Below are 128,767 nucleotides of genomic sequence, written 5' to 3' on the forward strand. Positions count from 1 at the left end.
TAAGGTGGCACATGTAAATATTATTAAATATAAATGTCAATGATGATATGCTTCATTTCCTTTGAAAAAGAAGATTTCTTACACAGACATATCTAATCAAATGAACGATATATAAACGCATGTAATACATGATATACTACAATCTGTTCAAGTAGACTCAGAAGGCGCACACCCTAACATAATTCTAAACACATATTTTTAATTACAGTATTTCTAGAAGAGTTTTAAACGTCTAGTCTGGTGTGCTGTCTACACGTATGCAGGCCCGTAGGAACGGGGGGTGGGGGTGAGGGGAGGCGAGTGGCATAGCCCCCCCCCCCCCCCCCCCATTTGAAGACGAAAATGTTTTGTCCAACTCTAAATAAATTAATACATACACAATTCTGGATTGTGGCACCACCCACCCACCCGATATTGTCTCCTTAGACTCCTTATCCACACACTTAAATACCGTTCCTACGGACCTGTTATGTACATATTTTCAGATGTTTAATCCACTGATTAAAGTCAAAGTGACTTGCTGATCTTTATCTCAGAAATACTCGTTTAAATTGTTCGAGTGTAAGTTAGCACTAGTTTTCTTTCCTAGCAGAGCTTTGACATAATATATCAATAGCCATGGTCACCCTTATACAAGCTAAACTGGTTTAACTATACTGCATTAGTAAAAACACTCTTGGTTGGAAGTGGCGAGCGTTCACACATACAGTAACTATTCTGGTATAAGGCCGAAGTGTAGCTGTCCGCACTTGCGTAAGACATCAAAACAACAATGGACTACGAGTCTGTTAGGCCGTTGCTAGGGCACTTGCAGCTTATTTTGACTGTGACGTCAGTGTCACTTCCGCCTTATCCTAATTTAACTGAAAGAATTTGCGTTCACACTTACATATTAAACTGTTTTAGTTACACCCATTTAAAGTGTCATACCTGATATATCTTAGATTTTAAACATTACGACACATATTTTTACTATTAAAACCCATTTTTGATCATTTAAGTTAGAAGTACATACATTTTATTATTCAGAACATTAATGTTCGTACGCCTGAAATGATTCAGGTCATCCAGGTATTTGCAACACCCCAAAATGCATTTTTGTTTAATACTTCTAAAAACGCACGTTCGTCTGAGAAGCAATGGTTATAGAGAAAAGCTCTAGTTATTTTTAGACTGTATTTCCCTGTTCAAACATCACAGAGTTTAGCTTCTCTCTGTTATACCTTTATCCAAATGTGTGTTGCAGATTTATAGATTGACTAAACTTCGTGTCCATTTCACGGGCTGAAACAAGGGTCTGCGCCTTTAACTGAACTACATACGGAAGTGTTTTAGCTATATCGGTTAAGCGAAACGATCGCGGTCACACGTACATTTCAAACTGGATTTGTTGTACCAGTTGAGTTAAACTAGTTCCAAGTGTAATTATGAACGCAGCTCTTGCATAATTTTTGTTTGGCAGCAATATCTGCAGTTGTTTGTATTCTGATGACCCGGTCAACACTATAGTCGTCATCTGGTCTAAAATGTTCCGGCCATAGTGAGTTGCTCTTTCCTTGCCAGAGTTGAGCATAGGCGTTGGAAGATGCACACACAAACACGCCCACGAGCACACACAGACGTGCATGCAATAAAATCTGCAATCATTGTAGTCGGTGTCTACAATATAAACATCGTAGTCAGTATTGCGGAGAAAGCAGTCTATAGTAGTCCCATGTCGGTATTGCGGAGAAAGCAATATATAGTAGTCCCATGTCTGTATTGTAGATAAAGCAGTATATAGCAGTCCCATGTCTGTATTGTGGAGAAAGCAGTATATAGCAGTCCCACGTTTGTATTGTAGATAAAGCAGTATATAGCAGTCCCATGTCTGTATTGTAGATAAAGCAGTATATAGCAGTCCCATGTCAGTACTGTGGAGAAAGCAGTATATAGCAGTCCCATGTTTGTATCGTGGAGAAAGCAGTATATAGCAGTCCCATGTCAGTACTGTGGAGAAAGCAGTATATAGCAGTCCCATGTCTGGATTCTAGAGAAAGCAGTATATAGTAGTTCCATGGTTACAGCTCTTACTTGTCCCCTACCTGTCGAACCGGAGAGTGATAGATATTTTGTCTCCGTCTATCCGTCCGTGTGTATGCCCATCTGCCCTGTATATAACCTTTCAGACGTTAAAGATATTCAGCTGGCATTTTGTATATAGCTTTATCATGTAGTTACAGATCAAGTTCGACTTTTATGGGAAGTTGCCCACTTTTAACAGAGTTATGGCCCTTGAAGTTAAGTTATATACAATCTATGAATTACAATTTTACTTTAAAAGCTCTGCTAGCAAAGAATGAATATTATATATTTATGTGGGTTTTTAAAGCTTTGTTGTTGAATTTGTTTCAATTTAGAAGCTTGGATATTCCTTAAGGTGGTACACACTGTTCAAATTAAGTAAGGGCCGTTTGTGTTCAAATGAAGAGATATAGAAATGAAATATGTATGCAGCCGTGAAAAAAAAAACCCAACCAGAATATTATGACCAGCCTAGAGCCCAGACCTTTCCCCCATCGATCATTCATGAGACATCACAACGTGAGAAACTACAACGAAACTGACGAGTTGGCCAACTCCATCATGACAGTTAATAGTCTGAGACTAGCATAATGCTTTAACTTTTAATAACAAAAGTTGTACCTTTCTCTGGTTTGGTCATATCTCCGAAAACATGGCGTCTGTTTTTCCACCCAGATTTCTATTTCTGTTGACTTGTGTTACGTTTAAACAGGCCTTGCAGATTTTTAAATTGGTGTAACCCATTCTAAACGCAAGGTCGGAACGTAGCCCAGTGGTAAGGCGCTTGCTTGGTGAGTCATCGGTCTGATATCGAGCCTCGTCGATGGCCCATTGGGCTATTTCTCGTTCCAACCAGTGCACCACGACTGGTATATCGAATACCGTGGTATGCGTTATTCTATCTGTGGGATGATGCATATAAAAGATCCCTTGCTATTAATGAAAAAATGTAGCGGGTTTCCTCTCTAAGACTATGTCAAAATTACCAACTAACTGACATCCAATAGCCGATGATTAATAAATCAATGTGTTCTAGTGGTGTCGTTAAACAAAAACACTTTTTTTCCTAAAAGCAAAACAAATTCAGGTATCCCATTTCTTTGTTTTTCTTCTTTTTTTAATAACCCATTATGACAGTAAATGGTGTCCAAACTGTATTGCGCGAACGAACTGTGGGTTACGCAAAATCTGACTAGCGCGAACCGCTTAAATAGCCCATACTTATTTGGAACAGTGTGCTTTTTAATAGCCTACCTATTTGCAATTAAACATTGTTAAATAATTAGCAATTTGTTTTCGTGTGTGTGCGTGTGTGTGTGTGTGTGTGTGTGTGTGTGTGTGGTTACTTTGCATGTACAGTAGTATGATATCGCATTGACCATGGTTGTTTAACGGTTGCAAACGCAGATAGACGTGCTGGGTAAGAACTTATGTATGAAAGCATATGATTAATGACACTTGTCTCACCTGTGGGATTGGGAAGGTTGGGATGGACGTAGCACGGTGTTAATACACTGACCTGGTATTCGATCGATATAGGATCAATCCTCTTCTGTGGTTCCATCGGGCTATTTCTCGCCCGAGCCAGTGCTCGGCGTACTGGTGCAGCAACGGCCATGGTATAATGCTATCCTGTCTGTGAAATGGTGCATTATATAAAATAATAACTTGCTGCTAATATAAAAGAGTAACCAGCTTCGTGCTGGCAGATAGAATCAATCAACCATTTGAGTTGTGTTTACATCCACTGAAGGTTCAAGCACGACTGTCGTGTGCACATTCCCAAAGATTCCCCGGTGGATGTGTCCACGATAGGGGCTGGCAGCTAGTTAGGCCTACCTGTCATCTGTGTGGTTCTTAAAGACACTCTCCTCAGTTTGCAGCCATTGCAAGATGCTTCTTACTAACAGAGCCGGGTTTTTTTCCTGACTAAACCTGCATATTAAAGATATATTTTTGTTTTTAGGCTCTCGGCGTCGTTATAAGTCAGGTGTCTGTTGTTGCCGTCCTAATATTTGTAATAACTCAAACCAGATTTTACCTCGCAATAATTCTGGTGCGTAGGAACAAGTATATATTACCAACTATGTATTACCAAGTATATAGTACCTAGTATATAGTACCTAGTATATATTACCTAGTATATATTACCAAGTACCTAGTATATATTACCTAGTATATATTACCAAGTATATAGTACCTAGTATATATCACCAAGCCAAATGAAAAATGAGTGCTACAAATATTAGCATACGACTGCAGACACATTGAATATACAGACACTGGTATTCTAGAGACGACCATGTAGTTAATGTGTAATTTTAGTTACCAAAATGTCTTGTGTCAGTCGGAAACACCTTACAATGGCTGAAAACTCAGGATTGTCCCTTCAAACTTAATGTGTCCGATATAGGGTTTGGGCGGTATTACCGGTTTACAGCAAGTCCCGATACGATATATCGCAGTACATTTTTCTACACAATACTCTCGGGAGTTTCAGTCACTGATCGGAAATGTTCATAAATCGCATTTTCGTGCACAATTTCATTATATATATATATATATATATATATATAATTATATATTTTAAACATATAAATTAGCCATTTGCTTTTAAATGTGTAATTATACTAATATCTGAATGATCAGAATAGAACAGTAACCGCAAAACGTTCGGGGTAATGTTTGTTTGTTGTTGTTTTTTTGTGTGTTTTTTCTAAAGTCTACCAGTTTACCTTTACTTAGGTTTACTAGTGTTCTGAACCTTACCAACATAACAACACAGACATGGACAATAAGAATCGTTTCTTAAATGAACATTTTTAATTGTTAATTTATATATATATATATATATATATATATATATATATATATATATATTTTATTTTTATTTATTATATATATACCAAATATTGACATTTCCCGCAATACGTACAGCAATGCACATGCATATATTGCATTAAGTCACAATACAACAATTTCCGGCAATGCCCAACCCTAGCCAGACATAAAATGACCTTAAATATAAAAATATGTCCAGTTTGTCGCTAAATAAAACAATTAACGGGAATGAAACTTCGCTGACAACGTTTGCACTACAGATCGCTTCCCAGATTCAGGAGTCATACAGGATCAGTTATGGGTTGTTAGTTTAAAAAAGAAAGAAAAAAAAGAAGAAGAAAAGCCACAGAAAATGTATGACAGTTTTATTTTTAACATTAAATTCTTGTCTTTAGTAGATTGAAGTTGTGTTTGTTCTTTCAATTGGTTTACTACTTAACGTGTTTTGTTATTTAAATAAAAACATTTGATGCTTCTGACGTCTTGTTGTTGTTTTTTTTGGGGGGGGGGGGGTTTGGGGTTGTTTTTTTAAGCTGGTTGGTGACAGACTATCATGGTTATAGCCCATCTGTCACCTATGATTTTAAAGTTTCTAAGGGATGAGATGGAATGACACCACCAACCCACCCCAACCCACTTCCACCCCCTGAATCCGCCTATGGTACAATGATTGTCCAACGTTGCTTATTGCAAACCGATTATTTGTTGTCGTGCATGTGCAGAGCCAGCGTAGTGTGGCGTGGAGCGTAAAAATCGCTCGTAAAGCGATCAGAACGTGCATCCTAGCCACGTCACGCCTCGCTTATGTCATAGTCTGTCACTACCAATGTATATACATAGAAACCGATTACTGGCGACATACGCGCCGCTACTGGTACGCGTCGCTGACGTGATGGTCTGTCGCCGGCATAATATCGAGTTTTGCCTCAATTAGACTGTCTCGTTGGCTGTTGTTGATGGTGTGTGCGGGTGCAGTTTTCAGATTAAACCGACACTGCAATTGAGTCTACATTAATCGGCAGCTGTGCGGCAAGCATAAGTTTGTAACAGCTTTATTGATAACTTCATATGTACGTGACTTAGTACAGTCTGAATATCCTCGTGCCGTTTTTTGTTTTGTTTTGTTTAATGACACCACTAGAGCACATCGAGAGCCACACCCCGCCCATCTCCTATTATGGGGAGGGCACAAGCTCCTACAGGCGCGAAATTTGTATCTATGGACAGTCTGAAATGCGGTGTGCTAACATCAAGAGAAGAAAGGTTATTTCGTGTAATACAAATCTCTCTCTCTCTCTCTCTCTCTCTCTCTCTCTCTCTCTCTCTCTCTCTCTCTCTCTCTCTCTCTCTCTCTCTCTCTCTCTCTCTCTCTCTCTCTCTCTCTCTCTCTCTCTCTCTCTGTGTGTGCGTGTGCTAGACTGAGAGCCCATGGTTTTGAGCACTAATATATGAGTACAGGGATGCTTAGAGAGTAACACGAGACATACAGAAATGGATTTCTGTCGGGGCCCACCTGCTGCGTTTTAACCCTAGGAACCCTTAATATATCTCAAACATTAGAGCTACCAGTCAGAAGCACTTCCAAACTGTGCACACTGCCAGCCTTACAATACAGTCATATACGACAGACACGCCAACCATTGGAGGTACCAGGTAAAACCAAATTTACATAAAGAAGTACATCCCACCGAATGTAAAATCACCCATGCCAGACAAATTGTCTGCTACGTTGGCGCTACCAGACACCCAAAATATTCACCCCCCTGGACCCTGTGTAAGAACTGATCTGAGTAGGTCGTAGAGGAAAATAATGAATAAAAAACGACGAATTTGGTAGATGTTTCATTTCTCATTATTAGATGTATTAATATTGTGTATAGTAGGGAGGTAGACTAGTACATGGATTTAAATTAGTAATCTAAGAAACAAAAAGTGTAGCCTACCCGGAAGACGCCCATTTGATGTCATATGGGCGGAATTTAATAATAATAATAATAATAATAATAATAATGAAGATGATAATGATACTACTACTACTACTACTACTACTACTACTACTACTACTACTACTACTACTACTACTACTACTACTACTACTACTACTACTACTACTACTACTACTACTACTACTACTACTAATAATAATAAATAATAATAATAAAGATGATAATAATAATTTAATAATAATAAAGATAATAATAATAATACATAATAATAATAATAATAATAAATAATAATAATAATATAATAATAATAAGTTAATAATAATAAATAATAATAATACTAAAGATGATAATAATAATAATAATAATAAATAATAAGTTAATAATAATAATAATAATAATAAGTTAATAATAATAATAATAAAGATGATAATAATAATAATAATTTAATAATAATAATAATAAATAATAATAAAGATGATGATGATAATAATAATAATAATAATTTAATAATAATAATAATAATAATAATAATAATAATAATCATAATCATAATCATAATCATAATAATCATAAAGATAATAATAATAATAAATAAATAAATAAATAAATAGATTCTTTATTTTAAGAGAATTGTATTATTGTGTTAATCTATCCTGAGGGCTTCTGACCATAATATAACAACAGCAGCAGGTGCTAATCTATAATTATTCTTGGAGCGTAGTTAATATTAAAGAACAAAAAAAAAAAAAAATGTTGCAATGCTTTATTGCTTCGAATATTTTAAAATTTTCATTTAAATGTTTATTTAACCTTGTTTTGTTTTTATCTGGTTCCTCTACTCTTTAAGCTAGACCAGTTCTTGCTAAGGATTAAAAAAAAGAGTTTGTTTTGTTTAACGATGCCACTAAAGCAAATTGATTTATTAATCATCGGCTATTGAATATCAAACATATGGTCAGTTTGACACAGCCATAGTGAGGAAACCCGATAGAAACAAAATCATTATTGGCAAAAGATATTTTATAAGCACCATCCTACAGACAGGATAGCACATACCATGGCCTTTGATGCACTGGCTGGAACGAAAAATAACGCAATGGGCCCACCGACAGGGATCGATCCCGGACCGACCGCACATCAAGCGAGCGCTTTACCACTGGGCTACGTCCCGCCCCTGCTGAGAGCTCAGAGCAGGGCTCGAAATGGGAAGTAAAATATGGCTTGCTGTTATTATTTTTTAAATATCAGGCCAAAAGAAATATGGTCTTCTACTGTGGCCTCATCTGAAGTTATTTACTGAGGCATGTGAAAGCAAGAAGAAGCCAAAACCCACCAGCAACTCTTATAAAACTCTGCGTGATGCAATGAAGGATAAGCTGACTGTGGCAAAACTGTCTTTTTTCAGGTCATTAGCCAGTGCAGTTGAGCCATTTTTAGCTTTGTACCAAACGGATAAGCCAATGGGTCCCTTTCTTGTTCATGATATTGAGAGCCTAGTCCGAAATCTGTTAGAGAGGCGTGTTAGGTCAGATGCATTACAGAAGGCTTCTACTGCATATGACTTGTTAAAGCTGGATCTTGAAAAGGTAAGGGTAGAAAACAAAACAATAGAAGTTGGTTTCAAGGCTGAAAGTGAACTGAGTCCCTCCTGAAAACCAAGGCCATCAGTGAACGCCAGGTGTTTGAGTTCAGAGAAGACTGTAGACAATTTGTGGTTAAATGTGTCAACAAAATCTTTGAAACGTCTCCTCTAAAGTATGACTTAACAGTAAATATGGCTTGTCTGGATCCCAGGTTGATGGTGAGTAATCAAGATCACTCAAAGTCAAAATTCAAACGTCTGTTGGAAAACTTGGTGAATCTGAACAGGGTTGATTGTGAAGATGTAGATACGTTGGTTGCAAGTTACAAAGAGCTACTGCATGATGTAGCAGGGTGTGAACTGAAGTCTAGATTCAAGGACTTTAAGTTTGAAGATGACAGGGTAGATGTGTTACTCTGTGAATGTATGGGTAAGAACAAAAAGTTTGAGAAGTTGTGGAGAGTAGTTCATAAGTTGTTGCTAGTTTCCCATGGTCAGGCATCTGTTGAGTGGGTTTTTTCTCTCAACAGACAGATAGAGAAGGATAACTTGGGTGAAGGCATGCTTGTGGCACTGAGGCAGATTATTGATTATTTATATTGGTAGGTGGAATCCTCAAAGTTGAAATCACAAAGGAACAGCTACTCTCAGCCTCCACTGCCCGACATAAATACCATCAATATCTTGAAGAAGAGAAAAGAAAGAAAGGGCAAGAAGCCATCCAAAGAAAAACGAAAAAAAAAATGGTTGAAGATGAAGTGGATAATTTGAAAAAGAGAAAAGAGAGGTGTTAGAATCTGACATAGAAAATCTGACCCACACTGTCAGAAAAATATGAATCAGATGAGGCTGAGGCAACAAGTGGAAAAGTAACTAGCCACAGTATTCTTGTGAAATCAAATGCTCTCAGGCACTCTGCCAAGGAAAAAAAAAAGGAGAACTCAAGCTTCTAGAAAGAGAAATTGGGGAGAAGGCTAAATCCTTGCCTGCTATGTCCTAAATGGATATTAGCCTAACTGAAGTGAATTGACTAAGACATGGAAGAGACTAGTGCAAACCCTGACTGTTGAACATTGTGTTAAATTTCACATAAAGTGTAACCTATTGTCTTGTGCTGTTTACGCATAGTTGTGTGTCATTGACTAAAAACACCTGGTAAGTTCTGTGTTACATTATTAAAATTCATTTGTTACATGCAAACTAGCTTGTATTTGTGATTTCCTATCTTGTTTAAAGGGACACTAACCCCATGGCCAGAACAGCAACCAAACACAATTTCTACACCTCCCAACAGGTATCCTTCTAAACTGATTTTGAGTGGAGGGTCTACTATGAATTCTGTTTGGCTGTGGTTTGGTCATGAAGTTAGTGTCCCTTTAATCTACTTGGCTACACCTTAAAAATGAAAATATTTAAACAAACAAAAACTTGTGTATGATCAAACTTTCAATAAAAGTATGACAAGATGGGGAAGTACGGTGATGGTAATATAGGTGTCTTGCCTAATTTGTTAAAACTTGCTGCCTTTTGAATAAGTCCAGTTTGTTCGAAAATGTTCATTTTGGGGTATGTATCACTTGTCCACAGAAGACCACAGGCTGAGTAATATACTTAAAAAAGGTTATATTAGACCTTAAAAGTCCTTAAAAAGTCCTTAAAAAAGACATCTCAAAAAGAGTGGGAACCCTGAGCTCGGTGTGGGTGGAGGGTTTGGGACAGTGTGTGGAATACTAGCACGTCTGAGATGTATTTTAAAACATTATACAATTAAAATTTACCGAACTCCCGTGCAGAACCTCAGCTAAATAGAAGATGAGATGATCTTACATACATGATACGTCCGTCTCTTGGAACATGATGTGATTGTTTTGAAAATTTTATATATTTTTTAACAGATGTTTCATTAATAGAAGACTGGTTAAACTCTGGATTTAAAAAAGAACAAAAATAATTTTCCCACTTATTTGGAACATCATCTGTATTAGAGGACAACGTATCTCCAATGACAACGTCCATAGGAATTTGACATTAACGACCACCACAGACACAACAGACACCTACTTTGCCGATTTCCTTCCAAAATGTCGAAGGATTACCGTCAGCCACGCTGTTTAATTTACTTGAATTATCCTTCACATGATTGCGTTTAGCACGTTGAGAACACACAATCAAAGAGTTTGTATTTCCTAGCGAACACTGTTCTGGATACGGACTTAGATCTGCCTCTATCCTTACACCAAACAGACTTAGTGTTTTCCCTAGAAATTTGGCAAGGCACTTTGGGGACACTTTTAACCATTTTCGGGGCACTTTTTTAAAGACAAAAACAATAATTGAAATAAACATAAATGTAATTAATGTTCTTGCTTTAATAAATGAATGGCAAAATATATAACAGATATATTTTTATTCATGAATAATACAGTTTTTTAGTATTTTATCCAGGCAATTTTAGAATTAATTATTGAAAAAGGCTTTTTTAATCTTAGTGCAGCATGGCACTGATTAAGGCAAGATGGTGCTAGACTAGTGAGGCATGGTGCCGCACCATGCTAAAACAAGCTAGAGAAAACACTAAGACTCTGCAGTACTCACCTCGTTCCACAAAGTTGTCAATTGGGTTGTCCACCAGGGATTACCCACCCGTCTACGCTTATTCGTCACTCCATACTGGATAGTAACAGTTTTACGGCTTAATTTAGTGTGCATTTCATCATATATTGGATTTGAAAATGTTTGAAAACCCATGTTGCTGTTTACTATTCTCTTCCAAAGTTGCTATGCTCTGTTCTAATGCTTGTCTGATCGAATCATTAGACACAAATTCTGCTGGTGTCTCTCTTTCTCTCTCTCTCTCTCTCTCTCTCTCTCTCTCTCTCTCTCTCTCTCTCTCTCTCTCTCTCTCTCCCCCCTCCACTCTCACTGTCTCTCTCTCTCTCTATCTATCTCTTTCTGTCTCTCTCTGTTTGTCTGTCTGTCTGTCTGTCTGTCTGTCTGTCTGTCTCTGTCTGTCTCTCTCTCTCTCTCTCTCTCTCTCTCTCTCTCTCTCTCTCTCTCTCTCTCTCTTCTCTCTCTCTCTCTCTCTCTCTCTCTCTTCCTTCCACTCTGTATATCCCTATCCCCTCCACTCTCACTGTCTCTCTCTATGTCTGTCTCTCTGTCTTTCTCTCTCTCTTCCCTCCACTCTCTGTATATCTCTGTCCCCTCCACCCTCACTGTTTCTCTCTGTCTCTGTCTGTCTGTCTGTCTATCTATCTGTCTGTCTGTCTCTCTGTCTCTGTCTCTGTCTGTCTCTCTCTCTCTCTCTCTCTCTCTCTCTCTCTCTCTCTCTCTCTCTCTCTCTCTCTCTCTCTCTCTCTCTCTCTCTCTCATGTCATGATGTATCATTCGGCCTCAAAAGAAAACTACTACTAAAAAAATAATTGCTTTTCAAAATTCATTTATTACAAACACCGAATACATTCAAAATAGTGTAACTATATTCTGTCACAATTCAAAATGTTTATACACTGGGAATATTTATTTTAATTTTATTTAAATAAAAATATGAAAATTATGAAAATTACATACTGTGCCAAATCCAACATTTGTATACATTGGGCATAGAAGTGTTCGTTCGTTCGTTCGTTCGTTCGTTCGTTCGTTCGTTCGTTCATTCATTCATTTGTTCATTCATGCATTCATTCAATCATACATGCATCCATGCATTCATGCATTCATTCATTCATTCATTTATGCATTCAAACATCCATTCACTCACTCACATATTCACTCTCACTCACACACTAATCCATTCACTCACACACTAATCCATTCACTCACACACTAATCCATTCACTCACACACTAATCCATTCACTCACACACTAATTCACTCTCACTCACACACTAATCCATTCACTCACACACTAATCCATTCACTCACACACTAATCCATTCACTCACACACTAATCCATTCACTCACACACTAATTCACTCTCACTCACACACTAATCCATTCACTCACACACTAATTCACTCTCACTCACACACTAATCCATTCACTCACACACTAATTCACTCTCACTCACACACTAATCCATTCACTCACACACTAATTCACTCTCACTCACACACTAATCCATTCACTCACACACTAATCCATTCACTCACACACTAATCCATTCACTCACAGGAAGAGAGAACATAGCCTTCTTTCTTCGTCCATCTGTGACACGTGTGGTCTGTTTGTCAACGTCTGTTAGACGAGTCCAAACAGGGTTTCCCCCAGAGACAAGACTGAACAGACGGTTTTGAAATGCACGTTAGTTTGCTGAGATACACTGATAAATATATAAAACGTCCATAGAAGTCTACCAATCGGAAAGCATTATTATATTACATTAAACCGAATATTATTGATTTTATGCACAGATGATAAGTCGTATACGAAAGGAATACCTGATTTGTACTCCAAGGGCAAGTATTTCAAGATGATGTCAAATCCAAATGGAAGTATTTATTTCTTAAATTCTATAAATATTGATGCACTAAAAGTATAACATTTTGTGGGTATTTGATTACATTCTTACATGTATGAGTGTTTGTTTTGTAATTCAATATGCTATATCAAAATATATATTATGTATGTTGTCTCTTAGACATTTGGTCTCTCACTCTCTCTCTCTCTCTCTCTCTCTCTCTCTCTCTCTCTCTCTCTCTCTCTCTCTCTCTCTCTCTCTCTCTCTCTCTCTCTCTCTGTCTGTCTGTCTGTCTGTCTGTCTCTCTGTCTCTCTCTCTCTCTCTCTCTCTCTCTCTCTCTCTCTCTCTCTCTCTCTCTCTCTCTCTCTCTCCCCCTCCCTCCCTCCCTCCCTCCACTCTCTCTGTCTCTATCTGTCTGTCTGTCTCACCTTGAATGCTGTTAATGTTTCACAAAATGTAGAAATTGAATGTGAGCATTGAATTCCGTGTCCCTAGAAAACCCTGTATTTGAAGTTAAAAATACTGTTTAGGGTGAAATAGAATGTAAGATATAGCGACTTCTTACTCCTAACGACAATTTTCTTGGTCATTCTGGATTTAAATGATGATGCAATATGTCAGTTAGCATGAGTGTGTTGCAAATGAATTCCTTAGTGGATAAAACTAAATCCCTAACATCACAATCTTCCTGAAGCTGATTAAAAAAACTATAAATTAAATTTGTCTATTTCTGCCATAGTTGTGGCCATGTTGACAATAAACGAATTTGCAATGTCTTGGTTCACTGGGACTAGTTCAATGGGAATCCTGGACCCCTAATTCATCGTCACGAACACCAACAGGTCTGTCATAATTGATAAAGTATCGGACATGTTTCCAGTTCGGGGGCGGGATCTAATTCAGTAGGTTGAGTGCTCGCTTGGGATACTTGCGTTGCAGGATCGAACCACCTCGGTGGATCCATTCAGCTGATTGTTTTTTTCTCGTTCCAACCAGTGCACCATAACTGTAAAAAAAAACCGTGGTATGTGTTTTCCTGTCTGTGGGAAAATGCATATAATAAAAATCCCTTGCTGCATTAGAAAACATGTAGTGGCTTTCCTCTGATGACTACGAGTCAGAATTACCAAATGTCTGACATCCAATTGTCGACGATTAATTAATTAATGTATTCCAGTGGTGTTGTAAAACAAAACAAACTCTTTGTTTCCAGATCTGTTTTAATGGCCACCATGGATTTCAAAATACTCAAAGGTCCCAAATTTACAGCTCTCGAATCTTCAATCAGCACTTACCAAATATTTAAGCACCACAAACATCGATCTACATGTGTTATAAATGCATTGGCAAACAGGAAAACACAGAGTTTTTGGAATGTGTCACCAATTGAATGATACATATTAAAAACGTGTGATAACTAGCTAAAGCTACTCTATTGGAAAGTCCATCATGTATTTTGTTTTGTCCTAGAGTGTACTAAAACAATTATAACAGTTTTGTTTGATACCTTCAGATTCTACCATTTTTGGTCCGTCTCATGGACAATTTATGTATCTATGTATGTATGTATGTATGTATGTATGTATGTATGTATGTATGTATGTATTTATGTATGAATATCTATATATTGTATTATGTCGAGGTTGACTGTTACATACATAGATGTTAACTCACTGGCACAGGGGATAATTACAGACAAAGCACGATGCGCTCTGAGTTACTGAGGCATCCATAAAAAAGGATGCGCTTTAACTCAACCACATGCATGGGGCCGACAATCTACGCGGTCGATCCCGCTTACGTGCATGAAACAGTGGGAAGACCTGGCACATGCTAGTATGTATTGATGTATGGATATCTATATACTGTATGTATGTCGATGTTGACTGTTACATACATAGATATTAACGCACTGACACAGGGTAAATTAAATAATTTCTGACCTCACAAATTGGTCCATGCCGTTGCTGGGACTCGAACTTGTGGCATCGAATCGCCCGCAATTTGCAAGACTAACCACGATGCGCTCTGAGCTAATGAGGCATCCATAAAAAAGATACTATTGAACTCACGTATGTATGTATGTATGTGTGTGTGTATGTATGTATGTATGTATGTATGTATGTATGTATGTATGTATGTATGTATATGTGTTTAATGTAATATAATATAATGTAATGTAATGTGCGTACATGTTGGTGCATGTATGTGTGTATGTATTTATGTAAGCGTACGTACGTACGTATGCATCGTGTATGCTGCTACAAACATTATTTCAGTTTGGCTTGCCCTAACATGAAAATGAAAAGTGCATTCGATTTAAACAACAAAACGTTTTATTTTATTTACAACTGGTAAAAGAATTGGTCGATATACAGTCTTCACAATAGGTAAGTATTTCTATTTTATTCTTATCTTGGACAATACAACCTCCGACAAAATAAACGCGAATTACAACCAAAAAAAAAAAAAAAAAAAAAAAAAAGTAAAAGAGAAATAATAATAATAATAATAATAATAATAATAATAATAATAATAATAATAATAATAAAATAAAATAAAATAAATAATAATAGTAAAAAAATAAATAAAAATAAAGAGAGAGAAAAAAAAAAAGAAAAGAAAAAGAACAAACCAAAATAAATTTGTATTTTATTTTCATCTTGGCCAATGCAACATCCGAGAAAACCCCACATCTCATCAACAACAAAAAACAACAAACAAACAAACAAAAAACAAAAGAATAAAGCAGAAAAAAAGCAGAAAAATCCCCAAAAACCAAGAAACAACAAGAAAAAAACTAAACAAGAAAAAAAAAACACATAAAAGAAAAAAAAAAGCCAACAAAAAGATACAAAAAGATAATATCCTATATTGGAACCAACTTAATTTTATTTATTGATTGTTTCAACCTTTTAATATTTGTTTTCCTAAAATCTAATCGAATTAATGACGCCATGGTATTCTAGAAAAGAACCTCATTTAAAGTGGAAAAATCTCCTCGCTCAGTAACGAGATTGCAACTCTGAGAAATGCCTTTCTCGAATCATTTAAAACAAAACAAAAAGGTTTCCCTATCCATTTGTATTTTGGAATTATTAAAAAAATTGGTTTAAAAAATTGGTTCATGTAAGAAGTCTGAATATAATCTTTCAAGACAGGTTATTAACATTTAAAAAAAAGAAACATTTTGAGGGAAACTTGTTACCAAATACAGAAATATTACGAAATTAAAGAAACAAACAAATAAAATAGGTTTCCATTTTTAATCTTTCGTTTCCAATTTTCAAAACCACGTAATATTTAAAGCCTTGATATAATTAAATGTATCTGTCTACACTAGTAAAGACTCTCCCTTTAACAGGTTTACTTAAGAATTGACCGCAGTTATTTTTTGGTTCATGCAAGTATTAACCGAAAAAACCCGATGTGCACACTGTATGATCCCGCGGTCAAATCTTATAATTAAATTTATATGCATACTTTAACAATACACAACTGAATTTATTTTGTTTAGCTTTAAATACGCCTGTAGTATTGTTTGTGTAACCTTCATTCACTATTATTTGAATCATGTGATTTGTTTGTAAATGATGTCATTTCCTCTAGCTGCTGTGCATTTTTTACGGATCATTTAGTTATATTGGAAGGAATTGTCCTATTCGTGTTTAGTTTATATTTGATGAAAGTGAATGTAGGGAACGTGTCTAATATTTATGCTGTCGGTGGAACCGTTTAATTTTCACCAACAGCTGTTGAACATTGCTTACAAGTAAGTTACAGGCGTGAAGTTTCCTACATGATTTCTTTGACCAATGACCGAGTCTCATGTCATGATTAGCGAAGAGGTTCTTCTGTTGTGTTTTTTTTTTAATCAATGCGTATAGATCCATATGTCTACTCTGCTATAGCATTTTCCATTAATTTATCGTATACATTTTTAGTAGCTTTCACGTGTGTTTTCTTCAAAATATCTAAATATGATAGCCAGAATAATCCATCTTGTTGCACAAAAGTAGTGCGAGTCAGATGGGTTGGGGTGGTGGTGGTGGTGGTGGTGGTGGGGGGGGGGGGGGAGGTTGGGTTGGGGGGTCGAGTGGATGGGGGGGTGGTGTGTAGCAGGCGTGGCTTAATTGTTTTAGGTTCATCGAGATATGAACGAAAAAAAAGCAAGCATCTCTAGACCAATCAGATTGCCGTAAAGTTTATAGACGAAAAGAAAATTTAATTATATACATTTAGTCTTTTTATCCTATCTGGTGTTTGGTTCCATACAAACGTGAATAATATTTTGTTTAATTCACACTGAAACGATTTGGTGGGGTTTGGTAAAGTTAAAAAGGAATTAACCGAGTTTAGATATTAATAAGACTTTTATCATAGCTATTCTGACAAGTGGTGTTACTAAAGATAATCCCAAGTGCTTTACAAGTTGGAGGATTTCATTTTAGATTTACATTTTGTAAATAGCTTACTGAACTATTTTGGGAGGAATAACTTCAGATTTATCCGGAAATCCATTTAAGGTTACTATAGTTTCTTTAAAATATGTTATGCTACCATTAAGTATAATAACTGTATCACCAGCGTACTGTGAAATAAGATATTACTGGCTGTTTTTAAATTCCTTTAGTTTTCTTATTTTTACGAATAAGATCTGCACGAATTTCTACACAGAGAAGGAATATATACAAAGATAATGGGTATCCTTGCCTGATGACGATACATTTCCGTTGACTATAATACTGGATTTAATAAAAACAAAATTATAGAACACGGAAATCCGTCGTTTAATACCTTCTCCAAATCCAAAAAAAGAAGAAGAAAAAAACCACACACAACGTTTTCTGTGAAAATTAAGGTGAACAATTATACGTTATGTATGTCAATATCAGCTATCGTATCTTCTTTTCAAGAACAGAGGTTTTCATAATTGTTTGTTTGTTTGTTTGTTGTTGTTGTTGTTTTTGTGTGTTTTTTTGTGTGATTCATTACTAAATTCATTTTTATTATAAACTATAAAGCCATATTTTTTTTTTCAATTGGAGTTATATACTTGCTAATAAAGTTCCTATTTTCTAGGTTACAGAAATAATTATAAATTCGTTCCATTTCGTTGTTTTTGTAAGCGAAATGAAGTTTTCTACTGGGATGTATGCGGCCATTGGAACTGATTGAACGCTGGAACGTTTCTCGTTTCGACAGTCTGCACCACCAGGTTGGATTCTTTTTCAGCGAGATTCCTCGCCTCCACATTTTTCTCCGTCTGACTATGTTGACTTGTTTTTTCGTGACTCGTATGACGGCCATTCTGCAGAACGCCACGGTTGTTCGCGTTTAGTCTCTACATGTCCGAGCCTGTCCTAGCAGCACTAGAAGATTGACCGCCCGACTCTAAGAAGAAATAGGAAGCGGGGTCGGCACCTACTACTCTTTTTCTAGACTTTACATTGTTTTATAGTGATACCATCTCGTATCCTCCGGTGTCGGGCCCGTCCGCACCACTATACAAACCCATGACGACTGGACTATACCCTAGTCTGATACTCTGCTCGTTCAGACGGATCCGGCTTCTCAAGATCTGTATTTCAGCACAGCACTACACCTTCAACGTCTATCGACTGTCAATCTAGGGGTTTTCTTGACGGAATGCAACCCACCTCGTCCCTTTAAGCTGTGCACCCAAACGGCCTTAATGAGGCCACTCGCGTGGACATATCGATCGGACTTTAAACGTTTAGATCTGTGTTCAAAATTTTATGTCGAAATTACTTCTTTTTTTGTAATATTATTAAATAGTCCGATCCTCTCTTCTTTCTCTTATTTAATTTTGGACTGTCCTTCTAAAATGCTCCAAATTATATAAATATTCGGCCGAGCAGTCAATTCTTTTTTATTTTTGGCTTCTAACCTTTTTCTTTTTTTTCTTTAATTTATTAACTTTTTTACTAATTGCTGTTTTCAAAATTCTGCCCATTTTCACCGCCCCCCCCACCCCCCCTCCATCCGAAGTCAGGCCACCGATCTTATCGGAGGTCGGACTCGGGATGGGCGTGTTCGAAACCCTAGTGGTATATGGGCACGTTAAACTAGTTATCATCATCATCATCATCATAAATGCGTTCACCTTCCTCTATCCATTTGGCTACAGATCTAATGTGGTATACCCTCCATTTTCTTTTCAAGCGGTCTTTCAAAGTCTGCTCTTTTTGTCTGTATAATTCAAAATCTAATTGTTCACTATTTTCTAATATCTCTATATTAAGTGATACTTCTACGAATAATTGTTCATTAATTTATGAACTTGATTTATGATTGGGGTATATCACCAATAGCATCCAAGTTATAGACAGGTGAGGCATATTGTCTCTTGATATCAGAAATAACCTATTATTATTATTATTATTATTATTATTATTATTATTATTGATATATAAGATTTATTTTTAAAGAGCGAATTATTAAATTTCCAATAGATAATGTGCCTTTCGTTTTCATTAAATTCGAATTTTAGATTTACAGTAGAATTATCAGTCCTATATCCACAATGTATATTAGAGTTCAGAACATAAGAATACAACATTTCTGATATTAGGAAAAACTATAATCGGGCTTGTTTTAGTGGGTTATTCTTCCTCCATTACGTACTTCATATCCCCACTCCGCGTCTATAAGAAGTTCCTTCTCTTTAGGAATAAACGAAATAACGTTTTGACCTCAACAAAATTAAACACATCTATCCTTGTCTTTACATTACCCAAACCCCAGCAGTTCACCGAATAACATATAAATTCACTACCCTTTTTCAAATATGAATATAAAGTATAATAATATATACACATTAATCAAATATACTATTCCTTATGCAATACACAGGTCACTGACAACATCCAGGAGTATATAAACAATTACTCCACAATACAATTGCATACACATACAGTCACACGCCATACAGATATAGATTACAAATACATAAACACACACACACACACACACACACACACACATATATATATATATATATATATATATATATATATATATATATATATATATATATATATTAGAAACAACTCTTAAGGGTCAGATAGAAACGTTACAATGTCTATTATGTCCTTAGCCCAATTTTATTATAATGTATACCAATAAATTAAGGAAACAAAAGTTAGAAATAATAGTAGCAGTTACCAGTAGTACATTTAGTGGCATTGATAACAGTAGACATTAGTACTTGTAATATAACCCAAACATTTTAACAGTAGATCTAAACCACACACATATATGTAACGTTTTCTAACGATATTTTATTGAGTCTCAATGGATTAAGAATACTTGAAAGCGCTTGGGCTATTTTACTATGTATTTTGTTGTCTTTGTTGTATGTGTTATTATTATTATTATTAATATTATTATTATTATTATTATTATTATTATTATTATTATTATTATTATTATATAATCCTTGAAACAGTTTAAATCATCATACAGAGGAATGTTGTTGGTTTTTACATTCTTTGAAATTGCCTTTGAAAAAAAGGTTGCATCTGCCCTTCACCCACAGTAGTTCGTGCCAATTACTTCAAATGCCGTTCTTACGAATCACAAAGCCAAGCATTGTTCAGTGAATAAATGTAACGTGATGTAATGTAACACCGCCCTTGACTATGAAATCCGTAACCGTACGAAAGTGGTTTTTGTAGGACGTTGACTTTTCGCTGTCCACATATACCTCATACCCTTCTCTTCTCACAGCGATCGTCAGATTGAATGTCTTGTACAATCGGAATTCATAAGTTTCCGCCTCTGCGTGTCCCGACAAACGACCGGATGGCGTAAAACTGCTCACATATAATCGGCCTTTAAACCCATCCGACAGGTGATTGAAACGAATCTTCACACGAAGCAAAACCTCAAGCTCTGAAGCCCTTGTGTTGCGGAAGGACACCTCAAAACGGCTAGTTTTATTTATCGGAACTCCGCTGACTACAATAGCGGAACCCACGGTTAAAGGACATGGTAGATTGGTTGGAACGTCAACATGTTCAATGAATCTATCTTGAGAACAGCCATTGTCCGACACAGTCCATGACCCGTTAAGTGTGCAGGTCACTTCCTTCAGGTTTGGTCCACAAAACGAAAAGCCATCCTTACACAAGTGTTTGGCCCTTGATCCCGGAAACAATGTGTCATACTCGACCGTGGAGTTGGGCAAAGGTGCTGGAATATCGCAGGATGTCATAGTGGACGGACATATCATGTGTTTTGGATCCAGCAGTTTAAACGTGGAATATCTTCGATTGCTGATTTTAAAAGATTCCCCAGAATACAATCTTCTGTAGATTTTCGAACTGCTTCTGGCCAGAAGATCGCAATCGACTGATTCCTTCATGAACCACTGGTGAGAGTCCTCATCTCGTACAACCCAGCCACATCTGGTGGATCTCAAACAAGAGGAACCACATGATAGAAGAGTGTCCGTGCCGATGATTTCATTTCCATGCAACAAACACAGCAAGAGAGAACACAGAACAATGATGCCCAGCTTTGTTTCTCCTTCCATCTGTGAAGCGTAGTATTGTCTGTTTAATTCTGCTAGACGAGTCAAGAAACAAATTGCAATAAAAATGTTTTAGATATATTTTAGTTGTTGAACTGATTGATGAACATATACGTATGCAGAAATCTGCCAATCGGAAGCGATTTCTAAATCACTATACCTGAAATCCAGGATGGTCAATTTACGTAGAACGTTCATTGTGAAATGAATACTTGAAAGATAACGCTACCGCATGTAATTCAAGGTGATATCCCGATTGAAATGTCCATTTCTCATTTTCTATAAATATTGATGAAACCAAAATGTCTTTAATAACAATCTATCTGATTGGATTTAAAAGCTATCTTGGCTGTGACCCATTCTAATGTTTAGTTTAAAGTAAAAACTATACGTGAATGCAGTTCTGTATAGTTATTGAAAAGACCTTCCTGGGTTTGCTGCAATTTTGAAGACGTTATCGACCAACAGAGACTTTTTAACAAATATATTTTTCTGCATAAAATATTAGTGACTCTATATTAAACATGTTTTTGGTCGTTCTAATATTTGTACTAGGTTAAATTTTATTTTATTTCCTAAAATAATTTTTCGTACGTAAGAAATTATTTGAAGACAAAATCCAGTGTGGTCTTCTTACAAGTATTAAGACGACTAGAAACACATTGAATATACAGACACTGATATTCTGTCATAGCTGTGACGTACGTATCGCTGATGAGATGTTGACATGACTGGCACTATGGATACTATTCTTACACATAATTAGCAGCAGATAATGATGCACTGTTTATGACTTCAAAGCGTATCTAGAGGAAGAAATGCGCCTTTTCTTCCCCTAGGGAAATATAATTTGTCTTTCCCCACTTCTCTCTGCCAATGTGGGCAATAAATAATAATATTGACATATGTACCAGACAGAACTGGATCATCTATTCTAAATGCATAAATAATAAAATATATTGCAGGAACTGCAGATTTAAGAATATCAAAGTGTCTGCAATACTACAATTTAAACAATATTGTCGGAATGAGTTTCTTCACATTCGTGAAAAGCAGATTAGCCAATAATAACGATATGATCTATTGATTATAGTTTGTTGAGTATTTTTCTGGTACACATCTAAATCATACATACCAATCTGCCAATCGGAAAGGATTATTAAGTTGCATCAAATCTGATACCGTCGATTTACGAGAAAGATTAGAAGGTCATACGAAATGGATATAGCCTAGAACTGAAATGTATTCCAACTGTTTGTAATTCAAGATGATATCATGTCTAAATGGAAGTATTTATTTCTAGTAGTGTATAAATATTGATGCAATAAATCTTAAGCTTTGTGTGTATCTGGTTTCATTCTTGATGGACTCCTTTTGTCTGATTTTCTGCTCTCTCTCTCTCTCTCTCTCTCTCTCTCTCTCTCTCTCTCTCTCTCTCTCTCTCTCTCTCTCTCTCTCTCTCTCTCTCTCTCTCTCTCTCTCACATGTCATGTTTAATACAAAACATTGGGCATAGAATTGTTCATTTGTTAATTAATTAATTCATTCATTCATTCATTCATTCATTCATTCATTCATTCATTCATTCATTCACTGATTCATTGAAACATCCATTCACTCACTCACATATTCACTCTCACTCACATATTCATTCACTCACACACACATTCATTACTTCATTCACTCACACATTGATTCTTTCATTCATTCACACACTCATTCATTCATTCATTCATTCATTCACTCATTTATTTTAATTTATTACTAAACAAGCATCGCACTGTCTAGCAGTGTCGATGTGTAGTTCAGCAGCAGATCGTCTGATTCGTAATGGATCGAAGTACTGATAACAATCAAAGATAGATAGCAATACGTACAAACTAACCCGCACAAAATCCACAAACAAACACAATTAATACAACAAAAAGTGAACACAAAAAAAAGAGAAGAGAAACAAATAAAAGAGAAGAAAATCCCAAAACAAGGAAACAAATTAAAAAGACAACCATATTTCTGCCATAGTTGTGGCCATGTTGACAATAAATGAATTTCCAATGCCTTGATTCACTGGGACTAGTTCAATATGAAACCTCTGACCCCTAAATTATCGTCACGAACACCCAACAGGTTTGTCATAATTGATAACGTATCGGACATGTTTCCAATTCGGGGACGGGATTTAGCTCAGTCGGTTGAGTGCATCGCAGGATCGAACCACCTCGGTGGATCCATTCAGCTGATTATTTTTTCTCGTTCCAACCAGTGCACCATAAGTGGACAACGGCCGTGGTATGAGTTTTCCTGTCTGTGGGAAAGTGCATATAATAAAAATCCCTTGCTGCATTAGAAAAAAATGTAGCGGCTTTCCTCTGATGACTACGAGTCAGAATTACCAAATGTTTGACATCCAATTGTCGACGATTAATTAATTAATGTGTTCCATTGGTGTCGTAAAACAAAACAAACTCTTTGTTTCCAGTTCTGTTTTAATGGCCATCATGAATGACACCTCGAATATTTCTAAATACAAAGTGCTCTCGAATCTTCCATCGGCACTTACCAAATATTTAAGCACCACAAACATCGATCTACATGGGTTATACATGCTTTGGCAAACACGGGTTCTTGGAATTTTTCACCAATGGAATGATATATGTTAAAAGTGTCATAACTAGCTAAAGCTACTCTACTGGAAAGTCCATCATGTATTTTGTTTTGTCCTGGGGTGTACTAAAACAATTATACAAGTTTTGTTTGGTAGCTTCATATTGTACCGTTTTTTATCTGGCTTATGGACAATTTATGTATGTATGTAAATATGTATGTATGTATGTATGTATGTATGTATGTATGTGCGTATATATACATATATATATATATATATATATATATAGACAGGCAGACACACAGACATACATATATATAGTATTATGTCGAGGTTGACTGTTACATACATAGATGTTAACGCACTGGCACAGGGGAGTTACTGAGGCATCCATAACAAAGATGCGCTTTAACTCAACCACATGCATGGGGTCTACAATCTACGCGGTCGATCCCGCTTACTTGCATGGAACAGTGGGCAGACCTGGCACTGGCTAGTATGTATGTATGTATGTATGTATGCATGTATGTATGTATAAATATATATATACTGTATGTATGTCGAGATTGACTGTTACATACATATATATTAACACACTGGGACGGGATAATTAAATACTTTCTGGCCTCAGAAATTTTCCCATGCCGTTGCTGGGAGTCGACCCTGTTGAACCGAATCGCTCTCATGTATGTATGTATGTATGTATGTATGTATGTATGTATGTATGTATGTATATGTGTTTAATGTAATATAATATAATGTAATGTAATGTATGTACATATTGGTGCATGTATGTGTGTATGTATTTATGTAAGCGTACGTACGTACGTATACATCATGTATGCTGCTACAAACATTATTTCAGTTTGGCTTGTCCTAAAATGAAAATGAAAAGTGAATAAAAATAAAGACAGAGAGAAAAAAAGAAAACAAGAAAAAAGAACACACCAAAAGAAATTTGTATTTTATTTTCATCGTGGCCAATGCAACATCCGAGAAAAACCCACACCTCATCAACAACAAAAAAACAAAACAAAAACAAAAGAATAAAGCAGAAAAAAAGCAGAAAAATCCCAACAAAACAAGAAATAACAAGACAAAAACTAAACAATAAAAAACCCACAAAAAAGAAAAAAAAAAGCCACAAAAAAAGATTTAAAAAAGATTTAAAAAATCAACAACAAAAAACAACAAAGAAAAAGAAAAAACCCCCACCACGAACACAAACGAAAACACGTAGAACGGAGACTGGTGTTGTGTATAAAAGGACAGAGATTACAATGTATTAGTATTTACTGGGTCAACAAAAAAGTTTCAGAACACAACAGAACTTTATTAGACTCATGTCATTCTTGAAAGGAACATAAGCAACATATATTAGTTACAAGACATGGTCAACATGATCTTAGAATATTACGTTACATAAGCTAATGTACAGTACAAACTTATACTATTACACACGTCTCGCCGTTATACATGGTCAACAAGATCTCAGAATATTATGTTACATAAGCTAATGTACAGTACACACTTATATAATTACAAAAATCTCACCGTTATATGGTTTATTCTTTTCTAGACTACGTCTCTAAAAACCTTGAATGTTATCCTTCGATATTTTTGTGTAATTACATTGATGTATGACAGTCACAAATGTAGTATAAAATTGTTGCACAACGCTACCCGATTTTATATAATCTGTAACTCATACATGGAACAAATGGCAAAAAAAATTTATATAGAGAATACAAAATTGAAGATATACTTAAGAAATGACTATATACAGGGATGAGACATCCATACAAAACATAAACACTGGACTGATATTTAAAAGACTGAGAATTCGTTACCATACATAAATAAAGGTCCTTTTTCAGAAGTTCGGATTGACACCCAATAGCTGATGAATTCTTCGTGCTGGGGTGTCGTTAAACATTCATTCATTCATTCATTCATTCAACTTTGGATTGAATCCAATCTTCTTTTTTTATGAAAATGGCGCGTTATGGGTCATCTGAAACTGCTTCCCCCCTCCCAATCCTCCAACCCAAAACAACTTCATCCCCCCAAAAAAACCCCAACAACAACAACAAGAACAAAACTGGTGCACATAAAAAAACAAAAAAAACAATAGTAGCCAGAAAATCTGTTGGAAATAATCATATACAATTGTCGCAAAATGTGGAACTTGTCAGTGTTCTACTTGCAAAATTTTCCAGTAAGATTAATCATTTACCTTTAAAGGCAGAAAACCATTCACAGTCAAACAAAATATGACTTGTAAATCCACAGAATGTAATTCACTCTTTAATATATAAAACCTCTGGTGATTTTTATTTAGGGAAAACCATCGGGGATTACACATAATGATTGTTATATGTAGACAACAAACTATATCAAATGAATTACGTTTCTTGAATATTAATAAACATTTTCATTATTGTTTTACCAAAGGATTTTTATTGTTTCCTGTGTAATAGTATTTTCTGAAAATAATTTTGTTGTGGAGGAGAAAGATAACTAATTAATTATTTTACTATATAAATCTTCCTATAAATATAAACAAACAATGTATGTCATCGGGTTAGATGTTTTGATAACTGCTTATGTTTTGTGTTGACCATTCCCTTGTTGACAAATGAGTTTTTACAGTAATTATATACACAATTTACACACACATAATGTAGTTACTACTTTATAGGCAGAATGAATTAAAATGATATATTCACAAGGACCTGAATGTCTAGAGTAAATGAAAGTACATAATGCTATATGAGAAAGATAGTGAGAACGAGATAACAAGAGAAAGAAGAAGAGGGCAGAATAAATATGCACACACATACAGACATTCACGCACGTGTTTTGATTATGTACATATGTATTATTATTTATAACATGTAAATGGTCTGTAAAACAATAATAATAAATAAAATATGTTATCTGTTCTAGTATTATCTTTACATCCAAACATAACAAGTTCAAGAAATAAAGTTAGGTTAAATATATATGATTATAATATTTGAATAACCAATTCAAATAAGTATTCCAAAAACAAAAGCTGAACAACTTTACATTCCCAAAATATATGTTCTATAGATGACCGCATTTCATGACAAAACATACACATTTCTCTGTCAATAAGCTTTAGTTTATAAGAAAAGGTGTTGGTAGTCAGTATTCTGTGTAATATCCTATATTGGAACCATCTTAATTTTATTTATTGATTGTTTCAACCTTTTAATATTTGTTTTCCTAAAACCTAACTGAATTAATGACGCCATGGTATTCTAGAAAAGAAACATCTAAGTCGTATATATCATTAAATTCATTTAAAGTGGAAAAATCTCCTCGCTCAGTAACGAGATTGCAACTCTGAGAAATGCCTTTCTCGAATCTTTTTTTTTTATTTTTTTAAAAAAGTTTTCCCTATCCATTTGTATTTGGGAATTATTAAAAAAAATTGGTTTAAAAAATTGGTTCATGTAAAAAGTCTGAATATAATCCTTCAAGACAGGTTATTAACATTTAAAAAAAAAAAAAACATTTTGAGGGGAAGTTGTTACCAAATACAGAAATATTACGAAATTAAAGAAACAAACAAATAAAATAGGTGTCCATTTTTAATCTTTCGTTTCCAATTTTCAAAGCCACGTATTATTTAAAGCCTTGATATAATTAAATGTATCTGTCTATACTAGTTAAGGCTCTCTATTTAACAGGTTTACTTAAGAATGGACCGCAATTATTTTTTGGTTCATGCAAGTATGTGCACACTGTATGATCCTGTGTAGCGGGTGATACAAAAGTGTGCACATAATTGCGGTCAAATCTTATAATTAAATTTATATGCATACTTTAACAATACATAACTGAATTCATTTTGTTTAGCTTTAAATTCGCCTGTAGTATTGTTTGTATAAACTTCATTGATACTTATGTCGCGTAAGAATGCGAACGTTCATTCACTATTATTTGAATCAGGTGACTTTTTGTAAATGACGTCATTTACTCTAGCTGCTGTGCATTTTTACGGATCATTTAGTTATATTGGAAGGAATTGTCCTATTCGTGTTTAGTTTATATTTGATGAAAGTGAATGAAGGGAACGTGTCTAATATTTATGCTGTCGGTGGAACCGTTTAATGTTCGCCAACAGCTGTTGAATATCGTTTACAAGAAGTTACAGGCGTGAAGTTTCCTACATGACCGAGTCTCATGTCATGATTAGCGAAGATGTTCTTCTGTTGTGTGGTTTTTTTAATCAACGCGTATAGATCCATATGTCTACTCTGCTATAGCATTTTCCATTAATTTATCGTATACATTTTTTGTAGCTTTCACGTGTGTTTTCTTCAAAATATCTAAATATGATTGCCAAAATAATTCATCTTGTTGCACAAAAGTAGTGTGAGTCAGTTGGGGTGGGGTGGGGTGGGTGGGTTGGGGGATGGGGGTAGTAGGCGTGGCTTAATTGTTTTGGGTTCATCGAGATATGAACGAAAAAAAGCAAGCAGCTCTGGACCAATCAGATTGCCGTAAAGTTTATAGACGAAAAGAAAATTTAATTATATACATTTAGTCTTTTTATCCTATCTGGTGTTTGGTTCCATACAAACGTGAATAATATTTTGTTTAATTCACACTGAAACGATTTGGTGGGGTTTGGTAACGTTAAAAGAAAATAGCCGAGTTTAGATATTAATAAGACTTTTATCATAGCTATTCTGACAAGTGGTGTTACTAAAGATAATCCCAAGTGCTTTACAATTTGGAGGATTTCATTTTAGATTTACACTTTGTAAATAGCTTTCTGAACTATTTTTTTGGGGAATAACTTCAGATTTATCCGGAAATCTATTTAAGATTACTGTAGTTTCTTTAAAATATGTTATGCTACCATTAAGTATAAAAACTGTATCATCAGCGTATTGTGAAATAAGATATTATTGGCTGTTTTTAAAAATTCCGTTAGTTTTCTTATTTTTACGAATAAGCTCTGCAAAAATGTCTACACAGAGAAGGAATATATAAAAAGATAATGGGTATCCTTGCCTGCATCCACTGTAAATGTCGAAAGACGATACATTTCCGCTGACTATAATACTGGATTTAATTTTTTTTTTATAGAACACGGAAATCCGTCGTTTAATACCTTCTCCAAATCCAAAAAAACAGGAGAAGAAAAAAACAAACAACGTTTTATGTGAAAATTACGATGAAATCGTATCAAATGCCTTTTAAAAGTCTAGTCTTAGAAACATTCTTGGAATATTTTGTGATTCAGTATAATACAAAATATGATACAGGGTCCTTAGATTGTCACCAATATATGTACTTGACATTAACCCAGTTTGATATTCTTTTACGAAAATATGGAGTACTACTTCAGATATACAGGCGATGCAAATTTATAAACAATATTTAAGAGTGAAATGGGATGCCAGTTAGTTAGAAAATGTTTTGGGTTTATCGCTTTCAGCGTATGCAAGTAATTATTTCAAATTTCTGTTTTATAGATAATTCACCATTAATAAAAGCATAATTCACAGATCTACGAACAAAATAACCTATATGTTTCCTTTCTTTAATTCAGCAGGGAAGCCGTCGGACCCCGGACTTACATTGTTCTTTGTACGTTTTAAAACATTTTAAAGCATTTCACAATTCTTCATATGTCAATAAACCCTCTAAAGAGCATGTTTGTTCTTTGTTAAGTTTATTTATATCTTAACCTAAAATACGATATGTAGGTCAATATCAGCTATCGTATCTTCTTTTCAAGAACAGAGGTTTTCATAAAAAAAACGTTTTTTTTTTTTTTTTTTTTTTTTTTTTTTTGTGTGTCTCATTACTAAATTCATTTTTATTATAAACTATAAAACCATCTTTTTTTTTCAATTGGAGTTATATATTTGCTAATAAAGGTCCTATTTTCTAGCTTACAGAAATAGTTATAAATTCGTTCACCTTCCTCTATCCATTTGGCTACAGATCTAATGTGGTATACCCTCCATTTTCTTTTCACACGGTCTTTCGAAGCCTGCTCTTTTTGTCAGTATAATTTCAAAATCTAATTGTTCACTATTTTCTAATATCTCTATTTTTTTCAATTAACTGTGTTTCTCGTTTGGTATTTTGACTTTTCAAATAGGATGAGTATGAACTGGTCTTTCGTCTAATTTCCATAAGTGATACTTCTAGGAATAATTGATCATTAATTGTGAACTTGATTTATGATTGGGGTATATCACCAATAGCATCCAAGTTATAGACAGACGCGGCATATTGTCTCTTGATATCAGAAATAACCTATTATTATTATTATTACTGATATATATGATTTATTTTTAAAGAGCGAATTATTAAATTTCCAGTAGGTGATGTGCTTTTCGTTTTCATTAAATTCGAATTTTAGATTTACAGTAGAATTATCAGTCCTATATCCACAATGTATATTGGAGTTCAGAACATAAGAATACAACATTTCTGATATTAGGAAAAACTATAATTGGGCTTGTTTTAGTGGGTTTATTCTTCCTCCATTACATACTTCATATCCCCACTCCGCTTCTATAAGAAGTTCCTTCTCTTCGGAAAAGTGAGTGTCTTGCAGGAAATAAACGAAATAACGTTTTGAACTTAAACAAATTAAACACATCTATCCTTGTCTTTACATCACCCAAACCCCAGCAGTTCACCGAACAACATATAAATTCACTATCCCTTTTCAAATATGAATATAAAGTATAATAATATATACACATTAATCAAATATACTATTCCGTATGCAATACACAGGTCACTGACAACATCCAGGAGTATATAAACAATTACTCAACAATACAGTTGCCTACACATACAGTCACACGCCATACAGATATAGATTACAAATACATAAACATTATATTATATTATAATGTATACCAATAAAATAAGGAAACAAAAGTTAGAAATAATAGTAGCAGTTACCAGTAGTACATTTAGTGGCATTGATAACAGTAGACATTAGTACTTATAGTGGTTATACATAAGATGTAGTAGAAACTGAAATAATATTATAGTTATACAAACTGTTGTAATATAAACCAAAACTATTCCTGCATGTTGCTTGGACTCGACAGGCTAAACACAGCCAGTATAAAGTATCGTAATATACTCTGAGAATAATATAAACATAAATAATACACATGGCGATATATACTGAACAGCATTGTAAACGCACCACCATTTGCTGATAACAAATGTGAATGGGGCGTATATCAGGATTAAAAATATCAATGAATAAGTGCCGTACTACCTTATAGACCATGCATGACGACGAATAACTTTTTTTTTTTTTTTTTTTTTTAAATAATAATAATAATAATAATAATAATATATATATATATATATATATATATATATATATATATATATATATATATATATATATTTTTTTTTTAAATATATTATTGACCCCAGACACAAGTATGGCAGTGTCAGTGTTGGGGGCCCTGATTTCACTACCTTACATCCATGTTATAAGTACATATGAACATTATTTATATATATAATATAGTGTAATTAGAATCAGTATAATAATATTAATAAGCATGAATACATGAAAACATGGAGTTAACTAATATGTGGGGTTAACAGTGAAGATAGAGGTAGAGGAAAGATTTGAAGGAAATGGTAAAGGGAGAAAAGAGAAGGTAAGGAAGGAAAGAAAGAAATGTTTTATTTAATGACGCACTCAACCCATTTTATTTACGGTTATATGGCGTCAGACATATGATTAAGGACCACACAGTTTTTGAGAGGAAACCCGCTGTCGCCACTACATGGGCTACTCTTCCGATTAGCAGCAAGGGATCTTTTATTTGCGCTTCCCACAGGCAGGATAGCACAAACCATGGCCTTTGTTGAACCAGTTATGGATCACTGGTCGGTGCAAGTGGTTTACATCTACCCATTGAGCCTTGCAGAGCACTCACTCAGGGTTTGGAGTCGGTATCTGGATTAAAAATCCCATGCCTCGACTGGGATCCGAACCCAGTATCTACCAGCCTGTAGACCGATGGCCTACCACGACGCCACGGAGGCCGGTAGGTAAGGAAGGAAGAAGGAAAGAAAGAGTGAATTAAATACTTTAATTTCGAAAGAGAAAACATATATGTTTTGAAATACCTCTAGAACATTGTATTGCCATGTCTTGTTTCTAGGTATCTGGACCAAGGTGCCCAATATTCCTCAAATTCTTGAAATTGACAATTTTTGAGAAGTATATATTTTTAAATTTCTATTTTATCTTTTAAAATATTTAAAAAAGCATATATGTTAGGTCCGTGTTTCTGCATTTTAGATCTATATATATAGTATTTAACATTGATAACGAGCCAATTAATAAATACCATCTTGCTTTTGTCCCTCTTTATGATTCCAAACAAGACTCTGTTTATCGAGTTGTGTATGTTCACCTTTGTCCTGAATCCATCGTTCAATTTTCTTCCATAAAAGAAAGACTTTAGAGCAGCCATAGAACAAATGCTCCAATGTTTCTGGTTGTCTATGACAAAAATCGCAAACATTTGATTCTATGTATTTTATTTTATATAAGAACGTGTTTGTCGTGATTATTCGATGTAGAATTCTATATTGAAACCACTCTCAAGTTGTATCTTTTAAACATATCTTTTAAAAATTATACACTTTTCCCCACTCCTGTAATGATAGTATGAAACCTAAATTGTAATATTTTCTTTGGGAAGTTGGCACTATTGTCGATTTGTTTAAAATATTATACATTTCTTTGCACCCTTTAGTAGTTTTAAAATATAACTCCAATTTAAAAGGAAATATAGGATTTAAGGTGTTGGTTGTTGATACTTGACAATGTGCAATGCATAAAGGTTTTAAATGCTTTGATTAAAGATGCATGTTCTAAGAAGTTTGATTGTATGTGAAATTTAAATCTAAATGTTCCATAGGTTACAATCTTGAATAAATATAACTCCATTTTTAATATAGTTTTCATAATATATAGGTTTGTGGTCAATAGTTATTTTACTATTAAACCAAATATTAATTCTAATTATTTCACTTTTACATTCGGGAATTAGTTTTTGTTGAATTAGCCACCAGCTATGTTTTCCATTTTGCGTTAGTTGAAAATAGTCCGCTAATCCAGGTGGATTTTAAAGCTATCATAAAATTCAAAATATTTAGCATTTTAAGGCCACCATTTGAGTAACTTTGAGTTAAAACTTCGCGTTTTATTCTGTCTGGTTTATTTTGCCAGATAAAGTTAAAAAACATTTTATCTATTTGTTTTATCATTTTGTTTGGTGGGTTAGGCAGTGAAATTAGTAAGTGTGTTAATTGGGGAATAATTAAGGATTTTAAAACAACTATTCTACCGAACACAGTCAGTTTTCTTGTTGTCCAAAGTTTTATTACATTTTTTATTTCGTTAATTTTTATTTCAAAATTAATTGTAGAATTTGTTTCAGGTCAACTGAAAATTTTATTTCTAACAATTCAAAATGTTCTGCACCCATTCTAATTTCCATCTAACTTGATGATAAACCTCTTTTGAGAACTTTTTACTGCCTATCCAAATGACTTTCGATTTCAAATAGTTTATCTTCAAACCAGAAACATTAGCATACACATCTAGGATTTTTAAGGTATTCTCAAGGGATTTGGGAGATCCATCTAGAATAAAGGTTGTGTCGTCTGCATTATTGAGATAAGAGGAATTCCTCTCCACTAATTTTTAAACCATTTATATTTTTTAGAATTTCTGATTAACGACGAATAACTTAAAACACGATTGCCTGTACACTCCATGAAACACAACACCAAAACACAACATATTGCATGCATAGCATGAAAAACGTAAATTGTGTGTGCAAATCATGCAGATTGGGGCTATAAAAGATGGTCTCTGAAAAGCCACTTTCATTTAAGAAGTAGTGTTTGAGGGAACATTAAACAAGAGATGCCACGGTTGACAGCTGAGGAACGTGAACGTGCCTTAGGCATGCTTCAAGTCTGCATTTCGAGTAGAGTCATCGCACAGCGGTTTGGATGCCACCATTCAACAATCACTAGATTCCAAAGAAGATACCAGCAGACAGGAACCACCAGGGACTGTCCACGGCCAGGCCAACGACGTGTTACGACACCACGACAAGATCATATTGTTCGCCTCCATATTCGTGATCAAACGCTGCCAGCTGCTAGAACTGCACCAATTGTTCAAGGTCGACGAGGGGTTATCAGCGCAGACACTGTACATCGCCGTCTTCGATCTGTTGGGCTTCGTGCTCAACGACCATATGTCGGACCTATCATGACTGATCGACATCAAAATGAGCACTGACGTTTGGCAGGAAGGTATCGTTATTGAAGATTGCAACGTTGGCATGATGTGCTATTCTCTGACGAACCTCGTTTCCATTTAAGGAATGCTGATGGTGGGCGTGGCATAGACGTGAAGAACGTTACGACAATGACTGCCTTTTCTAGACGGATCAGTCGGGTGGAGGGAGTGTCATGGTGTGGGGCAGCATCAGGTATCATCACCGAACAGCACTTCATGTTTGTCTAGCGAACAATAATGTCCCTTTGCTTGAATGGCCAGCACTGTCCCCTGATGTATCGCCAACAGAGTATCTTTGGGATTACCTTGGTCAACGCATCTCACGTCGTCCACAAAGGAATAACCTTAGAGAACTGGAAACCACACTACATCAGGAGTGAAATGCTATTCCCCAGAACACTATTCGCATACTTATCGGGTCGATGAGAAGACGTTGCATGGCTTGTGTTGCTGTAGATGGTGGTCATACATGCTACTTACTTTTCATTGTGACCCCACGTGTCTTTCAAACGTAGATGAATTAAAACTAATCAATGATTGTGTATCCTTTTTTGTTTGTTGTCATTATGAAGCGTCCGTCTATTGCTGTTCACAATAAAATCATTTATTGCTCAGGTGTTCTTTTTGATATCCAAACATTTCTTGGTGGTGCGTTTTCAATGCTGTTCAGTATATTTTAACAGTAGATCTAAAACACACACGTATATGTAACATTTTCTCAATGGATTAAGAATACTTGAAAGAGCTTGGGCTATTTTACTATGTGTTTTGTTGTCTTTGTTGTATATGTTATTATTATTATTATTATTATTATTACTATTATTATTATTATTATATAATCCTTGAAACAGTTTAAATCATCATACAGAAGAATGTTAGTTTTTTTTTACATTCTTTGAAATTGCGTTTGAAAAAAACCTTGCATCTTTCCTTTACCCACAGTAGTTCGTGCCAATTACTTCAAATGCCGTTCTTACGAATCTCAAAGCCAAGACATTGTTCAGTGAATAAATGTAACGTGATGCAATTTAACACCGCCCGTGACCATAAAATCCGTAACCACACTGGTGGGAAAGTGGTGTTTGCAGGACGTTGACTTTTCGCTGTCCACATATACCTCATACTCGTCTCTTCTCACAGTGATTGTCAGATTGAATGTCTTGTACAATCGGAATTCATAAGTTTCCGCCCTTATGTTTCCCGACAAATCACCTAGTGGCGTAAAACTTCTCACAGATAAACTGCCATTAAACCCATCCGACAGGTAATAGAAACGAATCTTCACACGAAGCAAAACCTTAGACTTCGAAGCCCTTGCGTTGCGGAAGGACACCTCAAAACCGATATTTTCATTTATCGGAACTCCACTGACTACAATAGCAGAACCCACGGTTAGAGGACATGGTAGATTAGTTGGAACATCAACATGTTCAGTGAATCTGTCCTGGGAACAGCCATTGGCCGGCACAGTCCACGACCCGTTAAGTGTGCAGGTCACTTCCTTCAGGGTTGGTCCACAAAACGAAAAGCCGTCCTTACACAAGTGTTTAGCCCTTGATCCCGGAAACAATGTGTCATACTCGACAGTGGAGTTGGGCAAAGGTGCCGGAATAACACAGGATGTCATAGTGGACGGACATATAATGTGTTTTGGATCCAGCAGTTCAAACGTGGAGTATCTTCGATTGCTGATTTTAAGCGATTCCCCAGAGTGCAATCTTCTGTAGATTTTCGAACTGCTTCTGGCCAGAAGATCACAATCTACTGATTCCTTCATGAACCACTGGTGAGAGTCCTCATCTCGTACAACCGTAGTGAATGATGCAGTCAGGTTGAGGAAAAATCTGCAAAGAAGAAAATGTATGTACATGGATTTTACTATTGAAATATTTAACAATAAGGGCTGTTCTAAAATTGAATTGTGGTGAATGATGCATCATAATTATTATTGGATGGTAGGTCTGCTGCTTGCTAAATTGACTCCCCCCCACCCCCCACACACACACTCCCCCATTCTTGGGTGTAATCATTTCTGCACCCACCCATGTAGTCAGCCAAATTATTATCCATAAGGTTAATGTGTTAATATATCTGTGGGATGATGCATATAAAAGATCCCTTGCTGCTAATCGAAAAGAGTAGCCCATGAAGTGGCGACAACGGGTTTCCACTCTCAATATCTGTGTGATCCTTAACATATGTCTGATGCCATATAACCGTAAATAAAAGGTGTTGAGTGTGCGTCGTTAAATAAAACAGTTCCTTCCTTCCATATGGTTAAAAATATCTTGGTACATATCAAAGTGATACGTCCCACTAGAACGACAAGTGGGACGTTAATCGTCGTGACATCATCGATTAGTGCATTACAACCGTACAGGAATGTCAGCCAAACGAGTTGAGTGATATAAATTAAGATTAATTATGGGTAATAAATAGGATATTAAACTTACTACCATTTCGTATCATGTTCATGATACGAAATAGAAGCTTGTTTAATATCCTATTATTGCTGACGGTTTAACAGTTGTCTTTAATTTTACGTGTACCGTAGCAGGTTTCACATTACACCACACCAAGACAGCAAGTACTGTGGTTGCCCACCTTAATTGTTATTATACCCCAGAGGACTCGTTGGAAATTTTCTAGCTCTCATTGGCTGTTCAGACCAGCCAACCGTCTTATTGGAAAATGCCATTTGTTTGAGGTCAGGTTAAGTATACATGAAAAAGTGAGCTCCGTGGTCTAGTGGATAACCTGCTGGACAATCTAACGGACGACAGTGGTTCAAATTCCGTCAAAGCTGGCTCACACATTCATTCATCTTTCTCATCTATCATCCTCTGCCTGTCATTCTCATTATCTTAATATAAAACAAAACAAAAAAACTTTCCAATTTCTCCCACGATTTCAATGTGTTTCAACCCTTTCTGTCAGTTTCCTCTGACTCTGTCTTCTGAGCTGTCCACGCCATCGCCTACCTGTCTCAACTTCCTCCACGGGTGCAGTCTCTGTCTATGTCCCTGCACCAACCTGGCATCCTCGTCCTCTGCCGCTAATAAAGCTGGTCTGACCCACGGCACTAACTAACGACCGCCGGTAGTAGGGGAGCATAGTAGGTGGTTACAAGTGCCTCTTAACAATGCCAGAAGTAACTACTGAACACTCCCCGAAGTGGTCAGACTAAGCCCACAGCTAAAAGCACAGGTTTGTGGCACAGATAGCCACAAGAGACAAGCACCTGTCGCGGTTGGAGAGACGAGGACTGGGATGTGGAGGTGGACAATGAAAGAAGTTGAAAGATAGGAGGAGGTGCCAGATCGGTAAGAAATGATATGGAATTCAAAGCAGAGAAAGGAAACGGGGCACTGGGATAAAAAAATAAAAAATAAAGTATACATGAAAAAAGAAACAATCTAAGTTTTCTACAAATCTTAATTAGGCGTAAAAAAATAGGTGTGTGTGTGCCAGGTTTCATCCTTGAAAAAACTATTGTAGGTAGGTAGGAATGGTGTTTTTTTGTTTTTGTTTTTTAAAATCTAATCAAACCGAGAAACCGTAATCAGGCAAACTTTTTTTTTTTTTTTTTTTTTTTGCTTCAAACAATTTCAGAGTCGCTAAATAACATTAGTGTAGGTTGGGAAACTGGTAACTCACATATATTTTTGTCAGACCTTACTGTGATTATATTGCCACAAGATTTTGAGGATATCTTTTTTCTTTTGTATTAATAATATAGTGATGGGCCTTATTTTATGTTTGCGGCAAGAAGGTTCGTAAAGCTCGCGAGCGTCGTCCGGCCAAGAAGGAAGGCGAGGAAGGTTACGACCCGTACGACTTCTCCGAGGACGAGGTCAGTCAGAGTGAGGAAGGTTACGACCCGTACGACTTCTCCGAGGACGAGGCCAGTCACAGTGAAGAAGGTTACGACCCGTACGACTTCTCCGAGGACGAGGCCAGTCACAGTGAAGAAAGTTACGACCCGTACGACTTCTCCAAGGACGAGGCCAGTCAGAGTGAAGAAGGTACATTTAAACAATCACTTCACGCAGCGGGTTGGTGGGTTTGGGTTTTTTTAGTCAATTTTTAGAGGGTATTTCACCATTTCAAAGTCACAGACTCATGTTTCATTGAATTGTAACTTTATCCAAATGTGTTACAGGTTTGCAGATTAACTAAACTTAGCGTTAGTTTTCACGGGTTGAAACTAGAGTCTGTCCCTTTAAATATACCACTGCACCCGTTTGTTTCTCTACGTTGACTTCCATCTCATTTCTTTGCGATCTGGCAGCTTCTCCTATCTCTCAAATTCTTTTGATGTCCACCTCCACAATCTTGTCTCTACAACCGCGACATGCGCTTGTCGCCTGTGGATATCCGTGCCACACACACCTGTCATTCCGCCACCAGGAAGGTTACGACCCGTACGACGTCTCCGAGGACGAAACCAGTCAGAGTGAAGAAAGTAAATTTAAAAAACAAAAAATAAATATACCACTGCCCTCTTTCCTTTCTTTACATTGACTTCCATCTTTATTTATTTCCGATCTGGCAGCTCCTCCTACCTTTCACTGTTCACCTCCACATCCCAGTCCTTGTATCTCCAATTGCGACATGCGCTTGCCGCCTGTGGATATCCGTGTCACACACCTGTCATTTCCCCATCAGCTTTTAGCTGTGAGCTTAGTCTGTCCACTTCGGAGAATGTTCAGTAAGTACCTATGGCACTTGTAACCACCTACTATGCTCCCCTATACTATTATACTACTACTGGCGATCGTTGGTGCCATGGGTCAGACCAGCTTTATTAGCGACAGAGGACGAGGATGCCTGGTGGGTGCAGGGAAGTACACAAAGACTGCAATGGAATAGGATTATGACATTATGTGTTGCAATCAAGTGGAGGTACTTTTTGTCTTGCCGTTATGAAGTAAAAGGAAAACTGCGTGCAGTGGGAAATCCCTAACCTAGATCTGATGGTAATGTTCTAACCAGCTTTTCCTCCATCGTTCAAGATGTCCAGCTATTTCCCTAATGACCACAATCTACTTTCGTTATAAAATTCTACATGCATTAGCCAGTCATTGACATATTTACGTCACGATACTCGCTGTTTGAAGCACGTCACAGAACCTTTATGGGTAGTTCCTTAGAATTATATAGAGAATAATACATGAATGGCCGTTAGATACCATTTATCTCACAACGAGTTGTTTTAAAACGTATCTAACAAGCGAAAGCGAGTTGGATATGTTTTTGAACAACGAGTTGCGAGACAAATGGTATCTAACGGACACGAATGTATTATTCTATTTCTTCTATATCCCCAAGAACCAGGTTTTAAGCAAATTGTAACATCTTTTTAGACTAAAAGTTATTGGGGGGCACTTGTTTAAGGACAGGTAATGTATCCATAAAAGAGAAAACACTCCCAAGTTTTCTCCAAAGTATATTTTTTGCATTTATGATAGGAGAAAAAGCTATGAAAATCGCTCATCTTAGATTCTCGTTAGAATATGTTTGCCCATTAACCTTTTCATTGATATCTGAAGTACTGACGAACATCGTTCTTGTAAACACTAAAACCACATGAACGACATATTGGTTGTCTGAAAAATTGTCTTGTCAGTAGCAGTATCGTGATGCATCAGTGTATCGTGACATCCCTAGTTATTACTTGTATATTCCGGTTTTTAGTCAGAATCTGCCGAAAAACCAGAAAAGACGAAGCGTATATCTCGCCAGGCTGCTGATAAAACTGCTGCCATGGAAACCGAAGATTCTACACCAATTTCTGAAGACAGGTGAACATACATATTGAAAACTAATTTTGAATGGGATTGTATTTCACAATTTGTAAAGCTTTGTTTACGACGCCAGTAAAGCACATAGATTAAACATCACTATTGGATATTAAATGTTTGGTAATTCTGACGTAGTTTTTAGAGGAACCCCACAATATGTTTTCCATTACTAGCAAAGGGATCTTTTATGTACACTTTTTTGAAAGAAAGAAAGGAAAATTATGAAATTCCTTTCCACAGGACGTCTGTCTTTGATATACCAGTCATATGGTACTGGTTTCAACAGAAAAAATCCAAATTTTATATATTGCCTGACAGTGTTTCTGCCAGAAGGAAATTTTTGGGTATAACGCTATGGACATTGAATGCAACCACAGTCAACAGGGGATATGGGGGCCTCCCCCAGAAAGAAAATGGGTTAAGTTTAGGGTTAGCGTTAAGAAAATCATACAGTAATCGTAAGAGTAATTAATTTTGTCAAAAAGTTAACTTAAAAAACCCCTTAAAAATCTGCACAAATATGGCGCCATACCAGTTTTACCCTCAAGCAGAAACAATGCCTGATACCGGCCATAATTGTGTGAACAATCAATCTATACACCATTTTTGTGTAATTATGAAAGTGGTATACATTGAACTTATCATTGACTTGATAATTTAACAATGAAACGTGAATTAGTGTGTGGTGAATGACTGTTTAATCCCTCACAGTGGGAGTTCTCATTACGCGATTAGTCTCACAGACTTGTCGCATGTGATTGAATCCTACTGTGAGAACACCCAAAGCGAGCCCTGTATAGTACGTAATTTTAGTTATTATAAGGAAGGAAATGTTTTATTTAACGACGCACTCAACACATTTTATTTACGGTTATATTACCCCTGCTTGTGCTATAACCTCACCGTGGTGCAGGGGTGTAACATTCTCTTTGAGAATGGCCAATACAGCACAAAAATGAAGTTTTCAATAAAATTCAGTATCCGTAAAATTCTGTGATATTTGTGTTTTTTGTACAGTTCTTTACACTGTTTTTATTTAAGTCTTGAATTTTTATCACTTTATTTATTTGCATTACCATAGTTTGACACCCAATAGCCGATGTATTTTTCGTGCTGGGGTGTCGTTAAATATTCATTCGTTCGTTACGGTTATATGACGTCGGTCATATGGTTAAGGACCACACAGATTGAGAGAGGAAACCCGATGTCGCCACTTCATTGGCTACTCTTTTCGATTAGCAGCAAGGGATCTTTTATATACACCATCCCTCAGACAGGGTAGTACATACCACAACCTTTGATATACCAGTCGGCTGAAGGTTTTTCGAGCATCACTGTTCAATCTCTTCAAGGCAGAGCACGCTCAGCCTGTACAGCTCAGCAAGATCAAACCATTCGTGAACAAATAACAACCCAAAAAGGACTTTGATGATGATGAAGTCCTTCTCGCAATCGAAAGTATGATGGATGCCAACCAAGTGATGCTGTCTGATGACATCGTGTTCCTCATCTAACTTGGGTTTGCTCTGTGCTTGTAAAACATTTGATACGTCGTAATGGCAGGGGACACTATTGGAAAACTAAAAAAACTAGGCTCGAACTTAAGACGAACGGTAATTTTGATCCTGCCTTTTGCAGTTTTTTAAAAGTTACATTTACAGCAAATAAACATAACTGAAGGGATATTTTGCTGTATGTAGACATATTTCAAATGTGCAAATGTTAAATATTAGCAGATAATGTACACCATACAGTTTGTATGGCTTGTCATGACGTTAGTGTCTCAGGCTGGAGTCTAGACTCTAAGGGCCGATTTCATATATCTGGGTTATCGGTGGGTTTTGGAAACATATGGGTTAACCTGAGTTAAACCATGGGTCTTGTTTACTGTGCATTTCACGTCTGGATTTCAATAACCCTAGTTTAACACTGGGTTACAATTGCATTGCTTATTTAAAGCTGCCATGGAGGTGGCTTTTCGATGGGTTTGCTCAAAGTTACTTTTCTTCAAGGATAATTTCGGCAACAAAATCGTGTTTTACGTCAGTATCGCAGAGCCATGAAATGTGACCGTATTTTCAGAGACAATTTTCAACCCATTACAGTAGCGAATAAAGGGTGGCGGGACGGGGTCTGATAATAACTGCAACCGAGTTTGTTATTCTGTTTATTACCCCAGCTATTTTTTTCTCTAAACGCCTTTATTTTAGTATTTAGTATTGCTATAACAGTATTTTAATCGTGTTCACAGATAATTTTCAAAACCAAAAGTTCTCTTTATTCTGCTAAAAAAATATATATAATGAACTGCATTAAAATTGCATTTTGTTATAAATTCAGCACTAAAACAGTCGTGAACGCCAACTCTTTAAACTACATGACGTCATTATGTGTATTTGCCAAATCGTGATGATATTATATTTAAGGACAAAGTCATTTGTTTGTAAGCGTCAAATCGTCCAATAATATTGTACGTTACACCATTGCAGAATATTTTATCAATGAGGAAATATGGAAAATATTTTCCCTGTATGAGTGACCGCTGGGGTAATAAATATAGTTATTTACTAAATTAGTGAAAATAAGCATTTTCTTCATGGTGTATGAACTGCGCGAAAACGGGAAGTACTAGCATTGGAAGTTGATTGGTTACCACCATAATCAAAGCATATACTGCAGTCTTACAATGACATGATTTCGTGTTTGTCTAGTCTTAATAAAGAGGGGGGGGGGGGGGGAGGCGAGATAGGCCTACAGTTTTGGAAATTTGACCAAAAGTTGCGTACGCGTCCCATTTTTTAATATTATTATTATTATTTTATTTTATTTTATTATTTATTTATTTATTTTGTGTGTGTGTGTGTGTGTGTGTGTGTGTGTGTGTGTGTGTGTGTTTTGCAGGCTTGTTTTTGCTCAAATTAAAGGGAAATACCCAATTGTGTGTAACAAAGTTTATTCATATTTGCATTATTACCAACAGCTATGTAGGGTTCTGTACGCATTTTACATGGATTATAACTAATATCGTGAGTAAAATGATGGTGAAACGTTTTCAGGCCAGCTCATTTTGCCCATTTTTACCCGTATACGAAGGTTTGCCTCAGACTGTGGGGAGGAGGAGGTTGCTGAATCCCAATCTCGTACGCGAATGCTAATACTACACCGGTAACAAGTTCCAACTACAAAGTGATGACCTGTAAGCTATCCCTCGCTTATGTCCCCTTTCCAGATATGTGGTTAACCCACGCAAAAAGCGTGGTTTTGTAAACACGGGTAAAACACACACATGTGAAATATACCACGGGTGTATGTCTTGGTCAGGTTTTTCAGCGTTTTACGTAAACCTGTGTTAAACCTAGGTTTTGATATAACCCGGTGTTTCGAAACCCAGACATATGAAATCGGCCCTAAACGTTTTAGAAGCACGAGGCCTGGTGTATATATTTTGCCATTGTTGAGGAGCTTTACCGACGGCATAAAAATGCTGTTGGTGATGCTCTCTACCTACGGCAATTTATATTTCAACGAAGGCAATTGCCGTCGTTACGTTTGAGCCCTGTAAAACATTTGATCAGTCAGGATAGCAGGGGACAGTATTTGAAACAGACAGATTCGGGCATTTTTGTTTAATGCGAGCAAAAGTCAGCCTGTCCCACTACAAAACTGGGAGCTCGTACGCCTATGTGTAGCAAGCCATAGGCAGATTTATTGGTGTTCTTTTTTCTCATGTGGTGTTGACTGTTTTATTGTATTAATCCGCGTGTATTGCCATCACTCGCTGGATAAGTCGGTCCGTCATTGGTGCGCTGTCTTTGAATGACTTCCGTTCCAGCAGCAACATCCTGTAAAAACAAATCACAAACTAATAAGTAATACTTGAAGGGGAGGGGTGATTGCATTTGAGCACATTCATTAATTCATAATCGGCTATTGGATGTCAAACATTTGGTAAAATTGACATACAGTCTTAGATAGGAAATCCACTACATTTTTCAATTAGTAGCAAGTGATCATTTATATGCACAATCCCAAGGACAGGATAACACATACCATGGCCTTTGATATACCATCGAGGTGCACTGGCTAGAATGAATAATATATGTAGTTTCCAAGTACATGCTACATACACTTTTGCGTGGTAGGGGTGGGGGCACTAGAGCACATTGATTAATTAATCATCTGCTATTGGATGTTGTCCACTTCGTAATCCTGACGTAGTCTTACGAGGATACCTGGTACATTTATAATATTTGGTCTACAGAACAGTTAGTACAGGTACCTGAGCAGGCACAGAATTTTTGTTCTCAATATAACTCAATATATACTCTTCAAAAAACAGTAGGGGAACTCTAATAACAATTTACAACTGCCAAAATTGTAAGGTATATTAGCTGTGGGGAATGGTTATATGATAATAGTGAATTAATTGAGAAAACATTACAACCGGAAGTTCATTATTTACAGTAGGTTTTATTTATGACCACCAACGATCTTGAAAAAAAAAAAAAGAAATTTTTTATTTAACGACGCACTCAACACATTTTATTTACGGTTATATGGCGTAAGACATATGGTTAAGGACCACACAGATTTTGAGAGGATACCCGCTGTCGCCACTACATGGGCTACTCTTCCGATTAGCAGCAAGGGATCTTTTATTTGCGCTTCCCACAGGCCACCGAGGCCGGTACCAACGATCTTGAAAGACGATTGGGGTCAGAAGGAAAGTGGAAAGTTGACGTTCTTTTTATCAGTAAATCACAAATTCAAACAACAAAAATGACTAAAAACAAAACAATAACAACTGTATGATCAACAGAATGAAAACAATTGACAGAACTAATGTTCCACGGTGATTAATGGACCTTCCTGGAAATGGTCAAAATCGAGAATGACACCCCATGCACGTGTACGGGGCAAATGCGTGATGCATGTGCAAACTATGGAATGTGTTTCGGTGTGTTGATAAACAGACCTGAACGTTCTTTATTAGGATCTCTGTGGTCTAATAGTTGATATTAATATTTTAGGTTCCCCTAAGTTTTTTTAAGAGTATATTTTCCGGGGAAGCATATTTCGACCCACCTCCATACATTGTTGATAGCCACAATCTAGACCCCCCCCCCCCCCCCCCCCCCCCAATCTCTGCTAAAAGTAGAATATACTACGACGTTTGATATACCAGTCGTGGGGTACTGGTTGGGAAACAGCCTGGAAATGGGTCTTCTGATGGGATTCGACCATACCACCAGAAACACCAGAATTTTGCTAGCCAAAACAACGCAGGCTACTGCTAAGGTCGAGCCCTGTGAATAGGCGAGTGTTCCACCGACTGAACTAGATCCAACACTTCCTTTTAGTCGGACTGTACCTGGCTAGTTTGTGATGCTTCTTCAATGGAGATTTGATAGCTGCCTGGATCAGAAACAAGTTGAACACGTCTCGCTTAAAAGAAAAAATATTTAATTTATTTATTTATTGTTAGTCATGTAATACTTATACCTACCATGTACACTACTATTATTTATTTATTTATTTAATTATTTATTTATTTAATTAATTACACTATTATCTACACTACTATTATGTATTTATTTTATTTTATTACTATTAGCTCCACGGATATAATACCCCTCAACCCCCCCCCCCCCCAAACAAAGCCCCCCAAACAAAACAAACAAACAAACAAAACAAAAAACCCTACAAAATACCCCACAAAAAACAACAAACCTACCCATTATCTCCTTAAACTGCTGAAAGTGTGTTAGTTATTAGTACGCATACCTGGGCGTGGCTGCCGCCTATACGTATGAAGTTGTACCTAATGGGATGGAGGAGGTCCACAGCCTTGGCGAAATCCCCATCACTGTAGGCGACAAAACTCTCACACAGTTTCTGACCAACCACTCGAGTAACTTCTTGGTTTGTACCCTTCTCTTCTCTACAAGTAACAATAGTAAAACAATTATGAATTTGCAATAGACTGATAAGTCTATATATTAGGCATAAGGTGGGGAATCGCAACTGTTCAATGACCTATAAGATGAGGAACAGCTCACAAACTGTTCAGTGACCTATAAAAAAAGGTGTAGCTAACAATCTGTTCAATGACCTATAAGAAGACGAGTATCTTACAAACTGTACATTGACCTATAAGAAGAGTAGTACCTCACAAACTGTTCATTGACCTATAAGAAGAGGTGTAGCTCACAAACTGTTCATTGACCTATAAGAAGAGGTATAGCTCACAAACTGTTTCCAGACCTATAAGAAGAGGTGTAGCTCACAAACTGTTCATTGACCTATAAGAAGAGTAGTACCTCACAAACTGTTCATTGACCTATAAGAAGAGGTGTAGCTCACAAACTGTTCACAGACCTATAAGAGGAGGAGTATCTCACAAACTGTTCATTGACCTATAAGAAAAGGAGTAGCTCATAATCTGTTCAGGATATATATGCGCTACATGTGCTACTAGGATAAACCAGTTCATTGACCTATAAGAAGGGGAATAACTCACAAACCGTTCACTGACCTATGAGAAGATGAATGCTCACAAACTATTTATTGACCTATAAGATGAGGAGTAGCTCACAAACTGTTCAATGATCTATACGAATAGGTGTAGCTCACAAACTCTTCACTGACCTATAAGAAGATGAATAGCTCACAAACTATTCATTTACCTATAAGAAGAGAAGTCACTCTTAAAATATTCATTGATCTACCTCTAAGATGAGTATCTCACACTGTTCATTGACCTATAATAAGTGGAGTAGCTCATAAACTGTTCCGAAACCTATAAGAAGAGTACTTCACAAACTGTTTGATGGCCTATAAGAAGAGGGGTAGCTCACAAACTGTTTGATGACCTACCTATAAGAGTACATCACAAACTGTCTGGTGACCTATAAGAAGAGTAACTCACAAACTGCCTGGTGACCTATAAGAGTACATCACACACTGTCTGTTAACCTATAAGAGGAGTAGCTCACAAACCGTCTGGTGACCTATATGAAGAGGAGTGCCATTGCATTACATCACACTGGTACCTCACAAATTGTTTGGTGGATTCCATCATCTTCGCCGTTATGTCTTTCTGCTTGGCGCCCAGACAGCCCATCAGAAGGTGAAGTTGGCTGAAGGCAAGGTTGTGGTCATCAATATAAGGTCGACATCTGTCGAACACTTCGTTCCATCTGTCCCCGACATCCACCCCTGAAAACACACAATTACACCGGCTACAGATTCTACGGATCAAGGACAAGAGCACTAGAGCACATTGGTTAATTAATCATCAGCTATTGGATGTCAAACATTTGATAATTCTGACTTGTAGTCCTCAGAGGAAACCTGATACATTTTTCCTAATGCAGCAAGGGATCTTTTATATGCACTTTCCCACAGACAGGAAAGTCCATACCACAACCGTTGACTAGCTGTGGTGATTCAATTCTGCGAACGAAACGCCTCAAGCAATCACTTAACGTAATCCTGCCCCACATTGAAAAGAGTTATTCATTTTTACTATTATTAATTTGTTTTCGTCAAAGTCATGTGCCTGAAAGAAAAACATTACCTTCCATCTCCAGTCTATATAGAAGAGCACACGAGTCTATCAGACCTAACAATGTGCCCGAGTTTGTAGATCGAATCTTCACCTGGAGAGAGCAACAGACAAACAAACATTAGCAAAAAGTGCTTGGAAGTTAGTTTCTTTGTTCAACAACACCACTAGAGCTCATTGATTTATTACTCATCGGCTATTGGATGTCACACATTTGGTCATTCTGACATAGTCTTAGAGAGGAAACCCGCTAAATGTTTCCATTAGTAGCAAGGGATCTTTTATAATATATGGCTACATGTACCCACTTTGTATATATGATTTTATAAAATTTAATAGTTTAAAGACAAAAGGTTGATTGGGGGTTCATGGCCCCACGTGGTCCTGATGAAGTGGTATTAATACCTGGTTATATCGACGTCATACGGTATTTTTCAAGAAGCATATGATGCAACTTAAGCTGTAAAATTAATTTTGTACTTATTTTACATTTTTCTCATATAGAAGTGTTTTAAAATTTGCATTATGGGCGGGGTAAAATCCTCACTTCGTCCTGGCCAGGAATAACACGCGAACTAAAACGCATAGGATAGGGTGCTGACATTGGGGGGAGGGGGGCGGGGGGCGCGTATGGGTCTGCTATTTTAACAAAATGTTATTTAAAAACAACAGTAGACATTTATTGATTACAACAGGATTTCGATCACAGTGGCTAACTCAGTGCAGTATGCTAACCACCGTATCATGTACTAGTGTCATTGGGAAATGGTTTATTATCCTGTCATCAAGTACCTATGGTAGCACCCAGTTATATGAAAACGAAACTATTAGGAGTGACGTCCCAGTTCGCATCTTATATTTAACATATATATATATATACTCTTCAAAAGAAGAAACGCAAAACCACATTGTCGTAACATTTGGAGAATTGATTTAATTATTGAATGGTGAGTCCGATAATTACCAAATGTTGCAGGATTGTTCACAATTCACTCTAGTCCATTGTGAGTAAGTGATAGGACACACCACCAAGGTCAAGGTCATCTGGAGTCAATACCGGGTGTGGCCTCCGCGTGTGTTGACAACTGCCTGGCACCGCCTGCCCATTGAAGCAACCAGAGTACGGATGACGTCCCGGGGGATGGTGGCCCACTCGGCCTGCAAGGCTGCTGCCAGCTCGGGCAGGGTCTGAGGCTGTGGTTGTCGCTGTCGGAGGCGTCGGTCCAACTCGTCCCATAGATGCTCAATTGGGTTCAAATCCGGTGATATCGATGGCCAAGGAAGGACATTAATGTTGTTGTTCTGTAGGAAAGCCGTTGTGAGACGTGCTGTGTGAGGCCTGGCGTTGTCATGTTGGAACACTGCGTTGGCGTTGGCCATAACTGGAACGATGTGTGGCCGGAGGATCTGGTCAATGTAGCCCTGTGCATTCAGGTTGCCCTGCACGTGGACCAGGTCAGTTCTGCCAGTGTGTGAGATGGCTGCCCACACCATGACACTACCCCCGCCGAATCTGTCCACTTCCTGCACGCAGTTTGCCGCATAACGTTCACCACGACGCCTATACACGCGACATCTTCCATCATGACGTTGGAGCAGAAATCAGGACTCGTCACTGAACCACACCTGTCTCCATCGCAGTTGAGGCCATTGTCGATGAATCAGGCACCACTGCAATCGGAGTCGACGGTGTTGTGGTGTTAAGATGACACCTCGAACTGGACGTCTGGCACGAATTCCTACCTCACGTAGGCGGTTCCGTACGGTCTGGTCGGATATCCTACGCAAACCTGGTATTGCTGCGGCTGTGGAGGTGGCAGTAGTCAATCGTTCCCGAAGGTGGCGTACCCGGATGTAGCGGTCCTGCCCGGGGGTAGTGACCCGTGGTCGACCGGATCTAGGGAGGTCACGTGTTGATCCATGTTGCTGGTAACGGTCCCACAGTCTGGAGATGGTGCTTGGGGACACATGGAATGCCCTGGCAACGGCCGTTCTGGATTCGCCTGCGTCTAGTCGGCCGATGGCATTGTTTCTCTGCGGTTCACTGAGACGTGGCATGTCCTGGATTGTCAACTGTCGGCCAGATACAGAGGCCAGGCAAGCGAACACTCTGCATTTTTATACTGTCGGTGTTCATGTTGCACGTGCAGACAACGCACGTGCAGTGGTGACATGGTTTGCACGTGGCTGCGTTTTTGCAAATATTCATATTTTGGAACTTTATTGTACAGTAGCTGCGTTTTATCGAATGTAACCGTGGGAATGTGTTTGGGACATGCAATGACCTTATATTCACAAAGCATGAACCGGTAGGAAACATAAAATCGGAGTTATAACCCATTTGTACCCTTTTGCGTTTCTTTTTTTGAAGAGTATATATATATATATATATATATATATATATATATATATATATATATATATATATATATATATATAATAATAATAATAATAATAATAATAATAATAATGTTAAAACTCGACTATATATTTCAGCGAATTCGGCTGATCTCCATCTCCAAATATATTAATGCTATTTCGTGTAACTAATATAAATTAATTATCATTGTCTTACCTCGTTATCAAATATATTCAATGCGTTCTGGTAATCAGCCTAAAAATAAAAGTTAAACAAATGTTGTTGTTAAACTTCAACCTTTTAGCATTGTTAAAGGCTCAGACACTAGATTCAGCCGTAAAAATGGACATTAAGTTTAGTTAATCTACAAACCTGCAACACACATTTGGATAAAGTTAATAAAGTTAAGTTGGATAACAGAGAGACGCTAAAGTCTGTGACGTCTCGATAACCATATTGTTTATCAGACGAACATGGTTTTTAAAATTATGAAAAATGCATTTGTGGGTATTACCAAAACCCTGATGACCAGAACCACTTCACGTACACTAGTTTTTAATCACTAAGGCATATTTATCACTATTAGAGCCGTTTATGATCACTGAAATCAAACATTACTTATATTTTATGTTTAGACTATCCATTTCCGTACAACCTAAGTGTTTTGGGTCACCCTGGTGTTTCTAATACCACATAATGCATTTTTCATATTTTTAAAAATGGACGTGCGTCTGAGAAGTAATGATTATTGAATCGCGTTTTAGTCTATTTTTAAGGGTATTTCAACGTCACAGACACTACTGTATCCAAATTTGTTACAGGTTTGTAAATTAACCAAACTTAGTGTCCATTGTTATGGGTTGAAACTAGGGTTTAGGTGAAAAAATGCCTTAGTGTTTAAAAACTAGGATCTGTCTCTTTAATGTTCTAAATAATAAAATGTAAGCACTTCTAATTTAATTGATCTAAAACGGCTTTAATAGTGAACAATACGTCGTAGTGTTTAAAAACTAGAGTCTGTCACCTGCGATATTAACAGTAAGAATTGTACAGTAAGAAACAGTTAACGGGTTATCTGACGTCTGCCATCTATACCTTAACGGGGTCCGGCCTCGGTGGCGTCGTGGTTAGGCCATCGGTCTACAGGCTGGTAGGTACTGGGTTCGGATCCCAGTCGAGGCATGAGATTTTTAATCGAGATACCGACTCCAAACCCTGAGTGAGTGCTCCGCAAGGCTCAATGGGTAGGTGTAAACCACTTGCACCGACCAGTGATCCATAACTGGTGCAACAAAGGCCATGATTTGTGCCATCCTGCCTGTGGGAAGCGCGAATAAAAGATCCCTTGCTGCTAATCGGAAGAGTAGCCCATATAGTGGCGACAACGGGTTTCCTCTCAAAATCTGTGTGGTTCTTAACCATATGTCTGACGCCATATAACCGTAAATAAAATGTGTTGAGTGCATCGTTAAATAAAACATTTCTTTCTATACCTTAACGGGGTCTCTACTTAGTTGGCGACTGACCTATCAGACCAATTAGCGTCAAAGCAATACTAATATTTTATGAACTATCAAAGACACAATGTATTATAATTGTTGCCCCGGGTATTGAAGGAAGTCTTAACACGGGTGTACAATGACAACTAAATATCACTTCATGGGGTGTCGTCCCATTTGGTCGATTTCCCAATTGGTCGAAAAACAAAGTATTCGTCTGTTATATAACCACTACCTGATTACCTGTGTATGTAATGAACATGGCCTCTTCATGTTTATACAAGTTTTGATTATAGACGGACAATGGTTTATTTACCAATGTAGATAAACGGGCTGCCGTACATAAACATTTGTGGACATGTGTGCTTGAAAGACTGAAATAATTATTTTTTTAGATGGAGACCTTCTTTTTTAATTATTTACAGACATTCACTACATCCAGTACATGGATTATTTCGATATTTGTCATATTTGCATACTTTATGCGTTAAGCGATATCTATACCATCTATACAATAATAATCGGTTTCCAAATAATCTGTAACAGTTCATTATAATGACTGAGGAAACAGCATGCATGTCAGTAAGACCATTGAACCATATCTATTGTTATTTTAGCAGTTCGACCAATTTGCAATTCGACCAAATGGGAGTAAGCCCATCATGGATATAGAGAATGATACATGAGTGGCCGTTAGATACCATTTATCTCACAACGAGTTGTTTTTAAACAACGTCTCTAACGAGCGAAAGCGAGTTTGATACGTTTTCAAACAACGAGTTGTGAGATAAATGGTATCTAACGGACACGAATGTATTATTCTATTTCTTACATATCCTCAAAAGCCAGGTTTTAAGCAAATTTTAACATCTTTTTGGACTAAAAGATATTTACAGCCGTTGCACTTGTAGCTGACTTACGCGTCACAGACACATGGTTTCCAGGTTAATTATACGTCACAGTCTAATCGATTTCCATCGCGCTGTTTTTCATTGGACGTATTGCACTGGTGACCTGGTCATCACATAGGAGCAGCCAGTCGTATCACTTGAAATTGTTAATACACGTATATGTGTTAACACGTATGTGAGATCATAAATAACACATGGTATTCTCACCAACGGGTGTGTAAGATACGTGTTAAGTATACATGTGTTTTATAACTAAGGGTCCTTTACCCATGGACGTGAGACTTGGAGAGAACAAGTTCTGTTCACACGCCTTCAAGTTCTCCGGCAAAACATAAACAATGACTGTATAGCAGCAAAAACAAGATCCGAACAAAGTGAAACTGAATGTTGTAAACACCAAGAAATTAAACAAACTTCCGGCTGAGGTAGTGCAGTCGAAATGATTCGACGAAGTGTGTGTGGGTGTGTGCGCGCGCACGCGCATGTGTGTGTGTGTATGTGTGTGTGTGTGTGTGTGTGTGTATGTGCGTGTATATGCGTGTTCGTGTATGTGTGTGTTTTCAATTATAAACACTTTTTTTTACCTACCTTTTCAATGTAATACAACGACCAGTGCCAGTAGTTGTGGCATGCGAGCATATCGCCCGTCTGGAATAGATAATGTTTTATTTTAAAACGCATTCAATACAGTGACCTTCATCTGATAGAATAGATGTTTATCGACACCCCAGCACGAAAAACAAGCATCGGCTATTGGGAAGGAAGGAAGGAAATGTTTTATTTAACGACGCACTCAATACATTTTATTTACGGTTATATGACGTCAGACATATGGTTAGGGACCACACATATATTGAGAGAGGAAACCCGCTGTCGCTACTTCATGGGCTACGATTTTCGATTAGCAGCAAGGGATCTTTTATATGCACCATCCCACAGACAGGATAGCACATACCACGGCTTTTGATACACCTGTTGTGGTGCACTGGCTGGAACGAGAAATAGACTGATGGGCCCAACGACGGGGATCGATCCCAGACCGACCGCGCATTAAGCGATCGCTTTACCACTGGATTACGTCATCTGACGCAATATTTAGTTTTTCAATATTAAATATTTCAGAGCTATCGCCTATAGCCAAACACACAGTATCAGATTATACAACATTTGAAACTCTGAGCACCTTCAGGAAGAAAGGAAAGACATTTTTTATTTAACGACACTCTCAACACATTTTGTTTACGGTTATATGGTGTCAGACATATCGTTAAGGACCATACAGATATTGAGAGAGAAAACCCGCTGTCGCCACTTCATGGGCTACTCTTTCCGATTAGCAGCAACGGATCTTTTATAGGTACCATCCCACAGACAGGATAGTACATACCACGGACTTTGTCACACCAGTTGTGGAGCACTGGCTGGAACGAGAAATAGCCGAGCACCTATAATGTTTTGTCATCCCATTGTTTTTATGTTATCCTTTATTTTCACCAACTTGGCGGAATCAGGGGAGAGGTGCAAAGGGTCTGTTCTCACATGTTGTATACTTCTTTTAGAGCATCATTGGACAACATGTTTTTGTGCTGGGATGTCGTTAAACATTCATTCATTCATTCATTCTTTGGACAAAATGTAGATAAACACGCATTGAACCTCCAATGCTTAGCGCACCAGAGGCGCATCTAGAATTTTGTAAAAGGGTTGGGGAGGGGGGGGGGGGGGGGGGGTGTCCGAAAATTCTAAATTAAAAGGAAAGTTAGAAATCCTGCAAGGAGTGGTTTTTTAGGGGGTCGATACGCCCTTGCTCCCCCTCTATTATTGCTGTCATCGTTTAGGTTGGGGGTTTTTAATAGCCTTTTTAAAAAAAAACATTTAATAGGTTATTTTTTATTATATTTTGTTTTTATCATTGCGTCAGGCCCATGCTTCATCATGAACTTACTGTCCAGTCTTTAGCTGTGTCTGTGAGGAAGGAAATCCCCTCATCCTGTCTTCCAGTCATCTCCAGCACGTGACACATCGAGTGCGTCGCCCAAGCGTCACGTGGGTTGATCTCCAGCGCCTACAGTAATGTGTATAAATGTTAGGTTGTTTGTTTCGTTTAACGACACCACTAGAGCACATTGATTTATTAATGGAATATTATTGGACGTCAATTATTTGGTAATTTTGAAATACAGCCTTAGAGAGGAAACCTGCTACATTTTTCAATTAGTAGGAAGAGGTCTTTTATATGCACCATCCCACAAACAAGATAACATATACCTTTGATATACCAATCGTGGTGCACTGGCTGGCATGAGAAATAGTCCAGTGGGTCCACTGACGGGTATCGATGCCAGAACAACAGCGCTAACCATTTACCATTGGGCTACGTCCCGTCGCATAAATGTTAGATTTAGTATGTTATTCATGCGATTCGACATACAGTATCTTAGTTAATATTAAACTTAATAATTAATGTAAGCCTTCAGAAGAAATCAACTACTTTTGGTTTCATTAGGATATTTTTAATAAGAGATTTATCCACATACATGTACAGGACATAACATACCACGTTTCTTGAGTTTAGTTCTAGACACTACAGTAGGGATTATCAATGTTAGTACATTTGTATTAGTGTCTTGGTTTGTATCAAAGCAAATACGTCATATTGATTAGGCGTGTTCGAAACCCCCATGGTAAATGATCACGTAAAATTAGTTACCTTCCTATTAGTCTTCAGAAGAAATCAACTACCTTTTTCTCCGCATTATTTTCAACATACACTTTTGCAGACAAGACACCATGCACCAAGGCTTATGATATACAGATAGTGAGGCAATGGTTAGGATCGTGTCAAAGAGTAAAAAAAACGGTTACACCGTCTGAGATTTGCCCTATCACACTCCAGTCGTCTTAGTACATGTGACATGACTTCAGGCGCATGTGCAGGAAGTTTAGCGGAGGGATGGGAATGCAGACTGTAAAGGATGTTTATAGGGAGGGTTCAGACATGCTCCCCCGGAAAACATTGAACAAAAAAGAAGAACATTTGCTTGAGTACAAGGGGAGGGGTGAAGGAAGGGCGTATTGACCCTCGGAAACCACCCTTTGCACACGCGCCTGAAGCACACACTAAAGCCAAAACGTCAAATGAAAGTAACACTACAGAACAGGCCCATACGAACAATATGTGTGTGTGTGTGTGTGTGTGTGTTGTGTGTGTGTGTGTGTGTGTGTGTGTGTGTGTGTGTGTGTGTGTGTGTGTGTGTGTGTGTTAGGATACAAAAGCAAAGTTCTGTTTTGGTGTTCAAGTAGAGGTGGGGGGGGGGGGGGAGGGTTACACGTCACCCGACCATCCCGATTATTTCGGACCTGCAGAACCCAATTTCATTCTATGACATATATGTCTAAATTAACTGCGCAATATTGATATAATGATTAGTTGGAAAAGTTTAAATATCTTTAAAACCTTAGGACATGTAAGAAATAAAATACTGCACTTATGTCTGCCATATTAAAGTGTTTTTGTTTAACGACACCACTAGAGCACATTGATTATTAATAATCGGCTATTTGGTAAATTTCACATATAGTCTTAGAGAGAAAACCCGCTACATTTTGCCATTAATAGCAAGGGATCTATTATATGCACCATCCCACAGACCCGACTGCACATACCACGGTCTTTGATATACCACTTGTGGTGCATTGTTTGGAACAAGAAATATTCCAATGGGTCCATCGACGGGAATCAAATCCCACACCGACCGCGCATCACTGGGCTACGTCAATATATGCAAGTACTTGTGTCTGAAAGATAACAACATGTTGCACACACCTGCTTAGTTGAAAGATAACTACATGTTGCACACACCTGCTTAGCTGAAAGATAACAACATGTTGCACACACCTGCTTAGCTGAAAGATAACAACATGTTGCACATACCTGCTTAGCTGCCTTTTCCGCCCGATCAAACAGGTTGGTTTCTTCAAGGCCAAACGCATGCAAACCAATCACATACCTAGTAATTAAAATGCATATATAAATTCCAATTGACAAAAATAAACAATAAACATACTGTTGTTACTTAGTGGACGGAGATGAGTGGAAATGCTTCAAAATTGTTTCAATAGAATGTTGTTTGTTAATGTTTAAAAGAGCCTTTTTGGCTATCTATATCATGGTGCTTTCTTAAAGTTTAAAAGAACCTTGTTTGGCTATCTATAGAATGATGCTTTTTTAAAGCTTAAAACAGACGTTTTGACTATCTATAGAATGCTGTTTTCTTAAAGTTTAAAAGAGACTTTTGGCTATCTATAGAATGTTGTTTTGTTATAGTTTAAAAGAGGGTTTTTTTGCTATCTATAGAATGTTGTTTCTTAAAGTTTAAAAGAGCCTTTTTGGCTATCTATAAAATGATGCTTTCTTAAAGTTTGAAAGAGCCTTTTTGTCAATCTATAGACATTGCTTTTTTAAGGTGAAAAGAGCCTTTTTAGCTATCTAAAGAATGTTGCTTTCTTAAAGTTTGAAAGAGCCTTTTCGGCTATCTATAGAGTGTTGCTTTCTTAAAGTTTAAAAGAACCTTTTTGGTTATCTATAGAATGTTGCTTTCTTAAAGTTTAAAAGAGCCGTTTTGGTAATCTATAGAATGTTGCTTTCTTAAAGTTTAAAAGTGCCGTTTTGGTTATTTATGGTAGTACTATACCAAATAACTTCCGGCTGGGTCAAAGTTCGAGGTGCACCCAACTTTTGATAGAGAAGTGAACACCACAAGTCCTGTGATTGGTTATAAATGTGAGTGTGTTGGCTGTAAAAAATAATAGTTTCATCTGGGTAAAATAAATGTGCAATTTTATTTCATCTAGTACCAATGTGTCAAGTAGCCTTGTGCTTGAAACATGTATGGGGTACCTGTAAAAAAAAGTACTCGAATTTTGTGCGAAACTAGGGTAGTCATAGACGCTACCCGTTATCTCAGAAACGAGCAGCTTGACCCCCATTTTTTTCTGATTCACTTTAAGTGTAAGGGGTGGTAGTATTTATATCCGTGGCGTTTATGTCGGTTGATACGTTGCAGGTAGGAGTTTTAGCCGCATATGTTACTATTGTCGTCTATGGGATTTGATTTGGTAGTATACACCCTTATAGAATGTTTTTTTCTTAAAGTTTAAAAGAGCCGTTTTGGCAATCTATAGAATCATTTAATTTTTTACACATTAAAGTGGATTACAAAAAATATTAAAATAAATAAATCTGGAAATTTTAATTTTGGTGGCCAGGTACTGAGATGTTATGTACGAAGGATATGGGAAACGTTTGACAAAGCCAGAAATACTATAAGGACGATTAAAACTCAGAAATTCCTGGAAAACTATCATCTCTGGTTAAGCTAGTCCGATACATCTGTCGTCAGCTAATGCTAATCTCCGACTCCGGTTAAGCTAGTCCGATACATCTGTCGTCAGCTAATGCTAATCTCCGACTACCAACTGTCACGACGGTGTTGGCCAACTGGCTGATCTCTCGACTTCTACGAATGTCCAGTTGCTACTCTGCGCACTCGTACAACTTGAGCCTCGTCTTATGTATGTAACTACTATGACCGATTACTTGTTAATCTGAGCCTCGTCTTATGCATGTAACTCCTACGACCGATTACTTGTTAATCTGAGCCTCGTCTTATGCATGTAACTCCTACGACCGATTACATGTTAATCTGAGCCTCGTCTTATGCATGTAACTCCTACGACCGATTACTTGTTAATCTGAGCCTCGTCTTATGCATGTAACTCCTACGACCGATTACATGTTAATCTGAGCCTCGTCTTATGCATGTAACTCCTACGACCGATTACTTGTTAATCTGAGCCTCGTCTTATGCATATAACTCCTACGACCGATTACTTGTTAATCTGAGCCTCGTCTTATGCATGTAACTCCTACGACCGATTACATGTTAATCTGAGCCTCGTCTTATGCATGTAACTCCTACGACCGATTACTTGTTAATCTGAGCCTCGTCTTATGCATGTAACTCCTACGACCGATTACTTGTTAATCTGAGCCTCGTCTTATGCATGTAACTCCTACGACCGATTACTTGTTAATCTGAGCGCACCTATCTAAGTCGGGAATTGGGAAAATTATAACGCCACCATCGAGTTGGCCAAGTTCGCCGTGACAGTTGACAGTCTGATCCTAGCATTAGTGTGACAGCTGATGTATCGGACTATTATTAAGCTAGGTACTTCTTAGGTAGAATCCAGATTCTAACCAGGGAGCAATTTCACAAAAGATCATAAGTTTAGGTCTGCGACTGGCAGTTATACTGCGTATACGTTTACACGTGTTTAGCATCTATTTCATGAAGAACATTACACCGTTAAGGGAAATGGAGCATTTTAAGGACAAAAGAAAATCAAATATGTGTATTTCTAACAATATTTGCTGTACCATAATAGAAGTACAAATTGTGGTATAGTCGTAAATTTACGTTTACGTGCAAAACTAGGCTTATGATGTTTCGTGAAATTGGGTCCAGACAGTCAAGTTTGTTGAAAAGGCTTAACCTGTCGATAAATTACACGTAGAGCGGCATCGTGGGTTTCTAGAAAGGTAAGACCCGACCGGCCCGTCTCACAACCGATTGAAATAGCGTAGCTGTAACTGTCATACGCGAACTTAGGCCCCCAGGTACGAAATAAACAGTCGTTTGTTAAAAAAGGCCTAACCAATCAATAAATTACCCGTAGAGTGGCATCGTGGGCTTCCAGAAAGGCAACACCCGACCCGGCCCGTCTCGCAGCCGATCGGTGTAGCCGAGGTCCATGTAACTGTTGTACGCGAACTTGAGCGCCAGAATGTCGAGCGGGTAGTCGACCAAGATATCCTCCCAGACCTGGCACGCCGCATCCGTGAAACTGAAACCAGAACCACGTGACTTAAAGTCGCGGACCTTAGTTGTGAACCCCTAAACATGGACACTATGTTTAGTTAATCTACAAACCTGTAACTCATTTGGATAACGTTACAACGGAGTGAAAGAAGAGTCTGTGACATTAAAAACGGGAAATATCCTTAAAACTAGACTAGAACTCGAATCAATAACCGCTATTTCTCAGACGCACGTGCGTTATTAAAAATATGAAAAATGCATTTTGTGGTATTGGAAACATCAGGATGACCAGGATCGCTTTGGTTGTACGGAAATGGATAATCTAGACAATAAAATATAAGTCATGTTTAAGTTTAGTGATCGTAAACGGCTCTAATAGTAAAAACATAATAATGCTGTAGTATATAAAAACTAGGGCATGTCCCTTTAATATAATATATTGCACCCCAAACTTGGCAATCTACCCCAAAAATGGACATGTGACTCATGCCAAGCTAAGTATTATGACCATCATCCTATCAAAACCACCAAAGTAAGTAAGACAACGCTAAGAACCACGATCAATAGATATATAGGCCTTCTAAATGTCATGCATACCACCCCAGCTTGCTGATGCATAAGACAATTCACAGAAAAAAAACAGCCCAAGAATACCCGTAATTGTTTTAAAATAAATTTAAATGCCTTTTCCAACTAAAACGTATTTACATTCCTAGCACTTATAGCTAAATTATGCGTCACATACAAGTAATTTTCAGGTTAACCTTTACGTCACAGAATGATTGATTTCGATCGTGCTCTTTTCATTCGATGGTATGGTATTGCCGATTTGGGCTCGGGCTTATAAAACTTTTAAAGTCCAGACTCAATATCAAATGACGTCACACGCATGCAATTTGTATGGCGTTGTCATGACATTACTGTCTCAGACTCTGTTAGTCTCGAGTCTAGATTCTAAACGTTTTGTAAGCACCAGGCCTGGTCATCACCTAGGAGCAGACAGTATGTCTTTAAATTGTTATCGCACATATATGTGTTATTAGTATGTGTTATCAAAAATAACCAATGATGTTCTCATCCAACGGGTGTACATAAGAAATACAAATAAAATGTCTTTAGTCGCTTACCCATCAGCCCACAGCTTGACCGCGGTCACGTGGTTCTTCTCTCGTTCTGACACAGACGGGGATTTACACAAATAAACCATTCTGTCCAGATCCTTGGCGAAACCCTGGTCCAAAACGTTGGTCCCTCCATCCCATAGCACACGCAGTCCGTTCTTTAGAACATGCCCCATCACTAGAAATGGAATTAAGTTTTTACACATTCATAAACACGTCCGGTCCGTTCTTTAGAACATGTTCCATTACTAGAAATGGAAATTTGTTTTTACACACTCAAAAAGAAAGCCGATGACCCTCGTTATTAGGCAGTGCAAAATATTGTCGGCTATTTTTACCGTTAAAATGCATTTTACATTTCGCTTAAACTATTAATTTTTGCAAATTTAGTATTTCTGCTCATATGGTTGTAATATCTCAGTCCCATGCTAAATATTGCGTAAAAAGATGAATCCCATAAATCCAACGGCTCTGGAAACCGCCATCTTTCGCACTTAACATAGAAGTGGCTATATGCACGGCGGCCGTGTGTATAACCTCAACTAATGAGAACTGGCTGATCATATCTTACATTATTACTGCTATTTTTTTTGTATTATCATCATCATTATGCAGTTTAAAGTTTATTTTGTTTAACAACACAACTAAAGCACATTGCTTTACTAATCATCGGCTATTGGATGACAATCATTTGGTAATTCTGACAAATAGTTTTAGAGAGGAAACCCGCTATATGGTTCCATTAGTAGCAAGATATCTTTTATATGCACCATCTCACAGACAGAATAGTTAATACCACGGTATTAAGCGCTGTACCACCGGACTACGTCCCGCCTCTCATTATTATAACACTAACCATAATGTCACGCATTCTCAGAGCACCGCTAAAGCAATACACGCCCCATACCGAGCCCAACAAATGTTCGTATCTCCTAACGTCAAGGGCAATAACTCTGTCAAAAGTTGGTAAATGGTCATGAAAGTCAAACTTGATCTGTAGCTGTAAGCTATACACAGAATCCCAGTTTAATATCTCAAGGCATTGTGGAAAACAAAACATCCGAAAAACTATATGTGAGTCAGACGGACGGCCAGACAGAGAGATAGACAGAAGGATGGAGATGAAACCTGTAGTCCCACGTAGCCCAGTGGTAAAACGCTCGCTCGACGCGCGGTCGGTCTGGGATCGATCCCCGTAGGTGGACCCATTGGGCTATTTGCTCGTTCCAGCCAGTACACCAAGACTGCCATATCAAATGCCGAGGTATGTACTACCCTGTCTGTGGGATGCTGCATATAAAATCTCCCTTGCTGCTAATCGAAAATACCGAGTTGCCCATGAAGTGGCGACAGCGGATTTTAATATCTCTCAATATCTGTGTTGTCCTTAAAAATATGTCTGACGCCATATAACCGTAAATAAAATGTGTTGAGTGCGTCGTTAAATAAGACATTTCCTTCCCATAATTCCCATAAGGGTCCTAATAACCATTGCTAAGTTTACAAAAATTCGGATCCGCCTGTATCATGTTCGTCATTGACTTCTTTATCCCCCCGGTGTTCGCATCATTGTAACAGCCGACAAACTAAAAGGAAACAAAGAACAGAAAACTGTTTTGTTTACTGGCACCACTGGAGCACATTGATTTATTAGCCATAAGCTATTGGGTATAAACTATTTGATAATTGTAAGATATTATAGTTTTCAGAACTGGCCTCGTGGTTAAGCCATCAGACATAAGGCTGGTAGGTACAGGGTTCGCAGCCCGGTACCGGCTCCAACCCAGAGCGAGTTCTTAAGGGCTCACTGGGTAGATTTAAGGCTACTACACCCTCTTTTCTCTCGCCGACAACTAGCACACCATCCTGGACAGACAGCCCAGATAGCTGAGGACACAGGCACAGACAGGAAGAACGTCTATCAGTGAATGGGTCCACAGAGGAGGTTCGATCACTAATCATGACAGAGAAAACCCCAGTGGATCCTCCGATGAGGGTCAATCTTATGACCCATGTACATCTCGTGGGGAACCAATAAGGACGGAGAAAACCCCAGTGGATCCTCCGATGAGGGTCGATCTTATGACCCATGTACATCTCGTGGGGAACCAATAAGGACGGAGAAAACTCCAGTGGATCCTCCGATGAGGGTCGGTCTTATGACCCATGTACATCTCGTGGGGAACCAATAAGAACGGAGAAAACCCCAGTGGATCCTCCGATGAGGGTCAATCTTATGGCCCATGCATCTCGTGGGGCACCAATAAGGATGGAGAAAACCCGAGTGGATCCACCGATGAGGGTCGATCTTATGACCCATGCATCTCGTGGGGCACCAATAAGGATGGAAAAAACCCCAGTGTATCCTCCGAGGAGGTTCGATTGTACAAGCACCCCAGGCACCCCAGGCAGGTTAGCACCCTTACGACTAAGGTAGATTCCGATCGTCATGATAGAAGTTACGTTCTACTAACAAACAGTGTGGACTACCTGAGTGACGCTGGCGTCAAACGCTTTACTAGCTTCATTACTGGTCGTCGACAGTGGAACACCAAAGTTCTTCCAGTCCTGAATAATAATAATAATAATAATAATAATAATAATAATAATAATAATAATACTAATACTAATACTAGGAAGAGGAAGAATGAGAATGAATGAATGAATGAAAGGAAATGTTTTATTTAACAACGCACTCAGCACATTTTATTTACAGTCATATGGCGTCAGACATATGGCTAAGGACCACACAGATATTGAGAGAGGAAACCCGCTGTCGCCACTTCATGGGCTACTCTTTCCGATTACCAGCAAGAGATCTTTTATTTGCGCTTCCCACAGGCAGGATAGCACAAACCATGGCCTTTGTTGAACCAGTTATGGATCACTGGTCGGTGCAAGTGGTTTACACCTACCCATTGAGCCTTGCGGAGCACTCGCTCAGGGTTTGGAGTCGGTATCTGGATTAAAAATCCCATGCCTCGACTGGGATCCGAACTCAGTACCTATCAGCCTGTAGACCAATGGCCTCTTTTCGATTAGCAGCAAGGGATGTTTTATATGCACCATCCTACAGACATGGTAGTACATACCACGGCCTTTGATATACCAGTCGTGGTGCACTGGCTAGAACGAGAACGTGGCTTAGTAGTACAGCGCTGTCCTGATGCGCGATTGATCTAGGATCGACTCCCGTCGGTGGGCCCACTGGGATATTTCTTGTCCCATCCAGTGCTCCACAACTGGTGTAACAAAGGCCGTTGTATGTACTAACCCGTCTGTGGGATGGTGCATATAAAAGATCCCTTGCTGCTAACCGAAAAGAGTAGCCCATGAAGTGGCAACCGCGAAGTTCCTCTCTCAATATCTGTGTGGTCCTTAACTGTACGTCCGACACCATATAACCGTGCATGCCAGTAACGTGGTATTTTGACCCCCATAGAATACTGACCCCTGGCCACTACGGACGTTTCTGCAGAATAAAAATACCTTTACTTTAGAATTGGAAAGTGCATATAAAAGATCCCTTGCTGGTTTTTCAGTAGGAGTAGCCCATGGAATAGCAACAGCTGGGTTTCGTCTTTCATTATCTTAGAGGTCTTTAACCATGTCTGACGCCATATAACCGTAAATAAAATGTGTTGAGTGCATCGTTAAACAAATCACTTCTTCTTTTTTGACGGCATTGACGACGGCGACGGCATCAGTGGCAACGACAACATCAACGTTTATGTTTATGTTGCGAATTAATTTCTAATTGAATTGTTAAAATCTAGTATAAATTGGTATTATTTTATAAATAAAACCAGATAAGTTATGAATTCGTCTCAATCGTCTATTTTTTAATTTTTTTAGTTACTTTGTTGTTGTTTTTCAAACGAAACAAATTTATAGTAGGAGAGGTATTTAAGTCCGCTCGTTTTTAAAGTTGTATAAATACCAAATGTTCTTTATAGTTGATTTAGTGTATTTAATGATAAGTGTTCATAATTAGGAAAATAAGTTATGTCTGGATGGGGTGCTGCTATTAATGAAATTATAATAACGGGATACATCAAAAGGTTTTTATTATTTGAAAATCATGATCAAAGTATTCCAGATTTCAACGCAATGAGATCAAAGCTGCTTTAAGACACCTCTATCGCATGCAGGAATTGTTCATTGTATTTTAGTGGAGGGTAGATACAAAACATGGGTCGTTCCACATTCCAATAACCATATCACACCTAAACCACACTATCGGTCCACCGATTTTAAAAATTTCAAAGACATGTACTCATTTTCAGCTATTTTATGTTATTTGTACCTACCTCCACATCCCAAAATAATTTAAACCAACACTTTAAAAATCACTCCGAAATAAAGCATTTACAATATTTGATAAAAAAAAAAAAAAAAAAAAAAAAAAAAAAAATTAGGTCCTTTGGAATTATTTTATATGTTCCGGTTAAATACTTAGAAGCGGAATGTTTTGTGTGGGGGGGGGGGGGGGGGGGTATTAAATTAATATTTTATAAAACTAAAATTAGCTACGTATGGAAAATGTTGAGCGGGTTTGATTTGTAGACCACTGATTAAACAAAGTGCTTGGTTTGTGGTTCCTTTTAATACTCGCATCCTCTTCTTTTAATATGCTAGAGCACACGTACCCACACACAAAAGAGATATAGAGAAGAGAGAGAGAGAGAGAGTGAGAGAGAGAGAGAGAGAGAGAGAGAGAGAGAGAGAGAGAGAGAGAGAGAGAGAGAGAGAGAGAGAGAGAGAGAGAGAGAGAGAGAGAGAGAGACGGCTCTGATCAAATAACAAAACATTACTTAAAGTTCAAATGAAACTGAAACTTTTCAAAATGTTAGATGGTCTTTTGACATGACGACATCAATTAAAAAACCCGATTCAACAATAATATTAAAGGGCAGTTATATACAGGGCCGAACCCTGGGGTTAGTAAACCATTCAAATAAAATGTATTCATAAATCTCCATTTAGGCTCTTGCTAAAATACTAAATATCTGCACGATTCCCTCCCCTATACTATAAAACATACACGTTCCCCTGATGTACCCCATATGTAGCTTATGAATACAACGAATTTGATGCTGCATTTGACATTTGAATTCATGACATCACACTGCGCCCACCCTTGTATTTGGTCAGGGTACGGCCCTGAGATATAAAAGCTGGGTGAGTGCTCCATTAGCTCAGTGTTCAAAATGGATTTCGAAGAGTACATCGAAGTGAAGAATTTTATCATGGAAAGAAATATCCAAAGACAATAAAAGCAAATAAGTTGAGAAACGAAATTTTATGATAGTGTTCATGCAGGTCACCTATAGGAATTAACAAAACGTGAGTGTTTATTTATTTATTTATTTATTTATTTATTTATAACTGTCGACAAAGTCGCGTAAAACATCTTATTTTGATTATATATTCGATGATCCTGATTAGCGTTAATTTATATTAAACAGCTGTGAAGAGTACGATTCTTGTAAGATTATCATAGTCACCACAAATAAATACTAAAATGCACATGGTTGTAACACACCGTGTTATCGGTATTAGGTAACGGAATACTCGCCACAACCGTAATCGGCCACACAAAACCGTAGTACCTTACAAACTGTGCAGTTGAATAGGCAGTTAGGCGATGGTGTTGTCACTATTTATCTGAATTTAATATTATTATTATCTCTTCACATCTATGTGTAAAAGAACTGCATGAGTTTCTAAATGTAGTAATCTAAAATATATATGTATTTCATTTATAGATGGAAAAGGATAAGACAGAGGTATTACTGGAAAGGATCCTATGATGAAGTCAAGAAGTCCATTAATGAATGTGAACAGTGCCAAAGAAAAGGGACGATAAAGAATGTCAGAAAACCACCCAATCCAATACCAGTTATGTCAACAGCATTTAAGCAGATTGGGATGGATTTGGTTGGACCTCTTGCAAAAACTAAAAATGGTATGTTTTAAGTATACCACGCTATTTTGTATTCTTTATAGTAGTTGTAATTCAAGAGAATTAGCATGGAAGTTGATATCTATACACATTTTAAAAGATACATGTATTATTCATAGAACATTCTATGTAGGCCTAAAGGTTAGAGAGCCTTGATTTCATGGACTTAGTATGAAGTTAAACACGCACAGTCTCTATTTCTCTATCCATCTTTCTCTGTCTCCGTCTCTCTCTCTCTCTGTCTGTCTCTCTCCCCGTCTCTCTCTCTATCTCTCTCTCTCTCTCTCTCACAATAAATATTCCTTTTATTTCATTTTTTCGTTTCAGCCAGTAGTCCGCATCTCTAAAAGTACTTTAGAAATAATAATTGAAATAAATGCGCACCTATGTATACAATGACTATACAATTATTGTCATTTTATCAGATGAATATCCTGAATTGTCTTCCCGAAAGGGATTGTTTGTTTAGATTTGAGTGAGACTATTACGAAAAGGCGAAATACAGGTACATGTATTACTTCTTAGGCGGTGGTAGTGACTGTCATCATTTCTGTTTAACACCAACGTTAAGTTTCTGCCTTCAGCCCAATTTTTACTAACTGTGTGGGGCCGCTCAACAATAACGTGATGTTTTACGTGGGGTTTCCTTACGAAACGTTATGGGGGTGTTTATAAACAGTTCAGTAACGTTTTGTAACAAACAGTGTCTCATTTGTCTCGAAGTTACTTAAAGTAAAATGCAGCCAGTTATTTTGCTATTTTGTTCTTAAACAAATGCTTTCCTGTCTACTATTAATCAAATCAAAAACACACACACAACACACACACACAACACAGGAGAGAGAGAGAGAGAGAGAGAGAGAGAGAGAGAGAGAGAGGAGAGAGAGAGAGAGAGAGAGAGAGAGAGAGAGAGAGAGAGAGAATTCAATAATTAGTTAAATTTCGTCATAAGGACGGGGAAGCTAAGCGATTATTGACGAGCGTTACACACTTTTAGAGGGGAGAGTGGTCTTAGTATTACACAAAACGTGACATTGGAGGGGGGTGGGGTGATGTGGTTAAACATTCCAAAGTTTGCGTTACATAATTATTGTTGAACGGGCCTCTAAGTAATAGGCCAGTGGAACTAGGTTTATGGTTGAACCTACATGTATGAATGCTCATCTCAATGGATGTGGGTTTTTTTGTTTGTTTGTTTGTTTGTTGTTGTTTTTGTTTTTTTTAAAGTTTTAATTTTGTTTAATTTAATTTTTCAATTAAAATAGTTTAATATTAGGTTTTCGTCTTTTAGTCAATTTATCACGAAAAGTAGGTCACAAATGCATGTGAAAAACATTTTTAAAAACTTATTACATTAAAACAACAAATTTCCTTTAGGTTTTTAAAAGTGAAATTTATAAATAACTAAATTAACCTTGAATTTTATGTTACAGTTTTTTAAAATAGTTTAATAAATTGTATTTTGTTAACATGACTGAGATGAATATCAATGAACAATGAATGTAACTATAAGCGACACCAAATGCCCTATGTTTATGGTAAGCGAAAATTATTGTATTATAGCGAAAATACATACTAGAAACAATGCAGTAAAACTAACTCCATGCGGTCTTAATTTTGAAGGAATATATATTGACTTCACCCACTAGCCAAAGAGCCATTTCACATTTAGCCTTTTTATGTATTTTATACACTTTACTGTTAGCAATGGGAAAATAATGTGTCCAAATTACCATAGGTTCTCTGTTTTTTTCATTAGTATATCCTGATTGCTGAATAGTAAACATGGCATGCGATAGAATGCTTAACGGGTTTTTCTTTTGTTTTGGCAGGAAACCGATACATTTTGGTTTTCACGGAATACTTGACAAAATGTGTTGAAGCCGAGGCAATTGTAGACAAGACGGCACACAATGTCCTCCGTGTGTTAGTAAAGTTTGTATCGAGCCACGGTTGTCCTAAAGTTATCACAGATCACGAAAGAGAGTTTTGTAATGATCTGAACGACAGGTTATGTCAAAAGATGGGAATTGACCACCGCATTGCCTCGCCTTATCACCCACAGACAGGAGGACAAATTGCAAGATATAACAGAACACTGTGTAGCATGTTAGGATGTTACGTCAATGAACATCAAAATGACTGGGATGAAAAAATTGCCATGTATGCTGTTTGCATACAGAACGCCGGAGCACAAGTCAACAAGGCCCCATTTTTTCTTGTTTTTTTCTTGTTTATGGGAGATCAGCTCGGCTACCTATTGAACTAGATATGCCTAGTGGACCAGACACTAAATCGGCCGATTTAGCATTGGGAAACAGATGCAAGACATTCGTTCAGCTTTCGTTGAAGAGAGAAGAAGCCAAAGACAACATACAGATTGCGCAGAGAAAGCGAAAACGGTATTATGACGCAAAGGTGAAACGTGTAAATTTCAAAGTTGATGACAAAGGCGGTAAACTTGGCGCATGCTGGACTGGTACATACATAATTAAGTCTGTGAACAACAAAGGAACTTATTATTTGCAGGGTGTCAAAACGGCAATTAATGGTGATAGGCTAAAACTGTTCATACGGCATACCGAAGAAAACGAAGCTGTAAATAACACTTGACAAAAGTCATGCTATAAAAGAAAATGGTACAGAACTTCCATTTAAGAAGAGGAACTTAAAAGTATATGAGGATGAGTTCAGTCAACATGGGATTGAGGTTCGAGGCCAAACTGAAGAACCAGCAAGCACCAGTATTCGGTTCCATCCAGTTGACAAGGAATGGCAAGCCACAAAATCACACGTATTTGGTTTGGACACGCGGAGATGGGAATTTGCCGTGAAATCAGGTCAGATACATCACCCGTCAAAATGGTTTCCATGAGAGGTGATGGGCATTGTCTATTTCGTTCATTTAACTACATATTAAGTGGAGTACAATCCAACTATAAGGTAGTTAGAGGGGAAGTTGTCAACTTCATTAACGCAAATAAACACAGTTTTCAACAAATCTAGTCAGAGCACTTCCATCAACACGTAACGAAAATATAACAAAACGGAACGTGGGGCACAGAGTTAGACATGTTCGCTTTCGCAAGCATTACAAACACAACAGTGTATGTTTACTGTGTTCACGGGAAGGTAGACAGGGAACCATCCTATACATGGTTACCATATAAACCCTTATTAAATACAAGTGAACTGCTATCCCAATGCGCTGCTTACATCCAAAACTTGAACGATCACTTCGATCCAGTTCTTGATGTCGAAGAAACGCTGGTTTCTTGACCACCATACAGACCTGTCAAATATTTTGTACCATCAAAATACCGGAGGTACATATCTGAGCAGACCTTAACTTGTGCACTGGTGAACAGCCAAACTGACTCTGATATTTTGAAAGAAGGAGAAGGAATGGAGATGGTATTTTTTTCCATAAGTTAAGCGATGCCCCCTACACCATATCGGGTTTAGAGGATGCTGCCAAGGAAATGGATGCAAATATATTCAATTTGCTATGTGACTGGGAGGACCTGGAAGAGACGTTGAAGTAAACTACACAGACTGGTTTCACGAAAATAATATATATACACAGAAGCGTGCGCACACCACATACAGACGTACAAAACACACTATATATACTAACGTCCTAATTGTATTTGTTTAAAGCGTGTCCAGTTTGGTGGGATTGTATCTTGACAATAAAAAAATAAATGTCTTATAAAATATATAGGCTATGTTTTCTTTTCAGAACTCTGAATTGGTTTTTCAGACTGAAGATAGTTCGATTTGCTGTTCTTGAGTATGTGAGTCAGACGGACGGCCAGACAGAGAGATAGACAGAAGGATGGAGATGAAACCTGTAGTCCCACGTAGCCCAGTGGTAAAACGCTCGCTCGACGCGCGGTCGGTCTGGGATCGATCCCCGTAGGTGGACCCATTGGGCTATTTGCTCGTTCCAGCCAGTACACCAAGACTGCCATATCAAATGCCGAGGTATGTACTACCCTGTCTGTGGGATGCTGCATATAAAATCTCCCTTGCTGCTAATCGAAAATACCGAGTTGCCCATGAAGTGGCGACAGCGGATTTTAATATCTCTCAATATCTGTGTTGTCCTTAAAAATATGTCTGACGCCATATAACCGTAAATAAAATGTGTTGAGTGCGTCGTTAAATAAGACATTTCCTTCCCATAATTCCCATAAGGGTCCTAATAACCATTGCTAAGTTTACCAAAATTCGGATCCGCCTGTATCATGTTCGTCATTGACTTCTTTATCCCCCCGGTGTTCGCATCATTGTAACAGCCGACAAACTAAAAGGAAACAAAGAACAGAAAAACTGTTTTGTTTACTGGCACCACTGGAGCACATTGATTTATTAGCCATAAGCTATTGGGTATAAACTATTTGATAATTGTAAGATATTATAGTTTTCAGAACTGGCCTCGTGGTTAAGCCATCAGACATAAGGCTGGTAGGTACAGGGTTCGCAGCCCGGTACCGGCTCCAACCCAGAGCGAGTTCTTAAGGGCTCACTGGGTAGATTTAAGGCTACTACACCCTCTTTTCTCTCGCCGACAACTAGCACACCATCCTGGACAGACAGCCCAGATAGCTGAGGACACAGGCACAGACAGGAAGAACGTCTATCAGTGAATGGGTCCACAGAGGAGGTTCGATCACTAATCATGACAGAGAAAACCCCAGTGGATCCTCCGATGAGGGTCAATCTTATGACCCATGTACATCTCGTGGGGAACCAATAAGGACGGAGAAAACCCCAGTGGATCCTCCGATGAGGGTCGATCTTATGACCCATGTACATCTCGTGGGGAACCAATAAGGACGGAGAAAACTCCAGTGGATCCTCCGATGAGGGTCGGTCTTATGACCCATGTACATCTCGTGGGGAACCAATAAGAATGGAGAAAACCCCAGTGGATCCTCGGATGAGGGTCAATCTTATGACCCATGCATCTCGTGGGGCACCAATAAGGATGGAGAAAACCCGAGTGGATCCACCGATGAGGGTCGATCTTATGACCCATGCATCTCGTGGGGCACCAATAAGGATGGAAAAAAACCCAGTGTATCCTCCGAGGAGGTTCGATTGTACAAGCACCCCAGGCACCCCAGGCAGGTTAGCACCCTTACGACTGAGGTAGATTCCGATCGTCATGATAGAAGTTACGTTCTACTAACAAACAGTGTGGACTACCTGAGTGACGCTGGCGTCAAACGCTTTACTAGCTTCATTACTGGTCGTCGACAGTGGAACACCAAAGTTCTTCCAGTCCTGAATAATAATAATAATAATAATAATAATAATAATAATAATAATACTAATACTAATAATAATAATAATAATAAATAATAATAATAATACTAGGAAGAAGAAGAATGAGAATGAATGAATGAATGAAAGGAAATGTTTTATTTAACAACGCACTCAGCACATTTTATTTACAGTCATATGGCGTCAGACATATGGCTAAGGACCACACAGATATTGAGAGAGGAAACCCGCTGTCGCCACTTCATGGGCTACTCTTTCCGATTACCAGCAAGATATCTTTTATTTGCGCTTCCCACAGGCAGGATAGCACAAACCATGGCCTTTGTTGAACCAGTTATGGATCACTGGTCGGTGCAAGTGGTTTACACCTACCCATTGAGCCTTGCGGAGCACTCGCTCAGGGTTTGGAGTCGGTATCTGGATTAAAAATCCCATGCCTCGACTGGAATCCGAACTCAGTACCTATCAGCCTGTAGACCAATGGCCTCTTTTCGATTAGCAGCAAGGGATGTTTTATATGCACCATCCTACAGCCATGGTAGTACATACCACGGCCTTTGATATACCAGTCGTGGTGCACTGGCTAGAACGAGAACGTGGCTTAGTAGTACAGCGCTGTCCTGATGCGCGATTGATCTAGGATCGACTCCCGTCGGTGGGCCCACTGGGATATTTCTTGTCCCATCCAGTGCTCCACAACTGGTGTAACAAAGGCCGTTGTATGTACTAACCCGTCTGTGGGATGGTGCATATAAAAGATCCCTTGCTGCTAACCGAAAAGAGTAGCCCATGAAGTGGCAACCGCGGAGTTCCTCTCTCAATATCTGTGTGGTCCTTAACTGTACGTCCGACACCATATAACCGTGCATGCCAGTAACGTGGTATTTTGACCCCCGTAGAATACTGACCCCTGGCCACTACGGACGTTTCTGCAGAATAAAAATACCTTTACTTTAGAATTGGAAAGTGCATATAAAAGATCCCTTGCTGGTTTTTCAGTAGGAGTAGCCCATGGAATAGCAACAGCTGGGTTTCGTCTTTCATTATCTTAGAGGTCTTTAACCATGTCTGACGCCATATAACCGTAAATAAAATGTGTTGAGTGCATCGTTAAACAAATCACTTCTTCTTTTTTGACGGCATTGACGACGGCGACGGCATCAGTGGCAACGACAACATCAACGTTTATGTTTTATGTTGCGAATTAATTTCTAATTGAATTGTTAAAATCTAGTATAAATTGGTATTATTTTATAAATAAAACCAGATAAGTTATGAATTCGTCTCAATCGTCTATTTTTTAATTTTTTTAGTTACTTTGTTGTTGTTTTTTCAAACGAAACAAATTTATAGTAGGAGAGGTATTTAAGTCCGCTCGTTTTTAAAGTTGTATAAATACCAAATGTTCTTTATAGTTGATTTAGTGTATTTAATGATAAGTGTTCATAATTAGGAAAAATAAGTTATGTCTGGATGGGGTGCTGCTATTAATGAAATTATAATAACGGGATACATCAAAAGGTTTTTATTATTTGAAAATCATGATCAAAGTATTCCAGATTTCAACGCAATGAGATCAAAGCTGCTTTAAGACACCTCTATCGCATGCAGGAATTGTTCATTGTATTTTAGTGGAGGGTAGATACAAAACATGGGTCGTTCCACATTCCAATAACCATATCACACCTAAACCACACTATCGGTCCACCGATTTTAAAAATTTCAAAGACATGTACTCATTTTCAGCTATTTTATGTTATTTGTACCTACCTCCACATCCCAAAATAATTTAAACCAACACTTTAAAAAATCACTCCGAAAATAAAGCATTTACAATATTTGATAAAAAAAAAAAAAAAAAAAAAAAAAAAAAAAAAAAAAAAAAAAAAAAAAAAAAATTAGGTCCTTTGGAATTATTTTATATGTTCCGGTTAAATACTTAGAAGCGGAATGTTTTGTGTTGGGGGGGGGGGGGGGGGGGGGGGGGGGGGGGGGGGGGGGGGGGGGGGGGGGGGGGGGGGGGGTGGGGGGGGGGGGGGGGGGGGGGGGGGGGGGGGGGGTGGGGGGGGGGGGGGGGTGGGGGGGGGGGGGGGGGGGGGGGGGGGGGGGGGGGGGGGGGGGAGGGGGGTTGGGGGGGGGGGGGGAGGTGGGGGGGGGGGGGGGGGGGGGGGGGGGGGGGGGGGGGGGGGGGGGGGGGGGGGTATAAATTAATATTTTATAAAACTAAAATTAGCTACGTATGGAAAATGTTGAGCGGGTTTGATTTGTAGACCACTGATTAAACAAAGTGCTTGGTTTGTGGTTCCTTTTAATACTCGCATCCTCTTCTTTTAATATGCTAGAGCACACGTACCCACACACAAAAGAGATATAGAGAGAAGAGAGAGAGAGAGAGGAGAGAGAGAGAGGAGAGAGAGAGAGAGAGAGAGAGAGAGAGAGAGAGAGAGAGAGAGAGAGAGAGAGAGAGAGAGAGAGAGAGAGAGAGAGGACGGCTCTGATCAAATAACAAAACATTACTTAAAGTTCAAATGAAACTGAAACTTTTCAAAATGTTAGATGGTCTTTTGACATGACGACATCAATTAAAAAACCCGATTCAACAATAATATTAAAGGGCAGTTATATACAGGGCCGAACCCTGGGGTTAGTAAACCATTCAAATAAAATGTATTCATAAATCTCCATTTAGGCTCTTGCTAAAATACTAAATATCTGCACGATTCCCTCCCCTATACTATAAAACATACACGTTCCCCTGATGTACCCCATATGTAGCTTATGAATACAACGAATTTGATGCTGCATTTGACATTTGAATTCATGACATCACACTGCGCCCACCCTTGTATTTGGTCAGGTACGGCCCTGAGATATAAAAGCTGGGTGAGTACTCCATTAGCTCAGTGTTCAAAATGGATTTCGAAGAGTACATCGAAGTGAAGAATTTTATCATGGAAAGAAATATCCAAAGACAATAAAAGCAAATAAGTTGAGAAACGAAATTTTATGATAGTTTTCATGCAGGTCACCTATAGGAATTAACAAAACGTGAGTGTTTATTTATTTATTTATTTATTTATAACTGTCGACAAAGTCGCGTAAAACATCTTATTTTGATTATATATTCGATGATCCTGATTAGCGTTAATTTATATTAAACAGCTGTGAAGAGTACGATTCTTGTAATATTATCATAGTCACCACAAATAAATACTAAAATGCACATGGTTGTAACACACCGTGTTATCGGTATTAGGTAACGGAATACTCGCCACAACCGTAATCGGCCACACAAAACCGTAGTAGCTTACAAACTGTGCAGTTGAATAGGCAGTTAGGCGATGGTGTTGTCACTATTTATCTGAATTTAATATTATTATTATCTCTTCACATCTATGTGTAAAAGAACTGCATGAGTTTCTAAATGTAGTAATCTAAAATATATATGTATTTCATTTATAGATGGAAAATGATAAGACAGAGGTATTACTGGAAAGGATCCTATGATGAAGTCAAGAAGTCCATTAATGAATGTGAACAGTGCCAAAGAAAAGGGACGATAAAGAATGTCAGAAAACCACCCAATCCAATACCAGTTATGTCAACAGCATTTAAGCAGATTGGGATGGATTTGGTTGGACCTCTTGCAAAAACTAAAAATGGTATGTTTTAAGTATACCACGCTATTTTGTATTCTTTATAGTAGTTGTAATTCAAGAGAATTAGCATGGAAGTTGATATCTATACACATTTTAAAAGATACATGTATTATTCATAGAACATTCTATGTAGGCCTAAAGGTTAGAGAGCCTTGATTTCATGGACTTAGTATGAAGTTAAACACGCACAGTCTCTATTTCTCTATCCATCTTTCTCTGTCTCCGTCTCTCTCTCTCTCTGTCTGTCCCTCTCTCTCCCCGTCTCTCTCTCTATCTCTCTCTCTCTCTCTCTCTCTCACAATAAATATTCCTTTTATTTCATTTTTTCGTTTCAGCCAGTAGTCCGCATCTCTAAAAGTACTTTAGAAATAATAATTGAAATAAATGCGCACCTATGTATACAATGACTATACAATTATTGTCATTTTATCAGATGAATATCCTGAATTGTCTTCCCGAAAGGGATTGTTTGTTTAGATTTGTGTGAGACTATTACGAAAAGGCGAAATACAGGTACATGTATTACTTCTTAGGCGGTGGTAGTGACTGTCATCATTTCTGTTTAACACCAACGTTAAGTTTCTGCCTTCAGCCCAATTTTTACTAACTGTGTGGGGCCGCTCAACAATAACGTGATGTTTTACGTGGGGTTTCCTTACGAAACGTTATGGGGGTGTTTATAAACAGTTCAGTAACGTTTTGTAACAAACAGTGTCTCATTTGTCTCGAAGTTACTTAAAGTAAAATGCAGCCAGTTATTTTGCTATTTTGTTCTTAAACAAATGCTTTCCTGTCTACTATTAATCAAATCAAACACACACACAAACACACACACACACACAGAGAGAGAGAGAGAGAGAGAGAGAGAGAGAGAGAGAGAGAGAGAGAGAGAGAGAGAGAGAGAGAGAGAGAGAGAGAGAGAGAGAGAGAGAGAGAGAGAGAGAGAGAGAATTCAATAATTAGTTAAATTTCGTCATAAGGACGGGGAAGGTAAGCGATTATTGACGAGCGTTACACACTTTTAGAGGGGAGAGTGGTCTTAGTATTACAAAACGTGACATTGGAGGGGGGTGGGGTGATGTGGTTAAACATTCCAAAGTTTGCGTTACATAATTATTGTTGAACGGGCCTCTAAGTAATAGGCCAGTGGAACTAGGTTTATGGTTGAACCTACATGTATGAATGCTCATCTCAATGGATGTGGGTTTTTTTGTTTGTTTGTTTGTTTGTTGTTGGTTTTTGTTTTTTTTAAGTTTTAATTTTGTTTAATTTAATTTTCAATTAAAATAGTTTAATATTAGGTTTTCGTCTTTTAGTCAATTTATCACGAAAAGTAGGTCACAAATGCATGTGAAAACATTTTTAAAAACTTATTACATTAAAACAAATTTCCTTTAGGTTTTTAAAAGTGAAATTTATAAATAACTAAATTAACCTTGAATTTTATGTTACAGTTTTTAAAATAGTTTAATAAATTGTATTTTGTTAACATGACTGAGATGAATATCAATGAACAATGAATGTAACTATAAGCGACACCAAATGCCCTATGTTTATGGTAAGCGAAATTATTGTATTATAGCGAAAATACATACTAGAAACAATGCAGTAAAACTAACTCCATGCGGTCTTAATTTTGAAGGAATATATATTGACTTCACCCACTAGCCAAAGAGCCATTTCACATTTAGCCTTTTTATGTATTTTATACACTTTACTGTTAGCAATGGGAAAATAATGTGTCCAAATTACCATAGGTTCTCTGTTTTTTCATTAGTATATCCTGATTGCTGAATAGTAACATGGCATGCGATAGAATGCTTAACGGGTTTTTTCTTTTGTTTTGGCAGGAAACCGATACATTTTGGTTTTCACGGAATACTTGACAAAATGTGTTGAAGCCGAGGCAATTGTAGACAAGACGGCACACAATGTCCTCCGTGTGTTAGTAAAGTTTGTATCGAGCCACGGTTGTCCTAAAGTTATCACAGATCACGAAAGAGAGTTTTGTAATGATCTGAACGACAGGTTATGTCAAAAGATGGGAATTGACCACCGCATTGCCTCGCCTTATCACCCACAGACAGGAGGACAAATTGCAAGATATAACAGAACACTGTGTAGCATGTTAGGATGTTACGTCAATGAACATCAAAATGACTGGGATGAAAAATTGCCATGTATGCTGTTTGCATACAGAACGCCGGAGCACAAGTCAACAAGGCCCCATTTTTTCTTGTTTTTTTTCTTGTTTATGGGAGATCAGCTCGGCTACCTATTGAACTAGATATGCCTAGTGGACCAGACACTAAATCGGCCGATTTAGCATTGGGAAACAGATGCAAGACATTCGTTCAGCTTTCGTTGTAGAGAGAAGAAGCCAAAGACAACATACAGATTGCGCAGAGAAAGCGAAAACGGTATTATGACGCAAAGGTGAAACGTGTAAATTTCAAAGTTGATGACAAAGGCGGTAAACTTGGCGCATGCTGGACTGGTACATACATAATTAAGTCTGTGAACAACAAAGGAACTTATTATTTGCAGGGTGTCAAAACGGCAATTAATGGTGATAGGCTAAAACTGTTCATACGGCATACCGAAGAAAACGAAGCTGTAAATAACACTTGACAAAAGTCATGCTATAAAAGAAAATGGTAAAGAACTTCCATTTAAGAAGAGGAACTTAAAAGTATATGAGGATGAGTTCAGTCAACATGGGATTGAGGTTCGAGGCCAAACTGAAGAACCAGCAAGCACCAGTATTCGGTTCCATCCAGTTGACAAGGAATGGCAAGCCACAAAATCACACGTATTTGGTTTGGACACGCGGAGATGGGAATTTGCCGTGAAATCAGGTCAGATGCATCACCCGTCAAAATGGTTTCCATGAGAGGTGATGGGAATTGTCTATTTCGTTCATTTAACTACATATTAAGTGGAGTACAATCCAACTATAAGGTAGTTAGAGGGGAAGTTGTCAACTTCATTAACGCAAATAAACACAGTTTTCAACAAATCCAGTCAGAGCACTTCCATCAACACGTAACGAAAATATAACAAAAGGGAACGTGGGGCACAGAGTTAGACATGTTCGCTTTCGCAAGCATTACAAACACAACAGTGTATGTTTACTGTGTTCACGGGAAGGTAGACAGGGAACCATCCTATACATGGTTACCATATAAACCCTTATTAAATACAAGTGAACTGCTATCCCAATGCGCTGCTTACATCCAAAACTTGAACGATCACTTCGATCCAGTTCTTGATGTCGAAAAAACGCTGGTTTCTTGACCACCATACAGACCTGTCAAATATTTTGTACCATCAAAATACCGGAGGTACATATCTGAGCAGACCTTAACTTGTGCACTGGTGAACAGCCAAACTGACTCTGATATTTTGAAAGCAGGAGAAGGAATGGAGATGGTATTTTTTTCCATAAGTTAAGCGATGCCCCCTACACCATATCGGGTTTGGAGGATGCTGCCAAGGAAATGGATGCAAATATATTCAATTTGCTATGTGACTGGGAGGACCTGGAAGAGACGTTGAAGTAAACTACACAGACTGGTTTCACGAAAATAATATATATACACAGAAGCGTGCGCACACCACATACAGACGTACAAAACACACTATATATACTAACGTCCTAATTGTATTTGTTTAAAGCGTGTCCAGTTTGGTGGGATTGTATCCTGACAATAAAAAAATAAATGTCTTATAAAATATATAGGCTATGTTTTCTTTTCAGAACTCTGAATTGGTTTTTCAGACTGAAGATAGTTCGATTTGCTGTTCTTGAAGTTTCATTGCAGTAAACAAAAATTAATTTTAAAATGGAAAGTGAAAGCTAGAAACTAAATTTTAAAATGGAAAGTGAAACCTAGACACTTAATGGCCGTAACTTTTATGTACAGAATTTGATCAATTAATTAATTATCCCCCCCCCCCCCCCCCCCCAAACTATTAAAATATTTTTAATTGATATTTTATGTCTGCAACATAATGAAATCAGTTGTATTGGAATGAGGCAAAAAGTCATGTAACAGTTATTTCAATATTGTCTATTTACCATTTTTGGTATTTGTTTCTGTATGTTGCGTTTCCCTGCAACAGAAAACAACAACAAAACATAGCGGCACGAATTTTTATGTCTTTTTTGCTGTTGTGATAGGCACCTATTTGCCGAATAACAACCTGACATCATAAAAAAACGGGCATTAGTGAATGCATAATTTCAATGCTGTTATAAAGGAAATCTCTACAGACGTTTATTTATCACAGTATTATGTTGCTTTGGACGCCATATTTGTTGGTAATGAAAGAAGAAACTCGCATCATCAAATCGGACATTTTAATAAATCCAGGCGTGGGTGCAGAACATTTTGCAAGGGGCGTCTAGACTGGAAAACTGAGTTTGCATGCTTCCCATGAAATTTCTTAAAACCTAATAGGAATCTACAAAATCTTTAGTGTATTTGAATGGGCTCCCATACTTTATAATTACACCCAAGTGTCATTAAATGTGGCTGATTGGTTTGCCAGAAATTATTAATCGGGTTTAGGCCAGTTGAGGTTGGTTGAATCTAGTACTGAAATGCGAACCCAGTACCTACCATACTTGAGGCCTATGACCTAGCCACACGTTTTATGATTTTTCATGGAGTAAAGTTGGAAGTTTGTTTTGTTTATCGACACCACTAGAGCACTGATTAATTAATCATCGGCTATTGGATGTCAAACATTTGGGTTTTGTGACACGTAGTCAGAGGAAACCCGCTACCTTTTTCCATTAGCAGGAAGGGATCTTTTATATGCATTTTCCCTTAGATGGAGCAGCACATACCACGGCCTTTGATATACCAGTCGTGGTGCACTGGTTGGAACGGAATAAAGCCCAATGGTAGACATCCATTGAGGAGGTTCGATCCTGTGACCGTGGCACCTCAAGCGAGCGCTCAAACGACTGAGCTTGATCCCGCCCCTTTCATGGAGTAAAGTAAACATAAGTACTGGCCTAGTCCATTTGTAAATGGAGGGGAGAGTCTTAACGACAAGCAAAGGTATCTTTAGGATAAAGTTCCAGCCAGTGCATCACGACTGGTATATCAAAGGCCGTGGTATATACTATCCTGTCTGTGGGATGGTGCATATAAAAGATCCCTTGCTGCTAATCGAAGAGTAGCCCATGAAGTGGCGACATCGGGTTTCCTCTCTCAATATATGTGTGGTCCTTAACCATATGTCTGACGCCATATAACCGTAAATACAATGTGTTGAGTGCGCGTTAAATAATCTTTCTTTCTTTCTTGCTTTAGGATAAAATGGTCAGCCCCGTTCGTTGCGGGCGATTCGGTGCCATAGGTTCGAGTCCCAGCTATGGCATGAACAATTTGTGAAAGAAAGGATTTAATTATTCCCTACGCCCGTGCATTCATTATCTATGTATAGTCAAACCCGACATACATACATACATACATACATACAATATATAGATATATATATATATATATATATATATATATATATATATATATATATATATATATTTTTTTTTTTTTTTTTTTTTTTTTTTTTTCAGTTTCAGGCAACACCGGACATGCCGGGTACCCAATTTATTTTTTCAAATTCCTCCCTATTTACAATCAACCAGGTTCTCATTGAATGTTAAAATAAAGATGTACATAAATATGTTTGTGCTTGTATTATAATAAATACAGTTTATTTAATGCGTGCTTGTGTTTTTGTTTCCTTTACTATAATTAGTGTGTATTGCTTTAATAATTATTTACAAGAAATTAACCTGGTTTGCGGACCTGGGCCCATATTTTCGAAGCTATCTTAGCCTACGAAATCGTGAAATCATCGTAAGCTATGACGTCACTATGGCGTGCGCTGTAGTGACGTCACAACCTACGACGGTTTTACGATTTCGTAGCGCTAAGACGGCTTCGAAAATAGGGCCCCTGGCCCCCAAAGCTACAAGCCGGGGAGTCCAGGTCTATGTTCTCTACGTTTTGTGCATTTGCCATTCTTTATCATAGCTTATATGTAATGTCGAAGGCGTCATTGCACGAGGCGACGACCCCTTCGAAACACCAGTGTTTCAGGAATTTTTCTTTTCTGTTGGGCCGTTCTAAGGCGACAAAGTATTCAGTTTCAATTTGCCGTGAATAAACTAAATGTTTGAAAAATGCCATTTGATTACATGGCTTATCACCCTCTAATAATGTTCTAGTTGTCCAAATTACCCTTATAGCTTTACTCCACAGAAACATTCCTAAGTTCGATGCATAGTTACCAGGTTTGTGTTTGATGCCAAAGATCATTGCATATGGGTTCAATCGAAATTTATTGCCAAAGAGGTTTTTGAAAATCGGTTCAATTTGCTTAATAAATTAGTCTGGGTTTTTTTGCAGTGGAAAAAGGCGTGCAAGACTCCGGGGTGGACTCAATCTTCCAGTCATACAGGTGTTTCCTAACTGCAATTACGTTTCGAATCATTTTATAAATTAAATCAAAGTCATAATTTTCAATTAGGCCAGAATTTAGTGTTTTCCAGACATTTTTCCAGTTTATGGTTTCATTAAAGGCGATCTCCCATCTGGTTTTAAACGATGCATCTGTGTAAGTTCGTGATAACAAAGACTGTGTATATGTCTTTGGTTCTTGTTTCTGTCACGGGTTTTTTCGTATCACCTACGTTGAAAGATGGCGTCTGTCACCATCAAAGGGGTCTTCGTTTTTCAATGTCCACAATAAAGGTCGCGGAAAGTTGTCATGTAGGTCTTTTATTTGACGATAAAATGCCGCGCTGGTCGAACAACCAGCGAAGTCCATGAAGTCGTCCGTAGCAAAGTCCCATATGTCTTTGACTAAATTTAGTCTTTCACTACGTATATTTTTGTATTGTTTGTTACTTATCGTTGTGTTGTCATGTAGCGGTTCGTACAAAATTTGTTGGTAACTTTCTATGTCACGTGTTATGTCAAGGTCTTACAAATTAATAGTATATCTTTGTAAATATTCGGCATTGATTTGAAGTTTGCATTATTGTTTACAATTTTACATTTTAAAACATGTCTATCAATATTTAAATTTTTGGCCTAAACATATCTGGCCTGAAAAATAGTCTGCTAGAGATTTCCAATTACCTTCACCTTCTAAACTCAAAAGTCTACTGACAAATTTAATTCTTTGTGCTTTAATTTTCAACCGAATATTTACAACTCCCAAACCATCTAACTCCTTAGGTAGTTGAATTTGCTCTTTTGGTATAAAATGTTTTCTGTAGCTCCAGATAAAGTCAAAAATCATTTTATCAATTTGTTTAGCATATTTTCCCGGAAGTTCCAAAACGTTTGATAAATACCACAGGCCACTGGTGACGAGTGAATTTACGGCAACTAATTTACCATGCAATGTTAATTTTCTATTGCTCCATATATTTAGGACTGTTTTAATTTTTTGAATTTTTGGTATCCAGTTATCTGCCGAAACGCATATTTCCAAAATAAAAACCTAGTATTTTAATTTTTTCATAATACAATCTTATATCAAGAGGAGTGTCTTTCTCATACCTAAGTTTCCCCATTAGGAAACCGTTGGTTTTTTGAAGATTAACTTTAGCTTTAGTATATATTTAGCACTTTAAACAGTTGTTTAGCTGAGTCTAAGTCTGATAAAGTCGCGTTGCCGTCATCAGAGTAACCCACCCATTTGCTGACGGAGCCATCTGGTAAGGTTATCCCATTAATTTTTTAATCTTCCCGTTCTGCTTCAGCCAAAGTTTCTGCTACTAAAATATATAATACAGTGCTTATTGGACAGCCTTGCCTAATTCTCCGAGATAGATTAAAATAGTTTGAAACATACCCGTTAACTTTGACAGCAGATTGAATATCTGTATAACATGTTTTAATCATTTTAATGAAATTTGGTCCAAAATTGAATTTTTTAAGCACTTTAAACAAAAAGTCCCACTCTACTCTATCATACGCTTTTGTTTGATCTAGGGAAAGTATTAAACCTGGTAAGTCATTACGATTAACATATTCTATTAAGTCTCTTATCAATGAAGCTCCGTCATGTATTGACCTGCCTTTTACTGAGCATTTCTGATTTGGATGAATAATTTTTGGTAGAATTCGCCAAAACTTTTGTAATAATTTTGTAATCACAATTTAATAAAGAAATCGGTCGCCAATTTTTTAGAAGTTTTTTTTCGTTGCCTTTCCAAATTAAAACAATTACACCGCGACGCATGGTGAAGGTTAATTGTTCCTTATTAAAGGCATCATTAATTACTTCTACCAGATCATTACCAATTAAGCCGAAAAAATTCCGGTAGAATTCAGCAGTCAAGCCATCACAGCCCGGTGATTTATCATTGGCAAAATATTGAATAGCTGATGAAACTTCGTCAAGAGTTATTTCCCCTTCGCATGCATCTCTGGCCTCGTCGTTTAACGTCTTTGTCATTTTGTTTAATGGGGCGATCACACTGGCCCGAATGAGCTTCCGTTTGTTTTCCGTATACGAAAGTGGTGTGATTTTTTAAACTGGCCGAATGTCCCTCCGAATGTGTTTTCCCCAATATATCACCGAATGCTTTCCGTTTGTTTTCCGAATGTTTTCAGTATGGTTTCAGAATGCTTTCAGAATAGACGGAATACTTCCCGCATGTTGACTTCGAAAGGTTTCCTTTCCGAACGCTTTCCGTATGCTTTCCGAATGCTTTCAGAACACGGCGAATCGACCTAGAATGGACCGAACTCTTTCCGCATGCTTTCCCACAAGGGTTCGGAAAGGGTTCGTCATGTTCTATGTCCATTCGGGGTGTTCGGAAAGCATACGGAACATACTGTGCATTCTGGAAGTGTACGAGCAGTTCGGAAAATATTCTGAAAGAATACTGGAAGGGTTCTGGCTATTCGTTATACATTCGGCGGCATAAATGAAAAAAAAATCCGGAAAGAATACTGAAAACGTTCGGAAAGCATTCGTCATGTTCTAGGTCCATTCGGGGTGTTCGGAAAGCATACGGAACCCAGCACCTCCAAATTTTCATTCCGAATGCACCAAGAACTAGACGCATGCTTCCCGAACGTTTTCCGTACATGCCGTATGCTCTTAGAATGATTCCCGAATACTTCCCGAATACACATGGACGCCACATTCGGATGGTCGATGAAAATTATTTTGAACATGCACAACAAATTTTTGGAGCTACCGAATGCGGTTCCGTATGCATCCGTACGGAGCCGAACAGCCAGTATGCTCCTAGAACACACCGAATGCTTCCCGAATATGATCCGTTCGCTCCCCGAACACCCAAATTCCTATTCGGAAAACAAACGGAATGGCATTCGGGCCAGTGTGATCGGGCCATACTAAATAGTTTTGTGCCGAAACGTCTGTCTTTTCCGAAGTGTATAGAGTTTTATAGAAATTTGTAGTCTCTTTTAGAATTTCTTGTTGTGTTTCAATCAAATTTCCGTCTTCAGTTATTAAAGAATTCATAAATTTATTAGCTTTTTGTTTTTCAAGATTAACAAAATACGCCGTGCATCTTTCACCTTGTTCAATTTCATCCACCTTGGCCCTAATTCTAGCCCCTTGTAGTTGTAATTGTTCATTTTTTTTTTTTTGTACATTGATTAATTCTGAATAGTCGTCTAAGTGTCCAAGTTCGTCTAATTGTGTTAGGAATATTTCGTCTTGTTTTAGATTGTATATGTAAGTCCTTTCAGTCGTGTGTTTTTGTTTACAGTAGTCCGTGGTCAGTGTTTTGATTTTTGTTTTACCCATATCCCACCAAAACAAAAGATCATTATAATTCCCCTTTTCCGATTTCCAAGTCTGCCAAAAGTCATTAATTAAGTTTACGTAATTTGTGTCTTTCAAAACACTATTGTTAAATGCCCAAAGTCCTGGTCCTTTATTATTTTTGTCAAAGGTAAAGTCTGCCCATACAAGCTTGTGGTCAGTGTAGAAACACTGAGTCACACCAGCTTCTTTCAGGCCAGAAATAAACTGCCCTGAGATTAAAATGCGGTCGATGCGCGAGTATGTTTTGTGTGCTTTACTGTGGTATGTGTAAGAGGTTCTGTCAGGGTATAAATATCTGTATGCATCTTGTAGTGTGTGCACTTTCCAGCCATACTTTCAGTCATGCAGCCGATCCAACAAGACGTTGTTGAGTGCGCTGTGCAATTACCCCCCCCCCCCCCTCCCCACCTGGGGGGATTAATTGCCACTTACGGGAATCTGCTAGAGTATCGAGTCTCGTACACCGGGTCACGGGCAACCGTGACCTTGGTGTACGGTGACAGAGTGTCGAAGAAAGGAAGGTGGAGGAAGAGGAGACGTGCGCCAGAGGCGGCGCAGGGGGAGTCAAAACCGGCGGCTAAACCACCGGCAGCGACTCCGTCTGCTGGACCGCCCAACGCCGACCCCCCAAAGAAGAAGACGAAGAAGGAAGTGGCTCCGGCTCCAACCGACGCAGTCTCTTCGATGGTAAACGAGGATCTCAATGAGTTTGACACAGCGATCTGTGTCACTCCCTACAACAGACCCGATCCACCGGCCTTTTCTTCTGGACCTCCGGATGTGTCGCCAATTAAACCGGCGACGCCCGTAGAGGTCCCGGCCCGGAAGATGGCAGTAGTGAAGAGGAAGGCGACCACTCCCCCGAGTGCCACCCCAGACAGGCCATGTCGCCCTACTCAACCGCCGAAGCCAGATCAACAACCAGGAAAACAATGGACACTGAAGGCCAGCAAGCTCCACCCGCGGTTTCACCAACTGATTAAATCCAATCTGGAGGACATTCGCCAGCTCATCAGCGAGCCCAAACATAATGCGTATCACCCACTGCCAGCCAATCCCGATGAAGGGGACTTCGCCGTCCACCGAGTCCAAATCGATGTGGATGTCAACGCAGTGTGCGTCACCATCCGCCGGAGGGGGAGATACAACCAAGCGCTGCTACTCAAGGAGATGGACAACCCCACCCTACATCGCGTCCTCAAAACCATAGCGGGGGATGATTACCGTTTCAGCAGCCTCCCCCTACCGGCCTGATATTCCACATCTGGACACCACCGACTTCATCGGATCGCCATAACGCCAACCTTTGCTAGGACAGGTATCAACCTCCTTTTTTGGGGCTAGTTAGACTTTAAACGTTTTCGAAGCAGTTCAAAATTCTTAAGTTTATTTTTTTATAAGTAGTCTAACGCATTTTATTTCGGCGCCCGTTCAATTGCTCAAAATCACCGTAAAACCTTTTGGCTGAGCAGTCTTAACTATTTTGGGTCAAATGTTAGAGTCCAGACATGTTTTTGGATGCAGTTACTCTTTGTAGACTTAGGTAATTGTCAGGCTTCACCGAGGAATTGAAATTCAGCCAATCAGAGCACGGCTCCCACTCGGTGTTACTTCAAGTTTGAGAAGTGTCTGCTATTTGGTCCACGCTCGCGTTGACTTTACTAAATGGCTTTTTTCCAAATTCCGCCCACCTCAAACTTACCCCCCCCCCCCCCCCCCCCCCCCCCCCCCCCCCCCCCCCCTGCTCCGGAGTTAGTCACTGGCGAAGTCAGAGGCTAAATCCGTAGTGGACGTGCCTGAACCTTCGTGGATAGGGGCACGTAAATATAGTTGCCCATTGCCCATTGCCACTTTCCAGCTGACTTCGGAACGATAAGGTTGTTCTGTGAGATGGTGGTGATTTTTCTCTCCCCCCCCCCCACCCCCCCACCCTGGGAGCTGTAATGCGTGAACTTGGCTCACTGGCCAAGTACCGCATTGAGCACAATGGGGACAACGCGACAGTAACACTGTGCTACGGTGTTACTCGATCACCCGCAGCTAATGGAAGAAGAAGGAGGCGGCGACCCAAGTCTTCACAGGGGGGACCTAACTTGGCGGCTCAACCGCCAGGGGCAGTCCCTCCTGTTTCGAAGCAGCGGACGAGACCAGCAGGAGCGACACAGGGTGACCCAAACCCGGTGGCTAAACCACCGGGGGCGGATCATTCTGCACAACCGCCCGCAGTGACTCGACCCAAACACTCGCCAGGAGCGGACCAGGGGGGGGGGGGGGCTAAAGCTGTCAGCTTAACTGACAGTGGCGATCCCTCCTGTCGACCCACCGGTGGCTATGGACACAGGACACGTGATTATCACTGAGCCCCCTGCCAGCCCACCAGCACCTCCGACCGTTGTTGTTGCTACAGCGACCAGGCGACCAGAACTTAAGAGGAGAAAGGTTTCGTCGGCGTCCGAACCGGAACCGGAACCATCAGACTCCTCTAAGTGGTCGCTCGTCTGCAACCAGCTACCAGCCAAGTACCGGGGGGCGGTCATCGGAGACTTCTCGGACACTGCACATCTGACGGGACCTTGGTCAGATCAACACTGGCGAACTACCCACTGGACAAGGCAAATACCAACTGCAATATGGCGACGATGAATTCAGCAACGACCTATTTATGATTGCCCACCAGGACGGTCTCTACAGGCAAGGCCACCTGACCCGAGAGATGCCCAATGCCACGATCCATCGCATCCTAAAGATCGTACTCCGGGGTATCTACAAGGCAGCCATCAAAAGAAACCTCCAGCTGTTTGATACCAACCTTCCCCATTTCAAGCCTGAACAGACCATCAACTCGCCATGAGTCCTGCTGCGCCACCCTTAACTAACCTCCTTTTTGGGCTAGTTGGACTTTAAACGTTTTCGATCGAGTTCAAAATTCTTATGTTTATTTTTTTTATTAATAGTCTGACGCATTTTACTTTGGCGCCCGATCAATTGCTCAAAATCACCTTAAAAACTTTTCGGCCGAGCATTCTTAACTATTTTTGGTCAAATTTTAGAGTCCAGACATGTTTTTGGATGCAGTTAACCTTTGTAGACTTAGGTTTTTGACAGACTTTACCGAGGAATCGAAATTTAGCCAATCAGAGCACGGCTCCCACTCGGTGTTCCTTGAGGTCTGCGAAGTGTCTGCTATTTGGTCCGCTCTCGCGTTTCACTTCACTAAATGACTTTTTTCCAAATTCTGCCCACTTCAAACTCAATATATGTATATATATATATACATATATACATGTATATACACACAAATATATATATATATATATATATATATATATATATATATATATATATATATATATATACATACATACATGGGTCATTCTACACTAGAGGGTCTAATTATGTAAACAATGTGCAACAACGAAAAGATAATCAAACGTTTTTAAAACGTTTTCTATTCATACTATATTTGCATCCATTTTGAACTATATAAAATGTCACTTGATGTCAGAGGCCACTTTTAAGGTCCCATGGATTGTTGTTTTATAGATGATTGACTGTAAACTTAAAGGGACATTGCTGAGTTTGCTGCAATTAACGATTATAATTACATATCAAATATATTTTTCTGCATAAAATATTAGTGGCTGTATATTAAACATGTTTCCGATCGTTCTAGTATTTGTACTGGGTTAAATTTCATTTTATTTCCTAATTAGTTTTTTGTTTGGGCTTCTTACAAATATTGAGACGACCGGAAAGACATTGAATATACAGACACTGATATTCTAAACAAGAAAATATATTTAATATGTAAGTTTAATCGTAGAAATATTTTATTAGTCGGAAACATCTTACAATGCAGCAAACTCAGGAATGTCCCTTTAAGATATTATAGCAAAATAACTTACATAGAAACTTTCCCATTAAGAAGATTTTTTATGATTTCAAGAGGGGTCATTATTCATAGGGGGTCAGTTTTCAACGTGTGTGTGTGTGTGTGTGTGTGTGTGTGTGTGTGCGCGCGCGTGTGTGTGTTGGGGGGGGGGGGGGTCGTTGTACTACTGGTTTTTCAGCTGGAAGTCATTTTTCTCCTGTAGAAAACTGATTGCTTTTGTTGTAGAAATGTGACCGGGGAGTCGGTATTTTACGGGAGTCAAAATACCACGTAACACAGGCGCAATCAAACAACCGCTTATATATGCAAACGACCCCAGCACAGCTGAATAATCAGTTTCCTTTCGCACCATGACGAAATCGCACCGTGTGTAAACTGACCCATAAGTTAATATTTACCAATATCAACATACATACAGCTAAATAAACAAATTACGTAATTAACCAACTACTTAGTTTTGTAACTGATGTGTATACCATATCAATTAATATACACAAACTATTTTGTGATACTGTTTACTGACATTAATATAATAAAATCATTAAAATGTCAGATCCTTCCAATATATATATATATATATATATATATATATATATATATATATATATATATATATATATGTATATATATATGTATGTATGTATATATGTATATATATATATGCGTGTGTGTGTGTGTATGTATGTATGTGTGTATACACTCACACATATATACATACATACATACATACATACGTCATACATATATGCATATGAACTAATATTAACTGGGTGAAACCTAAAAGCGAGCGCAAGTGAGATAAATTAGATACGCTGTATAAATACGTGTGCCGGTGTGTGTGCACGTGACGTGAGTGCATGTGTGTCCGCGGGCGTTCGGTTCCTGGTGTATGGATGATTAATTAGTACCACTCGATGGAACGAGTCATGCGTGTACGCTGTATTTTATATACTATTATTGTCAATATATACAATATATACGTATGCACATGGCTCGTTCCATCGAGTTATGATATATTAATTACATCACATTATTTGAAGGTTTCCACCCATCTTGATAAGTATTCCATGAAAAAAGAAAGAAGCAAATTGGCAGTCGGCTAAAAATTACAGATTTTAGGGAAGTCGATATAGGTGACATGGTTAAAATTTAGTATGTGAAAGCTTGTTCAAAGGCTTCCACCCCTCTTGAAAAGTATTCCATAAACAATAGGGGAAAAAAGAAGAAAATTGGCAGTCGGCGAAAAATAACAGGCTTTTTCTGCAAGAGATCTCAGCGAAGTCGATATAGGTGACATGGTTACAATTTAGAATGTGAAATCGGTGTCATAATAGGTTTTTTTTTCTCTCAAGATTTCTGTCTGGACAAAATGTGGGGGGAAATCTAACGGTAATTAAAGGTAGGTGAGTCATTTAACGGAGTTGTTAAGAATGTGCTTCGGAGTTTAGAGCGTTACCTAATTATTGAATGGCGGGAGGGAAGCATGTGACGTAATCTAACACGTCATGACCAGCGCTGATAAAATGCCATCGTGATGACATCACATTAATTACGTCACATACTTCAGAGGCTTCTACCCCTCTTGAAGAGTATTCCATAAAAAAGTAAAATGACAGAAATTTTTCTTGTCCTAGGTAGGATATCTCAGCGAAGTGGATATCAGGGCCGTAGCTAGGATGTTTATGGGTGTTTTAGTTGTTGATGTTTTGTTTTTTGTTTGTTTGTTGTTGTTTTGGGGTGGGCTTTTTTGTGTTTTTGTTTGTTGTTTTGTTTGTTGTTGTTTTTTTGTTTTTGTTGTTGTTGGTCTTTTGGGGGATGTGGGGGGGGGGGGGGGGGGGGGGGAGTTGTGGGTTGATTGGTTTGTTACCCGCCCCATCCCTGGTAGCTACGGTCTTGGATATAGATGACATGGTTACAATCTGGTATGTGGAATTGTTTTTCTGGAATCTGGCATTGTAATTGTTTTTCCACGATTCCTGTCTTAGCAAAATGTAAGGAAAACATAGTGGTAATTAAAAGTAGGAGAGTAATTTATCGTATGTTAACAACATATTGGGCTATTTCTCGTTCCAGCCGTGCACCACGACTGGTGCATAAAAGGCCGTGATATGTGCTATCCTGCCTGTAGGATGGTGCATATACAAAATCTCTTTCTACTAATCGAATTTTTTTATCTTTGAGACTATATGTCAACATTACCAAATGTTTGACATCCAATAGCCGATGATTAATAAATCAATGTACTCTAGTGGGGTTGTTAAACAAAACAAACTTTGTTTTAACATGGTTCGGACTTTAATACCACCATTTTGAAACGAATGGGCGCTTATTAAAGGAAAGACGGTATAACTAACTAATATTAATACATAGTAATACATAGTTCATGGTCAAGCTAACCCATGTGTTAAATTGTGAGTCGTAGTCTATACGGGGCGTGATTTAGCACAGTTGGTCGAGTGCTCAATTGAGGTGCTTGCGTTGCATGGTCGAAACACCACTGCCTGTTTTTTTCTCGTTCTAACCAGTGCAGTACAACTGAACAAAGACCGTGGCATGTGCTGTCCTGTTATAAAAGATCCCTTGCTACTAATGAAAAACAAAATGTAGCGGGTTTCCTCTGATGACTACGTGTCAGAATTACCAAATGTTTGTCATCCAATAGCCGATGATTAATAAATCAATGTGCTCTAGTGGTGTCGTTGAACAAACCAAACTTTAACTTTTAGGGAGGAAACCAGCTACATTTCATTAATTCATTTGTTAGTGGTTAGTTTGTTTTGTTTAACGACACCACTAGAGCACATTGATTTATCAATAATCGGCTATTGGATGTCAAACATGGCAATTTTGACGAATAGTATTAGTCTTAGAGAGGAAACCCGCAACATTTTTCCATTAGTAGATGGGCATGTTATATACACCATCCCACAGACAGGGTAGTACATACCACGGCCTTCGATATACCAGTCGCGGTGCACTGGCTGGGATGAGAAATAGCCCATTGGGGCCCACCGACGGGGATTAATCCAAAACCGACACGCATCAAGCGAGTGCTTTACCACTGGGCGATATAGTAGTTAGTGTAAGGCAAGTCAGTGCAGTGGCCGTACACCTCTCCATTGGGTCGTTGAACTCGCTCTGACAGGGTGCCTGTACCAGAAGGCGAACCCAGTACTTAACAGCCTTAAGTCCGAGTGCTTAACACCTACCTACACCACCGATGCCGGTATTATGCATAATATATCATCGCACCCAGAACATTTCATATCGGGGACATACATGTATTAAGCTAGGTTCATACTTCTCTGCCGACACTGGTCGGCGGGTACTCGTCACACTCCGTCGTGATTGTGTTCATACTCAGTCTGCTTTCCTAAACCTCGCCGTTCAACAAACGAGTGCATTTCGGAATTTTCACGTGCGTTTTTTTACGGCTGACAATTCATACTTTGCATGTTGTCGTGATCCGCGTTATAAATGGATTCATCATCATCATATATATATATATATATATATATATATATATATATATATATATATATATAGACAATAACGTACGAGTTACGAGGAATTACGGATTATCTGTCACAACATTAATATCACGGGACAGATAAGCCTAATTCCGAGTATCGAGTGGGTTATTGTATTTATCACCCATAGTGTAAAGAGTTTAGAAACTTAAACTTTATTCTTATTACATGACACAAACTATATAATATACAAGACGAGAAAGTCTGGGGAAACTGATGACATCATGGATGAAAAGCAATGACTTCAAAAGGTACACAAATCAAATGTAAGCACGAGAGGTCACATTCCTAACCAACTGATGTTTCTAGTGGGAAGTGAATGAAATTAGTTTAGAGCATGTTTAATTGTTAACAAGAACAAATTGCGTAAACCATTTCAACAAAAACTGAACACTGGTGGAGCTAAGTGTTTTGTAAAATCTCATCAACGAGAGACGACAGTCAGGAAACCGATGACGTCACCAAACTAACGTCATGGCATCAGCGGGGAACTATAGCTTCTGTCTTTCCCTAGGGAAAGATATAACATATATTCACCCGCATCTCACAGCCCATATGGGTAATATATATATTATAATATATATATATATATATATATAATAATATAAATTTACTAGACCTGACCTAATGTCAACTAGACCAAACTGCTGAATGACAAAATATACCTAAGCAGGGCTAATTCGTTTTCATATTGTTCTTTGGATTTTGCCTTACTCTTTCTTTTCTTTGACAAGTCAGTTTCAGACGGGTCTTTGTCAGATGAAAACGACCGTAACCACATGTAAATAATTCGAAAACGAAATCAATTGTCGTATATTTGAAAAACCCGAAAAATGTATATTCAAAGAACGTACACTATTGTATGTTTTGCATTTTTATTACCTTATTCGATTTATTGGAGAAAAAAAAATGTACCAAAATATCAAGCAGAAACAATAATACTGTTTTCGCTGATAATATTTACAACATAGATCTATGCGCACTAAATTTAGCAAACGCACCTTCTTTATTCGACAAACCTCGGTCGATTCCGGTGTCAACGGAATCGACCGAGTTGTGACGAATGTCACCCTCTACAAACATTTCCATATCAGATTCGTCAGCGGTTAGCACCAGTCGGAATTGTTCAGTTATTCACTGCCCACTGAATCACGTCTAATTAGAATACCTGGTATTTCCGTGTCGATAGTTTAATGGAAAATATTAATGTTTGTAGGATCACTGGATAGCAAATTAATTCACCGCTCATAAATTATCAACACGACCAGTCGGGCTACTCAGAAACACTTATGACTAGACCGAACCAGCTGTTTACTAGACAATGTCGTTCGGATGTACCTTAGTGTCGAAGCCTGATATATATATATATATATATATATATATATATATATATATATATATATATATATATATATATATATATATATATATAAACACACACAGTGTGTATATACATGTATGCATATTTGCACGGTTTCTATTTTTCTCTTATGACAGCAGATCATGTATATAACTACTTGGTACTGACAGTGGTCTAAATGTCTATGGATGTGTGAAAAACATATTATCTATAGTGTTTAATTGAATTATTATTTTTTAACCTACATGTAATATTTGTAAGACATGTGAATGCTTGCCGACATTTTAATATACTTTTACATACCTAAATAACTTAACATGTATGCTTAATGACATAGATGTGCAAAGTTTGTCATTTCAAAGGGTTTTAAGTAAGCAGTATTACATAATATTATACAAAAAACAATTATTTATGCAGGAAAATAAGGTGTGATTGGGGCGTCAACAGTAGAATTGTCACTAACTACAATGTAGTTTCATACGAAAGGGGCTTAAGTTATAATTCATAATTGAACTGTAGAATAGAATTTAGATTTGATATACCTGGATAGTCTCCCATCTGTTTCTCTATGTTTTACATGGTCGGATAGGAAACTCAGTAGGTCGTATTGATCCCGCAAATACTTTCCCTCCACGATCTTTATTTTCAATAATATTGCCTACAGCAATCTACGATTGTTCTGTCCGTCCATGGTCCCTGTATTCTAGTAAACTGGTATCATACAGGTTTGGATTCTTACACATTTCGTTAATGAGAAGTTCGTCTTCTATTGAAGAAAGGGGAACTTTTTTAACGCCAGCCATCTTTATTTTTACCTCAACAAAGCAGAAACGCAATGCGCAAAAAGATAAATAAAATTCATCTCGGGCGGATTGGAAACGGATCACCCGTGCGAACGCTGAAAACATGCCAGTTTCACTCGCTTCGCTACGTCATTTTGCGTGCGCCTTCCGCGCGAGTTTGTTCGACGGATTTTTGTTGTCGGCAACCTTGCGGCGACCTAAATTTCCGTTTCGTATGGAGGTCGGCGAGTGAAGTATGAATCAACCTTTAGAGCACCCTAGCACACACACACACACACACACACACACACACACCTGCTACGCCGTGCCTGTATTGGTAGGGCCTAATAAATCTTAAGGCAGTGATTAATTTTTCTTCTAGTTTTCAAAATTTTACGGAGGAGCATACCCCCGAATCCCTAGAAACTTTGCTTTGCGCCCTCGACTTTAGCTCCCCTCCCCCTCCCTACCCACCAGTGTCTACTTACTTCCGCCGTGCCTGTAGGATAAACCTTAACTAGGCCAGCCACCGGACAACAATGCGAGATCAATTAGGGACTCCACGTGTCCAAACTACAGGACTCGAGTACTCGAGGGTCAAACTCGACCCGGACCCGAGTACCCGACACTTATACTAGATGATGATCAGACTAAAGAATAAAGTAAAATAGCATTACGCATCTTAATTCCAGCGCTGAACATGGATGCCACATGACGCCATTGCATTGCATTTAGAAACCGACTGATATGTTCAGTGTTGTGAAGGACGGAAGCCAGTTTGAAAAGAGAGACTAGCGCATGATTATATAATTATTGTGCAACTTATATAGCTGATTATCTACTGCTGAAATTATTGTCCTACATTGTTCGATGTATTATAGTTATTTATCATAGTCCACCTTGTACGGGTACTCGAGTGCTGTGAACGGACTCGGGTCTTGCTAGACTCGACCCGGGTCCGAGTAGTCGAGCACTCGAGGAGACCCTAGCATCAGTACTATAATTACCTCGCAACCTCTCCACTGACAGTGCATGGTTTCTTTTCTGTTGTAGCTGGTGATTAATCCCGTTGAGTAGGCCTCGGTAAATACACGATCGTTCAGGCGGCCACTGTGTCACATGCACATAAAATCGCCTGTCACACTGAACGAAACTCGGTGGAGACACGCGACTAAAATAACCTTCTGTCCCGCCTTCATTTGCCGCGAGGTCTGTTTACGCTATGAAACTCCCACTTTACAGGTTTTGGCGCTCATCACTGATCTGGGGCGGGATTCAGCTCAGTCGGTTGAGTGTGGTTTGTAAATTTTATGTATATGTGCAATATTGAAGTTCACAAAAACAAAGCAACTTGAACCCTTCCTCCTCCCAAAAAAACCCAACACAACGACCAACAAGAAACAAACGAACAACCAAAATAACTAAACGTGTCACTATTTAAAGCTGAATAATGGGGAAAAATATACAATGCCCGAACATTAACAGTTTGCATTAAACCAGTGTATTGTATGTGTATTCAGTGTAAAATTTTCATTTTAGCAAACGACTTCACGGCACTTTACACAATTTACTTCTTCTTCTTCATTTTTTTTCGGGGGGTGGGGGGGGGGGGGTATTTCCGATGAGGGTATTAACGGAACTTATTGTCAATGTTCTTAAAAAAAAGATTATTCTTTTAGTGCGAAGTCCCTTTAATAGGTAGTCCATTGCATTTACTTAACAATATCTTATTTCATGTTGTTTTACTTTTGAAATCTCGCATTTCAGGTAAGTCGAATCAATAACCGACAAGATGACGTATGTGTACAAAAAACACTTAGAAGTTTTCTGTATTTATAAGTCTAAATATATTGAAATCTTTGAATTACTACAACGTGTTTCTGATATATAATTTTAAAATAAATTATGTGATATTTGTTTTAAGATTAATAGTTTGGTAATAAGACAAGATAAAACAGAAGGAAATTCCGTCAAGTAATTTGGAAGAAAAAGCATTATGAATGTACCCCCTTTGTGGTATATGTCTTTCCAAAATGGACAAGCCAAACAAACGGTTTGAAACTCATGTAAATTATATCATTTAATTTTGCTATTTATAGCTATTCATATAGATATATGTATTGTAAATGTACAGTTAGCTATTACTAGTAAGACATTACTGCTATTACTACTACTATACTACTACTACTACTACTACTACTACTACTACTACTACTACCAGTAAACCAGCACTCTCATTTGTCCAATCCAGCCAATCACGGATCAAGAACCCCACTACACATAACTGTAAATAAACTGCACGAATTTGTCTTTGCACCCGCACCATTTTTTTTTATTTATTACTAATGCATTCCATCCTAGCTAACTAAGGTAAGTCAACTAGGGTTCCAGAAGCAAAGACATGCAGGAAAACCGATACCCAACTATCCAGATAGCCTGAAGACAAACCAAGTAAGCCTACTAAAATCCTATATTTAAGGGGCGGGAATCAAAATTTTCAAACTAAGTACCTAGATTGGTGCATATATGTATACAATTGCTACTTGCCACCGTTAGTTTCGTTTTATTGCATTGGTAATAAAGTTAAGTATGCCAAGCACTAGGCTTTTTAAACCAATACCTGCACTATAAGGGTTTAACCCTTCAAATTAGATAGCTAGGCTAGTTTAACTCCCCCTCCATCATTGTATTCAATGCTATACAAGGACGGAGGGGGATGGGTGGTCATGAATGACCGTTGAACTCACTAGAATAGGGACTTAAGACAATAGGTACAACCTTAACACAAAACTAGGATTCGCACACAGACTACACGCTCACTGCATCAGTACACAGGGTGCATTGACTAATGATAACAATGCACCCGCCCCCATTTAATGGTCCAGCACGTACTCTAATAAGGAACCGGGCAAAAGAATACCGGTTCCGAGTACACAATTACAATGCACCCGGGGGAAGCGGAACAAAATAATATCGGTCTCCCCCACCCAAACCCCCCAATACTTGCTGCTGGTAATAACTTGGTACTTGGTGATACCTCGACCAGAAGCGGGCAGGCCCTTTATAAGGGCCCTATGGGCAACCTAGGGAGACACCACGGCATCGTAGAGGTCTAAAATTAACGAGCTACTCTCGATTCACTCATATCAAAACCTATATTAGCTCGGCCATTTACCTTTTGACCGACAGTTCAAAATTGCGCCAAATTCACTCGATCAAAATTGCGCACCCTTTTCTCTTTGGCATTTAACTGCTCCATTCAAATTCCATAGCACCACCACCACCCCCACCCGCCTGCTACCGATTTGATCGGGCTGCTGGTGCTCCTTGCACCTGCCTGTGCAGGCGGTCCCTCCTCTCCCCTCCCCCCACCTTTCCTGTCATGGACGGAGGAGCCGGACAAGGCCGGCTCTTGTGTCCACGACAGGCGTGCGCTACAACAGCTTGTTCTGAATGTGCACGTAAAACCCTATGACATGACATGACAAGCCAAACACACGGTTTGAAACTCATGTAAATTATATCATTTAATGATTCTAATTTTGCTATTTATAGCTATTCATATAGATGTATGTATTGTAAATGTACAGTTAGCTATTACTAGTAAGACATTACTGCTGTTACTACTACTATACTATTACTATACTACTACTACTTACTATACTACAATACCACAACAACTACTACTACTACTGCTGATGCTACTATTACTACTACTAGTACTACTGGTACTACTATTACTACTATACTTCTACTACTACAACTACAACAACAACAACAACAACAACAACAAATACTACTACTACTACTACTACTACTACTACTACTACTACTACTACTATACTACTACTATACAACAACTACTACTACTATTACTACTACTACTATACCTACACCTACTACTACTGATACCAATATTACTACTACTACTACTACACCTACACCTACTACTACTGCTGCTGCTGCTACTGCCGATACTATTACTGCTACTAATATTACTGCTACTACTACTACACAACTACTACAAAAACGACTACAACTACTAGTACTTCCACTGTTGATATGATTATTATTACTACTACTATTACTACTACTACTATATTACTACTATTATTACCACTACTACTACTACTACTACTACTACTACTACCACTGCTACTGCTACTATTACTACTACATCTACTACTACTACTACCCATACTACTACTACATCTAGTACTACTACTTTATAAACACGATTTTATTTATTTATACTTTATTTAATTTATTTTGCTTCAGTCTCCTGGACTATAATGTCCTAAATAACCTACCATCCCTTAGGACGTCACTTCCGGCTGGTTTCAAATGAAAATATGTCGACGCTTTCGGTGTCGTCTACAAATCCAAGCCTTCTGTAAACGTTGTGGAGGTGGCTGCGAGTCCCAAAGTATCGGTACAAGCTCACTATGATGTAAGATCTCTAGTTACACGCACTTAACTCAATGTCAAGCCAGTCGTGGCAGAGTGGCAGCCCTCCTACAGGCGGTGTAGGAAGGACGAAACAGGCTTGTGTCGTGCTCGCATCCGCCATACATATTTGACGCATTCATATATTTTAAAGAAGGACCCTCCTCCTCAGTGTACACTGACTGTGCGCCACATTTTGGTGGAGTGTAATCATCTGAAGCCGACAAGAAATGGTATATTTGGCAACATAAATAGCAATAATATTTCCATATTCTTACCTTTTCTGACACCCAATAGCTGATGTGTATTTTTGTGCTGAACAGGAAGCGACTAACTGTTAAACATGCCAAACGTTTACATGTGTTTGGCATCTATTTCACGCAAAATACTTTTGATCATTATGGAAAATGGAGTCTTTTAAAGACAAAACAAAATAAAATGTGTAGACTTCAAACTACATCAGTTGTACTGTTAGTAGTAATAAGAATCGTGATTTAGTCGTAGATTTACGTTTACGTGCAAAACTAGGCTTAGAATGTTTTGTGAAATTGGACCCTACCGTTAAAACTTCATTCATTCATTCATTCATTCATACATACATTCATTCATTCTTAACTCAAAGTTGAATGGTCAAAATATTTGTTCAAATGCTCATATTGTTTGATGTCATTTTAACCTAAGCCCAAACGCCATAAGACTTTTTGAATCCGCAAAAGCATGAACATCGGAATATGCAACTGAAATTCTATTGTGTATACCTATCACCCATTCCAAATCCCTCCAGCAGAAGAAAGAAAGACCCCCTCCCCACCAAAAAAATAAAAATAAATAAAAAACCCAAAACAACAGCAAAAACACACACAACACACACACACACACACACACACACACACACACACAAAACAAACCCAAATAAACTAAAACAAACAACAAAATGTTAATAGCGAGAAACATGCTTAATATATTTAAATATTCGTCCGCAGATTGTAGTACACACGAAAAGAAACTTTCTATTTCTTTTCAAGAGATCCTTAGTTATATTTTAAGAGGTCATCTAATTCTGATAATCATTTTATGTTATCAAATTGTGTTGCTAAAAATTAAAACCAAATGTGTTTCATATAAGTTGCAATGTCTGTACTATTTTGGAAACAAAAATAGAGGCAGGACTTAGCCCAGTAGTAAAGCGCACGCTTGATGCGCGATCGGTGGGCCCATTGCGCTATTTCTCGTTCCATCCAGTGCTATTCTAACTTTCGATGTAATGGAGGGGTATAGAACTTAATGAAATGTATGTCTTTCGAGTCCAACAGTATAGCAACATTTTGTACCCGATTGGCAAATACATGTACTTTGTGTATTACAAATACCTTTAAATTGTCAGCCGCACAATAATGAACCATGGCAAATGCAAAAAGTAAATTATGAACCACATCAATGTAAAAATGCAACTTTTAAATTAAAACACAGTGTAAAGGACTGCATTTTTTTTTTACAAAAATCACACATAGATAAAAGTTAAACGTTAGATTAAAAAGTCAGTATCTCGAAGAAATAACTGGACAGTTCTAATGTCGTTTGGTCGTAGGCTCAAATGCAAATTGCAAAAAGAGAAACTCACAAAGCCAGCCTGATGCATCTCAAGAACGCACTTAATAATTTAGGATTAAATTTCACAAAGTGGATTAATGTTCATATACGTATAATAATCAAAATATGCCTTTGAGCCACTTGGATTTCCACATCAAATTTAAGATGGCCACTCAAAATAAAAACATGGCCGTTAACCTAGATTGATTTGACTTTTAATTATCATATAATGTAACACTAGTGTCTAGTCATTGGTTTTGCGGGTCAATAAAGTCATAGAGCAAATTTTATGAGAGTTTCATTTAGATAGTTGGACAGTCGAATGTTTTTAACAAAAATGCTAAACTAGGTATTTCCTTGCGAAATGCCTCTCCAGCTGTGAACGTATGATGATTACTGCACAGGGAATATCTACAGGAATTTAAGTATGCGATACACGTCAGTAACTTCAGAAGGCATAACTTCGTTACAGGAGCTTGCTAATAAACGTTTAAACGTTGAAAAAAGTTTGTTCTTATCCACCATATTATGATTTCTAGTAAGTGACGGACTGACTGTCTAAATTAAGGGAACATGCATTTCTACATAAAATATGCCTAAATACATTCAGAAATTGAATTAAAAGAAATGAAAAAGAGCAGCAATCGAACAGCATCACAGATGCTATATATAATCACAGATATTATGTATATATCACAGATGCTATATATAATCACAGATATTATGTATAATCACAGATATTATGTATATATCACAGATGCTATATATAATCACAGATATTGCACAAAAGAAAAAGGAAAATCCATAAACAAAATTGTACAACTAACTAGAAAAAATGGCTATATTGTGTTTGCAATAAAGTGCCAATACATTATAATAAACCATATAACAAAGACCACTGTTCCGAAGATAATGCTGTTGATACAATTAAACACCAGATGGAAAGGAAATCGATAAATGTGGATGACAAATACCACGAAACATAAAGGGTGTTGTTGTCTGAAAAAAACAAAAACAAAAAAACCCCGCATAATTAAGTGAAGAAATGGTTTTGATGAATCACTAATTGGATATAATATGCCTCCCAGTTATGGTTTTTGCTTTTTCTGTTTAGTTATTGTTGATACTATGTAACACCTGTGATACTGTTCGATTGCTGCCTTTTTCATTTAGAGCTTGTTTTCTTGTTTAGAGCTCTTTTAGATTTCTGAATGTAATCGTGCATGTTTCATGTACACATTCATATTCCCTTATTTAGAAAGTCCAGCCGTCACTTGCCAGACTCACAATATGGAGGTTCAGAACATAAACTTTATAATAACGAAATATTTACTTACTTTCAAGAATACATCAAACAAAGTCACCGTTTCTATTAATAAATTATAATTAAAATTATCCTGTGCATTATTTGTAAGTGTAACAACAAGAGTTAGACTGCACGTGAAATATTATTTTTGTAATCTCTTGCATCACTATTTCTTTCCATTCTCCTTTTTTCCCCCATATTCTTTTGTATATAAAATATTTCCTTCATCTGGTTCTCTTTGACTGTTTAAATGCAGTTTAAATATACTGTTATACGTATATTGTATGTATATAGAAGAGGGCCTCGTAAGTTGTCATCGGCACAAGACAACAGCATGCACATTTCGAACGAAATCTAACGCACGCAGGCATTAATGAACTGCAGCTAATATCAGAAGTGATTGTAGTTTTAGTTTTAGGGAAAGCGATGTGAACAGAGCACCCACTAGACTGGAACTACTTTACAGGAAACATAACTCCCTTGGTAATGTAACCCTTATCCACTGAAAATATAAGTACCCAAAGATTATGGTAAATGACAGAAAGAAAAGTGGCGGTGCCATCATTTAACATCTCCCAGTTACATTTGGCTGCCATTACCCGAGAAATCATGGTTACATCCAGACATGTCCATGTATGGTAAATGGCAGAAAGAAAAGTGGGGGTGCCATCATTTAACATCTCCCAGTTACATTTGGCTGCCATTACCCGAGAAATCATGGTTACATCCAGACATGTCCATGTATGGTAAAAAGAAAAGTGGGGGTGCCATCATTTAACATCTCCCAGTTACATTTGGCTGCCATTACCCGAGAAATCATGGTTACCTCCAGACATGTCCATGTATGGTAAATGGCAGAAAGAAAAGTGGGGGTGCCATCATTTAACATCTCCCAGTTACATTTGGCTGCCATTACCCGAGAAATCATGGTTACCTCCAGACATGTCCATGTATGGTAAATGGCAGAAAGAAAAGTGGGGGTGCCATCATTTAACATCTCCCAGTTACATTTGGCTGCCATTACCCGAGAAATCATGGTTACCTCCAGACATGTCCATGTATGGTAAATGGCAGAAAGAAAAGTGGGGGTGCCATCATTTAACATCTCCCAGTTACATTTGCCTGCCATTACCCGAGAAATCATGGTTACCTCCAGACATGTCCATGTATGGTAAATGGCAGAAAGAAAAGTGGGGGTGCCATCATTTAACATCTCCCAGTTACATTTGGCTGCCATTACCCGAGAAATCATGGTTACCTCCAGACATGTCCATGTATGGTAAATGACAGAAAGAAAAGTGGGGGTGCCATCATTTAACATCTCCCAGTTACATTTGGCTGCCATTAACCGAGAAATCATGGTTACCTCCAGACATGTCCATGTATGATAAATGGCAGAAAGAAAAGTGGGGGTGCCATCATTTAACATCTCCCAGTTACATTTGGCTGCCATTACCCGAGAAATCATGGTTACCTCCAGACATGTCCATGTATGGTAAATGGCAGAAAGAAAAGTGGGGGTGCCATCATTTAACATCTCCCAGTTACATTTGGCTGCCATTACCCGAGAAATCATGGTTACCTCCAGACATGTCCATGTATGGTAAATGGCAGGAAGAAAAGTGGGGGTGCCATCATTTAACATCTCCCAGTTACATTTGCCTGCCATTACCCGAGAAATCATGGTTACATCCAGACATGTCCATGTATGGTAAATGGCAGAAAGAAAAGTGGGGGTGCCATCATTTAACATCTCCCAGTTACATTTGGCTGCCATTACCCGAGAAATCATGGTTACCTCCAGACATGTCCATGTATGGTAAATGGCAGGAAGAAAAGTGGGGGTGCCATCATTTAACATCTCCCAGTTACATTTGGCTGCCATTACCCGAGAAATCATGGTTACCTCCAGACATGTCCATGTATGGTAAATGGCAGAAAGAAAAGTGGGGGTGCCATCATTTAACATCTCCCAGTTACATTTGGCTGCCATTACCCGAGAAATCATGGTTACCTCCAGACATGTCCATGTATGGTAAATGGCAGAAAGAAAAGTGGGGGTGCCATCATTTAACATCTCCCAGTTACATTTGGCTGCCATTACCCGAGAAATCATGGTTACCTCCAGACATGTCCATGTATGGTAAATGGCAGAAAGAAAAGTGGGGGTGCCATCATTTAACATCTCCCAGTTACATTTGCCTGCCATTACCCGAGAAATCATGGTTACCTCCAGACATGTCCATGTATGGTAAATGGCAGAAAGAAAAGTGGGGGTGCCATCATTTAACATCTCCCAGTTACATTTGGCTGCCATTACCCGAGAAATCATGGTTACCTCCAGACATGTCCATGTATGGTAAATGACAGAAAGAAAAGTGGGGGTGCCATCATTTAACATCTCCCAGTTACATTTGGCTGCCATTAACCGAGAAATCATGGTTACCTCCAGACATGTCCATGTATGATAAATGGCAGAAAGAAAAGTGGGGGTGCCATCATTTAACATCTCCCAGTTACATTTGGCTGCCATTACCCGAGAAATCATGGTTACCTCCAGACATGTCCATGTATGGTAAATGGCAGAAAGAAAAGTGGGGGTGCCATCATTTAACATCTCCCAGTTACATTTGCCTGCCATTACCCGAGAAATCATGGTTACATCCAGACATGTCCATGTATGGTAAATGGCAGAAAGAAAAGTGGGGGTGCCATCATTTAACATCTCCCAGTTACATTTGGCTGCCATTACCCGAGAAATCATGGTTACCTCCAGACATGTCCATGTATGGTAAATGGCAGAAAGAAAAGTGAGAAAAGATACACCAGATCATGTCCATCTTTAAGGCAGACCAGATTATTATTTATGTTGAAATCTCTGGTCTTGCTGATTGGTAACAGGAGATCCCCAAAGCGTGTTTTTACAATTATAATCTCCTAAAATTAATGTACTTAAATTAGGGTTACCAATACTTTTAGAAAAATTATTTACTGTAATATTTCTGTTTAAGGCGCCCGGATGAACATAACCGTTAAACTATTTATATTTCCATTATGTCCATGGATAGATATCCCCAATAATGCAATATTAGTATGGGTAGTGACGTTAAGTATGGGTGAGTGCGAGATGCTATTTTTTAAGAAAGGTAGCGATACCACCCCTAGTAGTGATACCACTATTAAAAAAGAGACCAGTATAACACAATTAAACACCAGATGGAAAGGAAATCGATAAATGTGGATGACAAATACCACGAAACATGAAGGGTGTTATTGTCTGAAAAAAAAAAAAAAAAATCCCCGCATAATTAAGTGAAGAAATGGTTTTGATGAATCACTAATTGGATATAATATGCCTCCCAGTTATGGTTTTTGCTTTTTCTGTTCAGTTATTGTTGATACTATGTAACACCTGTGATACTGTTCGATTGCGGAATGTTATACTCAGTCAAAACTGTAGTTTCTTTTTGTTTAACATTTAAATTTGCAATCCAGGTCTCTTGAACGGCCATCACATCAATGCTATTATTGTTATCAATCAAATACTTTTTTTTTATTAAATACGTATTATAAATTTCAGTAGCCGACAAACTAATTGAGTAGTCATCGCCTTGAAATTTGAGTTGGCATTTATTATACTGTGTAGTATGGGTGACAAAGCACAACTTAAGTGCTTTATATTCATATCCAAGGAGTTACTACTTATTATCACGATAATTAACAATAATTATGTGATGTACGTTAACAAAAGTCTACAGATCATTACTTCTCGTCCATTCGTGTTGCATTACTGTGGTATTATCATTTAATTAAAAGGATATAAATTACAAACGTATTAACAAAACCACTTGTGAACTCATGATTTAAAGAAATAACTAACGGATAATCTGTGCCATGATTAAATATTAAAGTCTGGCAGATACAACAATACCTGAGGATACAAAGATATGTACAATTTGTAACATAAGGGACATGTGCCAGAGTGTTGCTCCGTATAACATGTATTTCCGACTACATAAAAGTATTTTCTACACGTGATTAAACTGTACTTATTAATATATGTTTCTTGTTTAGAATATCCGTGGCTGGGTGTAGTCCAATGTTGTCTGGTCGCCTAAGATGTCTAACAGCCCACACTGGTTTTTGGGGGGCTTCAATACCTTTTAGGACTAAGGATATTTAATCTAGTACAATATTAGAACGATCAAACACGTTTATATATAGCCACAATAGTTTACGCGAAAAGTATATTTGTGTAGTAATTACATCGTTAAAAGTCCTCTGTTTGTTGATAACTTCGTTAAAAATTAACAAACTACAGGAATGTGCCCTTTAAAAGTCTCTGTCGGTCTATAACCTCTTACAATTTGCAAATAACTCCCCCAGGGAAAAAACCATGATCCCATTTACATCGACGATGATGATATGACTTTTCGTTTATAATACACCTATTCGTGTGTGTCCACAAAAATAAATGACAAATATTTAAGAAAGAAATTTATTTTAAAAATACTATTTCAACCACCCATCGGTCTTCAAACTGTACAACTCTTGACACTGTGAAAACAATAAGGAGATAAATTATCTTGCAAATTCTTACGACAGTCGAACGATTAGAGAACATTACTTGTACGAGCAAATTAATGAATTATATTTATATATATAATAATTTTTATATTAGCTGTTTGTCCTGCAAGTCCTCCCACCACTGTTTCCGCAACTATTGTATGTATTGATGTGTTTTCGTTGTTATAAGTGCTGAACGTTGTAAAACTTAACGCAATAACAAGAACTAGACGCTTCACAGTTAATCGTCCGCCAAGTCCATCTATAAAACAATCCTATCACTGATTTGAATAACAGTCCCTGTGCCTGTTGGGGTCCGCTGCATATGTGCGCTTTCTCCGCTAAACCCATCACAATACCTTGTTAAGTCTCAAAAAATATAGGAATGCTTATTCAGTTTGTCCATTGCTGTTAATTGCTATCACTAGAATAAATGCGTCTTGCGAACCGGCGACTTCACCAAGCTCGCTTTGCTGGGATCGCATTGTCGCCCAGTTTTTCCACCAGGATTGTCCACAGGTACCGTAATAATAATAAGAATAATAAGAATAATATAAATAATAACAGCCCATTACTAGCTTGTGCATTCACGTGTGGTGTGCCTTGGTATGACTCCCCCTTTTACTCATAGTAAAGTTTGTTATCATTGTCAATATCATTTTTCGGGGATACATGTCTCGACCCTTCCCCTCCCCTTAAACTTTGCTCAGCCCTAATCCCCTGCCCGTAATAAATGCATGCACACACGTCCGGGCAGAGGTAACTCAACTCATTGACATAACTTTAATATTAACTGTTTATATCCAGAGCAGTTATTTATCACCTCGTTTCATCAATTATCGTAGTAAATGGTAAATTATTTAAACAGGAACATAGTTTACTTGATCACTGTAGATGCACTGGCCGAATAAATCATTCAGATGCTTTTAAATGCAGGAACTTACCTTATGGTTTGGTAAACCAACAACGAGTTTAAAAACACACAACACAATAAAACAGAATATACCCTGCTGAATGAGTATTTTCTTGGCACTAGAGCATACAGATTATTATATTGTTTTTTATTTTAATCTTTTTGCACGTAGTTCTAGACTGACGCTAGGAGGAAAGAAATTATTTGACGACGCACCTTCAACACCTTGACATTATGGTTAAAGCCTCAAATCTAATAACGAGGAAACCTAGTGCCAGCATAGCGAAAAATAAACGCCACCATATGCATGAGTATGTCTTTATATGCGGTTTACAGTGATAGGTCCGATGGGCACTGTTGTAGTAAATAGATAAAAAAATCGGAAGCCATACGGGAGTACACCCAGTTGAGACTAGTGTTATAAAGTCTAGGTAATTTGCGTCAGACATAAGACGTAAGACGTTGTTAACTTGTGCTGTCGATCTCACCAACCCCTCGGGGAGGAGGGGGAGGGGTGGGGGGGGCCCGGTGTGTCACATCGTTGACCATTAGTTGAATTCCGCATCCATCTACAGCCGTGGGCTCTACCGATTACTTTGATGTCGGTTGAAATGAACATGTCATAGACGACCTCGGACTGTAGGAACCGCGCCACCAGAACAGTGAGGCGGGGGGGGGGGTGGGGGGCCTGCGCGCGAGGGGGGGGGAGGTTCGCTGTGTCTCTTCGTCCGTCGTCGACTCCGGCCCCGCGCTATGAAAACATTCGGACAAAGATATCGAAGTCAGCTTCAGTGCTCCACGCCAATGTGGTTGAGGTCTGGCGCCCGCTTGAGTCCTCCTGACTTCTGTCCCGCCGTCCTCTCGTCCGCATTGATGGTGAAGCAGTGTCAGCAGGTGGCTCCACACTCTTCGTGGACCAGGTGGCGATGAAAGATGAGAAGTAGGTCGAACAGAGCTACTCAACCACCCAGGATGCCTGGCAGATCTGAGATCACACAAAGCCGAGTTGATCACTGCCGATCGGAAACTGGGCGCTACTTGCTTTAGTCCAGAGTGAAAGGGAGCTGATTGAACACACTCGCTCATCTACTGACAGTTCGACGCTGAGCGACAGTACTCTCAGCAGTGGTTACACCGGACATGATAACCCAAACCATCCTCGATCTTCTGAAGCTTATTCCACACGATGTACTACCAGCGCATGGCCAACTCTCGATGAGAACTTTGAGAAGAAGCGATGACACTTCAGGCAGTGCTGCCAGCGATAACTCTTGCTTCTGTAGATCAAGCCCGAGAGCCCTCAGCCGGTTTCTTTCACCTTTGCCCCCAAGGTAAGGCTGCGTCTGACCTATGTGTTTAACTGCGTCCTGTTCAAAAACGTATGTTTATTTTTTAGCTATTTTATTTAATTTTTTGAAATTATTCTGTCGCACGACATTATTTTTGTGCAGACCGTCAAAATTGTGCTCAAATCCTTTTATAAGGTTTCGGCTCGAACACTCAAACTTTAATTTCTGGCCTCATTGTTTTTTTTGTTTCCAAAACCATCTGAAGTAGACAATATCGCTCCCCTTCGTCCCTGAATTAGTGACTGGCTAATGAATAAGAAGAATGAATGCTTCAACGACACCCCAGCACGAACCATACATCGGCTATTGGGTGTCAAACTTATGGTAATGCAAACACATATCGGTGATGATCACTCAAAATAAAATTCAAGATTGAAAGGTAAAAACAGTTGTACAGAACTGTTCAAAAATACAAATAGCATAGATAGATATCTGACCGTTTTCCTCAATTTCAATTTGTGCTGTATTTGCCATTCTCCAAAGAGAATGTTTTCACCCACTCACCTCACGTGACGTTACACACGCTGCACGGCTACTTGCAATGGTCGATACAGAGTGTTAAGCCGGGACTAGGGCCTCTCGTAACCTCGTGTACATGGCACGATACAAACGAGTTCTTAACTCTAATAGTTCTATTTTTAGTTCCTGTCTTCTTGTGACAGCTATACCGTAAGTATGCTTGGATTTGATAGTAATAAACACAAATAACTTTAGAAACATTTGAGACACAGGACCACCACATTTCATCATTGGGTGTGTTTGTGTTGTGTGTTTGGGTTCTGATTTTTATATTTTTGCATATATTTTTAGTAACTTTTTTGTGGGGTATGGGGGGGGTGTTCATTTATTATGTTGTTCGGGGTGTGGGGGGTCAGTGTTGTTTATTCTCTGGTTTCTTTTGTGGCCCAGAAGATATGTACCATTCGTGACACAGTCGTTCAACCTTGAACCGAGTGCAGACATGCGCTTTTGTGCTTCCCACGGAACTCTTGTGCGGATGCATTAGGTTAATCGGTTAGTTTTCAATAACTCTATATAATCTACCACTTATGTGCAGAGAATGGGGAAGCTGTCTGCATCGTTCATCTATCCACTGGTTTCTATATTATCTCTGGACATTGGTACACAAGCCAATAGACTGCAACATAGCTTTACATTAATTATTGAATCTTTGATGAAGCCATATACTCCAAATGTCCCCATAGGCACACAGATGTTTTTTGTGAGCAAGTCCCAGTTTTCTTCTAATAAAATGTTATCGACATCTGAATCTTAATTCGTGAATTGCAGTATGCGTATCAAGTTTTTGGTAACCTCCTTTCTATGATTCTGCCTTATGAGACCCTCCAAATTTTCGTGCCGTCAATAGGGATATCACAGTCTTAATCTGTTACGTTTTTCAAACAAAATAAGGGAAGTATTAATGTTGTCATTATATGCCTAGTGTTTCTCTTAGAGCGTATACCAGCTTTTACGAACCCTTGATCTGTGCTAGTACACTAAGCTGAGAAATTTAGTTTTTATAATTCCGAGCTTTACAAAGATAACAAAATTGATTGACGGTGTCTAATCTTAATCCAATTAAGTACGATTTTTTTTCACATTCTTTTCATTTGGCATCCAAAGCGCATACTTTGCATTAGTATACCATACGATCAGGAATCCACGTACAACAAACTGTTAAGGTATATTGTTTTAATAAACTGATCATTAAGTGTCATTAAAACATTCTTAAATCACCACCATATCTACTATTGACTAAACTCAAACACTCGGCAAAACAGGTAGACTAATAGTAGAAATCTACTGTAAAGCCATGTTAAGGTGTCCTATTGTTCTTAAACACATCTCATATTAATGCTTTTTCAAAAGACTTGTGTTGGGGGGGGGGAGAATCGTTCAGTCTAACTATTTAACGAGTTTGGGATTTTATGCCACATTGTTGGCTCCACGTGCACGCTTCGTCGTAGCTTCGGGAATCCACTACATGGCGCTGGCGCGCCTGGGTTTGGACAGATCAAATGCGAGGCTAACACCAATCACCAGGCTAACACTGTTACACAAATATCATGTAGCGGGTTGAATTACGCCACACTTCACATCGAAGGAAAAACACAAGGGTCACAAACATGTAATCAACTTACTGTGCGGGGCCTGTGGATGAAGAAGAAATTGAGGTACATGATTCAAAAATATAGCAAAGTGTCGACCCGGGTGAAGGCAATGATCTTAAGGTGTTCGATACTCGGCCATTCTAAAAGCGGGTAGTGCCAAGGGGAGATTAACAAATCATCAACTTCCAAGTACTGTTCACCATTATTGATTATCCAAGGTTTAGGGTAACAGCCAGGTCCCTCGATGGGCGTGAAGACAACAAGTGGCGTGCGGGGGGGCGATGAGGAAGCATCAATAGGTCATTTACTAGTTTTGGAACGTGACAACAACAACATCAAGCATCTCGTCGACTGTTATGTAATCGAGGTTTTCAAACCGACATACAGCAATTGCGAAGATTGAGACAGTTTGCCGTACTAGAGAGTGTGTCTGTAATCTACAACGTGGGCAACAATACACAGGTTTTTTTCTGCTGTCTCGCCAACATTTTCATGTCGAACAGTGTGAAGTTTGAAAATATCATCCGCTGGTCCGTATCCCTGGTGGAATAACCCAACGTGAGCGGGTCCTGGATATTTGGCGTATAGTCCATCTGACCAACAGAGTACAGTGCTATGTTAAAAGAGCAGTGAATATATTTGTCTGCGAGGCGGTCGACTCTGCTGCGCGCTGCCGCCCATCGGGCACTATCACGGGTATGACATGTGTGTGCCGGCGCGGCAGCAAGGCTTCGAGTGCTCTCAGATTCATCCAGCTGGTGTGTGCTTTCTCATCTAAGTGCCCCTCGGGGGGGGCACCCTGGCCGGCTCTCTCGTCTGCCGGACGTTTAGGAGGAAGACGCGATGAGGGCTCTGATTTACGGTAGCTGCTCCATCTGCGAGACGCAGGGTGCGTGGCGCACTTTAGTCGGGTGCCATCGTCGCGTGTCCCGATGATCGCACGTCTGGCCGGCGTCGAATGGGCGGAGAGCGTGGCACCCCTGGGTAGCCGGGCGGCTGGTGGCGGTCGGTAGGGTAGAAGGCTGGCGCGGGGGGATGATGAGAAGTTCGTGTACGAGGACCACGGTCGGGCATTGACGCGAGCTTGAGACTACATTAGTCGGTGGACAGTGCGCGACCCGAGGCTTGCAATCTAAGAGCTATCTGCGGTGGACGGGGGTGATCGAGCGTGAACTTCATGGTGAACCAAGAGATTCTCTAGTAAGTAACGTGACTGGTAGACTGAAAATCTCGAAGTAGGTCAACTCACAATAGAGTTAACTGTGCATAGGATGGCGCTGTCCCTTGTGCGCTGAATGCCCACGTGAGGGCGCTGTGCGCGACGCGATGGGCGGGGGAGGTAGAGGGTAGAGAGAAGGAGGTAGCGGATGTGCATTGCTGTTTAAAACCTTTGAAGGATATGAGATCGGGAGTCTCCGTGTCATTAGCGCTAGCGTTGCTAATAGCTATATAGTATTAGAGAGATATATTATAGAGAGAGATAGAGATTAGAGAGGATACATGGTATAGATAGGGTGGGTGTGGGTGTAGTGTTGTGGATGGTAGGTTGTGTGGGTGGGTGTATGATGTGGTGTGTGTATTATATATATATATATATAGATATAATCTAATAGAGTCCCGAGATTATATTTAATTTTCGTGTATGCTTTGGCTCGTTTTTTAAACTCTAACTAGAAAAAAAAACTGTCTGTATTACCTTTTCTAACATAATTCAATTCTGTTGCTGTCCAAAACCTTTTGTATTTCTCCTTTTAAAGTCCTGCACACCCATTTCCATCCGCGAAAAATAAATATTTGTGAGTTTTGGCTTAATCTACAAACCTGTCCACCACTTGAGGTCAGTCAGCGGGTTTTGTATCAAAATGGAGTGACAAGCAAGAATAATTGTACTTCGAAAAGACTCAGTGGGAATCTCCCATATCTCCCTTTTTGGTCCCATATGCTTGAAATAATTTTGAAAGTTAAGTAAATTTCACAGACTTGGGGGTGCGTTCGTTTCACCTCTCCGGACAGGTTCTCAAACTTTCTTCCGGGTTGTATCCCTCTCCAATATCGTAGACTTAGCAAAATTATTGTTTTAAGGGTTTGTAACGTTTTGTATTGATACACTTACTTGTCGTAACTTTATTTCTGTACTGAAAATGTATCCCTCTGTCAAGAAAATCTCACAAATAAACATTCAACAATCGATGTTGTTGTACGCGACTACCCTGTGCACTAGATAATCGGTCCACGTGATATACCAACGTCTGTGACATTAAAAATGATTGGATCTCGCTTGCTTAACGGTTTTTTCTCTGACAAACCAAGTTTGTGAAAAAAATGCAAAAAAATGTATGTCGTGGTTTACAAACAGTAAGGATTACCAAAAAGCACTTCAGGTTGAATGGAAATGGTATTCTAATCATTAATAAAATTAAGTAAAGGTGCAATTTGGATTGGTAAAAACTGGTGGTTTAATAGCGGGAAAATACAACGCCCCCCCGGAATGGTTAACAAATAAACGTAACTATGGGTGTGTACTTTAAAACTCTACGTTTGTATAATAACGTTTAGCCATCAATTAAGTGGGTGTTTGGGTGAGGTACGGGGTGGGGGGGGGGGGGGGGGGGGGCTTCAGTATTAAAAAGATGACACCTGAATAAAAGTTTTGTCACACAACAGATGTCCAAACATTCAATTCAACACGCGACGGTTGTTTGAAAGTAAGTTAATTATGTTTTCCAATCTTTGCGTACATAGCTTATCATAGCAAACTACCTTTAACTATATGAAACAGCTTGATCATCGCAATAACGTTTCTATGATGAAAGCGACATAACTGTTGGCAATCTCGCTATACTTTTCATGACGCAGTACCATAATTCGTTCTACAGTATTGGTGTTGGTGCATACTTCGTCCTAGTCTTTATCATTGCATTAAATTGTATATTTTGTTTTTTTTTTTTTTGAATGAACGAACGGTTAAGGAATGCATGTATATCCGACACCCCAGCACAAAAAATACACATCGGCCATTTGGGTGTCCTAAAAGGTACAAGTATAATATGTAACTGCCACAGTGTAAACAACTGGTCGGGGGAGTACAAAACAATACAAAATATCAAGTTAAGTCTATATTTAAAACGTAAAACCTAATCGCCATCAAAAATTAAAATGGTTTCCTTGTGTGCCCGAACATCCTTAAGTGAAGTCCGCACATAGTCGCAGATCCATCAGTGACCGACTCCGGAGTCGAACCCCCATGATTGCGATCCTCACCGCACCCCAACGCACCCGCGACCCAGGGTCAATGCTCCCTCCTTTCTACGACTAACGCTCTTGGCCGATAGCGGGAAGACCTGTGTTCTCGCGCTCCGGTCACCGTCCGCGCGGCCCGCTTAGTGCTGATGCAGCGGGCACCGCCATCGGGTCCCATCCGATGCGCTCCGAGAGCGACGTCCTCCGTCCCGCCTCCTCGTCGCAAGGCCATTGCGAAGGATCATCTAATGAATTAAAGTTTGACACAGCAATAGCTGATGTGTTTTGTGTTTGTTTTTGCTTTAATTCAGTGTCGTTTGAAATACTAAATCACTAGCCAGTATCACACAATGGACAATACCGCTTACCTGAATTAATATAACATTGGTAACTTGGGGGGGGGGGGGGGGGAAGGAAGAGGGGAAGTGTGTTCATTGGTTTATTTTAGTTACAATTAATTCCGAGTCACTGGAGTAAAGAGTATAATAATTTTGGCATATGATATATTAATAGTTTCAAACAACATAATAATACATAACAAAATATTCCGGTTTCTGTCCCATACAGTTACAACACAGATGGTATGATGCAGGATCAATAACACCATGTCCTTTTCGGTTTCATATTGCAAATATTCTTGTAACACATTAATATATTCTCACGGCTTAAAAAACGCAACATTTTTAGAAGGTGCGCTTGTTTTTGTGTAACTATCCATGTGTTGTCTTGATGCTGTGGTGCGTATATTCTGTTTTCTGTCCATAGCAGATAGCAACAATAAGACTGGTGTGGAAGTCAATAAAAACATGGCTTTTTCATATTGCACATATACTTGTAACACCATTACTATTACTAACGGCATTTAAAAAACGCAACATTTTCTGTCCAGAAAGGTGTATTTTTGTTTCATCAATTATTTATCTACTTTAAAAAAACGCACCATTTTTAGAGTTTTTTTTCTTATTTATCTATATCTATCCTCTATATTTTGTTGATGCTGTAGTGCGTATATTCTGTTGTCTGTCCATACAGTTACAACAAGATCACATGGGGTAGGATGAATACAAAATAAAAATTTTCATATTACAATATACTTGCATCATAATAAATATACTGAACGGCTTAAAAAAGCGCAATATAGTTTTACAAGGCTATTTTGTATTGATTGATGCATGTTTTTCTTGATACTATAGTGCGCTGCACAAATCGGTCAGTAATGGTATTTATTGAATTTTACCTCAATACGTTGTGAAGCATAACACCAGGTGGTACGGAATACTGTTGTTCAAAATGTGTGACATGTGAGCCAAGGTATTGCGCACCACACCTCCACCCCACCTCGCAAACAAAACCCAACCAACCGAAAAAAAGAAACTTTTATCAAATGTTTTAATAAAAGTTTAAAATCTTAACGTTTCGCGAACTAAATGTTGACATCGACGGGAGAAAACTTATAACAAAATGCCTCGATTTACTGAAACTGGCCTCGGTGGCGTCGTGGTTAGGCCATCGGTCTACAGGCTGGTAGGTACTGGGTTCGGATCCCAGTCGAGGCATGGGATTTTTAATCCAGATACTGACTCCAAACCCTGAGCGAGTGCTCCGCAAGGCTCAAGGTGGGTAGTGTAAACCACTTGCACCGACCAGTGATCCATAACTGGTTCAACAAAGGCCATGGTTTGTGCTATCCTGCCTGTGGGAATCACAAATAAAATATCCCTTGCTGCCTGTCGTAAAAGAGTAGCCTATGTGGCGACAGCGGGTTTCCTCTAAAAAACAGGTCAGAATGACCATATATTTGACGTCCAATAGCCGATGATAAGATAAAAATCAATGTGCTCTAGTGGCGCCGTTAAATAAAACAAACTTTACGATTTACTAACCATTAACGGACAAAATATCTCGATTTTCTAAAAATTAAACGGAATCAGGTGCTTGGGATGTTACGTGCTAACGTATCCGTAATTAAGGCAGCTAGACACCTCCGGTGCCATCCCATGAACTGTTTTGTGACGTCTGAATGGGGTACAACAGACATGGGTAGCCAGTGACTGCTCAAGACTCGCCCAGCCAAGGATAGCAATTCAAAGCCAGGACAATTTCATGAGCACGTGAGAACTCATTTCCTGAATGCAGCTTATAATGTCCGGAGGGATTAGCAACTTTAATCTTACTTGGCAGACAAAAGTACCGAATTTGGTATGGTGCTTCGTTTTGGACCTATCAGTTGATTTTAGCTAAGGAGCCATCTTGACCGTTCGATTTTTTCCAAGATGGTCTCCATATTGGATTTTGGCCTCCATCTTGGAAACTGAAATATCAAATATCTCTGAACTTATAAGTCACAGATGGACAAAGTAGGTATCAAATGAGGGGTATTTGAGGTTAGTGAAAATTCAAACCCATTCAAAAACCAAAATTTCAATATGGCTGCCAACAAAAGCCATAATATTAGATTTTGTTTCACCTTCGATATGAACAAAAAAATAAATAAAAAATGGGGCTTTGTTGGTCACTGAATCTGATTCTTAGAAGGGTAGGTACTTTGCTAATGTGACTCCTTTTCCATCATCCATACGTCCGCTTGTTTTGTCATACACTATGGTAACTGGTCGCTCGAGTCCAAATCAACCCGCTCAAAGGGATGCGTGGCCAGATGCCCAAAAACATTTGTGATCGCATCATATGTATGCCATGCTTGCAAGAATGATTTCTTTCCCTTGTCTCGAAATGCTGACATGGCATATCCTGAGAAAGCGTGAAACATGGTGTCACGGGGATTCTATAATTCCCGTAACTGAATAAAACACGATTATCAAAATATCTCTCCTAACTGTATATCTATTAGATCTCTCTGTAACAGGCTGTTAACCCTAGTATGGCTCGTCTCTAGGTATGATCAGAGATACGATCTTATATAAAGTATATATTATTATAGCACGTTAGTTCTCTAGAAAACACAACAAAAACACAATACACTTTGGAATCTGTATTAATGTACGCTGACAAAATGTACAGCCGTAGTAGTAAATTAATAACAGCAATAATAACAACCCAGAACTGATCACTTAATTAGTTATCTTAGGTGTCTAGTTACACAATATGCGAATCACTTCACCGTTACACCACACCCACACGTGTGATAATTGAGAAAACGCTTCCAGGAGAAAAAAAAAAAAAAAAAAAAAAAAAAAAAAAAAAAAAAAAAAAAAAAAAAAAAAAAAAAAAAAAAAAAGTTAATTAATAAAAGGAATTACAACACCATTCCTAACTGGTTAATTTATAATTAACCCTTACTACTCGTTCAGTAACGTGTGATAATTTGAACGCTTCTTGGGGAACTTAATTAATAAAGGAATTACAGCTCTATTCCTAACGGGTTAATTTTTAATTAACCCTTAACTACTCTTTCAGTAATCTGTAACACAATATTAATACTGGTACCTATCACAATAAAGACCAATAACCTACAGTTTACCTAGGGTCTTCTAGGATGACTGGCTAAGCTTTATATTACCAAATACTCATATAATGTTAGAACAAGAAGTCTACGATTTACTTCGTCAGATGACCGAAGACACTGTCTAAAGAATATTGGTATAATACAGTACTAAAATATTTAAAGTCACATCAATCACATCAAGGTTATACACAGAGCAGAAATGATATTTACCAAGTCCTAACGGACTATCAATCACATCAAGGTTATACACAGAGCAGAAATGATATTTACCAAGTCCTAACGGACTACGTTCGTGATCCCCTCGAGCCGTCCTAATTCGTTCTCCTAGATATCTCTAAATTCTAGCTATTTTATTATAAATTCAGAATTGGCCTGGGGGTACAAGGCGGTACCCTCCCCCTATCATCCTCTACTAGCGTCGATATATTTCTCTCTGATCGTCAGACTTACTGACGCCATCGTCGCCAAAATCACGGTTGTAAAACCCGCACTCGCAGAGGTATTACGTAACTACTCGCCACATGGCCTCCGCAGCTGGACTAAGTGCATATTGGAATGTCCGATCGAGGACGGTCGAGCAGAAGTCTTACGTAACAAGTTGCCCATCTGGGCTACGGGCAATAAACTGCACACGGCCTTCTAACACAATTAAAATCGCCACATGCGAAACAAATTTAAGAGCATGTACCGTGACACATGGGTAGGGGCCTCGATTTAGATTAACCCGAGACGTGCACAGATGACCTTGATACTGTAATGTGTGTAGGTCTACATCTGAGTTAATCTGTCTGTGTCCACAATGCACACTTGACCATTTCTGAACCATTCTCCAAATCATGCTTTCAATGTATCTAATATTTCCTCATTTGTAAGTCCTAAGCTGGAGATACTAACTATAACGGGGGTGGGATGTAGCCCAGTGGTAAAGCGCTCACCCGTTGGTAGGCCCAGTAAGTTATTTCTCCTTCCAGCCAGTGTACCACGACAGGTATGACAAAGGCCGTGGTATGTGATAGCATGCGGGACAGTGCGTTTAAAAGATCATTCGCGACTAATGGGAAAATGTGGCGGGTTTCGTCTCTAAGACAATACATCAACAAACTAACCAAATATGTGACATTCAATGGCTGATGATTAATATATCAGTGGTCATGCCTCTGTTCATAATTTCCATACTAAAAGAAACAGTGGACATTGTTGTCTGAGTGGTATAATCCGCTGTATGATAGGTCGGTTAAGTCCACATTTACCGTCTACCTAATATATTTTCTAGTTATTTTCTTCCATAGTTTCTTCTTGATAAATATCACATACATGTTTTCCCAGTTGTTAATAAAACAAATTAAATTCATCAGCTAATTAAAATAATATTAGAGATTTATGTGATATGATATGTTTTTTCTTCAAAGTTTGAAGAGCAAACAGACTCGAGAAAAACGCACACGAATATATATATATTACTATATTGCCAACTCCATAGAGTTTGAGTTCTTTGATGTGCGACAACTATCATATGTGTTCAGTTTAATTAATTTATGTTTCGCTGACGTACCTCTGCCACTGCAATATCGTCTATAAAATAAGATACACTATATCATGTTCTTACCATAGTCGCAGTTCACAGAACATGAAGCTTTCTTTGGTACTAGTCCTGTCTGTCTGTCAGGTGGAGACACGGTAGAAGAAATCATGGAGGTTGTTGTCACAGAGGATGGCGACATGGAGGTTGGTGTCACGGAGGATGGCGTCACGGAGGCAGTAATCACTGGAGACGATGTCTGATCAGGTAACAATGCATCTTAAACTAATAAAGGCACTATGTCTATTTTTTTTTAAATGGACAGGTGGGAAGGGGGAAACACTGATTCTCATGCGTCTTGGCACAGTGACTAATATCAGCCAGTTTGTGATTGTAGTGTAAAACACCTGTGAGCTGAGAATCAGCATCATCAACATCATCATCACCAACGCTGACATCATCCTCATTACTACAATCACGCATTTTATATTTCCTGATATCTTATCTTCTTTTTAGGCCTGGGAAAGGGAATCATTTTTTTCAAGCTATTTGTTTTTTTCTTTCTGTCACCTGCTTTTCTTTCTTTCTTATACGTGCTATTTATGTTGGCATTCACATGTCTGTTATATGTATATTTTGTAATTATTTCTCTCTTCTCCCATTGAGACACGCTTAGATTTATCTTATTTCAAAATCATCACCTGTTATTCTAAAGCAAGTAAATATATATTAGGGTTTGGTATTAGGTATAAAAATGTTTTTCGAATATTCTATGCAAATGACGAGCGAATTTTCGAATACTGTAAACTGGATTAATATTGCAACGTGGGTTTTTTTCGCGAATGTGCACCTTAGCGCACTTTTAAATTTCGCCATTGGCATCTGTTAAAAAGGATGTCAATATTGTCTGTGTTGGTCTGGGAAAAACACACCTTATTGTCGGTGTGGTTGTTATAAATTAATACAGTGTCCAGAAATAGAGTGGATCAGAAATTTGAGGTTATGAAAATTTACAAATAATAGTCATTAACTTGGTTTAAACAATATTTATTTGCAAATCAAATTTGGGATTGGCCAACAGACAAGTGCCTATATTAAGGCCTCTTCCTACATTTAACAAATATACATGTTATACATCAAGATGGCTAGAGCAATATTACAATAAAGATAACACGGATAGCTGGGGGAATAGAAGAGAGGAGTGTGTAGAAGAAACAAAGAATAAATAGCACACAGTTAGAATGGTTAAATGGTTAATTAATCTCGAAACGCTTGCTATTAATAAGAACATTCTGAACAGATTTAAATATAGAGATATTATCTTGGACACTTAAATTTGAATCTCCAAATAGTAAAGTATGACGCTTGAGATTATAATAGTTCAGTAAATGGGTATTGCGAGCTGCAGCGTATGTTGCGCAAAAACACAAGAAGGGGTATCTGTCACATGTCGTACTAATTTGTGACCGTTCAAATCACTGGCACCCAAATGGAGTTGGCTATGTAGAATATGTTCCATCTATCACCTTCATAGAAATAAGATGGAACAGCAGGGTCGTGTTTGTTCATTTACACTTTAGACAATCTTAATAAAGAAGAATTTCTAATATCAGCCAACAAATTGTTCCATAATTTTACTGCAGAAGGAAAGAAGGAGTTCTAAAACAATTTTGTTCGACAAAAATATCTTGGTAGGTTCTCCGCATTACGCATATGATATTCATTATGTTCTGCAGCAGTGCGAGGTAGTTGTAAGGTTAAAAAAGTTGGTAACATGCTATTTGAAAGTTTATACATCATACAGAGTTTGTAACGTTTCCTCCTTTCTAGTAAAGGTATGAAACCGGTTTCTCTATATAACAATTGGTGAGATGTTCTTCTAATAGCACCACAAATTGTACAGAGAGCATCTAATTGGAAATTTTGAAGAGTGTTTGCCTGATAGATAGTACAGTTGTCCCAGATTATGTCTGCATAGTAAAATATGGGAAGAATAAATGATCTGTATATTTTTTTCTAATGCCTTTCTAGACAATCTAAATTTAAATGAACGAAGACAATTTATCATTTTACCGGCCTTATTGTCGGTGTGGTTGTTACACATTAATACAGTGTCCGGAAATACAGTGAATCAGAAATTTGGAGATACAAATAATAGCACAAAATTCATCTCCAGTTTTGTAAACGAATATTGAAGGTAAAAATATAAGGAGAATTCGGAAGGTTCCCTTTAGAAACATAAGTAAAGTTTATAATGGTATAATTTTGGAGTAAACTGGTTAAAGACGGAAATAAACTTAGTGTATTTTATATAAAGTAATGTTTACTTTAAACAATGGTAAAAGAAATCAATTCAAATTGTTGAAATTCATAAAAAGTGTTTTCGATAACACGTTAATGGGGTACATCTATAACAATAAAAATAAACAATAACTAAGACAAAACGTCTGCGACAGTGGTTTTCAGACATTACAAACTCTTCTTCGGGTAATTTTTATTCATTATTTAAAACAGAAGTTTATTTTAAAACCTATTTGTTGCTATTATCGTACTGGCAGATGCATATCTTCAATGTTGACGCCAGTTCTTGTCATGTATTTACATTATATATTTGAATTGTCCTCGTGTTACACATTGTAATGTGTCTGCATATTGTTTAATAAATCTTGAAACAAACCTTGAAAAGTGCTGTTTGCTGTTACTCGGCCAGTTACCAGTTGTCTTTGGAACCGAGTGAAGAGAATTACCCACCTGGCGTGTATCAGGAACACCTCTTTAGTTATTAATTAATATACCTTTCGTAGCCGACAAAAATAATGTTTAGTCGCCAGTGATTGGAGTGGCATTTATTATTAAATAGTATGGGGACAACACAACTTAAGTAAGCTTGTTCATATCCATATTACTTATTATCACATAATTAAACAATAATATGTGATGTCGGTAAGCAAAAGTGCTACAGTACAATAACGGCATCGCCAACGGGATTACTGTATTATCATTTATTAAAATGATATAAATTACAAACGTATCTAACAAAACCAATTGACTCATGTAATTTAAAAGAAATAACTAAAATGAGAATCTGTGCACATAGATTAAATATTAAAGCTGGCAGATACAAACATACCGAGAGGATACAAAGGATATGTACATTATGTAACATTAAAGGGACATTCCAGAGTTTGCTCCATTATAACATGTTTCCGACTAATAAAATATTTCTACGATTAAACTTACTTATTAAATATATGTTCTTGTTTAGAATATCAGTGGCTGTATAGTCAATGTGTTTCTGGTCGCCTTAATATGTCTAACAAGCCCACACTGGGTTTTGTCTTCAAATACTTTTAGGAAATAAAAGGATATTTAATCTAGTACAAATATTAGAACGATCAGAAACACGTTTAATATATAGCCACTAATAGTTTAAGCAGAAAATTATATTTGTTATTTAATTACAATCGTTAAAAAGTCTCTGTTTGTTGATAACTTCTTTAAAAATTTAAACAAACTCAGGAATGTCCCTTTAAAAAGTCTCTGTCAGTCGATAACATCTTACAATTTGCAATAAACTCAGGAATGTCACTTTAATGAGATTGATGATGAGTTTCGTTTTATCCTTTCGTGTCCAAAATATGAAATATTAAGAAAGAAATTTATTTTAAAAATACTATTTCAACCACCCATGGTCTTCAAACTGATACAACTCTTGACAACTGAAAACAATAAGGAGATAAATAATCTTGGCAAATTCTTACGACAGGCGAACCGATTTAGAGAACAATTACTTGTACGAGCAAATTAATGAATTATATGTATATATATAATAATTTTTATATTAGCTGTTTGTCTGCAAGTCACTCTCCACCACTGTTCCGCACTATTGTATGTATTGATGTTTTTCGTTGTTATAGTGCTGACAAGTTGTAAAAACTTAACGCAATAAAAGAACTAGACGCTTCAGGTAATCGTCCGCCAGTCCATCTATAAAAAAATCCTATCAACTGATTTTGAATAACAGTCCCTGTGCCTGTTGGGTCCGCTGCATATGCATCTTCCGCAAGAATCAACATACCTTTAGCAAAAATAGGTACACTTTCATTTTGTCCATGCTTTAATTTGTGCAATAGAATAAATGCGTCTTGCGAATCGGCGACTTCACCAAAGCTCGCTTTTGGCTGGGATCGCATTGTCGCCCAGTTTCCACCAGGATTGTCCACAAGGTACCGTAATAATAATAATAATAATAATAATAATAATAATAATAACAGCACATTACTAGCTTGTGCAGAGGTGGGGGCCTGGGGATTGAACTCCCCCTTACTCAAGTAATTTTGTTTTATTTTCAATACATTTTCGGGGATAGCATGTCTCGACCCTTCCCCTCCCCATAAACTTTGCTCACCAATCTAATCCCCTGCCCTGTAATAAAATGCATGCACACACGTCTGGGCAGATGTAACTCAACTCATTGAAATACTTTAATATTACTGTGTATTATCAAGAGAAGTTATTGATCACCTCGTGTCATCAATTATATGTGTAAATGGTAATTTTTAACAGGAATAGTTTACTTGATCACTGTATTGCACTGGCCGAATAAATCATTCAGAGGCTTTAAATGCAGGAACTTACCTTATTGGTTTGGTAAAACAAACAACGTTTAAAACAACAACACAATAAAACAGAATATACCCTGCTGAATGTAGTATTTCTTGGCACTAGGAGCATCAGATTTATAATGTTTTTTATTTAATATTTTGCACGGTAGTTCTGACGACGCTTAGGAGGAAAAGAAATTATTTGACGACGCACCATTCAACACAATGGACATTATGGTTAGAAGCCTCAAATATAATAACAGAGGAAACCTATTGCCAGCATAGGAAAAACAAAACGCCAACAATATGCATGAGTATTTTATATGCAGTTTCATATAGCAGTCCTTGGGCACTGGTTGTGATGAAAAAAATATCGGAAGCCAGACAGGGATAACACAGTTAGAGACTGTGTTATAATAGTCTAGTATTGTCAGCCATAAGACAAGACGTTGTTACTTGTGCTGTCGATCTCCCCAACCCCTCGTGGGAGGAGGGGGAGGGGGGGGGGGCGGTGTTCACATCGTTGAACATTAGTTGAATTCCGCATCATCTACACCGGGCTACCGAGACTTTGATGTACGGTGAAATGAAACAGTCATAGACGACTCGGAAGAGGAGACTCGCGCCAGCGCAGCACAGCGAAGGGCGGGGGGGGGGGGGGGGGGGGGGGGGGGGGGGGGGGGGGGGGGGGAGGGGTGGCTGTGTCTACTTCTGCTTCGTCGAGCCCTGCCCAGCCTATGACATCGGCAAAGATGACGAAGACAGCTGCAGTGTCCCACGCCAATGTGGTTGAGGATCTGGCGACCGCTGAGTCGCTCCTGACTTCTGTCCCGCCGCCTCTCGTCCGCATTGATGGTGAAGCCAGTGTCAAGCAGGTGGCTCCACTACCTTCGTGGACCAGGTGGCGGAGAAAGAATTGAAGAGTAGGCGAACAGAGCCTACTCAACCAACCCAGGAGGTCTGGCAGACTGAGATCACCAACAAAGCCGAGTTGATCACGCCGATCGGAAACTGTCGCTACTTGCCTTTAGTCCAAGATGAAAGGGAGCATGACTTAACACCATCGTCATCTTCCTGACAGTTCGACGCTGAGCGACATACTCTCAGGCAGTGTTAACACCGGACATGGATAACAAAACCATCCATCGACTTCTGAAGCTGATGTCCACGATGGACTACCAGCGCATGGCCCAACTCTCGAGAGAACTTGAGAAGAAGCTATTGAACTTCAGGATGCTGCCAGCGATAACATCTCTGTAGATCAACCCAGAGCCATCACCTTTTTTCACCTTTGCCTCAAGGTAAAGGCTTCGTCTGACACTATGTGTTACTGCTCCTGTTCAAAAACTTATGTTTATTTTATCTATTTTATTTAATTTTTTGAAAATATTCTGACACACTTTATTTGTGGCAGACCGTCAAAATTGCTCAAATCATTTGATAAGTTTTCGGCCGAACACTCAGAATTTTAAGTTTGGACTTTGTTTTTGTTCCAAACATGAGTAGAATTATCGCTCCCCCTTCTGTCCCTGAATTAGTGACTGGCGAATGAATGAATGAATGAATGAATGCTTAACGACACCCCAGCACGAAACATACATCGGCTATTGGGTGTCAAACTATGGTAATGCAAACAAATAAGGTGATGATCAACATCAAAATAAAAATTCAAGATTGAAATAAAAACAGTGTACAGAACTGTTCAAAAATACAAATATCACAGATAGATACTGACGTTTACTCAAAATTTCAATTTGTGCTGTATTGGCCATTCTCAAAGAGAATGTTACACCACTGCACCACGGTGAGGTTACAGCACGCGCAGGGGTAGTGAATGGCGATATCAGAGGTTAAGCCTGGGAAGGGCCTGCCTGTAACCTTCGTGGTACATGGGCACGTACAAAGAGTTCATTAACTCTAATAGGTTCGATTTTGTTCCTGTCTTCTTGGACATTATAGGCTAAGTATGCTTGGATTTGATAGTATATGAAAAACAAATAACTTAGAAAACATTGGAGACCACAGTACAACCACCAGTTCACATGTTGGGTTTTTGTTGTTTTGGGTTCTTGATTTTATATTTTATATATTTTTAGTATTTTTGTGGGGGATGGGGGGGGTGTTAATATTATTATGTTTGTCGGGGTTGGGGGTCAGTGTTGTTTATTTGTTTGTTTTTGGCCAGAAAATGTACCATTCTAACAGTGTTCAACTTTAAACAAGTGAAGATGCGCTTTGAACTTCCAACGGAACATATTCGGATGAAATTAGTTAAACGTTAGTTTTCAATAATGTATATAATTACCACTTAGAAGAGATGGTAATGTCTGCATCTTCTCTTTATCCACTGGTTTCTTATTTTGGAATTGGTACACAACATTATTCTAATCATTTGCCTCTTTATTGTTCATTTAATCTGCAATCTATACCTGTTGTTAATGCTAATAGTTGTTGCAACCAAGAGAAAACTATTTATATTAATAACGATGAGTAAAAAGAGAAAGGTAGCAAATGGATAAAGTTTGTCAAGAGTGATGAGATAAAAACGTTTTCTTAGCTCGCTTAGAGTCTTTACTTATAGATTCACAAGATTATATCTTGGAGTTAGTGACCTATAATGCTAATGAAGCTGCAACATACATTATTAAACTGTTTCTAGAGGCAGCAAGCCATACTAAGATATTATATATTTTCTTTTATATTAAAAATATAAATCAGCAACGACCTTGGTGGGATGATGAGTTTCAAAATTTAAAACAGAGAAAATATGATGCAGTAAGAGCTCATAGAGATCATGGTTTAGATTTCTCTGGTTGTGTGTTTTAAATTTTGAAAACATAAATTAAAAATATTTTTAATAGGACAAGAAATGCTTATTTTAGTAAACAGAGAGAAATGTTTATAAATGCAAGAAATAACCCCAAACTCTTTTGGAAATTGATTGAACAAGGGAAACAGTATTCTAATACATCACAAGACATTTGTTCTATACAATGGATTGAACACTTCTCTTCCCTTCTTTTTAGAAATTAATTGTCTATGAATAATAATAATTATAATGGCTATATTGTAAATAGTGATAATTTGTCAATTGATTTCCCAATTACAGAAGAAGAAATTGTCATATACATAAGAAATCCCCTGGACCAGGTGGTATTGCTTCAGAATGTTTAAAGGCTTCACAAAACCATATTCTTCCTGTATTGCTCAGTCTATTTAATAATATACTTGACAGTGGGATAAAAGTATTATATGCCCTTTATTCAAATCGGGTAATAAAGAGGATGTCAACAATTATAGAAGTATATCATTAATTGATACCACATGTAAGGCGTTTACTTCTATTTTTTTCTCCTTTTTGTTTCTTCGTTTTTTTTGTTTTATTGTCCCCAGACCATTAGACAGTGTCAGGGTTGGAGAGCCCTGATACACCGTCTTACAATTTATCTTAAAATTAATATACATACATGTAAACATACATATAAACATACATACATACAGACATACATACATACGCATGCATGTACGTACTCACATTACATTCTATTCATGTACGCCTTATGGTCCAGGACCTTTTTTTTAAAAAAGAGGTAAGAACGAGAGAGGAAGAAGAAAAAGAAGGAAAAGAACAAGAAGAAGAAGAAAAAGAAGAAGAAGAGGAGTAAGAAAAACCTCAAGTTGATGATGAGTAACAAAGCAGAATTAAACTGATGATAATAACAGGAACAGCAGTCGGGCCTGTGTTGGAATGTTATATGAACATGTTATCACAAAACGTTTTCGTACAGTATATATAATATTTAATGTTAATAATTAACCAGTTAATTATATTAACGTTCTTTTTGTTAATAATACCAAACATAACAATATATTTGTCAAAGTGGATAGCAATTCCTGTTTGGACAAAACCCAGTATTTTACAGCTTTCCATAAAGTATTAACCCGAGTGCATTCATAGAATAGATGTTGTAGAGTTTCTGGGAAGTTATTACAGAATACCTACATATTAGAATCTACTTAATGAATCATATATAGAAAAGTGTTTGTTGCTGAAATCCGATGTAGGATGCGATACTGAAACCATAATAGAGTTGTATCGTTAATGCTTTGGAAAGGTAATTCATAGTATTGTTCCCAATCACTTGAGTCAAAATTAAATCCTTGATTTCTATATTATATCTGCGTTTTTGTGATTATGCGTTAATGGTTGAGTATGCAATACAGTTCCGTACATCCATGTTTACTTTTCAATACAAGTCTTAACCTAAAAGGGAAAATTGGATTGTACACCTTTTTTGAAACGATAGTCCCTTAAATCACTGAAGGTAGATATGAATGATTTCACAGCATTTATTAGTGAAGCATAGCTAATGAAATTTGAATTAACATGATATTTTGTACAATTAGTGCGTCTTTTATATGACAAAGCACACTCCAGCAGCGCATGTTATGAGAGAGAGAGAGAGAGAGAGAGAGAGAGAGAGAGAGAGAGAGAGAGAGGGGAGAGGGGGGGGGGGGGGGTGTGGACCCGCTGTCGCCACTTCATCGGCTACATTTTCGGTTAGCAGCAAGGAATCTTTATATGCACCATCCCACAGACAGAATAGAACATACCACGGCCTTTGTTAACCAGTTGTGGAGCACTGGCTGGAATAAGAAATAGCCTAATGGGACCACCGACGGGAAACCATCCTAAACCGACCGCGCATCAAGCGAGCGCTGTACCACTCGCAGGTAAAGAATATGTTAAAATAATTTAAGAAACCATTT

The 128,767-nt window shown here is 38.2% G+C and overlaps 1 protein-coding gene and 1 long non-coding RNA gene across 6 annotated transcripts; both read right to left on the minus strand.

Annotated features, from left to right (window-relative positions):
• Positions 1-3,326: 3,326 nt before the first annotated feature.
• On the minus strand, positions 3,327-5,375 carry LOC121377125. The gene is made up of 2 exons (XR_005958583.1): positions 4,237-5,375; positions 3,327-4,201 (listed from the first exon to the last, which is right to left on the minus strand). It is a non-coding gene; the product is annotated as an uncharacterized LOC121377125 (long non-coding RNA).
• A 38,462-nt stretch (positions 5,376-43,837) lies between these two features.
• Positions 43,838-96,101, minus strand: LOC121377577 (tetratricopeptide repeat protein 38-like). 5 transcript variants are annotated; one of them, XM_041505632.1, is made up of 14 exons: positions 95,895-96,101; positions 71,747-71,824; positions 70,760-70,841; positions 60,574-60,745; positions 59,298-59,471; positions 56,497-56,572; positions 54,508-54,627; positions 53,151-53,210; positions 50,369-50,407; positions 47,806-47,887; positions 47,279-47,444; positions 46,048-46,167; positions 45,598-45,671; positions 43,838-44,068 (listed from the first exon to the last, which is right to left on the minus strand). In XM_041505632.1, exons 1-13 carry the CDS (start codon positions 95,919-95,921, stop codon positions 45,647-45,649), a joined length of 1,221 nt encoding a protein of 406 aa, XP_041361566.1. In that variant the 5' UTR covers positions 95,922-96,101; the 3' UTR covers positions 43,838-44,068; positions 45,598-45,646. The 5 variants fall into 5 exon arrangements, with proteins under 5 accessions (XP_041361566.1, XP_041361564.1, XP_041361565.1 ...); XM_041505630.1 differs by having other exon boundaries at positions 46,011-46,167; positions 95,895-96,098; XM_041505631.1 differs by lacking the exons at positions 71,747-71,824; positions 95,895-96,101 and adding exons at positions 62,072-62,153; positions 63,058-63,135 and having other exon boundaries at positions 46,011-46,167; positions 70,760-70,783.
• Between the last annotated feature and the right edge of the window lie 32,666 nt (positions 96,102-128,767).

This window comes from Gigantopelta aegis, chromosome 7 (assembly GCF_016097555.1).
Source record: "Gigantopelta aegis isolate Gae_Host chromosome 7, Gae_host_genome, whole genome shotgun sequence".
NCBI classification, from domain to species: Eukaryota; Metazoa; Mollusca; class Gastropoda; order Neomphalida; family Peltospiridae; genus Gigantopelta; species Gigantopelta aegis.

Bases quoted from the DNA above. Each gene is read 5' to 3' on its own strand.
- LOC121377577 (XM_041505630.1), bottom strand. From the start codon at position 95,921: ATGCACTGTCAGTGGAGAGGTTGCGAG. The intron at 56,573-59,297 runs GTAATTTATTGA...TTTAATTACTAG, and splicing joins CCCACGATGCCACTCTACGG to GTATGTGATTGGTTTGCATG. The intron at 50,408-53,150 runs GTAGGTAAAAAA...TTTTATTTTTAG, and splicing joins CGTTGTATTACATTGAAAAG to GCTGATTACCAGAACGCATT.